This window comes from Diceros bicornis, chromosome 4 (assembly GCF_020826845.1).
Source record: "Diceros bicornis minor isolate mBicDic1 chromosome 4, mDicBic1.mat.cur, whole genome shotgun sequence".
Taxonomy (NCBI): Eukaryota; Metazoa; Chordata; class Mammalia; order Perissodactyla; family Rhinocerotidae; genus Diceros; species Diceros bicornis.
Genome location: NC_080743.1, coordinates 55,966,697 through 56,069,886, shown reverse-complemented (window position 1 = coordinate 56,069,886; position 103,190 = coordinate 55,966,697). Strand labels below are relative to the sequence as shown.

The following is a 103,190-nucleotide window of genomic DNA, read 5'->3' as shown; positions in this document are numbered from 1 at the left end:
CTAGAGATTAAACCACGGTATCATTTGTAACATAGGCTGTGCTGTTGTATCTTACCAACAGCATAGTTTATCATCACTGGAAGGAGCCTGTCTTAATCCTTTCAGGCTTCTATAACAAAATACCGCATCGTGGGGTAGATTATAAAGAATAGAAATTTATCGCTTACAGTTCTGGAGACTGGAAAGTCCAAGATCAAGGCGTCAGCATGGTCACCTTCTGGTGAGGTCTTGCTTAGTGGTTCATAGCTGACACCTTCTCACTGTGTCCTCACATGGTGGAAGGGGCTAGGAATCTCTCTGGATCCTCTTTTATAAGGGCACTAATCCCATTCAGGAGGGCTCCACCTCATTACTTAAGCACTTTCCAAAGGCCCCACCTACTAATACCATCACATTGAGCATTAGGATTTCAACATTTGAATTTGGGGGGGACACAAACATTCAGACCATAGCATTAGGGCTACTACAACAAAGTACCACACGCTAGGTGGTGTAAAACAACAGAAACTCATTGTCTCACAGTTCTGGAGACCAGAAGTCCAAAATCAAGGTATCAGCAAGGCCATGCTCCCACTGGAGGCGTTATGGAAGCAACTGTTCCGTGCCTCTCTCCTAGCTTCTGGTAGCCTCAGGCATTCCTTGGCTTGTAGATGCATCACTCCAATCCTCCATCTTCATATGGCATTCTCTTGTGTGTCTTCACATCATCTTCCCTCTGTGCATATCTGTCTCTGTGTCCAAATTTCCCCTCTTTATAAGGACACCAGTCATATTGATAGAGCCCACCCTAATGACCTCATTTTAACTTGATTACCTCTATAAAGACCCTATTTCCAAATAAGGTCACGTTATGAGGTATCGGAGGTTAGGACTTCAACATACCTTTTTGGTGAGACACAATTTAACCCATAACAGAACCTTAGACAAGACGAAAAATGAATTGGGAGACTAATATTCTGGAAAACATATTTTGCTTCTAATAGATTGAATAGAATCTATTGCAGACTATGGATTCTTTGGACTTCAGTTTCTTGCCTTCCTTTCCCCTGAAAGTTTAGTCTGAATCATATGAAATCACCATTTTTGAAACCACCATTTTTGAGTGGTCAAATATTGACAATTTCCTATGGCTAAACCTAATAACCTAGGGACAGTCTTGTGTTACCCTACCCAGTCATCCTTCCACAGCCAAAAGATCAGCTGGACTCCACTGCCAGAGCCGACTGACTCTGGGATGGCCAAGACTGAGGAAGACTCATGTCCTAGAAGCTCTGTCTCTAGGGCCCACCCGCAGTTCCCAAGCTGTAAGAAAAGCCCCAGCAGATGGCTCACTGCAAAGGTGAGGCTGTCAGTTCCCTCTCCCTGGAAACCCTGATAGAGCTTGAAAAAGTGCCAGGGAGGTGCCTGCACTCACAGCTCTGCAATTTACACATTTGGCAACAGCCATCCTTTGTTCCTGGTCTTCCTTCCGTTTAATCCTGAAACTACAGAGACAGTGGGCTCTCATGACATCTGTATCTCACAGCTTGCTTTTCATGGACGCTAAGCCTGGTAAAAAGATGTGAAGCTGAAGGAATGAGTCAGCACTGCTGTCTAGCTTCACTTAACCAGTAGCAAGTTTCAACAGTGAAGGTACTTGAATCATTTGGTTTATCCAAACAGGCTTGCAAAACTGGAAGCACACCAGACCTTCATCTAAGGCAAAAGAACCTAAATGAAAGAATGCCAAATGACCAGTTTTTCTTCTTTCTATTAAGTATATTCATACCTCCCTTTCTGTCCATTGTTTCAGTTTTAGTTCTGACGCTGGTTTCATCATGTGCAGGGTACATTGCAGCGTGTGAGTGCGATTACACAAGATCAACCAAGAGAAAATCTCAATAGCTGTTAACACAGGGTTTCCCCATAGCCAGTGAGGGCAAAATAGTTTCTCTGCTTTGCAGCAGATTCTTTTCCTAGGCTTGACCAAGCCCTGGCATTCTTGCCTTCATCAGGTTGTATTTTAATAAATATGTAAGATTGGCAAAAGGTGGCTGAAGAGTCAGAAAGAAGGAAAGAGGTGTGATCAGAATTGTTGCCAGCTCCACTCCATCACTAGCTTGCTGCGTAGCCCAGTGGAACTATTCCTCATTGCCCATTTCCCCTCTTTACATTAGGTGGTAAATAACGTTTCGAATGAAGATTAGGAATTGATGCCAGTGTTAAAATATCTTTGAACTATCAGTGCAAACATAATTAGGCAGTGAGTTATTGCTCTTAACCCCGGGTTTCTAAATGTCTAAGAAGCACAATAGAAAGATAGTCACATACAGAAATACGTTGTTGGAGAAATAAAAAATAATGGAAAATAAGATTAACTTTTTTCTCTAATGGGAAGGCAGAATGAAACACAAAAGGAAGTCAAGAAAAACTTTTTTTCTGTATTAAGGAAGCTCATGTCCCCCATGTGTGTATGTTCCTCACCCCAATACTTTCTCAGGACCCTAACCTTCCCTCTATGCCAGGGAGTTGTGAGGTCACAGTATTGTTCTACCTAATAACCAGCCATCATGGAACCCTAGCCGAACATATATTTTCCCATGCTAAGTATACAACATTCTTTATGATAGAGACAACAAAGAAATCTCTTTCAAATTTAAATAACTGAAAATAAGTCATGGATTTTATGTCTGAGGAAGGTTTAAATTTTTTTTTGATAGTATTCTTGGTCTGGCACTACTATAACCAGTTCAAAATTACAGAATTGGCTTATTCCTCATCTTAATTATGGATTTAAAATTAAGTGGGATGCAGACAAAGATACCACAAGAAAGAAAAAAGACAAACTACAGACCAATATCCTTTATGAATATAGATGCCAAAATCCTCAACAAGATACTAGCAAAGTGAATCTAACAGCACATTTTAAAGATTACACACCATGACCAAGGGAGGTTTATCCCAGAAATACAAAAAAAAGTAGTTCAACATAAGAAAAGCAATCAATGTAATACACCACATTAATAGAAAAAAGGAATGATCATCTCGATGCAGAAAAGGTATTTGACAAAATCCAATGCCCTTTCATGACAAACACTCAGAAAACTAGGAATAGAAAACTTCCTTGACATAAAGGGCATCTATGAAAGCCCACAGCTAGTATCATACTTGATGATGAAAAACTGAAAATTTTTCCCATAAACTCAGGAACAAAATAAGGATTCACACTTTCACTACTGCTGTTCAACATAGTACTGGACATCCTAGACAGAGCAATTGAGCAAGAAAAAGATATAAAAGGCATCCAAATTGGAAAGGAAGAAGTAAAACTATTTGCAGATGACATTCTGTGTATAGATAATCCCAAAGAATCCACCAAAAAACTACTAGAGCCAATAAATGAATTCAGCAAAGTTGCAGAGTATAAGACTTCATAATAATTAAAAACGTTTATAGATCAAAGGACATTATCAAGAAAGAGAAAAGATAACCTATGGAATGGGAGAAAATATTTGTAAATCATTTATCTGATAAGGATTTAGTACGCAGAATATATAAAGAATTCTTAAAACTTAACAAAAGGAGAACTCAATTTAAAAATGAGCAAAGGAGTTGAATAGACATTCTCCAAAGAAGATACAAATTGCCAACAAGTACATGAAAAGACGTTCAATATCATTTGTCATTAAGGAAATACATATAAAAAACACAATGAAATCCACTTCACTAAGATGACTATAATTTTTTTTTTTTTTTTGCTAAGGAAGATTAGCCCTGAGCTAACATCTGTTGCCAATCCTCCTCTTTTTGCTGAGGAAGATTGGCCCTGGGCTAACATCCATGCCTCTCTTCCTCTACTTTATATGTGGGATGCCTGCCACAGCATGGCTTGATAAGCGGTGAGCAGGTCCCCACCCAGGATCTGAACCCGTGAACCCTGGGCTGCTGAAGTGGAGTGCCGAACCTAACCACTATATCACCGGGCCAGCCCTTATAATTTTTTGTAATGGAAAATAAGTGTCAGTGAGAATGTAGAGAAATAGGAACCCCCATACATTGCTGGTCAGAATATAAAATGGTGCAGCTGCTATGGAAAACAGTTTGATGGTTCCTCAAAAGTTTAAATGTAGAATTATTATATGACCCAGCAATTCTACTCCTAGGTATATGTCCAAGAGAAATGAAAACATATACTCACACAGAAACTTGTACATAAATAGCAGCATTATTTATAATAGCCAAAAGGTGGGAACAACCCAAATGGAAAATAACAAGTGTTGCAAGGATGGGAGAAATTGTAACCCTCATATAGTGCTGGTGGGAGCGTAAAATGGCGTGACTGCTATGGAAAACAGTTTGACAGTTCCTCAAAAAGCTAACATAAAATTACCAGTTGATCCAGCAATTCCACCCATAGGTATATACCCAAAGGAATTGAAAGGAGGGACTCAAACATGTACTTGTATGCCAATGTTCATTGCAACATTATTCACAATAGCCAAAAGGTAGAAACAACCCAAGTGTCCGTCAACAGATGAATGGGTAAACAAAATGTGGTATACGCATACAATAGAATATTATTCAGCCGTAAAAAGGAAGGAAATTCTGACACATGCTACAATATGGATGAACCTTGAAAACATGCTACGTAAAATAAGCCAGACACAAAAGGACAAATATTATGATTCCACTTGTATGAAATATTTAGAATAGGAAAATTCATAAGGACAGAAAGTAGATTAGAAGTTACCAGGGGCTGAGGAGAGGGAGGAATGGGGAGTTATTGTTTAATAGGTAGAGAATTTATTTGGGATGATGAAAAAGTTTTGGAAATAGTGGTGATGGTTACACAATATTGCGAATGTATTAATGCCACTAAATTGTACACTTGAAAGTGGTTAAAATGGCTAGTTTTATGTTATATATATTCTTACCACAACTTTTAAAATTTAGCGTAATATACAAAAAATCATTGCATTGAATACTTTAAATGTGTGAATTGTATGTTACATAAATTTTATCTCAATTAAGCTGTTTGTAAAAACACAGATAATACTAAAAATGCAAACACAAGAAAATGGCAGAACTGGCACTTGTATGACCAGAAGTCCTTTGTCAGTCCTGTTACAAAGATAAAACAACGACTGATGTATTCCATTTCATCGATCTCACTTAAAATACTATTATAATAATGTTTTTCTAGTGAAAGCCAAAATATGATTTGCATTGATACTAAATAAAATAAGAATTATTTTAATTGTTAAAAAAAATTAAGTAGGCTGGAAAATCTATCAATCTTGTGTTTGTGATGTGTTTACTTTGTAGATCTTACTTATTTTATTGCTTAGAAATTAAAACTACCCAAGCAAGAGACTGAAAAGTTTCCATTTTCTTCCATTCCTTCTCAGCCAGTTTCTTCCTACGCTATGTCCATTCCGACTAACAGAACTTTTTCAAACTCATTCCACTTATCTTGAACTCTCAAAAATCTTTCAGAACTATGACCTGATTCTTACCTAATTGCCTAATCATCTAACAAATAAGAAACCAGAAAGTTTCCTCATTAATGTCTTAACCTCAAATTCTTAAAACTACCTAAACTCTTTCCCTGAAAGACAGGAAATTCGGAATAGGAACAAACTGGTCTTTTGTTTGTTTGTTTAACATCTTTACAAATTCTATCTAGTCAATTCTGTTATTTAAACAGGGCAGAGGTCAGCGAACTTTATCTTAAAGAGCCAGCTGATAAAGATTTTAGGCTTGCAGGTCATACAGTCTCTGTCACAATATTCTGCTGTGACATTGTAGCACAGAAGCAGCCACAGATAATACATAAAAGAAGAGGCATGGCTGTGTTCCAATAAAACTTTATATAAACAGCTGGTTGGCCCACAGGCTGTAGTTTACCCATCCATGAGTTAGGGCATGGAAAGGTTTTTAAGTTCACAAATTCTTTGATGCTCCTCCCCTCAAGAGGTGGAGCTTAATTCCCCCACCCTTTGAGTGTGGGCTGGACTTAATGACTCACTTCAAACAAATAGAAGTCTTCCATCTTGGGTTCTCTTTCTCTCTCTCTCTCTCTCTCTCTCTCCCTCTCTCTCTCCCTCTCTGATCATTCACTTTGAGGGAAGCCATGTCAAGAGCAGCCCTATGGAGAGGCCCACATGGTGAAGAACTGAAGTTTCCAGCCCCAGTCAAGTCTTCAGAGAATGCAGCCCCAGCCACCATTTGACTGCAACCTCATGAAAGACGCTGGGCCAGACACACCCAGCTAACACACTCCCAGATTCTTGACCCTCAGAAATAGTGTGAAATAATAAATGTTATTTTAAGTTGCTAAAATTTGAGGTAATTTTGTAATGTAGCAATAGATAACTGATAAAGAAGCTTAAGGGAATTTAAATGTTAGTGGCATAGGTGATCCCAAATCAGATAATCCTACAGTGGTTGAGGGAGTGGTACTTGAAGATTTTAACCTAGCAGGTTTGCAAGTCTAATTATTAGACTGATATTAGGAATGGTTTGTAATTCCTGAGCGTACACTGCATTTATTTGTGATAAAAGCCTGAAAGTGCTATTGAAAACCATCAGGGGTTAAAACTTGGCAGCAAATAAATCACAGAGTGGAAGACCAAGAGTTCTTGATATTTTAAAAAATAAAACCAGTGGGCCGTCCCAGTGGCATAGTGGTTGGGTTAGTGCACTCTGCTTCAGCAGCCCAGGGTTCACAGGTTCAAATCCCGGGCATGGACTGACACATCACTCATCAGGCCATGCTGTGGCAGCATCCCACATGCAAAATGGAGGAAGATGGGTACAGATGTTGGCTCAGGGCCAATCTTCCTCAGCAAATAAATTAATTAATTTAATTAAATAAATAAAACCAGGATTGAAATGTTTATGCAAGTAATCAGTACTCAATCTATAGATAAGAAAGATATTTAATGTGAGGACTGGCCCAGAAGTGCTCTCTTCCCCAGGGAATAAAGCACTCTGACAAAGCATGGTTTACAGCATGATCATATACCATTTCAGAACAAAGAACATACATCAAGCACGACAGGAATACAATTTTCTTCCCCAAAGTCACAAGGAGATGTTTTGCCGAAGTTTAGCACATGCAGAGCAGGTCGAGCTGACAATAGTTCTCTGGGAAGAAAAGCTTATCTTCAAAGAAGTACTGGTATTGGTGTCAGAGGGAGACATTACATCCTCATCTTTAAAGAGTGCATTCTTTGCTTTGTAAAAATGTTTGAAGCAGGTGTACAATGCATGTTCGGTGGGCCATAAGTTAGACTGCTCTGGGAAAAACCAGTTTTAGGCTGAATCAAATTTAAACCAGAATGGCTTCCCCATTTACCTCAATATGTGAAACTTATTATTATTATTATCATCATCAGAGGCTCCCAATGCCAGGATTGAGTTTTTTTATTTTGTTTCCTAAGAGACAACTTAACGTAATAGAAATCTCAAACATTTAATCACTGAATATACAAGTTCTTATAAAGCTCTGAGTAAAAATATAGCATATATATTTTGAAGTTTCATACGTTCTAATTCAAAATAAAATACGGAAATGTTAGTAAGGGAAATGAAACCAGAGTACTTTGTCAAGTATAAACCTAACACTGAAAAATCGAAAAGCACTTTAAGCAAGTTTAAAAAAACAAAAAAAACAGCTATAATAGTTAAAAGTGACTGATTCTGTGGAAGTGGGAACTGGAGCAAGGTGGAGGGAATACACTGCTTTTTAATATTTGTTTATTGATTGATTGATTGATTGATTGATTTAGTGTGTGTGAGGAAAATCAGCCCTGAGTTAACATCCATGCCAATCCTCCTCCTTTTTGCTGAGGAAGACTGGCCCTAGGCTAACATCCGTGCCCATCCTCCTCCACTTTTTATGGGACGCCGCCACAGCATGGCTTGACAAGCGGTGCGTTGGTGCACACCCTGGATGTGTGTACATACCTCCAGGTAGAGAGAGAAGTGGCTTGACTAGGACACCCTTGTCCTTACAGGGAAGACAAAACTTGGTGAAACTTGGCTTTTGTTGGCCAGGGTTGGGCTCTGTATTCATGTAAGGAGATGCTTAAGCTGTGATTTACAGCCTCTGCCTGGTGGAAGAGGCTGGTAATGTTGGGGCAGGGGGAAAATCCCCTTTCTTCTCTTCTTGTGTTCTTATGGCTGGACTAATCGTAAAATTGACGCAAGATCAGATTAACGGGAAAACCCCAGTTTAATATGTACGTATTGGAGACCATAAAGAAATGATGCTCGGAGAGTGAACAAAGCAGACAGTATATATATCTTTTACACAAAGAAACAGCAGATTTGTGAAGAATTGACAGGACAAAGAAACCTAGGTTTGGGGTACATAAATAGTGAAGAATTTAAGCAGAGTTTAGGCTTGAGGTAGTAAATTAGCAAGGTTTGTTTATGGTGTCTCCTCGGCCCTGACTTCCCTAGCTCCAGTGATAAGGCTGCAAGGAGAGCACCTCTCACAGGGGAGATTTACCTCCTGCTTTCAGGGGAACAGAGACAGGAGGGTCAGAATGCCCTTTTTGCTTCTCAAGTAACTTTAATTCAAAATAATCAGTATGCTATCCTGGGATTTTGGGGTGGCCTGCCCTGGGCCCCAACAGTAGTTATAGGTCCTTTCTCTGGTAGCTCCTCATCTGCCCAGGCTGCCTCAGAAGGGAAGTCTTCTGGCAGCACACGATCTGACAAGGTTTGTCACAGTGAAAGTCAGAGCCTGGGCTTCGGAGCTCGACGGCCTGGGTTCAAGTCCTGACTGTGTGCCTTTGGGCAAGTTAGGTAGTCTCTGAGCACCCCCATTTCCTCATCTGTAAACTGAAGGTAATATTAGTCCCTATTTCCTAGGATTGTCAAGAGGATTAAGTGAGTAAATGAATATAAAATGCATATTTTCTGTAATTGTCGCTCTTATCTTCACCCACATTGATTGGGAGCCATGTCAACACACTCTTGAGCCCACAAGACACAGCAATGTGTTAGGTGTTTGGAGCTTAAATATTAAATAAGCATAGCTATAGTCAAGGAACTTATAAGCCAACAGGAGATAAGCTCAACATGTAATCAACAGAGAAGTACATGGGGAGTTAATATAGCAAAACATTTTTCCAAGAAAATTAGCCATTTCTGGTTGATGTATCACCCTCTTTCTTTCTCCAATAGCAGAATCTTGTCAGGCAGCCAGAGGGACAGGTGGCACCAAATCACCGTTCTTGTCACCCCTTCCACCCACATACCCACCTCCTTTAACTACTGATATGTAGAGCCTAGTGAGTCAGTGCAGAGGTGGGGAGGGGGTAATTTGCATAAGGATCCTGGGGGCTTTCTAAGATTCAAAGTTTTTTAATCATGTCTGGAAGTACCCAGGTGGCATGAGTGGAGGTACAATGGGAGGGAGGAGGGCAGAAAGAGGCAGGAGCAGTGAGCAAGAGTTGGAAGGGGAAGGAGTTTGTGAAGTCAGGGCCATAAAGTGGCCGGACTCCAAAAGTGGCCCCTTTCAGCCCTTTGGGTGACAGATCTGCATGCCCAGAAGTGGCCATGTGTGTGACCACAGCTGAAGATCTGCGTCTGTCCGTAGGGCACCGTAGCAGTGGGGACCCAGGTCTGCCTGGTGAGAGTACCCAGATGTGAGCCTTACTTTTGGAAGAACTTCCTCTTCTCACCCACTCCTGAGAAAGTATTGGCAGCTCTCATCATGGAACCAAGGGTGTGCCTGGGCGGCCATAGCAACTGCGGAAGAAAGACAAGATCAGTGGGGGACATATCTCAGTCACCATAGTGAACTAAGGGTCCACTGGAGACATAGCAGAGCACCAGTCACAGAGATTGTGTCCCTCAGCACCCCTCCCCCACTGTTTTCCATGTTAGGAACTAGAGCTGCCCCGTTGGTCCTCAGTGGCTCCTGGCTTCTTGGACTTCCTACAGGAGGACAGGAGGAGCAACCCTGGGGTGAGGTAAGCTATGACTCACCTGCCTGCACAGACTGGGGGTAACTTTTGCAGCTCACGTGTTCAACTTGAGGCACAGTCTGTTAGACCAGTATTCACGTTCTGAATGGCATGTGCACAATTACGAATGACATTAATGACAATGAGGGCCTAGCTGGCTCCCCCTAGCAACATGTGGCCAGCCTTGAGCTGTGGCAGTTCACTCACCTCCTGTAAGCCCTTTCATGCCCTAAACCTTGCACTTCCAGAACATGGCAATCTAGCCAGATGCAGAAGGGTGGGGGAAGGAAGAGGGCCAAAAGCTGAGGGCTGTCAACTTCCAGGTGGCAGTGATTTACATTGACCTTAAAGAATCTTCTTTATGAGCACGTGTGCAATAGATTTTAATGCAAAACTTTTGCCCTCCTCAGCTGATGGTGTCTTGACTTATCACAGAGGAGAAGCAGTGTCAAAGATGACGTGCAGAGGCTGTTTATGAAGAGTCTGTACCCATTCGCGAGTGAAACAAAGATGAATTGGCCCATAGGGCTTCTCCAGAGTGATTCAAGCCTACCGCCGTACAAGTATTGTGAAAAAGGCGATGGCTATTACTTAAAATTACAATTTTCCAAGCATTGTGTAAACATATTATTTGCCTCACCTCCTTTACTTCTTAGATGCTATTGATGGTCTTACATTACAGGTGAGTAAACTGTGAGGTTAAGTAAATTTCCCAAAGTCACAGAGCCACCCTATGAAGTAGGGACTCTGATTATTCCCATTTTACAGATGAGGAAACTGAGGCAAACCTGGGGTTTGCTTCTGGGTCCTCCTGACTCCAGATCCCAAGCTTCCAACACTGGGATTTACTGTCCGCATGTGATTACAAACTCGGGCACAGAAGTGCATAAAAGTGTGATGGAGTAAGTACCAGGCCATGGAGAGATACCCCAGAGAAGGCAGAGGTGGAATGGACATTTCCTTTATTACTGACTTAAGGCGTGAGTTTTCAAACTTGAATTTTGAAACTTTATATTTTATGTAGAATGATACCCTGATCAAGAAATTGATAAAGTTTGAATAATAAGGCAAAATTTGATAGTGGTGTATTATTAGTGTCCATTTTAGGATCAGAAAAGAAAAAAAACAACTACCTCTTAAATAATAACAATAATAAGTAAGTAAAAGTATAAAAGACTGGGTATGGATGTTACCGAGTTGTAGCCGATTGTCTCTAATTGTACATTAGCTGAGTCAGGAATACAAATAAGCTTTCTAAGTAAGGAGATAACACTCCAGCCAATGATTCCCTCTGAAGTACCTTATTGTTTTCAGGAAAAGATAAATCCACCACCGCAGGTAAGGATAGGTGTGACAAAAGGTAATGTCTTGGACACAGAATTCACAAATGATATCCACTTCACCCAAATCTAAAATATGATAAAAAATACTTTCATAAAGTCACCCAGGTCCTCACTCCATTTGTGTCGTGCCCCACAAACTTTCCCAAGTTTCTGAAGAACTCTCGAGTTAAAAAAACTCTGAACTGGAGCACTTCTAAAGGAGCCTCAGCAGAAGGGCCACTTTTACTCCTCTTTTGTCTTGCTTTGTCTCCATTTCATCCCTTCTGTCCCCAAACACAGTCTTCACACTGGGGACATACCTTGGATTCAATCATTTGCTAGAACAGCTCACAGAACTGAGGGAAACACTTACTTATAGTTATCGGTTTATTATATTTTGAAGGATATGATAAAGGATACAGATGAACAGCCAGATGAAGCGATACATAGGGCGACTCTGGGAGTGTCCTGATACATGGGCTACTGTCTCCATGGAGTTGGGGTATGCCAACCTGGAAGCTCTCCAAACTCGTATTTTTGGGATTTTTATGGAGACTTCATCACGTAGGCATGATGGATCATTAGCTCAATCTCCATGCCTCTCCTCTTCCTGAATGATGGGTGGTGGGGCTGAAAACTCCAAACTTTTAATCATGGCTTGATCTTTCTGGTGACCAGCCCCCATCCAGGAGCCATCCAGGAGCCACCCAGAGTCACCTCATTAGAACAAAGACACTCCTATCACCCAGGAAATTCCAAGGGATTTAGGAGCTCTGTGTCAGGAACCAGGGACAGAAACCAATATATATATCTTTTCTATTATTTCATAGAGGGTGTCACTCCTCTAGTCAGGCAAAAAGAGATGCAGATTGCACTGGGATGTGCAATCCATGAGGAAAGTCTGGCCACGCAAGACTCCCACATGGCTCTTGGACAACGAAACAAGGATTGCCTTTCCCACGTTCAGCTACTGACTCTTCTGGGAGGAGAGCCCCTGCCTCCTCCTGGGGCAACCTTCCTGGGATCAGCTCCCAGGCTTCAGGGGCCCTTGGGGGAGCCCCTCCTCTCCCCACTCCCTTTTTCTCCAACTCCTCTTCAGTCCATCTACCATTTTCAAGATTCCTCTTTTCTCCCTTGTCTCCTCAAGTCTCATCTTCCAAATCAAATATCACACAGAGGCTGGCAAAGGGAGTGAAGGAGAGCCCTGCACCAGGAGAAGCCTGTGGCACAGGAATGAAGATGCACAGTTGCCAGATCTTTCCACTTATCTAGAGATCCTTGATCTTCCACTTTGTATGAAACTCCCTGTTTTTAAAAGTTGGCAACTAATTCAAATATTTTTGGTTATACCTAGAGACTAAATCAATCAAAAAACCGGTTCCCCAGTCCTTGAGGAAGTTTCATTCAAAACTTCATAAGAGGTGAGGAAAATGTTTATGTTCTAGTCTTGTAGGGCAGCCAAATACAGAAGGTGGGGCAAAACTTTTAAATTTCCATATTAAATCAGTTTGATCTTTCAGAACCTGCCAAAATATCATCATCATTATAATTCCACCTTTGCATGGTTCTGACCTTTAGAACATACTTTATTCTAGTGAAGTAAAAAGTAGGACTTTTAGTTGAAAACTAGCAGTTTTAATTCAATAGAAGAAATACCAACACCAAAAAAGTCCACAACCTTGCAGACACTGGCTGAGCACTCCTCCCCTCCTCACTCAAAGCTGTCTCTTTTCCACGCTCGCCAGTGACACAGCCTCCGCTGCCTTATTCCCCATCTCACTCCCAAGACCATCTGCTGCTATCATCCTCTCCCTAGGGTTCCCAAAGCACAAGAGTGCCCTTGCTAAGCTGCTTCCTCCTAAATGATTTTCTATCCTCCCCTCTAAGACCTTACCCTCCTTATCCCTATTCCCACCGCCAGGGATCAGCAAGTAGAGGCTTCCCACCCCTTGCCTGGGATATAAGAAGAGGGTGGCTGAGGGCTGTGCGTTGGTTTTCTAAGTCCCAGAATTATACCAGAGCTTTCAGAGTCTTGCTGCAGGGCACATGCCACAAACGCTCCGCCAACACACACAGATACTCCACCAACGCCCTCCGATCAAGAGACAGACCTCCCTTATCTTTCTGGGTTATTTTCTCAAGTTCTCCCCCAAAAACTCCAGGGCAGCTCTCCAAGGCCCCATGTACCCTATACTATTTCTTTATGCACCCTTTTGCTCCTTTAACAAATATTTCTTTCTGAACCAGGCCAGTCCTGCTCTGCACTCCTGTCCAAGCAGCATCTGCCCCTCCCCAAGCACGGGATAGGGCTCTGAACTAAAGGCTAGAGGCCCCAAGCATCTATGGGTGTTGTGTCAAACCAGCCCAGTCTTGTCTAATCATCTGCAGTGGAAACTTGCTGCTGAAAGTCTTGTGACAGTCAGGAGAGAGGCTTGTCTGAGGGTGGCTGCACCTACAGCCACAAAGTGCAGTTGAAAAGGCCTCACTCACTCTGCTATTCCTCAGGAGTCAGCCAGCAGCCCCTGCCAACCCAATCCCAGCACTCAGCCATGATAAGGAAAGGCTTTCAGGTAGCAGCAAGACTCGGCTACCACAGAGTCCTTCCTGGTACCCCCCGCATCCTGCCCAGACTCAACACTGCTGCAGCATTTGGATCCTCCACGGAGTCCCTGGTGAGTGAGTCTCCAGCTCAGCTAGATGGGCAGCCCTTCTTTTGCGGGCCTAAGGCATAAGGAGCACCCCAAATCTCCTCTTCCCAGATCATGGCTGGGGCAGGTGGGCAGTGTGTTGGGGAGCTATTAGATTTGGCAAAAGGAAGGTGCTCTTGGGATACCAAGTAGCCCAGATCCAAAACTAAGACCACCAGGACAGTCTCACCATGGTCTGAATCTTGTGTGGCCACCAATCAATCATTTTCCTCCCATGGGACTCAGATTATTGCAACTGAGTCAGGGTGTCCCTCAACGGTGGACCCTGTGTGTGGTCTTAGCAAGCAGTTGGATTACTGCCCACAGTTGTTATTGGTGAGTGAGCACTTGATGCCATAGAGGACTCTTCCTCCTCCCACAGATGGCACCACACCTCTATGGGTGCCCAAAACATGTTTCAAAGGAGCCACCCTGCCCAGGCAGGCCTACAGCTGTGGGCAGAGCTAGAGAAGCCCCTGAGGTGACGGGGTGGTAGCAATGGTCCATACCAACTGTGGTCGTACTCCCTAGGGAAGATAGTGTCTCAGAATGGGCTCTAGTCTGACCATCAGCTCTCACACTCACAAGCTTGGCAATCTTAACCACATTTCCTCAGTTTCCCCATCTGTACAGTGGGGCTAATACTAGCAGTTCTCAGCCTCAAAGAACAGCTCACAGGTCTTAGAGCAATTGTAACGCAGCACCACAGAGGGGCATGCCTCTACTTGTCATCCCCATTCCTTTCCTTCCCTTTCTTTGCACTTGAGCCTCTCCTTGCCTAGTCACCCACAGGGGTCCCCAAACCCTCTGAAAGATGGGCTGTTTCCCTCAAGTCAACACTGGCAGAAGGGATTGAGGCACCCAAGACCCAAGAGCACACTCCCTAAAAGTCCTGTGGCCTAAGCAGCAGCCCCCACACCCCAGGAAGCTGTCTAGTCTCCCTGATTTTCCCTGCCCAGGTCTCAAGATTCTGTCAAGAGAAGACAAATTTGAAGGATTATGCCCTTCCCAATGCCAGCTGGTGTCCAGACATGCTGAGCCTGTACCAGGAATTTGTGGAGAAGACCAAGGCTGATGGCTGGATCAAACTGCCCTCCTTCAAGTCCAACAGAGACCACATCCAGGGGCTCAAGCTGCCATCTGGGTTAGCAGTTTCCTCAGGTAAGGCCTGGCCTGAGAGTACCCATTGGGATACACACACCCCAGCCCACGATGGTCAGTTCACCCAGTCCTCGTGTTCAAGACCCTTGGGAAGGAAATTCACAATCTATCTTCCAGTTCTCAGCCAGAGTTCTTTCTGCTGTCTGACTCCAGCCCTCATGCTGCAGCCCCAGGCAGGTAGATGAGAAGAGATTTTTCTCAGGTCTCTGGCTCCCCTCCACCTATCTGAGGAGAGCACATCCTAGCAGCCCGCCTTTACTCCCAGCTAAGAGTGTTCCCACCAGAGGGGCCGGCCCAGTGGCATAGTGGTTAAGTTTGCCTGCTCCACTTTGGCAGCTCAGGGTTCACAGGTTCAAATCCCAGGTGCAGACCTACACGCTGCTCATCAAGCCACAGCAGCATCCCATATACAAAAAATAGACGAAGATGGGCATGGATGTTAGCTCAGGGCTAATCTTCCTTTGCAAAAAGAGGTAGATTGGCAAAAGATGTTAGCTCAGGGCCAATATTCCTCACCAAAAAAGAATAAAAAACGAGTGTTTCCACCAGAGAACTGTCAGCTCAGCTCCCTGCTCTTTTGCCTACTCATGGAGTGTTCTTTCCTTGTTGTCAAGCTGTAACCCATGTCCTCCTCCCCCACCCAATAATGGCCTTGGGGTGGGGTGGGGCCCCTCCCTGAGCACACCATCCCCACTCTGCTAGGCCCAGAGTGGCTCTCTCAAAACACCTGCTGATCAGATTGATAGAGCTTTCCACCTTCAGCTTTCTTTGTGTGTGTGTGTGTGTGTGTGTGTGTGTGTGTCCGTGTTTTCTCGTCTCTCTCATTCATGTATGTGGTCTTCTTGCCCAGTGATGACTGGCGGGTACAGTAGGCACACTACCCTTGGGATTATTGCACAAAGCAAGAGAACCAAAATCATTTTTTTTTCTTTCTGAGGAAGGTTCACCCTGAGCCAACATTTGTTGCCAATCTTCCTCTTTTTGCTTGAGGAAGATTTGCCCTGAGCTAACGTCTGTGACAATCTTCCTCTATTTTGTAGGTGGGTCGCCACCACAGCATGGCTACTGCCGAGTGGTGTAGGTCTGCACCTGGGAACCAACCCCGGGCCGCCAAAGCAGAGCACGACAAACTTAGCCACTAGGCCACAGGACTGGCCCCCAAAATAATTTTTTAAAAGAATTTGGTATCCATCCAAAAAGAATGTAGTTGTTTTAAGAAAAAATCAAAACTTTGGTGGACTTTTCTGCACTTATTTTATTGTTTAGTATTATTGTTGTTTTGAATTATATGTGAATTATGTGAGTTACATATTTAATTCTCAGTGTTTAAGCTCTGTTAAAGTCTTGAACTGGCCTTGATCCCATCTCCACCCTCAGCCAGGGAACTTCCTGAGTGTTTTTCCCTCCAGATCAAGGACTCCCTGAGGACAGGGATGTGCCCCCCTCAGACCCAGGGCTCCCTGAGGACAGGGCTCTGCCTCTGCTCTCTGATTGACAGCTCTCTGAGGACAGAGCCTGGGTGTCCTCTGGTTCTCTCCTCAACCTTGTGTCTGAGGCAGGGCTCAACCCACGGTGCTAAATGACTGACCCTGCATCCTGACCAGACCCCACACCCTCCACACTCCCTTCTCCAGCTGCAACACTGTCCATCTCTCCCCAGACAAAAGTGACTGGCGCATCTTCACCAGATGCATCCAAGTGGAAGGACAAGGCTACGAATATGTCATCTTTTTCCACCCATCCAAGAAGAACTCTGTCTGTCTTTTCCAACCAGGCCCCTACCTGGAAGGGCCACCAGGGTAAGGCCACAGGCAGGGCCACGGTGAACATCCTTGGCTACTTCCTGGGATTGGCTCAGCAGGTCGATCAGGCACAACCAGGCCCCAGGGCCTCTCTCTAAGGAGCTGGGTGGGGGGTGAGGGGGACTGGGCTTCAGTCCCACAAAATCAGGCCTGGAAGGACATCCTGGGTCATCTGGTCCAGTCCCCATTGTACAGACAAGGGAGAGCCTTCTATTCAAGGTCTAGGGGTTTTCCAGTAAGAAGGGGGTCTTAGAGGCCACTTGGAGAAGAATGTGGTGAACTTGGAAGAGGATAAGATCTGGAATTAGGAGCCAGGCTTCCAGTCCTGCTCTGCTGCTGCTGGCCTTGGGATCCCAAGAAAGCAATTTAACCTCTGTCTTTCAGTCTCCTTACCTGAAACCTGGGGCAATCATATCTACCTGCCAGAGCGGCTGAGAGAGATAATACTATGGGCTTACGTGTATGTGCTCATGAGCCATAAAGCACAAGATAGCTATCAGACACCATCTATCCAAACTTCATCTTTTACTCATAGACAAACTGAGGCACACAGAAGTAAGGTAACTTACCCAAGATAGCACAGGCAATCAAGGTCAGATCCAGGACTCTAACCCAAGAGTTGAGACTCTAAGTCCATTGCTCTCTCCACTGTGCTCTGCTGCCTCCAAACTTGGAATAGACCCAGGAAGGAGCTTACACTGGACATAAATACATCCACAAGGGAAATTAGGCTGGCTCTGAACCTCTTGCTTAGGGCTACTGGGCCACCAAGTCCATGGTTGTCTGCTCTCTCCTCCATCCCTGTTCCTGCTTTAGACAGTCACTGAAGGCTATTGGTGGTGCCTGAGTTCCTGCAAGGGAGAGAGAGAAAGGAGGAGGCAGGAGCAGCTTTAGGGCATCAAGGCCTGAGAGGGACTCAATTGTGGTTAAACAGAATTCAGAAAGCTTAATAGATGTCAGCACCTCCACTCTCCACAGATTCAGACTGCAGCCCTTGGTCACCCTGGCCATCCCAAAGGCATCTTCCATGGGGACACTGATTTCCACACTAGTGCATGCAGACACCGAGGGACTAGGTCAGAGCCATACGTAGGCCAGGGATCCCCTCCCTCATGAAGAGGAAAGCGCCAAGAAGGCAGGGATGGGTGTGAAGTGTGGCTGACTTTTATTTAGGAGCTCATGGAGGTAGAGCAGGAGAGGCAGAGGAGGACCATCTACACTGAGGCCAGTGGATTGAGGGGGTCCCAAGAAGAGATTAGTACTGAATTAGAAAAACCCAGTTCAGTCTATCTCCTGTGTAGGGAAAAACCCAGCTCTTCTCTACTTTGTGTTTCTTCCCTGTGAGTCTGCTTCGTACTTATACAAGAATACTTCACTTCTGACACTTCTGATCACCAAATGTGTGGAGCTTTTTCCCCACACCAAGCAATTCTGTGACACCAGCTGGGTGTCCTACAATTTAACTCAATTCTGACACCATCTGCCTGGAGATAAAGTTAAGGGTTCAGTCCCACTGCACCCCCCCACCCCCAACTTCAGATGCCAACTGCAAGTAGTAGGTCCCCAAGTTACCCACAACTTCTGTCCTACTTGGCTACAAATCGGAGGTTCCGATGACACCCTCATCAGTTTCGATTACTTTGCTAGAGAGGCTCACAGAATTCAGGGAAACACTTACATTTACCAGTTTATTAAAGGATGTGATTAAAGGCTACAGATGAACAGACAGATGAAGAGATACATAGGACGAGGTCTGGGAGGGTCCTGAGTGCAGGAGCTTCTGTCCCCTTGGAGGTGGAGTGTGTCATCCTCCCGATGTGGATGTGTTCACCACCTGGAAGCTCTCCAAACTCCATACTGCCGGGATTTTTATGGAGGCTTCATCATGTAGGCATGATGGATCACTAACTCAATCTCCAGCCCCTCTCCTCTTCCTAAAGGGTGGGAGGTGAAAATTTCAAGTTTCTAATCGTGTCTTGGTCTTTCTGGTGACCTAATCCAGGAGCCACCCAGCAGCCCACCCAGAGTCACCTCATTAGAACAAAAGACACTCCTACGATCCAGGAAGTTACAAGGGTTTCAGGAGCCCTGTGTCAGGAATCGGGGCAGTGACCAATATACACATTTTCTATTATCTCGCAAGTACCCCCCAGCCCCTAGGCAGAGAGGAAGGTTAGTTATTGGCTGGCCAAGAGCTACCCTGCAGATTCTATGCACTTGCCAACAGGTCGCCAGCCTGGCCAGTGAGGACAATGAAGGAAGAGCAGTTTTAGGGTTCTTTGGCACCGACTCCTTTTTTCCCTCTTTCAAGCAATGTGGGGAGGGAAGTGACTAGAAGTATACCTGAGGTTTTGTAAACATTACCTTATTTAATCTGATGAGATAGTAGTTATTTTTTTCACAATTCATAGTGGAAAAACTAGGGCTGTGAAAGGTTTAGCAATGTGTTCAAGAGTGAGTGGCAGAGCAAGGAGTCAAACCAGGTAGGTGTGGTTCCATGGTCCCCAGCTCTTTCCACCAAAGGGAGGGGGAAGCAAGGGTCTGGGAAGCCTGTTGGTGGCAGAAGCAGGAGGGTAACCCATGGTAGTGCAGCAAGGACAGCTGACCCAGTCCATGAAGACTCAGGACCATGCTTTTGAAAACCAGAAACTCAAATCTGTTTTGTGTTATCTGCATTCTAACGTTGGGTGCCTTTCTACTTTCCCCAACTCAACCAACAATGCAGTAGCTTTGGCATGAAGGTCAGCTTACACACGTGAGGATGAGAATCTTACTTTAAACAAAGCAAATGTTTGCAGCACCCTGCTGAGGTGGGCTCTCAGCTTCCCCAAGCAGTGCTGCTCAGGAGCCCATCTTGTCAGCACTTTATGGGTCATAAGTGACGGCTCACATTTACCCGTCTTGAAAAGATGGGCTCAGCACTGGCCGTAGTGACTGGAAGGTGAGAGCTGGACCAAGCTCATGCCTCAGAGAAAAAGCCAAAAAGTTCAGGGGCTTTTCCATCCCCTGTATGTAGGCACCTTTCCAAATTATGGCAATTGCTGCCAGCAATTAGGCGATGAATCAGAAAAATGTTTTTTCATTAACTCCATCAGAAAAAAATTTTTTTCCTAGTGAAATAAAATAATTGTATCAATGGTAGCTAACGCATGCTGAAGCAACATGGAAGAAAATCTCAGTTGATTTTGACCTGTTTGATCAGACGGGACCCAGCTCTGTTTCTTTCCTTTCCTGGGGAAATGTAGAGGTGGAGGTGGTTCCACCTTAGGGTCAAGGAAGGCCCAGAGGGACAGTCTGCCCAGCAGCTACAGCCCTGGCCTTGCTGTCTGCCCCCACCCCCAGGTTTGCCCATGGAGGGTCCCTGGCAGCCATGATGGACGAGACCTTTTCTAAAACTGCCTACCTGGCTGGAGAGGGGCTATTGACATTAAGCCTCAACATCAGGTTCAAAAAGTAAGTACAGGTCCTCGGGGCACTGGCCAAAGTCGTGGCCCTGTTCATCCACGAGGATGGGTAGCCATCCTCGGCAATTGGGGTGCAGGAGCCCTGTCTGTCACTCTCCCTCCCCAGCCTGCTGCCAGCAGTTCCTCCAGTCCCTGGCCAGAGCACAACTTCTGCTGTCCAACTCTGGGGGCTGGCAGACGGACCCCGAGCCCAGAGCCATCTAAGTCCTGAGGCAGGGTGGGATGAAGAGAAGGATGGGGGGCCGGGAGGGTGAAGGGATGGGCTAAGCTGCCTCCTCTCCCAGCTTGATCCCTGTGGGCTCTCTGGCTGTGCTGAACGTTGACGTGGAAAAGATTGAGGACCAGAAGCTTTACATGTCCTGCATCACCCTGAGCAGGGACCAGCAGACAGTCTATGCCAAGTCCTCAGGTAAAGAGGTCCTCAGCTCAGCCCCAGGCCCTGTCCTGCCACCACCACCCCCAGAGCAAACAGAAGGGAGAACACTAAGGATCCAGTCCCAAGCTGGGATCCAGCTTTTTAGAGTGGGATTGGGCACCTGCTGTAGACACAGATGAAGTGAGTGAGAACCCCCTAGGATTTTTTTTGTCTGTGTATGAGTTGCCCAACCTGTACCATCAGGACAGGATCCAGGCACTAGGTAACTGGATGCAGATGCTCAGAGCGCCCCATCAAGCTCCTGCCACTCGGCTCGCCCTTCTCTTGCAGGTGTTTTCCTGCAGCTGCAGCTGGAAGAGGAGTCGTCACAGTAACAGTCACTATGCCTTCAGGAGGGCCTACTGCTGCCTGCCTGCCTGCCTGGGACCCACCACAGAGCAGGGAGGGGTCCCCATGGAAGTGACTGGTGAAGTGAGGGAGAGGGCAATTTCCTCTGAGTAAATAAAGTCTCACAGCTGCATTCTCAGCCCAAGACCCTTCTGTAACTGGAAATCAAAATCCTTCCAGGGCCTCCCAAACACCCACCTTCCCATTAAGCACCAAAGGAAGAGATTTACTGAGCATCTGCCAGGTACCAGGTGCTGGGGGAGGCTCCAAGCACACCATGATGAAAGGCAGGGCCCTTGGCCTCAAGATGCACAATCGCAGACCAGGAGCAGAGTGCACAGGGTGCCCCTCAGCTCCCCTACCCCACCCTGGCTCCTATTGTGGGTGCAGTGCAGACACAAAGGGAGGAGGGGTCAATTTTACTCTACGAAAGCAATCAGAAAAGGCTTTCTAGAAGAAGCTGTGCTTGAACTGAGTCTCAAAAGTTAAGTGGTGTTCACCAGGCAGGCAGGGGAGAAGAGGATACTCTAGCCAGAGGGAGCAGTAGGAGCAAAGGCACAGAGGGGTGAAAGAGCACAGCGACCTTGGAGAACAGCACGTGTTGAGTGGGGCAGGTGTTCAGGGAAAGAGAAGGTGGGCTGGTGCAGGAGCAGGCCATGGAAGGCTTCATAAACCCTGCTGGGGAGCTTGGATTCTGTCTTGTAGGGAAGAGAAAGCCTTGAGTAACCTAAAGTTTTATTTTTTAGAAAGATGACTCTGGTGGCAGCAAGTGGTCAGCAAGATCGAAGGAGGGAGTACTGGTGAGGAGACCCCTGCAGGGCTCCAAACTAGAGATAGTAAGGGCCTGACATGAGTCAGAGCCATGAAGACAAGAGCTATGGGAAATGTACAAACAAAAGAGTGCCGGACGTTGCCACTAACTGTATAAAGTGGATCTGTGAAGGGAACCTTCGAGGATGATGCCAAGTTTCTGGCTTGGGGATTCCAGGTGGCACCACTGGGAATGCAGAGGAGCAGGTTTGAGCTGGGGGGTAGATAAGAAGCTCGTTTCACACATATTGAGCTTCAAGTGCCCATGATACTTCTACCATATGACGAGCACCAGCAGGAACCTGGATATTGTGATTTGGAGCTCAAGATTGATGAGCCACTGACTCAATTTGTAAGTCATCAATATAAAAACTGACATGGAACCCTCGGGAGTGGATTATGCAGTGCAAGTGAGGAGGAGGCAAGGGGAGTGAGAGTGAGGGGAGGGGAGAGAAAGGAGATCAGGGAAAGGGGTCAAAGAGAGAACCTTTGGTCACACTAAGGCTTAAAATTGGAGCAGAGGACCAAAGACCACAAAGGAGGCAGAGAACAAGACAGGAGAGACCATCCTTAAGAGGCCGAGGTCAATATCAAATGCTAAAGAGAAGGCAAAGCAGATGAGAACTAAAAAGAGGCCTTTGGATTTGACAGTGAGGAAGGTGATAGTCTTCTTTGCCGGGAGGTGGGAGCAAAATCCAGATTATGGTGAATGAAAAAATGAATGAATTTTTTCATTCATCGAAAAAATTGAATCTAGATAATTCTTTCTACGAATTTTGTTGTTGTTATTGTTATTTAAAGAAAGAGGTTTGAGTATATTTATAAATTTATTTGGAAGGAGCCAGTGTAGAGAGGCTGAAACTCTAGGAGAGAGAGAGATGTCATCCAATTGAACAGCTCTCTGGTCTTAGAGATGGATCAAGAGCACCAGTGGAGACAGGAGTCATGGGAGAGCATCAACGTGACTCTGAGGCCAAAAGGAAGGAGGTGGAGGGTGCAGGACGGGAAGTTGAGGGGATTCACACCAGAGTGCCTAGAATTCCTCAGTGAAATAGGAGGCAAGGCCATCAGTGGGAAAGAGGTCTGGAGGAAGGGCAATGATTTGGATAAGCCACTTGGGTATCAGGAAAACAAATTGATCAAGTACATGTGGGCCAAGGCATGCTGAAGGCCCAGCCACTGGTAGAAAACAGCTATCTGGAGTGGCACCAACCTGGGGTAAGAGGAAGGTGTGAGCTAGCTGGCAAGAGCCAGGGGCGATGGCAGATAAGTCAGGTGAGAACAATGGTAAAGGAGGAAAGATAACGTCATGGCTGGTACACATTTCTAAGGAGGAAAGGTTTGACGTGAGGGAGAAGAACACAGACAGAAGGAGGAAATGGCCATCCAGGAGAAGTCTGTACCTCCTCTGAGCCTGCGGAGGAGAGGCGTGGGAAATTGAGCAGCTTGCACCTAAACAGGCAGGATTCCATCAAGGCCAGTAGGTGGAGGGGATGTTCAGGAAGAGGTCAAGGATTAGAGAAGTTTGCCAAAAAATGAGAGCTCCAAGGGACATATCATAAAGGATTTTATTATTAGGTATGGTATGGTCAAATGCTGAAACAGAAACCTTTACATCTCCATAACTTAACTCATATCTTAAATAGAATATACTTCTCATTCACATAAAGTCCAGTTGCTGGTGTCTAGGTGTCATTCAGGAATCTGGCTGACAAAAGCTCTGCCATATTCAACACATGACTTCCTAAGTCATCTTGGGTAATGACATCCAGTTGCCAGATGAGAGAAGATAGAATCACAAGGGAGGTGTTTTCACGCCAAGCCTTAAAGTGTTGCCATTGGCCAGAACTCAGTTACAAGGCCCCACCAAACTGCAAGGAAGTTGGTTGGAAAATATGGTCTAACTATATGCTGTAGAAGAAAGGGAAATGGGTTTGGTGAGTAGCTAGCAGCTACTTCCTCAGTTTGAGAGGAGGACTGGCCCAAGAAAGAAGTGTCTAAGTGCAAACCTGTATCCCAGCAAGTGAAGAATTTGAGTTCAGGCCTAAGCTGAGGTTCCAGGATCTGGGGCTGGGGCTGGGGATTGAGGGGATCAGAGAGTATGAAACTCTTTGTGGCACGGAACAGGGTCACAGAGTGGTGCACAAGTTCAGCAGTGGTAGGGAGGGAGGTAGATATTCTCTTTCCAATAACTAGACCACACACTTCCTAATCCATCAATCTTGAATAACGGGCAAAGGATTGATGGACATGGATTTGAAGGTCCTTGACCCAGTGCCCTTCAAAATCTAGAGACATACTGGAGGCCATCCCCAGAAATCTTGTGGCAACCAACTATCCCCTCCCCAATATACTCAGAAAAATACTATCTCCTTTTGTGCTTTCACAATTGTCATTGATAATCGATTAAACCCAGAGTCTTAATCATTGTATACCAAAAACCTATTCTCCTTTACTTATGGTCAAGCGGAGCCTAATTTTCATTTAAACACTCCCAAGAGAAGAAGGGAAATATATTCCACCCTTCTTATGCAGTCAAGAAAAGGAAGAAAAACAAAACAGTTGTACTTGAGTTTCCATATTAAAATAGTGCATCCTGGCACTTCTCTGCTGGAGCTAGTTTCCAACAGAAACAGGCACAAGCTGCAACTCTAACAGACATGGAAAGCTCTCAGGCAAGGCCCCACAGCCAGGTTGGGAGTGTCAGCCTTGAGTGGATAAGGCCCAGATGGCAGGCAGGGATCTTGGTAAGGGAAATGTCATCAGCTGCTAGAAGGCTTCTCTAGTGTCTAGGGCTTTGATAGATGCCTCCCCTCTCCCAGAAGGCCAAGTATTGCAGCTTTCTAGGCAGAAACAAGGAGTTGCTCCCTCTACATTTTAAAAACCCATTCCCATGTGTAGTGCATTCATTTGAAATGCAACTACTGCCGAGGTAGTTGGGGTGGAATCCTAGGCCATCCAGGCAGATGTGGCAGCTTATTCTGCTTGAAGCAGAGGATATATGTTCTACAGATGCATAAGTCAAGTGACAAGAGAAACCAAAGAGTGAATAAGGCAATTGTAAGAACAACCAGTTCAAGAAGGCCAAGGACAACAGTAGCTCATACCAGCTCTTAAAGAAGGGGCCCCTAAGGCCTTCCTGGAACTGCGACTGCAGAGCTAGGTCATTCATCGCAGGTCCTGGGTGAGGAGCCAGAGCTGCAAGACACAGTGTATCACCAACCCCATTGCTTGCCAGAACCCACAGTGAGCATTGGTGGCCAAGTCATGCAGCCTGAGGCTACCACTCAAGGCCACGGGACAGATGGCTAAGTGAGAACTAAAAGTCCAGGGAGTCTTGTAGCAGTTGCCTAAGGAAAGGCTTGTTCCCTCTCTGCCTCTTCATCTGGCTTAAGCCCAGGAAAGCACTCTGTACTCCCAGTCCTCCAAGTGTCCTTCTACAATGGCATCAGCAAAGAAAGGAGGTCAGGGCCCTGTGTCACCTGTGAAGTTCTCAAGGAGTGACAGCAATGGTGCTGGAAGAGGTGAAGAGGCAGCACCCCCGGCCCTCATTCAAGGGAGCAGCTCTGCTCACATCTGAAGAGCCCTAGGGTACAAGAAGAAACAATGCTCTTTGAGATAGTTCTGGGTTTTGGTTTCAACTCTGCTACTTTTTGGCACATCATTTCTTTCTAGGTCTCTTTCTTGCTTTATAAAAATGAGAAGGTAGACAAGGTGACCTCCAAGTTCCTTCCAGGTCTGATATCTTATTGTGCTAATTAAGTTAACTTTTGGCCACCAGGTGTGCCAGTCATTTGCTTGATTGCTCTCAGATCCCCACCCTTCCTCCACTCTACCTTAGATTGCAGAGGGCTAGCGCCTACAAACTACATTTCCCAGTCTCCTTTGACATCCAGCTTTGAAAGGCTCTGGTGGCAGATTGGAAGGTGGGAAGTAGGGAGAAGTAAGGGTATTTCTCTCCTTCTCTTTGCTTTGGCAGGCAACTCAAGTAGTGGCTGTGGCTCCATGGTTGTAGATCCTGCTACACAGCCCTCACCATCCTATTTGCCTTTTTAACAAGTTCCCTGTGTTTAACTCCCTCTGGTGAACCACCTAGCAGGCACTGTTTTCCTCACCAGACCCTGACTAATACAGCCAGGCTGGAGATTATCCACAGTCAGTTTTCAGTCCCACCACTATAAGGCCCAGGTGGTGTGCACTCTTGTATGCCCCCTTAATTTCATCCACCAAGAGAAGGAAGTGGAAGGAGACAGGGAGCAGGAAAGTGAACTGTCAAAGATTGAGCACAATCCTGGACAAATCCAAATCTTTGCCTATTTTTCCCTGCATGCTGCACAACTGAACACAGCTGGAGAAAAAACCACACCACCATGCTGTCCGGTCTCGCTGTAATGTCATGATTGCTATCCTAAAGTGGGCCCGCAACGCGGCCCAGCAGTCATCCTGCAGTTCCCTAGACCACTCACTGTCCTGCTCTCCCAGGTGACTGTTTCATTCCCGGTCATCTCTGCTCAAACCCCAGGACCACCTCCTCCCCCATCATCACTCTCAGCTGATGACCTTGCTTCCTATTTCACTGAGAAATTAGAAGCATTCAGAGAGAACCAGCTCCCACCACCTCCTCTGTCCACCTACTACCTCTACCCAGTTAGTCTCCCTTCTCTCCAGTAACTGTGAGTTAACTGTCCACACAGCAGGCAAAGGACAACCCTAGATCTGTTCTTATGCACGACACCTATTTCTTCTTGTCTACTTGAGAATATTGCTCCCACAATTCTCCTTTCTCTCTTCTGCATTATCAATTTTCCCCTTTCTATTTGATCTTTTCCATCAGCATGCAAACATATCATTATTCTGTCATTTGAAAAATTCTCTTGATTCCATGCCCGCCTCTGGCCACTGCCCCACTTCCCCCCACTCTTTCAGCAAACTCTTCAACAGAGTTGTCTTTGCTCTCTCTCTCCTATTCTTTCTCAAGCCCATTCCAGTCAGGCTTTTGCTCCACCACTCCACCGAAGCTGCTCTTGTCAAAGTCACCAATGACTTTTTTTTTTTTTTTTTTTGGTAAGGAAGATCAGCACTGAGCTAACATCTGATGCCAATCCTCCTCTTTTTGCTGAGGAAGATTGGCCCTGAGCTAACATCCATGCCCATCTTCCTCTACTTTACATGGGACGCCGCCACAGCACAGCTCTACAAGCAGTGCGTTGGTGCGCGCCCGGGATCTGAACCGGCGAACCCCGGGCCGCTGCAGCGGAGCGCGCACACTTAACCGCTTGCGCTACCGGGCCGGCCCCAAGTCACCAATGACTTTGCTGCTAAATCCAATGATCGGTTCTCAGTCCTTGTCTTGCCGGACCTTGCCACAATATCTGGCACAGCTGGTTCCTCCTCCTCTCCCCCTCTAAATGTTGGAGCACCCAGGACTCAGTCTTTGGATCCTTTCTCTTTTCTACTTACATTTCATCAAGTCTCGTGACTTTAAATTCCATGTACATATCTCTTGGTGCCCACATTTATACTTCCAATCTGGACCTCTCCTCCGAGCTCCAGATTCGTATATCCAGCTGCTTTCTCAACATCTCCAATTCAATGTCTAATCGGCATCTCAAATTCAACAAATCCAAAACTGAGGTCCTGATATGTCCCCCTCTCAGTAAATGGCAACTCCATTTTTCCAGTTGCTCAGGCGGAAAACCTTGAATCATTCTCTCTCGTTAGGTAAGGATGGATCCATCAGGAAATCCTATTGACTCTATCTTCAGAATATACCCAGAAATTGACTACTGCCACCCTGATCCATGCCCCCATCATCTTGTGCAAAGATTATTTCAATACTGCTTATGCCCTTGTCCCCTTCTTTCTATTCTCAACACAGCCACCAGAGTGACCCTTTTAGTGCATAAGTCATATCTCTCCTCAGGTCATCACAAGTAAAAGCTGAAATTGTCACCGTGACTACAAGCCTCAACAGAGTCCGGCCCTGTTATGTCTCTGACCTCATCTCCCCCTCACTCACTCTGTTCCAGCTACAGTGGACTCTTTGCCTCCTTGAACACTCCAGGCACGCTTCTGCCTCAGGGCCTTTGCATTTGCAATTCCTTCTGCCTAGACTGCTTTTCCCTCAGACATCCTCCCTCCCTCCTTCATATCATTACTGAAATGTTACATTCTCAGGGCCAGCCTGGTGGCGTAGTGGTTAAGGTCACGCCTTCCTCTTCAGCTGCCCCTGGTTCAGCGGCTCAGATCCCCGGAGCGGACCTACTCATAGCTCATCAGGCCATGCTGAGGTGACGTCGCACGTAGAAGGGCTACAACTCTACAACTATGACACACAGCTATGTACTAGGGCTTTGGGGAGAAAGAAAAGAAAAAGAGGAAGATTAGCAACAGATGTTAGCCCAGGGCCAATCTTCCTCAAAAAAGAAAAAAAAAAAATATATATATATATGTATATACATATACATTTGTAACCTTTGGACACTTTAAAAAGAAAACATGTTACATTCTCAAGGTGGCCATCCCTGACCACTATTTAAAATTGTATGCTCTCCTGACACCCTCTGTGATCCTTCCCTACTTTAATTTTTTCCCCAACACTGATTTCCATCTAATAAGCTGCATTTTTTACTAATTTATTTTTTCTATTGTCTTTCTTCCCCTACTAAAGTATAATCTCCATCTGGCCAGGAAATTTATCTGTTTTCTCCCTGCTCTATCCCTAGAGGCCAGCACAGTGCCCAGCACATAGCAGGTAGTTAATAACTATGGATGAATAAATGAATGAGTGAATGAATGAAACCACAGAATCAAACTTCTTTGAATCCTACCCTACCTCTGAATTTCTTATTATAGAAGCCAAAAATGTCCTTATTGTCAAGTCAGATTGAGCTTGGGTTTCTGTTTTCTTGTACTTTTGGCAGAAGTCAGGCTAACTGATGCCCACGTGTTATCTCATTTAATCCTCACGCCAACTCTGAGAGTTAGGTTTATTTTTCTCCATTTTCCAGATGGGAATAGTGAACCCCAGAGAGATTAAGTTACATGCTAGATGTCACCCAGCTAGTAAATTGCGGAGCCCAAATCCCCAACCCATCTGACTGATGTCAAAGCTGTGAGTTCTTGGCTGCAGCACTCCACGCAGACTACCCTTCCAGAAACCACACCGGGGCTGAGCTGAGTCAGGAGCCACAGGAATGGAGGGTCTAAGGGTCGCCAAGGATCTCCACAAAAGAAACACTTGCTGCCTCAAAACACTCAAGTATCAGATGTCAACATAATCATCTTGTGTGTTTCCTGCATTTCACAATTTTTCTTTTTGTTGCTGTTGTTTGCATGTTTATTGTCTGTCTGTCCCCTTAGACTGCTCCCCATTGTATGTATCCCCGGCACCCAGCACAGTGAATGGATGAACGAACTGATTTGTTCGTACATTCACTGTACAATTCTTCTTAATATCGTTAATTCATTCAATAAATCCTGCTTGAGCACGTGCCTTGTGGTAAGCGGTGTCCTTGTGATGCTTACAGTCTAGTAAAACATTAAATACATAATAACAGAAATAAATTACAGAAAAAATAGTGACCAACGCCATAAAGGAAACGTGTGGCGTGCTGTGAAAGTATACAGCAGGAGCCCCTGATTTAGACAGGAGGGTGTCGGTGAGGGCCTCCAGATCTGAAAGATGAAGGGGGAGTGGTCCTAGGAGAGGAAATAGCCTGTGCAAAGGTCCTAAGGAGGGAATGAGCTTGATGCCTTTGAGGGACTGAGGGATGGTGAGTGTGCCTGGAGTGCAGTTGATGGTCTCATCTTGTGAGTGGTGGCCTGTGCTGCCTAGGATCTGCCTGCCAAGGATGGAAAGGAAGGGGGAGACATCCTCCATGTTTACAGTTTAACAGGCTTCTGCCAAGGATGGTGGGCACCGGCCAGCCTGACCTTGACCCACTGATGGAACCAGCTCTGTCCCTAGCATCTCTGTGTCCAGAAATCTTGAGCCTGGTCACTTTTCCTTGGGCCAGTGAAATTCAGAGAACTAGTCACTGCAAGTCAGTCTGTCTGGGAGCTATTGGGATGGCTCCAGAACAGGACAGTGGGGGCCAAGGCAGGACTCCAGCAAGGAGGGCTTCGCACAAGATGTGGTTTGTGTGGCCATGGCTATGGGCTTGCCCTAGGAGGGGGTCAGTGCAGCACAGAGGGATGCAGGCCACTGCCCACTGATAGCAGTCTCTCTCTTGGCTACAGCCCTCCCCAACTCCCAAGCAGCCCGGGCTCAGAAGAAGAAGCCACGGCACAGGGCTGGCTTGCTGCTAGAAACCTGGAGGAAGGAGTTAAGAAGGCCGGGCTGATGGCCGCGGAGACAGAGCTGTGTTTATCCAGGAAAAGAGGTTGTACGTAGGCAACGGAGGCCCTGGCCAGCTCCTCCCAGAAGGACTGGGCTGGGGGAGAAACCTGGAGAGGAAGCTGCTTCCCTCTGGGCTCTGAACGGCTCCCGGCCAGAGGTCAGGACCCAGCGGCGGCCCCCAGGTGAGGCCTGCACTCTGGGCGCCCGACCGAGCTCGCCGTGGGTTCGGACTCCCAGGCAGACGGTCTGAACATCGCGCTCGGGAGGTGCGGCGCGGGGTGCGGTGAGCGTGCGGCGGTGGATCCTCCCGGAGGCAGCTCTCGGGGTGGCGGAGAATCAAAGCTGCCTTTGTGCTCAAACGTTTCCTAAGGAGAAAAAGGAGTGGAGAAGGGGAGGGACGCCCCAACGGCCGGGCCCCGCCCTGCAGACTCGGGATGCGGTAGGGCTGGGAGCGGGACAAGCAGGGCTTACGGAGGGCCGTGAGAGGTGGCCCTGAGAGGTGCGCCCGAGAGGTGCGTCTCCTTGGACCGGCCCTGGGTGCTCGAAGGGCAGCAGCCAGGTTTGCAGTGAGTCTGCTTCTGGCCTGGAGCGACTCGGGAATGCGAGGGAGGAGCAAGAGGAGGCAGGTGGGGCCAGAGCCCCAGTCTGGAGAAGCCTGGCCCGGGGCGCGGGGGGCGGGGCGGGAGGCAGCCGGAGGGCTGCCTGACCTGACCTTGGAGGAGAGCCCGAGTCTTCGGAATGGGCGGAGGAGAAGGCGACAAGCCTGCCTAGGGCCGCGGTGTCTCTTCAGGGGGAGCGGGGCATATGAGCGGGGCTCGGGGTCAGGGTCCGTGTTTGTGACTACAGACCTTTAGAGAATGCGAGTGTTGCTCTATTCTCCTAATAGTAGTCTAGGTTTCTAGTGGATGTATCGAGCTTTCTATCTCCTCTAACTAAAGATGGACTAATCTTTAGGACTAATGGGAGAGGCAGTCTGTGCACTCGGATGTCCGAGGCCTGCATCTGAAAATGTGACTGTCTGGTCCTGGGCTCCCTCCATTTCTCCCTGGGCCCTTTGTTTTTCCTACTCAAATAAGGGCCCGTGCGCCCCGAGGGCCCGGGGAGAAGGGCGCGGCGGCGGATCATCCGCTGTACTTTCGCAGCATCAACTCATCTCTGGCTCCTCTTCTCTCCTCGCCCAGCCCAGCTCCGCCCAGGCCTCCACCTGAGAAGCTGGATTTGGACCTTCTCGGCCTCGCGGAATTCGGACTTTCATCACCTCCACCCACCGCATGTGGCTCTTGGAGAAAGCTGGCTACAGGGTGGGGACCAAGGAGCCCGGGGCCCGGTGGGCGCCCTCTGGCCTGTTCCCTAAGCGCCGCGCCTCGTCCCCGCCGGTGCGCGCCTGCCCCAATGTCCTCACCCCGGATCGCATCCCGCAGTTCTTCATCCCGCCTCGGCTCCCGGACCCGGGCGGCGCCGAGACCCCGGGTGGGCGCGACTCGGGCAGGCGCGGCCTCCCCGCGGCCTGCTCGCTGCCGCACCTGGCGGGCCGCGAAGGCTGGGCCTTCCTGCCCGAGAGCCCGCACACGCGCCGGCGCGAGTCCCTGTTCCACTCGCCCCCGCCCGCGCCCGCTGGGGGGCTTCCCCCGGTGCAGTCCCGGCTGCACGTCTCCACCCCGGATCTGCGCCTCTGCCGGGCCCCTGACAGCGACACGGCCTCGTCGCCCGATTCGTCGCCCTTCGGCTCGCCACGGCCAGGCTCCGGCCGGCCCCGACCGCCCAGGCCGCACTCGCCGTCGCCGGAGGAGGCGAGCTCGGCGGACACCAGCCCGTACGCGTCGCGCCGCGCGGGCCCCCCCACGCTGCCGCTCTTCCACCTCGACGTCTTGTGCTGCCAGCTGCGGCCGACCAAGGAGAGCGTGCTTCGTCTCGGGCCCCGTGGCGGGCAGCTGCGGCTCTCCGCCGAGTACCAGGCCGGACCCCGGCGTCTGCGGCTGCGCCTGGTCAGTGCCGAGGGCCTGCCCCTGTCGCAGGCTGGCCCCGGGAGCGGCGGTGGCGGCTGCTGCGTGGTGCTGAGGCTGCGGCCGCGCGTCCGGCCGCGGGGCCAGCGGAGCCGCGTGGTCAAATGCAGCGCCAACCCCATCTTCAACGAGGACTTCTTCTTCGACGGGCTCGGCCCGCCAGACCTGGCCGCCCGCACTCTGAGGGCCAAGGTGCTGGAGAGGGGCGCAGGGTTCCGCAGGGACGTGCTGCTGGGGGAGTGTGAGACGCCGCTTATTGCCCTGCTGCCCACCTTGGGTGGGGGACTAGGTTCAGGGGCCTCCCTGGCGCCTGCCCATCTCAGCCTGTAGACTGAGAGACTGTCTCTTCCTCAGGAGGTCTCCACGGGGTCTGCAGTCATTCTTTCCCTCTACCAGACATCTATTTATTTTTGCAAATAAAATGTCTGTTTGTCTCTAGTGGGATCTCGCCCCTTGTTGGCACTCTACACTCTCAGATCTGCAGCCTACCCTCTTCCCTCTGCCCTGCCCATAGGAGGGATGGAAGAAGCTCATTCAGATCCTCTGCCCTGGAGCAGACTTTAAGCAGCAGTTCTAAAACTTGAATGAGCATGAGAACAACCAGACAGAAATCCTGGATGAGCTTGTTAAACACTCAGAATCCTGGGCTGCATCGCCAAGAGACGCTGATGCTAGCTAATTCAGTAGGTCTGAGCTGGGTAGGTCCTAGGGTCCCCGTGCAACAAGGCCCCCACCCCTTCAGGGGGTCCTCCAATCACTGAGTCACTTAACTGAAACCAACATAAGCCATCTTCCCTTGGGGGTTCCTTGGGGCTGCAAAAGGAAATCAGCACTTCCCCACCCATCTACCTCCCCACTCGCACCTACACCTGTCCTGAAGAGAGATGAAATTTCTATGTCTTGGGAGCGAGTCAGGGGATGTCAGACTGGCACACAGTGCCTGTAGGTGTCTTCTCTCTTGCCTGTCCCATCCGCACTTGTGCCACCCTGGGGGCCAAAGGTGGTGCCAAGAGCCAGAGCAGCACTTGGGTACTGAAGGACGGAGATATAATGTCCCAGGGATTGAGATCTTGGGGGAGGAGGGGGTCCTACCAGAGTGTGAGAGCTGTTCTCAGGGATGCCCAGAAAAGGCCACACCAGTGCGTAGGGGGAGGTGTGGAAGATGGATAAAAGTAGGTCAGAATGTGTTTACCTCCTACCTGAATGTCCCTGACGTCAGCAGTGACCTTCTTCTCGCTCTCTTCACCTTTCCTGAAGCTGGTTCCTCTTGGCTTAGGCCAGGCTTGGAGAAGGGAAGAGGGGAGGGAGGAAAGGAGGGCGTCACTGGGCTAACTCAGCTTCTTTCCCCCTTCTCCTTGGGCCCTTTCTCATTTATCACGGTGCCCTGAACGAGGGCTGAGCCTGCTAGATCCTGATATCCTCAGTGTGTGTAATAACACACACACACACACACACACACACACACATACACACCTCCGTTCAGATTTCTCCCCAGTTCCTTCTCCCTCCCCTGATTAGGCTCCCCCACCCCAGCCCCAAGCCAGGGAAATCTTGCTCCAGATGTCCACCAGGTGGTAGCATTGACCAAATGATAATAAATTCTAACAGCTGCACAATGATTATCACCACGCAGGGAACTGTTCCAACAATTTGTCAAGTGATTTATTCTTCCCAGCAACTCCCGTGAGGGCTAACTACTATTGTTATCCAATGTGACCTTGGGCTTTACTCAACTGGTGAGGAGTAGAACTAGGATTCGAACCCAGAGAGTCTGGCTCCAGAGTTTGGGCTCTTAATCACCTCACTATAATATCCCTTGGATAATATCTCTAGGCAGCCGGCTGCTGCCTCCCCACTAGGTCTCTCTGAAAGGATTCACAAATCCTCCCATAACAACATTTGGTGAGCAGCTGGAGTTGATGCCCATTGGAAAGTAGCTGGAAAGAAAGGTAGAGGTCATTAACCTTCATTCACGCTTTCCTTCAACAAATACTTCGGGAGGGCCTACGAGGTGCCAGGCATTGGACGCAGCAGTGATCTAAACAGACGAGGGGATCAGACAAGTTACAAAATGAATAAGTAAAATATAAAAAAATGTTACTCGGTAATATAGAGAAAAATAAAGCAGGAAAGGAGCATAAGAAAGGGGTCAGATAAAGAGAAGGAAGGCTATAAGATGGAAAGAGGGAGGGAGGGACGGAGACATCTTTTTCTGTCCACAGTACTTTGCACCAGGTCCTGTGCTTTACCTGTGTTATCCCAGTAAAGTAGGTATTGTTATTCTTATTTTACTGAGAGGTTAAGTAGACTTGCCTGGGGATCAGCGCTGGTGGCAGGGAAGGTTTAGGACTGTGGCTCCACCCAGACACACACCTCCCCCACCCCCCACCGCTCAGAGGAGGCTGTGAGCTGGGAATTGAAGTACACTCCACTCAGGAGCAGTTCACTCAAGGTTCACAACTGTGAACTGTCCCGTGATGGGGGCCACAATGTCCCTGAAGGAACTTCCTTGCTAAAGCCTCAGAAAGATGCCCTGGGGCAAATAAGGTCCTAAGAAGCCCTCCTGCATGCAGACTGCTCTGACCTCAAAGCATGCTCACAAACAGTCAGGACAGTTATTATTGTCCCCTTTTTACTGATGTGGTAATTGAGGACTAAGAAATGGCAGGCCACATTCTCATCCAAGTCTTTTGGCTCCAAAAATCAGAGCTCCTGATTTTCAACGCTCTTTGCTTCTTCCAAGCCAAAGTGACCACAAATGTTACTTGACAGGGGAGTGGTACAGGCAGGGTCATCATGGAAAGTTCAGGGCCAGGAGCTGGGGTCAATCTCCTGCTGTTCCCTCCACCCACAGTGGCCTTTGTGACGGAAAAGGGGAGGGGTGGAGGCTGTGAGATCTACAGATATTCATAGAGCCTGGGTTGTCTGTTTTTTAATGGTTGAGGGAGGAGGGGGTACAGCCTCTCCCTGAGTCACTCCAGTGGGTTGAGGTCTCCCCAGGAATGGACCTCCTAAGGAGGACCCAAAGAAAGGTGGTCCCCGATCACTGTCTCAGGCTTCCAGAGGGGGTGGCCCTTGAAGGATGGGGCTGGGGTGGTGTGTGGCATGCAGGCTGCCCAGGCCTCACATACTTTCCACCTTCACACCCTCAGGACCTCCCTGGAAGGAGAGGCTTACACTGAGCTTTAAGTGGTTTCTGTGGTTTAGGGGGTGGGGAGGAAGGGAAAGAGAAGTTGGTGAGTGCTCCCCAGTTCCAAGCCACCACCACCACCCTCCCCCACCCCAGGCTGCTTGCCCCCTGCGTTGAGATGCCCCAGCCTGATAAGGGAACTTGGGCACGTGGGGGGTGACATGATTCTCCGATCCCTATCAGCCTCTTCCTTGCATAAGAATGTAAGAATGTATTTGAGGAGGAAATAACCACTGCCCTGCTTTGAAAGGAAAGATTCCTCCAGAAAAGGGGCTGTGATTGGAGCAGGAGGGAGGAAGGTTAGGCATGAGGGGGGACTTCCCAAAAGGATGACCAAGGTACTTTCTTGCCCTAGGGAGAAGGAACTCCAGCCACCATGCTTAGGACAGGGAAGGGGTAGAGACAGGAGATGTCTAGGAAGCATGTGACTCACTTAGGCCTAGAGGCCAGGACCCTTCCCCCAGTCACTTCCTCCCCATCCCACAGTGGCACAAAATGGCAAGGCTGGGAGAGGGAGCCATACCTGTGGTATGTGGGGCGGCAGAGCTATATGGCATGGTGCCAGGGCCACATGCCCATCGCCAGGCATTGTGCATAGCCTCCACTCTGTGCCCACTATTGGGAGGTCAGGAAGGTCCCTGGGAGACCCAGATTCACAGAGGAAGAAAGGCTTAGAGAGGAGAAGAGATAGAGAGGGAAAAGCTGGAAAGGCATAGAAAACAGAAGAGCCATAGGCAGGGAGAGGCTGGCAGGGAGAGGCACAGACGGAGGCTATGCCGTGAAAGCAAAGCCATTCACCTGTGGGTGTGTGGCGAAGGGGAGAGCAGAACAATCCTACCCCTGCGCTCTCCCACATCCCTGTCCCTCTGCCTCTCGCTGGCTCTACTTGTCTGCCAGAGGGTGCTGAGTGGGGTAGTGCTTCAGAGAACTTGGCTTCTTACTCCAAACCTGCCCAAGGGGCAGAGCTCCAAAACAGACCAACATCCTGTTCTGTGCAGAGAAGTGTACAGAGACGCGTGGGCCACGCATTTACCAAAAGGACATAGGATAATCAGAGGCTCAGAGGCACAGATACACACCCTCAGACTCTCGGTACAAGAAGGTCCCCAAAAGTTTCCACTCCACTGTTCCTCATACTCTATCCCCTCGTTAACCATCCTAGGAGTTGGAAAGTCCTTTTCTACTTCTAACTTTTGTCCCTCTGCAGCCACTGGAGACTCTGGGAGCTACCCAGGAATGGAGGTGCTGATGGTAGCAGAGTGTGAAGCTCCAGGGTCGGGCAGGAGTGGAGGACAGCGAGATGGGAGGGCAGGAGAGGAAAGGGACAGCTGCCTACCCCTGCCATCTCCATGCCAGGTGCCACGTGCAACAGGTGGGGCGAGTGGGCGAGTCACGAGGCTGTGGCGTGGCTGGCTCCTGCTCTGCTGTTTACCAGCTGGGAGCGAGAGCAGGAGGAGGTGCCAGGGAGCCTCCCCACTGCAGCCTGGCCCCTGTCCAGCCGGCCTGTTGGGTAACCAGGAGAGCCAGGCCCAGCTAATCAAACTCTGGGCCGAGGCTGTGGCAGGAGAGAAGTGGCATCCAGGACCTGCAGAAGCCTTATCCCACGGCTCTCCACAGAGCCCTTCCTCGGTGCAGGTTCCGGTGTGGGCCCGCTCAATCTGGGGACTCTCCTTCTCCCAACTAGTGCAGTGTAGCATCTCTTCCCAGCGCTCCCCTCCCATTGCTCCTCTGCCTCCACACGCTTCTCTGGGCCTGCCTGCAGCCCCCAAAAGACAAGCAGGATGCAGAGGCATCAGGGACCCAGGGAATTCTAGGGAAGGGCAGCGAGGGGCAGGAGCTAGGCAGGCAGAGGCCTCAAGGAACCGAGGAACCTCTGGGATGAGTCTGACCTCATCCTGGAGAAGAGGCATAATCCCCCGCAACTAAGTCATCCCTTCCCCATCTCTCCTTTCCCCGTCTCTCCTCTTGCTGTCACCTGTCTTGATCAGGTAAAAAGCACATGATTCTGAAGTCACAAAGACCTGGGTTCAAATCACAGCTCGACCACTTACTGTCCTTGGGCAAGTCATTAATATCTTTGAGCATCCCTTAGCTTTTGGATAAATCTGGAATAATTATGTTTGCCTCATGGTGGATGTTGTAAGGATGCAAGGAAAATCATGGATTTACATAAAGTGCCTGGCAAAGGGCCCAGCACACAGTAGGTGATGGATAAATGCTAGTCCCTTTCCCTCCACCTATCCTTTTTCTTCTCAAGCCCCCAAGCTCTGTTCCTCCAGTCTCTCCCCTTGTCCCCTCCTGGTGCCAGGACGCTCTGCCAGCCACTCCTTTCCCCTGCCTGCTGATGGGCCAGGTGCTCCCTCCTCCCCCACTCCCCCCACCCCCACCCCAGGCCCTGCTCCCTGCCCTCCTGGGCAGCCAGGGCAGCAAGGACGGCACCAAGGGAGCTGCCCCATGGACAGGGCCCCACAGAGACACCACCGAGCCCCGCAGGGTAAGAGGCCCCACGGCCCTGCAGGCAGGTGGAAGGGACTGACTGGCAGGAGGTTCAGAGGAGAGGGAGAGATGGGAAGAGACTGGTCAAGAAGTGAGGAGGGGAGGAGTGACAAGAGAAGAGAGAGAGAAGGATTGGCAGGGGAACACAGGCCGGTGAGACAGGTAGCAACTGAAGGAGAAAAGGGAGGAGGAGAACTAGGAAAGGGGGAGATCCAGGAAACACATGGAGGGGAAAGAAAGGGAGAAGTGAAGAGGAAGAGACAGACGGGGCGGGGGCGGAAAGCAGAGCAAAGTCAGGGAAGTGAGATCACTGAAGGGTCGAATGTGGGCCTGCCTCCCAGTTTGAGCGCCCCTGGGAGGAAGTGGGGACACTGCTTTACTGATGTCTCCTGAGAAGGCTCAGCTGGCTGGGCCCCTGGGCAGCAGTGGCTGGAAGGCTGGCCACTCGGCCTCCTGTTCATTCACCAGTGGAGGCACCTGTCCTGCCTTTGAGGATGACAGACAAAGGATGGGGGGAGGAAGCAACCACACGCTGTCAGCTGCTCATGCCCACCAGCCTGGCACTTTCCTCCCCACTAGCCCAGGGGCATGGGGTTTCATTTCTGCAGAGAATGTGAGGCACCTGACCAGGGGCAGCGGGGACAGAGGGTCAGGCAGTCCTTGGCCCCACTGATGGTCTAACTCAGAGACCCTCTGAGTAGGATCCCATGGCCACATGCTTGGTCAGCTGTGAGCACTGAGAGGAAAGGTGTGAGTTCCAGAGCTGCCAAGCTCCAGGGCCACCTGGTGGAGGAAGAACTCCACTGCCCAGGCAACCCCCACCCCGGGGACTGCTCCGAGGTGCAAGGCTGGAGGCCAGAGAGACGCTGCCACGTCAGGGAGGAAGCTGGGTGGGGCCAGGCAGGATCAGCGGGAGGCGGGAGGGGCCGGATGGAGCCACTCCTCTCTGCAGAGTCCACCCCCCACCCACCCCAGCAGATCTCAGGCCTTCAAGTCCACTCACCCCCACGCAGCCCAGTGGAGGAAGCCTGCCAGTGGGGAGCATCTCCTGGGCAGAGGCACAGCGTGTGGGGGGTGGGGAGGGTATCCAGGATTGGACAGCGGAAGCAAAAAAGTAACAAGAGAACAGATTCAGAAGTTAGGGAAACGATAGGGGGTGTAAGGCAGGGCTGCAGGATTTTCTAGATCAAAAGACTGGCCCTGTGCTCTATGAGGAGCTGCTGTGTGGATGTAGGAGATGGACCAAGGTCTGGCAGGGGAAGCCTCTTCCCCAGGGCTCCCTTGGTAGGAGTTTAATAAATACTAAACTTTTGAATGAACAACCCCCCCACAATGCTCTAGCTAAGGCCTTCCCCTCAGCAGCTGCCCCTCTGGAGGTCTGTGCATCTCTGTCTGCCCCACGTCAACCCGCTTTGCTCCCTACTGCCTGCTCTCCACCAGGACCAGCCACATAGCAGCAGCAGGAAGGGACTCCTTCCTCTGCAGGCTGGTGGGCCGGTAAAGTCAGGGCCCGCGGAAGGCAGAGGTGGTCTGTGCTCACAGCTCTCCCTCCTCTTCCTCCAAACATCCTCACCACCCTACTCTCAACCCCCTCACCTCTGGAATTGCCAGGTGCTTTCAGGCACAAATAAGCAACCGAGAGATTTAACTCCCACAGAGATTTCACTCTGGCTGCGGAATATTTACTGGGCACCTCTAATGGGCCAGGCACTATGGAAGGCTCTGGGAATAACAAGGTGAACAAGACAGAGCAGGCCCTGCCTCCATAGGGCTTACCATCGGGCAGGAAATCTCCCTTCACGGGTAATGGCACGATTACAGCAGTTGGGTGATGCGGTGAGTGCCAGAACACCAAATGCACAGTGCTGAGTGTGTGAGCAGGAGCGCTGGGGAGAAGGGCGTGTACAGCTTCTCCAAGGAAGAGACAGAACTGGAAACTTGAGGGATGAGGAGAAGTTTCCGAGACCGAGGTGGGTGCGAGGGAGGGGCATTCTGGACAGAAGGAATAGCTCAGGGAAGTCCCAGAGGCAGTGAGGAGCCTGGCACTTTTGAGGACCCAGGAAGAAGGCCAGCGTGACTGAAGGGCAGAGAATGGAAGAAAGGGGTGCTGTGGAGGGTGGTCCCCTGTGGTCTTCAACTTTTGGCCCTGACACACACTTTTCTCTTTACAGAGCTGCTGGCTGCAAAGAAGACCCACACCTGTGAGTAGAGGGTTGTGGCAAGAACTGGTGCCAGGGTGTGGAGAGACGGAGAGGAATTCAGCAAGGAGTCTGGGAGGTTCACTTAAAAGAAAGGCACAGGTTGGCCAGAGGTCGAGAAGCCAGGCAGAAATGGCCGGGTCTGAAGAGACGTGGAGCCTAGAAAAACAGAGGAGATGGGGAAATGCAGAAAGGAGGGGGAGGGGTGAAGAAACCTCAAGATCAGGGCAATGGAGGAGATAAGGAAGAAGGCTGAAGAGTAAGAGGAACATCGCAAAGAAACAAGGAGAAAACAATTAAAAGGGAGGGATGGGAAAAGCAGAGGAGGGATGCTGGAGAGAGGCACAGGAGCCTGGACGGGGTGGGGCAGATTGCTGGGCCAGGAAGGGAGGGAGATGGAGAGCTGGGGAGGCAGGGACGGCCTCAGGGACTCAGGGAGCCTGCAACAGGCTTTGTGGTGGCAGAGCCAGGTTCTGTGTTCATCTCTGTGGTTAACACATCCTGAGGTGTGAACAAGCCTGAGGCCAGGCTGTGCAGGGCTGGAGAGCAGGAAAGCCTTCATCTCTGTAGAAAACGCAAGGACGGACACTCTGGGTCGTGGGGCCCTGAAAGACTGAGCCTACAGCATGGGAGAAGGTGTTAGAGCTCAGGAAGGACTTCCCAATGGATACTAGCAAGAAAGCATCTTCTCTAGGGACCTCTCAGCACATCACATCTGCCCTCCTAGTTTGTGGGAGAGGCTACTCCCCCAGAAAATGCACCCACTCCACCTCAGTCTCAAAGCTTATATCCCATCAGGTCCATGCATGCCCTTACCAGCCTGAGGGTACCCTAGGGAAGGCCTCCATAAGCATCAGTCCCTGAACTGATGAGGACCACTCTGGGGCAGGAGAGGCAACCTGCATATCTCCATGGCCCTCCCTTGGATTGCCTACCAGGTCCTCCTGAGAGCTCGCTACTGACCCTCCTGCTGCCAAAATCGCTTAGAGCCTCCCTATTTCAAGCAGAGAAATCTCAGAGGGCAGCTGCATTGTCCTCCTCCCTGAGCTGGGCAGACAGGGTCTCGGGGGCTGTCCAGGATGCTACATCCTCCTGGGTGGGGGGTTGCTTTGCTCAGCACAATCCTAATGGGTGCCTCGCCTGCCCCTAGCCACAGGGCCCCACGGAAATGCTGAGCAGGGCCCTGGGAGGAAAGCGGGTCAAGGAGTGACGCGCGTGTGCTGGGGGAGGGGGAGCCACGGACCATATGTGGGTGGGGGGAGAAGGGGGACTTTTGGAGCAGCTGGAACTGGAAGAGGCTAAACTCCATTCCTACCTTTAACCCCTTACCACAGAAACCTCGGCCAGGACCACAGCCCTTATCCCCTTCCCAACCCACTGGCCCCGTGCAACCATACCCCCACCCCGTGAGTGTCCTCATGAGAACCCAGGCTGATGGCCCCTCCCCCAATCCACTACCCAGCTCCTGCAAGCCCCAGCAGGCCAGCAGGGAAATGCCTATTCCAGGCTGAGGAGCTACTAGCGTCCCAGCAACATCAGAGACCTCTTAGGAGGTTTGGCCCGGAGAATCCAGGAGAGATTAAGCCCTCTCCCAGGCTGAGAGGCTCTGAAAAACGGGCTCCGAATTGAGTAAACCCCATGAAGGGAGTCCAAGATGACCCCAAGAAGGGAGGAACCCCCAGACCAAGGGAGGGCTTGATTACTCAGGGGCCCTGAAAAGGGAACTCTCCCAGGCTGAGGTACCCCACAGAGCAGATATGAGGCTGAGAGGGCCTCTGAAATTGATTGCCCCCTCAGAAGGACCCCCAGGCCAAGAAACTCTATAGAGAGACTCATGCCAGGAGACCACCCAGACTGAGACACCCTCAAGAGCAGACTTGATCCAGAGAAACCCTCCCGTCCCTCAAGTGGGATCTGGGGCCAAACAGCCTGGGTTTGAATCCTGACTCTACCACTTACCAGCTGTGTGACCTTGGGCAAGCTACTTAACCTCTCTGTGTCTCACTTTCCTCATCTTTGAAATGGGGATAATGGTACCAATCTCATAAAGTATTTTTTGAGGATTAGATAATCCACATAAAACATTGAGAACCTTTCTCGCTCATAGTAAGCATCATAATCATCATCTTCATCATTATCTGCATTCCAATTTCAGCAGTTTTGTCCCTGAGGAAATTTCTGACGGACCAACCCCTCCTGCAGATAGTGGGCGGTTGTCTGATGATTATTACTGCTACTCTTCTCATTTATTCCCTAGCCCAGGGCATACACTGTGTCTGCAGGGAGGGCATGAGCATGGTGGGTCATGGGGCAGCCTCCCAGACTGCACCTCACTGGGCACAGCTGTTGGCAGTCTATAGGGTCTCAGGTGGTACAAGCCACCACCCCAGGCAGACATCCTGTGACTTACCTCTAGAAACATCCCTGTCCCTGGAGTCACCTGGCAAAGAGGGTCAGGTTCGGGGGTCCTCAGGGGGAGGGGGAGTAGGAAACGCCCCAGGTTCATGTGAGTTCCATTCCGGCTCCCCAGCCAGAACTACCCTGTCGGTGGAAACAGCTTTTACCGCGTGTGGCTGTCGCATGTGGTTTTGGAATTTTCCAACGCCCCCTGCAATTGGCTGCCCCGCCCCTCACACCCTGCCCCAGGCCCCAATTGGCCACGTGGGGCGCCTGTCATCCTACCGGCTGCACCCCAAGGGGGGTGGGGGGTGGCGGAGTGGGGGGTTGTCACTCGGCCACCTGTGTGGTGCGGAGCTTAAACCCCCCTGCCCAGAAGCATTGGGGGAGAGCTAGGTACAGAGCTGCAGCCTGAGGCTCTGCTGAGAGGGCCTCACCCCGACCCCACTGCCAGCTGCGCCCCATCCCTGGACCACCCCCCGCTGAGAAGGACAGGGAGCCCAGGCAGCAAAGCCCACAGCTCAGTCATGAGAAGTAAGTGAATGGGGCCACCTGGGAGCGGGGGAAGCCTGGATCCTGCCGTCATCCCGGGTCCTCCGGAAAGGAGGGGTGTCTCAGGAACAGTGTGAGCAAAGCTGAGTGCTCTTTCCTGGCAGGGTGGTCCTGGTCAAGGTCAAGTTCTACCGGGAGATGGGTGGAGCGGCTGGGGAGTCTCATTCCCCAGGCCATTCTCTTACAGCAGCGATAGTAAAGGGACTGTTGAGAAACTCGTCTGTCATGCGCTCTGGAAAGGATCTGAGGTACCCAGTCCCCTCGTTTTACAAAAAGAGACTGAGACCCAGAGAGGCCAAGCGCTTTACCCCAGATCACACAGCTGTAGTAGAAGGAAGTTGGTGATTAACAGGCCGCTTGAACTCACTCTCCCAGCTTTCATGCAGTGTTTCCCTCCATGCCTCCAACCTGCCTCAGAGTGGGGTGAACAAGGAGGCCAGAGTGGTTGCTGTGCCCTCAAGCAGCAGGACAGCAAGAGCAAAGCGAGGTCAGCAGGCAGAGGGGGTCAGAACCTCAGCATCCAGCCTCAGAACTACCAGGCTTTCTGCCCAATCCAGGGATGTGGGGACCAAGTAGAATCCAGCCAGAGTGCCGTGTGTGTGTGTGTGTGTGTGTGTGTGTGTGTGTGTGTGAGATCCCCCAGGTTCAGTCACCCATTTGATGAGGGGGATCAAGGCAATAGAGATGGGAGCACAAAGCCTTCAGCTTCACCCGCTTCCTGGCTTGGAGTCATGGGCCAACAGTTGGTGGGGAGACGTCTGGGGTCCCTATGCCTTCTAGCAGAGCAAAGGTGGGCAAATCAGACAGTCCTCATGTTCATGTAAGGGAAGCTAGAGAACCTCTCAGAGCAAGGGCTAAGGAGGAAAACGGAAGCCCCATGCCCCTGAGGCCTGAGACAGCCCCAGCCTCAACCTGGGGTCTTCCCACAAGCCACAGAAGGGAGGTCATTTTGGGTCCTGGAAAGACCCATGGGCTGAGATTCTAAAGATCAGGCTCTGGTGCCACCTCTGTCTCTGACTAGCCACGTAGCCTCAGCAAGTCATTGGGCCCTGATCTCCTCATCTGTAAAACAAGGGAGCTGAATTTAAAAGCAAAACTACGACAAAGCCAACTATGAAGAGGCTCCCAGTTCTGAGGGCCCAGGACCAAGAAGAGAGCCCTAGTCCCCAAGTTAGGCACCCCCAAGGGTAGCGAAGGAAGCTCAGCTCTCCCAAACGGTAGCCGGAGAGGAGGCCAAGGAAAGAGCTCCACTTCCACGGGTGGGATGGACTCTCAAGTGCAGGTGTCTGAGCTGGGGTGGCTCACGAGGGTGAGGAGAAGGGCCAAAACTTCCACAGGAAGAAGGGCCCACTGGGGCTTCGGTTTCCCTTCTAGCTTCTTCCCCTTAGCAGCAAAAGTTGGCAGACTAGTCTTCCCAGAAAAGGTCCCAAATCAGCAAATCCACCCGGAGAAGCAATGATTGGGTGTGCTTCAGAGCCTTGCAGAAGGGCAAGAGTCCCCAAAACTGGCCAAGGAAGACACTTGGGCAGCTCTACCTGATACCCCCTCACAGCTCCACCCAGGCTAGTAGGTAGGAGGGGGGTCTCCTCCAATCTGGGGGTCAGTGCCACTGGTCCTGCTCACTTGGACATCTCTAGGTATCTCATAGCCCCAGGTTATCTGACTCACCCTCCTCATGAGTATCAGCCACCACCACACCCTCTGACCACAGCTGGGGCAAGTCAGAGCACTGGGGGCTTGGGGCTGTGACACACCCAAAGACCAAGGGTCAGACACACAAGGAGCAGAAACAGACCAAGAAGTAGAGATGCAGAGGCCAAACTCAAAGGACAGAAGATTTACGTCCAGAGGGAGGTATAAACGGAGAAATACCAGGAGGGCCAAAACATTGCAGTGTGAAGCCTAAGACAGAACTGGAGTGCTGAAGATGAAAAGGCACATGGACACAGGGCAAAATGGAGAGGAAAGAAGGCCGACAGTCAAGGGGAGACACTGAGTATTGATCAGGTCCAGGAAGGCAGAAAGTGGGAGGCATGGGCTTTATGGAGGTTCTGAAAGGAGGTTCAGGCTCCCTGCCATGGCAACCTGCTGCAAAGTAGAGAGGAAATGTCCCTTAGCCGAAAAGACTCCCCAGCCAGCCAGAGGGAGGGAGGCCCAGTTCTCTCACCCTGAGGGCATGGCCAGTGTGGAGTCAATAGGCATAAGGCCTGGATAGGGAGGTGGGAGGACGAGGGGTCGAGGTGGCTTGGCTGTCTTTGCCGTGCCCTGATCTTTCTCAAGTCTTGTCGTGATAATGAGGAGCAGTGGTCCAGAAAGAAGCCCAAGGCCCTGGGTGTCAGAGATCTCACTCGGAGAGCCAGGGCCATCTGAGAACTTTACAAAGGGCCCCCTCCTTCCTTGCATCACTCCTGCACCTTTCTTTGCCTTTTCTTTCCTTTTCTTTTTTTTTTTTTTTTGTGAGGAAGATCAGCGCTGAGCTAACATCCATGCCAATCCTCCTCTTTTTGCTGAGGAAGACTGGCCCTGGGCTAACATCTGTACCCATCTTCCTCCACTTTATGTGGGATGCTGCCACAGCATGGCCTGACAAGCGGTGCGTCGGTGCGCGCCCAAGATCTGAACCCCGGCCGCCAGCAGCAGAGCACGGGCACTTAACCACTACGCCATGGGGCCGGCGCTGCCTTTTCTTTTCTTCACTTCCCATTCCTAACAGGAATCCCAAACACCCTCAGCCCAAGGCACTTGAAGTTGGAGCGTCCCAGCCGGCCCATTGCAGTGAAACATGGGTATTGGTGTTGCCGCCCCTTCCAGAGGCTCTCTCTCCTTCCCCTACCTCCGTGCCCCAACTCAACCAGGGAACAGGGACTTTCCCATGCTAAGAGCTCTCCAAGGAAGGCAGCCCTGGGGTCTCTTCCTGTCCTCCATGGTAGTCCTTTCTGAGATCTAATCTCCAATCCTCCTGCTGCTGCAACGCTGCCCCTTTCCTGGGACTCTGGGCTCAGAAAGGACGGAGATGTCTATTTCAGGAGAGGGATGGTAACAGGGCAGGGCATCAGGGCCAGAGCCGGAGTCTTTCTGGGTCGCTGGCCTCCTGGAGCAGCAGAGGCCTCTGGAAAGGAGACACAGCTCTGGAGGCAGGGAAGACTGCTGGTTGTGACATCAGGGCTCCCACTCCTCAGAGCTTCCTCCTGGTGATTCATCCCCTCCCCCATTCACTGGTTGTTTTCACTCGCTTCTTTTGTTTCCCCTCCTTTCTCCTGTCCCAGACTGCGGGGGTGGCGGGGGCACCAGGAGGGGGTTTCAGGTGGCTGGCTGTCTTTCGTGGCTTTTCAAAACCCCAGACTCTCCCTCGCCCACCTGAGTTTTAGCTTCACTACTTTCCCAGCCCTTGGATCTGGGTGTATCAGCAGAAAATTCTCGCCATGGGCTGGGAGGAATGTTCAGCAGGTAGAACAGCTTCTCTGCCGACCCCCACCTTTCCCTCCTGCTCCTGCTCCCCTGCGGCAGTGCCCACCACCGTGGTTTCCAGCTTTGCAGAAGCTGCGGGAACTGAGAGCTGAGAAAGGAGGGAGGCTGGTGACAGGCTGGGGAACACAGGGGACCCCTGGCTGGAGCTGTGGTCTCTGTGGGGAGAGGCACTGAGAGTTTTGGCTGTGGGGAGAGGGGAGGCCTATGCTAAGAAAAGAGATGCATTCCTCTTTCCCGTCACTCCATTTCTGCAGAAAGGCCTGCCAAGACATGTGAAAACCAGTCCACACCCTAAAGGAGCTGTGGTCTCCAGAGGAGCCCCAAGTCAGGAGCTCTGTTGGGATGAGTAAGCCGTTCCACTTTGGCCTTAGAAGCCTGCCCCTGAGAAATGGGTAAAGGCAGGAGGAGGCTGGCACCACAGAGGAAGAGTTAGAACAGAGGGAATAATGTGTCTCTGGATCTTTATATTAGACATGAGTCCTGGCTTTTTTTCCATGGGTGTCCTCCCTGAGGACATTCTGTTCCGAGCCCACCCTCCTCACTCTACACTTTTCCCTGCAGCCAGGAACATTGTCCCCTATCCCATCCTCCTCAGTGCATTTGGGCATCTTATCCTTACGTGGTATATAGCTTAAGGGTCAAAGACACTGGCTCTCAAGTTACAGAGAGCCAGGTTCAAATGCCGGATCTGCCATTTCTGGCTGTGTAACCTTAGTCAAGCCACTTACTCTCTCCTGGACTCAGTTTTCTCCTCTGTAAAATGGGGACAATACAAGTAGTACCTACTACTTGGGGTTGTTGTGATCATTTAATGAAAAATGTATGTAAAGCCTGGCACAGAGTAAGAATTCAGCCAACGCCTATGTCTACCATTATTATTCCCCCTTAACAATGTCCACTGGAGAAAAGGAGAAAGAGAAGAGAGCGAAGGAAAGAGAAGTCAGAAGGAAAGAGAAGAGCAGAGAAGTTAGCCAGCTCTGACTGACGGAGCACCAGGAGGAACAGGGACCCCAGGGTTCTTCTGTCTGCCTCCATTCTCCACCAGGGTGGGGAGTGGTTCTGGGGTTTGAGGGAAGAGAACCCCTTGGGCTGCAGCCCCTCCTTTGCTCCTACCACTTCCTCTCTGTGGTGTAGGGCACCTGGACAGGGCCCAGGGCTGGCTTCCTAAAGTGGCACAGGGCCAGGCTCTGGATGCATTCAAAAAGCATTATCAATGAATCTCGCAGCTGTGAGAAGGGTGAGATTAGAGGAGGCTGGAGGAGGGGAGGACAGACTACCTTGTCTCTACCGTATTTCCCCACATAGGAAAAGCTCATAGGAAGCTTCTGGGGATCCTTCAATCTCCAAAGCAATCCAGAAGAGATTCATTTTCTTTTCCTAGTACTGTATGAGAATGAGGTTTTAGAGGTCACACTGGATGGCGAGGAAGACACAAGAATGAGCTGCCACCCCACCCTCATCCCCGGGAGGAGCAGCGTGGCACAAAAGCAGGAAAAGGGACTAAATTCTTGCTACTCAGAAGTGTAGCCTGAGGACCAGCAAGCTTGACACCAACCAGGAGCTTGTTCAAACGCAGAATCTGGGCCCCCCTCAGACTCCCTGAGAAGGGACCTGCATTTTAACAAGATCCCTGAGTGATCTTGTTTGAGACGCAAAGGGCTGGAGTCATCTGGTCACTAGATGATTTCAGGGGATATTGTGCGCATGTGGGCTTTTCTTTCTCCCTGGAATTAGAGGGCTGCTTCTGATGGGCCTGGGGAGAGAGCTACAGGGAGCAAGCCAGCGGGTGAGGGAGCTGGCAGACTGTGGGGGCTGCGCTGCAGGGGCTGGCCTAGAGGTTCCTGACCTTTTCTTGGTTCTAGTTCCTGGCACCCGCAGGCCCTTAGGTGGTAAGTTCCTGGCAGACCAGGCTCCCGGGCAAAAGTTTGAGTAATCCTGTGATTACTCAGCTCCCCCTCCCCAATCTGGGTTCCCACCACCTGCTACTCCAGGGCGTGGCTCAGGGGGGAGGTTTTGAAGGTGAGGTATCGAGGTGTTTTTCAGCTCCTGCTCACCCCGCCACCGCCACCTCTGTCAGTCCCCTTCCCGTTCTCTCCCCTCCCTTCCTCCACAAGTCACACTCCTGCGCACCGGTACTTTCTCTTTGAGGTTTCGGGTAGATGGCATTGAAGGGGGTACAGGTGGCAGGGGAAGGAGGGAGGAGTAGGATAAGTGGGCCTGACGGTGCTAACAGGGCAAGGGGTTGGGCACGGGGCCAGGACATGAGTGTGGATTTTCCTGTTTCTGCAGTTGTCTCCCCATCTCTGGGTCTGAGTCTGTTGTCTCCTGGTCCCGAACCTCTTGGTCTCTCTAGCTCAGAGGCTAGAGGGCCTGACCCTCTAGCTCGGAAGCTCTGGCTCTGCATGCCTGCTCACTATATACCTCTGTCTTGGACCATGGTTGGGGAGCACGGGGGAGTGGCTGGCCTTGTGCCTGGGGTCCAAACTCCCCCTAAACACAGGTATTTGTAAAGGGGGTCCATGGCTGGCCACATGATCCTATGCGAAGGGCAAGGTCTTGGTGATACTGTTGTGAGGTTCATAGGGCCCGGGACCAGCTGTGGGTCAGGCATGGGGCAGGGAGATGTGTACAGGTCACCCGTGTGGTCGGCACACACACGCACACGGATGTGGTTCTTGGAGAAGGGAAGAGGCAGGGAGGCCTGTGGTCGACTGCTGGGCTGGACCCCAAGTTCCCACTGTGGCTTGGCCTAATCTCCCTCCCGCTTACTTTTTTGGGTGACCCGTGTTGGTTTCTCCCCTCTCTGGGCTTAGGGCCACCGAGGAGAGAGATACCACAATGTTGGAGGGGAGGGGGTAGAGTCAAGAACAGACTTCTATCATGCCTCAAATGCCCACTGGTTTTCTTTGCCCTCAGCTCTGCTCAATAGCTTCACCCAGCTTCTACATAGAATTCACCTCTTGTACAGTGCTTTCCACAGGGGATATCATTTAACTACTGTACTACCTACAATCATCCCATTGACAGGCAATGGTATTTTCACCCTGATTTTACTGATAGGGGAACTGAGGCCTAGAGAATCTAAGTGACTTGATGTGCAGGTGCCCCCACATTTAATTCTGCCCCTTTTCCAGGTACCCAATCCCCTCTTGTTCTCTCTTCCCCTCCATGCATTCTAATCTGCTCTTAATTGAATGGAAAGAATCTGAAAAGCTCACTTGCCCTCTGTCCTGCCTGGTCACAGCTTACTGTGCGGGTGTTGGGCAGGCAAGTGGGGCTGGAGGTGGCAAAGAGAATCGAGTTCTAATGGCGGGATTTCAGACACCCATGGGCCCTGTCCCGCATGAGGAGGCAGCTGCTTATTCTGACTCAGCTCAAGGCTGGCCTGAGAGGGTGATGATTTAAGGATGATGGAAACAATATTTTGGGGAGTGGTGGGCAAGCCGTGGTCACCCTCCCCACCTCATGTGCAGGCCCTCACGTGACCAGGGTCCAGGCCTGGGCCAGAAGCAAGCTCACAGGAATGTCGATTTGTCCTTCAGGCAGGCTGACCCTGGGGGCGGGAGATGGATAGGAGACATGTCAGAGATGAGAAGAGGCCGAGCTCCTGGACCACTTTTTTGGCCTGCTCCACCCCAGGCCTCCTCTCTCAGAGGGGAGGCAGCAGGTCAGCGATGGCAGAGAAGAGACTCGTATGCCCTTGGGAGTGACAAAAACACCTGAAGTAGCAGGGACCCCAACTGTGCCTTCAAAGATGGGCTGGGGGAAGGCCAACTGCTGCTCCCTGAACCTCAGTAGAGAGCTGTGGGCACTGACAGGCACAGGGCAAAGGAGAGGAGATGAACCTGAGGCCAGCAGCCAACCACCGTGAACAGAGGGGGCAGGCACAGGGTACAATGAGCTCAAGGGAGGGGGGCTTCCTAGTGCCCAGGGAACAAACACTAACATACAAATACGCATGTGTGCACACTGGCTCAAGCAGACATGCCCCTTGGCTCACAAATCACATGTGCCTTTCGTATGTACACACATAAGCACACCTTCAAACAGGCCGGCTGATGTGTGTACACCAAAAGTCATACATGTGGAACAGCATAATGGAAAGCTCAGAGGAACTGGGATGTAGACCCAGCTCTGGGGTAAACCAGTGTGTCAACCTAGGCCAACCACCTTACCTCATCTGGCCTCTTCCTTCATCTGTAAAGGAAGGGAAAGCAGTTGAACGAAACAGTCTGTAGTCCCAGCCAGCACTAACATTCACGATTGGTGCACATAGAGTTGGATGCAGCGGCCCTCATACATGCGTAAGCATACACACTCTTACGTGCTGATACACACGCACACAGCCACCCTCTCTCTGCTCTGGGTCCAGGGCCTAGGAGCCCTGTTTGACTCTCTCCCTGGCTCTCAGGCATCCAGCAGAGCCGCTTGTTGAGCCCCACTCTTGTGGGCTCCATCTCTGGCTTCCCCCTACCCTCTCTGGGCCCTGCTCTGGGGACCTTGACCCCTTGGCCCCCGGTTTCTGTTGCAGCCCCTGCTTCCCAGAGCCTTCACTGCCTGGCTGAGGATGGCTGGCGTCTCTACCTGGCCCCCAGGGGCCTCCTGCCTGGTGCACCACATCTTCCCACCATGCCCCACACTCTGCCATGAGAGCCAAGCCCCATGGGGGAGGGCAGCACAGAGGAAGCCCCCTGGGCGGGAAGCAGGTGTTGTGAAGCAGTGAGGACTCCTAGGTCCCCAGGCAGGAGGAAGGCAATTGGAGCTTTTCAACTTGAAGGGCTGAGCAGGTGGCCTCTGCAGCTGCTTTTCTGCCCGCATAGAGCTGACACAACTCCCGGCCGCACCGCGAAACAAAAAAACGGCCTCCACAGACCCTTTGCTGAGCAGCATTTGGCACATCGCTTCTTCTTCTGTTTTGCAAGAGGGAAATGGCAAGCTGGAGCAGGGTAGGGAAGCGGGGGAAGCACCGTGCCCCTGTGTCTGCCACCTAGGTACATGGGGTAGGATGCAGAAAAGGCTCCTAGCTCATCTCCTGCTCTTTCTCTCTTCCAGCACAAATCGAAGTGATCCCTTGCAAAATCTGTGGGGACAAGTCATCTGGGATCCACTACGGGGTTATCACCTGTGAGGGGTGCAAGGTGAGCACATGCACGTACAGTCCTTTCAGAGATGGGGAGAAGGGGCCCTGGCCTTGGTTCTGACCCCAGGGATGGTCTCCTGAGCCAGCTAGGGGGCTGCCAGGGGTACCTTACCTGGAGGGCCCAGCACACAGGAGGGCCTTGTCTTAAGCTAGGGAAGTGATTGCAGGACAAATTGCAATTATGCTAAGAAATGGAGGAGAGAAAACTGACAGGTGGTAGGAACTGGAAAAGCTGGAGCCAGAGCTTGAGGGCTGGAGGCACTCAGGACTAAGCCAGGATCAGCGGCCTTCACCTCCACCTGCTTTCCCCAGGGTTTCTTCCGCCGGAGCCAGCAGTGTAACGTGGCCTACTCCTGCACCCGCCAGCAGAACTGCCCCATCGACCGCACCAGCCGAAACCGATGCCAGCACTGCCGCCTGCAGAAGTGCCTGGCACTGGGCATGTCCCGAGATGGTGAGGCCAAGTGGGCAGCCCCCTGGAGTTTCCCTGGAGTCTCCAGAGGGGCAGCCTAGCAGCTGTGCTAGACCGGGATTAACCTGTAAAAACACCCTTCCAGGGGCCGGCCCGTTGGCACAAGCGGTTAAGTGCGCGTGCTCCGCTGTGGCAGCCCGGGGTTCATCGGTTTGGATCCCGGGCGCACCGACGCACCGCTTTGTCAAGCCATGCTGTGGCGGCGTCCCATATAAAGTGGAGGAAGATGGGCATGGATGTTAGCCCACGGCCAGTCTTCCTCAGCAAAAAGAGGAGGATTGGCACATGTTAGCTCAGGGCTGATCTTCCTCACACACACACACACAAAAAACACCCTTCCAGCGGTCTGCTCTCCATTCCTCCCTTGGACAGACCCTTGTCTCTTCTGCTGTCCTCTGTGGGGGTAGGCAGGCTGCCCTCACCAAAGGTCTTCACAGTCCCCAACTCTAGGCTTCGCTACCACAACCCGCCTTTTCCCAAGGTCCCAGACTCTTCATTTTCTTCTTCCTCGGAATGAATTGTCCTCACTCCACTCCCCTCTGGCCCAGGTTCCACGTATTTCCGTCCTGCCCCATCACTCTAATTCTAGCTCCATCTCCCTTCTGGGTCCTCCATTCCCATCCTTGGACACAGGACTGTGGCTGGGAATGGAACAGAGTTGGGCTGAGAACAACCCAGAAGGCATGAGGGGAGTGCTGCTGTGCCTGGTGCCTTTCTCCACCTTCCTCACCCACTGCCTCTCGCAGCCCCCCATCCTACCCCCCCCCAACAGAAGGAGCCCAGGGTGGGGCAGGGGAGGCATGAGGTGATGAGGTGCCAAAAGGAGCCTGTCAGCACTTTTCAGTGCCCAAAATAACAAAGTGAAAGGAAACATGCAGGGGTGCAAAGGGGCAGGCGGAGCGAGGGGCTGTGCCCCCACACCTGGGAGGGGTGGTGGGGGGAGTGAAAAGGCAGGAAAGAGAGAGCAGAAGAGGATGTTAGAAACAAGCCGCGGAGCCTGGGTTGGGCTGTGGTGAGTATCTAGGTCACCAGGGAGCCGGCAGGCCTGACCACAGGGAGACCTATGTTCTCAGCTCTCCTCTTCCTCCGACCCTCCTAGACAGGCGAGGTGACCCCAATACAGCGTGACACCCCCTGCTCGACCGCCCCCACCCTCAATATCAGGAGGCCAGAATCCTTAGTCCAGACTCATTGCTTTAATTTTGCCACGATTAGAAGCTGGTTTTGAGCTAGGAGAGTTTGCTCAGGAGACTGAAATGGCTGGGCTGGATAGAACCCTGAAGCCAATAAGAGTGAGAGGTGGGAGGGGTCTGAACAAAAGACTCCTGAAGGGAGGTTCTCAGGCAAGACTCGAGGGCTGTGCTTGGAGCCAGCTATGCGGGGAGCAGCAAGTTAATCCTGTAATGACCCAAATGCCTTTTGACCCTGCCCTGTACCTTGTCCTCCTGCCTCAAAAACTCCTGATCCCTGGACCATGTTCAGCTGTCAAGTTCGGCCGCATGTCCAAGAAGCAAAGGGACAGCCTGCATGCTGAGGTGCAGAAGCAACTGCAGCAGCAGCAGCAGCAGCAGCAACGGGAACAAGCGGCCAAGACCCCTCCTGCAGGGGGTCAAGGAGCAGACCCCCTGCCCTGCACCTTGGGGCTACCAGATGGGCAGTTGCCCCTGGGCTCCTCGCCTGACCTGCCTGAGGCCTCTGCTTGTCCCCCTGGCCTCCTGAGACCCCCAGGCTCTGGGCCTTCCTACTCCAACAGCTTGGCCAAGGCCGGGCTCAACGGGGCCTCATACCACCTCGAATATAGCCCTGAGCGGGGCAAGGCTGAGGGCAGAGAGAGCTTCTATAGCACGGGCAGCCAGCTGACCCCCAACAGATGTGGACTTCATTTTGAGGAACCCAGACATCCTGGGCTTGGGGAACCCGGACAGGGCCCGGACAGCTACTGCAGCCCCAGTTTCCGCAACACCCCAGAGGTGCCTTATGCCTCCCTGACGGAGATTGGTGAGCAGCTGGGGAGGCGGAGGGAGTGGGGAAGATGAGGGGCTTCCAAGAGATGGGCCCTAGTCAGCACCCCATGTTAACCAAATGAGCCCAAGGGAGTTGAGGGGTCCTGGACAAGGGGGAGGGGAGAGGCAGAGCAGGAGCAGGCCAGGCAGAGGAGTGCCCTTTGTATGGGTAGGTTAGGAGCTGGCTGAGATCGAGCCGGTGCCTTCCTCCTCTGGCCCCAGAGCACTTGGTGCAGAACGTGTGTAAGTCCTACCGAGAGACGTGTCAGCTGCGGCTGGAGGACCTGCTACGGCAGCGCTCCAACATCTTCTCACGAGAAGAGGTGGCCGGCTACCAGAGGAAGGTGAGGCCAGGAGACCACACGGGGAAGGGAGGACATCCCACCACCACTGGGAGAGTCCAGAGATGGCCACCTGCGCACGCAAGTGGGCTGGGTCGAGGCAGGATATCACAGATAGACACAAGTGTGTGAACCCGCTTTCAAGTATGGGGTGTGTGTGTCTACACCCTAGCAGATGGATGAGAGCTTTTCCTTAGCCCCCGTTAACATTTTACTTGGACCTCATCCTACCTCCTCCACCACCCAGGCCTTGGTGTACTCTGCTTCCTTCTCCTCTATTGACGATAACAACAGTCAGAATCCTGATTACCATTTGTTAAACACCCCTTCTCTGCCAGGCACTGTGCTAAATGCTTTACATAAATTTTCCTCGACCCTTACAACAACCAACCTGTGAGGCTGGCATTTATTTCTACTTTTAATGGACCTGGAAACTGAGCTCAGAGGATGAACAGACTTACTCCAGTCACAGAGCAGTGGAGCCAAAGGCAAACACAGATCCATCAGACTCCAAAGCTTCTCTTCTTTCACTCTGACAACACCACCTGCTGTAAAAACACTCATTTGGCACTGAACTTTTGCTTCTCTAGGTTATTCAGACCTTTGGGTATGTCCTTTTGGGAAGAGGGGGTCAGTATGTCCTTTTCACCTCAACAAGATGCAGAATTTTGAGGGCAAAGCTGTATCCCAGATGTTTTTCCTTCCCCCACAACACCTAATTCAGTGCCAGTGGTTGGTGGGTGCTCAGGAAGTGCAACCAAATGACAGGAATTGACCCCAAGTTTTGTGCTAAGAATAGGCAAAAAACACTAGGCTGAAAAAACAATAGGCTAAATAGTGTTGAGAACGTGGGCATTCAGAACCTACCCCCTGCAGTTTATCAGTCTGGGCTGCCAGGGACTTGGGCGGGTCACAGGTCATAAAGAGGGCTACAGTGGGACCCTCCTCCTTCCCTGCAGTCAACGTGGGAGATGTGGGAACGCTGCGCCCACCGCCTCACTGAGGCCATTCAGTACGTGGTGGAGTTCGCTAAGAGGCTCTCAGGCTTTATGGAGCTCTGCCAGAATGACCAGATCGTGCTACTCAAAGCAGGTGCCCAGGGAGGGTGGGCAGGCCTGGGGCGAGGGGGGACGGAGCATGGAATGGGGCAGGGCTGAGTTGAGGGAGGTGGCTTAAGGAAACTGAGGGGACAGAGGCGGATTTCTGGCTTTGCTTGACGCTGTGCCTGCGCATTTTCTCCCCAATCTCCAGGAGCAATGGAAGTGGTGCTGGTCAGGATGTGCCGGGCCTACAATGCTGACAACCACACAGTCTTTTTTGAAGGCAAATACGGTGGCATGGAGCTGTTCCGAGCCTTGGGTGAGGGGCAGGGGGAAATGAAAGACAGTTGGATGCCAACCCCATCTAACGCTTCGAGACCCAGGGCACCCGCTTTTCAAGGCAGATTGCCCCCTCTGCTCCAAACACCAAGAGGGTGGGTGTCCTTGGGCACCATGGCCTCACCCACCTTGCTCATTCTTCTATTTCCACTTCTTCAGGCTGCAGTGAGCTCATCAGCTCCATCTTTGATTTCTCCCGCTCCCTGAGTGCCTTACGCTTTTCCGAGGATGAGATTGCCCTCTACACAGCCCTTGTCCTCATCAATGCCAGTAAGTGTCGCTGGGCTTGGGTAGAGGACGTTCAGGTGGGGGCACGACAGATGTTGAAGAGTCTCGACCTCTGGATGTGGTTAAATCTTGGAAATTGTTATAAAGAGCAGAATGAACCTTGCCCAATATTGCTTAAAATAAAATGAGTGAAAATGAAGGTTCAGAGGAGCCTGAGAGAGGGAAAAGAGCAGCACAGATGGGGTTGAAGAAGTGGGGAGACGTGAGACTGAGAGGAAGTGAGTCACTTCCCCGGACAGAAATTAGTCTGCTGTGGGTCCAGGTCAGTGATTCCATTGTGGCTACACATCGGAATCACCTGGGGAGCTTTAGAAACGATCGCTGCCTGGGTCCCACTCCCAGAGACTCCGAGGTCACTGAGCAGCCAGAGCACCAGAATTTTTAACAGCCTCCTGCAGGTGATTGCAATGTGCCACAAAGCTTGAGAATCGCTGCTGTGTGTGCACTAATTTTAAGACTGTATGCCATCATGGCATGACTCTGGACGTCTACTCCACTAGAATGGAGTAGGCTGGGCTGAGCCAGCTGAATGCTAAGTATTTGGAGAACCCGGGGAAGTGGGTCGAGCTGCTGATCTGAGTTTGCAAGTCAAGATTATCAGTCTTCTGGCTCTGCCAATGAGTATAGAACTAAACATGCCCCTTGAACTGGAAATAAAGACTTAAAAGATGACTTCTCGCTGTTTTCTGGAGCCAGGGCAAAAGGTGGTTTGTCTGTTGAAGTTAGCTACAGACTACCACAGAGGCCTTGATGCTGGCCCTGGTGGCTTCTAGAAGGCCATCCCCTGGGGCCGGGCTGGTGGCGCAGAGGTTAAGTGAGCGCGCTCCGCTTTGGCAGCCTGGGGTTCGCAGGTTCAGATCCCGGGCGCATACTGAGGCACCGCTTGCCAAGCCATGCTGTGGCAGGCGTCTCATATAAAGTAAAGGAAAATGGGCACAAATGTTAGCCCAGGGCCAATCTTCCTCAGCAAAAAAGAGGAGGATTGGCATCGGATGTTAGCTCAGGGCTAGTCTTCCCCACAAAAAAAAAAAAAAAAAAAAGAAGGCCATCTCCTATCTGGGGCCATCTTTGGCCAGGGGGTGAGGGGCTCTTTTCCAATCTTTTCTTTTTTTGTGCGCCATGGCAGAATCCTAGCACCTAGCATTAAATGGGCTATGTGAAATATCAGGATACAAGGGAGAAGGCAGCTTGGAAGTTCTCATCTCCTTCATCCCTCCCTGGTTTTCCTTGTAGACAGCTAGCCAAGCCCAAAGCCCCAAAGCTTCCCATTATCAAACCAACACACACACACACACACACACACACACGCTCAGCTGAGAAGGCCTCTATCCAACACAGATGTCCCAAATGATACACCTTTTAGGTGGAAGTTAATGTTCATGTTCTTTCTTGTTCTCACTATGGTCCCATCCCCTCCTTCAGACCGGCCAGGGCTCCAAGAGAAAAGAAAGGTAGAACAGCTGCAGTACAATCTGGAGCTGGCCTTTCATCACCATCTCTGCAAGACTCATCGCCAAGGCATCCTGGCAAAGGTAGGAGCAGTCCCTGGGGTAGAAAAGGTCAGGCCCAGTTCCAGATCTGTGACATTAGGGCTCGTGAGGGCCAAGGTCTGAGGGTCCAGAGGAGGAAGAGCTTCAGGGCCCTGTTGTGTTCGAAAGCTTGCTAAAGCAGTGGGAACTAGAGGGATGAGCAGTCACTTCCATGTGCGTGAAGATGGAAAGTGAGAGAGCCCGGAATTGGGAGGAACCTCCAGGGAACAATTCAGTTTAATACAGCCAACACTTACCCAGCACCTGCTTGTACAATGCACCGTGGAATGGAAAGATACAGAGATGCGTCCTTGCCCTCACCAAGAGTTTGTAATCTGGTATGAAGAAGAGACTCGTGTACCAGTAACTCTAATGTACAGTAGAATGTGATATGTGATGTAACAATAATGCAATTAACAAAGTGCTGTCGCAGATAGGCTCTCTCATCCTCAGGGCAACTCAGTCAATAGGACGGGTATTAAAACCTCCCTGTAGCAATAAAGAGACTTCACTGACTTGTCCAAGTTTACACGATTGGTAAGTGATAAATGCAAGACTTAATCCCAGTGCTCTTTCCACTGTATCCCTGTGGCCCTGATAGATTACTTTAATAAGAGATATTGGGGAAATGTGATGAGAGCGTAGAACAGGGATTAAAAATAATTTGGGAGTGAAAGGACTGGATCATAAACGCTTCCTAGAGAAGTGGCATTTAAACTAGGCCATGAAATATGTAAGATTTTAACAGACATTCATGGTGGTGGGGCAGGCATTCCAGGTTTAGGGAACAATATGAGCAGAAATAAGGAGACAAAATACTACATATATGGAGAATAGCTCATGCTATGTTTTGACTAACACGTAAGATCAGGAGCTGGGATAGATTGATGGGAGCAGGGGAGTGGCAGAAGATAAGCTTGAAAATTAGGTCAGGTAGCAAATCAGAGAGGACTTTCAATGCCATGTTAAAGAGTTAAGGCTTTATTTTTAGGCAATGGAGAGCCCCAAAGGCCAGAGGAATGATATCATCAGAGCTCTTTTTTAGGCAATTTAATTTGGAACCAGTGTAAAGGACCCTTTATGTAATCATTCAAGCAACAGGCACAGTGCTAGGCACTGAGGATACAGAAATGTCTTAAGCAAGAGTCTCTGCCCTAAAGAACTTCAAGTCTGGTGGGATAGATTAAAAGGAGAGACTGGAACCTGGGAGAGCAGTTGGAAAGCAATCTGGTTGGATCCACCTTCAGAATACCTCACCTCCCCACTGTCACCCCCCTAGCTATCAGTTCTCACTTGGACTATTAGAGAGGCCTCCTAATTGGACCCCTGCTCCACCCTTGTCTGTCCTACAGCAGCCACACAGCGCTGTTCTCAGTCCTCCCATAGCTGCCCATCACGCTGAGAATCAAATCTAGAGTCTGTGTCCTGCCTGACTGGCCTTGTGATATGACCCTTGACTTCTTTTCTCACCTCATCTCCTTCTACATCTCCTTCCACTCCTCTCAATCACCCATTCCAACAACACTAGCCTCCTTGCTGTTCCTTGAACGCATCACACACAGTTGCATCTCAGGGCCTTTGTACCAGCTATTCCAGCTGCCTGGAAGGTTCTTCCTCTAGTTTTCCAAATGGCTCGCTCCATCCCTTCATTCTGGAGAGGTTTTCCCTGACCACTCCCTACAAAAACCCTCTACCCCTCACCCTGCTTTATTGTTTTTTAAAGAAATTCTCTGACATATTGTATATTTGTTTATTTTCTGGCTCCCTCACTAGAATATACATTCAATAAAGGTAGACACTTTATTTCATTTAATTCACTGATGTATCACCACAGCCCATCACAGTGCCTAGCTGAGTAGGTTCTCAACAAATATTTGTTGAATGAATGAATGAGTGAAGCTATTGCAATAGCCCAGACAAACCCCAAGTAAACCAGTAGAGGTGACAAGAGGATGACCTCAAGAGATATCAAGGGATCCCATGCCACCTGCTCTTCCCTGACTACCCCTTTCCTAGGAAACTAAGCTGGGGAGAAGGGGGGTGGTGGCTGGTGAGAGGTATTTTAAGCCTCGCTGGGTTATACAGGAAACTGCAGAATATAAATGGTTTTCTCAGCCTTTCTCCAGTGAGGTCTCCCTGCCTCTGTCTCCTCAGGGGTCTCTGGGCCTTTTTCATTTCCCCCCCGGCTGAGTGCTGGCAGTGCTGGGTACCTGCTTGGAAACTGTTCAGTTCAAACAGGCAGTTATTGAGCATTTGCCCTGTGCCAAGCACTATGATAGGTATAGAGGAGAGAGAGAGAGACCCTACTCAAGGAGCTTAAACCTAGGGTGGGAAGGCAGACAAATTGGATCATTTTCCTAAAATGGGGTTTGCTACCCAGAGGGAAGCCCAAAGGAAGGGGCGTTAATACAGGGAGGTAGTTAGGGAAATATTCCCAGAGGGAGTGATACCTGAAGGTGAGTAAGAATTAGCTAAGCAAAGAATTGGAGAGGCATTCCAGGTAAGGGAACAGCATCAACAAAGGCAAAGAGGCATGTGACAGTGTATAACACAGAGAGTCACAGAATTTCACTGTTAAAAGAGCATAAAGTGTGAGTTAGAGAGTCTTTAACAGGGTTCATTTTAGGAGTAGCAGGAACAGGATTTGGGAGTTTCACTTAGAAAACACGCATGTGTCTTGCATCAGCTCTCACTTGCCTCTAGTTTCCTGAACAAGTGTCCACCCCTGCCAATGGGGTCTGTCTGTCCCACAAGTGCCCACAATGCAAGGAGCATTACCTAGCCCAGGAAGGATGAGAGGACCTCTTTGCTCTGGGAAGAGAGGTGAAGCACTTACCTTCCTTCCCCATTAACCCATCTCCAGCTGCCACCCAAGGGGAAGCTTCGGAGTCTGTGCAGCCAGCATGTGGAAAAGCTGCAAACTTTCCAGCATCTCCACCCGATCGTGGTCCAAGCTGCTTTCCCCCCACTCTACAAGGAACTCTTCAGCACTGAAATGGAGTCACCTGAGGGGCTGTCCTAGTGACCTGGAGGAGGGACTCCTTTCCCTTCCCTGGAGCCTGCTGGCCTACCTCCCTGGACCCCTCCCACCCTCAGCCTTTTCCTTTCCTATGGCCTCTGGAGGGTGGTCCCTGCCTGTTCTTCAGGGATGAGCAAATGCTGAGACTGGTTGTCTGCCCACAGGCCTGCCTGGCAGTGGGCCAAGAGCCACAGGGTGGGGATGGAGGAACACCATCTCCAGCCTCAGCTGTGTTCTGTCTCCTTTCCCACGCCCTGTCACCTCCAGCTTCTGGGAGGCCTGGGGTGGGATATAAGGACCTCTTGGAGGACCAAGGTGTCCTCAGGACAGCAGGGGGATCCAGGACACCCTGGATGAACAGAACTCAACTCTGGGCTCAGAAGCTAAGAATAGGCCTTTGAAATACCTCATTGCGTTCCCCTGTGGGCGTCAGCAGGGGGAGATGCATCAAGCTCCAAGACTGGTGCTGAAGCCCAGGAGGACCTGTGTATGACATGAATCTGGATCTCTATTTTTTCTGCCTTCCCCCTTCCTCCTAGCTCAGCAAGGAAGTGGTTGGGCACCCCGTCCTTTTCACAAGGTCTAAAAAATACTGGATATGTGGAGGGTAGGGATGGGATGGGGGTAAAGGGCTGGGGATAATTTTTTATGGGATTTGGGGATAGGGATATGGTACAATGAAGGCCAAGAGCATCAAAGACAGATAGAGAGAACTCAAACCTCTTATGTGCACTTTAAAAATAGACTTTAGGGGTTAGCACAAATCTGATCAGAGACACATATCCATATACAGGTGAAACACAGACTCACAGACTCAACCTGTAGTTATGCAGGTCTACAGTCACATTTAATCTGACACGATCTCTGTCTTCCCTGAGGTCACAGCTCAGAGGAATTTAGTGGCCTCAGGGAAGAGTCCCAATCCTGAGGGCCCCAGGACGTTTCCATGGTGCCCCAGTCCACCAGTCTTAGGCCTGGGGTGGGCCAAACTCTCTCCCAGCCCCAGCTGTCTTCTATCACAAGAAACCCGGAGAGAAACAGGGGTGGCTGGATACTGGTCAATCAGAAGGCCAGGGACAGACCCTCGGAGAGTTGTCTTGGCCTTGCCCTCCAGCCCTGCTCTCATCATGGAAAAGGGAAGCAGCCGCAAAGCCACCACTCTGTAGCTGGGCACCACCAACTCCAGCAGGGAGACGGAGACCAGACAAGAGGGCAGAGACTTGTTTTTCAGCCGTGATCTTGCCGCAGAACTTCTCTTGGCTTTATAAATAGCTGTGAGCCCCCCTCTGCGGGATAAACAGCAGGTTGGGGGGGTGGGGTTCATCTCAGGGGAAGGGTTTAGTTGGGTAAACATAAACCCCAACTTTTGCCATTCTTTATAAAATGATTTTAAAGGCAAGAGGTGTGTGTGTCGGCATGGGGAGAGCCTTAAATACGGTTACCTCCAGTCGCATTCTTGTGTGGGAACCCAGGTTTCCAGCCCAGCAATCCATGGGCATTGTAAGGATTCTAGCCCCCTAAGCAGTCCACCAGGGAGGCTTGGGAGTGGCTCCTCAGGAACCCCCACTGGAAGAGTCTCAAACCGAGCTCCTCAGCAGATGTTCTGGACTGAGAACTCTCCCCACAAATGATACCCACAGGGGACATTTAGATTGAGAGGTTGCACAGATCTGCCCCACATCTAGGAGACTGAAAGACAGCCCTAAGTAAGGTGCTTGGCTCCAGAGCTCCCCAGAGAGAATCAAGATGTCCGAGAGACCCTTCTGAGCTGCCCAGCTGCTTCTACTGCCTGACCCCTCGGAGCTCCAGAGCCTCCCTCTGTGCTCCCTCCCCTTCACTCGCCCTCCTGTAGTGGTGCTTGCTGCAGCCCTCCTTGGTTGCTTTATTTATTTATTTTGCACCAACAGAGTTGCTGCAGACTCATTCTTGCCTGGTTTAAAAAGCGAGAGAGGAAAAAAAAAAAGAAGAAATGCTTTCTGGCTCTTTTCTCTACCTCCGTCTTGCCAGCAGCGGCTGCAGCAGCAACAGCAGCAGCGGCGGGCAGCTGGGCAGGCGGGCAGCCGGGCAATAGGGAGTGAGGCACACGGGGGAGGTGCGGGGGCTGAGGTGCAGCTCGAATGGGGCAGGCCCCCAGCCCTGGACAGATGCAGTGCCCAACTTGATGCCACCCTCCAGCTTCTCCGGTAAGTGCCCCCACCTCCTGTCCCGAAGCTGCAGCTGCGCTTCTCCATACCATTCTCAGAGACAAGGCCAGACCAGTGTTCCTGTCAAGGCTAGAGGGTTTGTGCCCACCCCTGCCCCCCAGCCAACCACTGATCCTGGCCCCACAGGACTTTGATGGGAAGACTAAGTTGCCCCAGGTGCTCCTGGGGGGAAGGACTCCAAGGAGACCTCCCTCCAGCTCCCCAGTGCTCCCTCTTCCTCTGGGAAGGGTTTTTCTGCAACCAGTGTGGCTATTCCAGAAATCTTTCCTCCACGAGCCCCCTCCCCACGCAGGTCCCCACGCCTCAATCAGGGTATTGCTTTAAAGAGGATCCCAGGTTCAAATGTGTTTCTGGACTGCCACAGAGAGACAAGAAGAAGAAAGCACCCTATTCCTTGCGGGGAGGATGCCCCAGACCCCAGCGCATTTAGGGACAGAAAGAATTGGTTCTGACACCTATCTTTTCTGGCAAAGTGGGTGTAAGCCAGTCTTGTAGCCATGGAGATTGGCAAGGGAAGTTTGTGATTAAATTAGCCACCTTATAAATAAAGAAAAAGGGTTGGCCCCAGATCCCCCAGCCCCTAGCCCAGCAGGCTTTAGGGACCAAGAGGAAACTCACAGGAGTGGGAAGGAGGGAAGCTGGGTTACATGCTTCGTTGCACTTTGCTGAATGCAGAGCAAGAAGAATGAGCAAGAACTGCAGCAGTAGTGATAAAGAGCTAGCTGTCAGGTGGACTTCCCAGAACAGGCACAGGGAGAATGAGGGAGGCTGGGACTTTTCTCTCCCTGGAGAAGTCAGCATGCTGTAGAGACCTGTTAGGCTGGGACAGGGACAAGAGGAGTCTGGCCAGCAGCCTTTGCCTGCCGCATGCCATTCTTTCTTGTGCCCAAGCCTCAGAACAGTGTCCTACATTCCTCTGCTCTTTGGCCTCTTTCTTCAGTTTCCCAACTACTACAGTCCTCTGAAGTAGCCATAGGATAGCTGCCAGAACGATCCTTCCAGAGGAGGGTGTAGAGTGGGAAGGGAAGGGGAAGAAATCACAACATCTCTTAACTGCCTCTCCTTAGTTCCATGTGGGAGAAAATGGGCCATGTAGTAGAAAGCTGACCCTGTAGGACTCAGAAAGCCTGGAACCTGAAAGCCCAAAGGTCATCAGGATCTGCAGCTAGAAAGAAACCCAGGCATCACGCCTCCCAGGGAGCATCAGTTGGCTCTTGTCCTATCTCTTTAGCCATCCCTTGCCAATTCCAATTCCCCTCCCTTGGGGTCTCTATTGGCATTGAACAGGGTGAGTCGAGGAGTCTCACCACCTATGGGACCCCTTCTCCCCTGTGACACCAGTCGGTCTCCAGTGGTCATCATAGTCACTATCTTCCTGATTTTGCCCAGGCCCCTGGCACCCAGAAACCCACTTTAAGTTGACAGGCTGTGCACACAGCCTGTGCCCAGAGATCTGCTGTGCCAGCCAAGGGCTCCCTTGCTCCCACCCACAGTGTCTGGTCAGGTGCTGTCTCTCCTCACTTGTCTGTGCCTCCCTGGCTCACAATCTGTGTCCTGTGTATTGTTCAGGCAGCTGAGGCCAAAGGGGAGAAGAGCTCTCCCTCAGACTCACACACTGGACTTGAATCAAGACACCATTAAGGAGGGATATAAGAGAAGCCTAAGTTTGAGGACCAAGCAACAAAACTCAAAACTGAGGCATCTCTTGTGTCCCTCACACACCCCAATGTCATCTGTAGGGGAGGAGGGGTTGCCCTTGGGGTTCTTGTGAGGGATTCAAGTGCCCCCTGCATCCTGTGCCATGGCTAATGTGCAGCTTGGCTGTCGTCCACACAGGCGCTCTGGGGAGATTGGATCTTGCTAGTCCAGGGCCTCAGGCCCTGGGCCAGGCTGGAGGAGGGCAGAGAGGCAGTAAGTGGAGTCTGAGGGGCAGAGCTGAGGCCGGCATGTTTCCCAGCCTTGGATGACTTAGTCAAGGTGAGGCCTCTCTCCAGTCAGGATCTAAGGATGTGATTCCCCTGAGCCTTAGACAAAGCTATGGGTAGATAATATGGGAGACGAAGGGTGGGCAGAGAGGGACAGAGCAGACCTTGGGGAGAGCAGATATGAGGGAGAAGGGACCTAAGGTATTCCTGGATCTCATAGATATAGGAAAAAAAAAGTTATTTCCCTGCTGCTTCCTGCCCCATTCCCATAAAACTTTCCTCACAAGAATCAGGCTTGACTAGGGTTCCATGAGCTCGTAAGCATTTGGCCTGTTACCCAGGGCTGGGAGGGGGAGGAAAGTAGAGATTCCCCAAAGAGGAGCCCTGGGGGGCTCCAGGAAGGTGTGCACCAGAATTCCTCCTGGTTCTGCACCCTACTTGCTGGCAACGCTGAGATGGATAGCTCGATCTCTCTCTCCTTAAGGAGGCCCAGGGAAGTCCAGGGTCACCACCATCTGAAGGCACTGTCCCGAAAGGGCCATGTCATCATCTATTCCAGGAATGAAGAGGGGATGGCTGCGGCCACAGCTCCAAAGCAAGCCTGGCCCCCGTGGCCCCCCCTCCTTTTCCTGCTCCTCCTGCCTGGAGGGAGCAGTGGTGGCTGCCCTGCTGTGTGCGACTGCACCTCTCAGCCCCGGGCAGTGCTCTGTGCACACCGGCGACTGGAGGCTGTACCTGGGGGACTCCCGCTAGATACTGAACTCCTGGACCTGAGTGGGAATCGCCTGTGGGGGCTTCAGCGGGGAATGCTCTCCCGCCTGGGCCTGCTCCAGGAACTGGATCTCAGCTACAACCAGCTGTCCATCCTTGAGCCTGGGGCCTTCCATGGCCTACGAAGCCTACTCACCCTGAGGCTGCAGGGCAATCGGCTGCGAATCATGGGGCCAGGGGTCTTCTCGGGCCTGTCTGCCCTGCTGCTGCTGGACCTCCGCCTCAACCAGATTGTCCTCTTCCTCGATGGAGCTTTTGGGGAGCTGGGCAGCCTGCAGCAGCTGGAAACTGGGGACAACCACCTGGTGTTTGTGGCTCCAGGAGCCTTTGCGGGGCTGGCCAAGCTGAGCACCCTCACTCTGGAGCGCTGCAACCTCAGCACGGTGCCTGGCCCGGCCCTGGCCCGTCTCCCAGCACTGGTCGCCCTAAGACTTCGAGAACTGGATATTGGGAGGCTCCCGGCAGGGGCGCTACGGGGGCTGGGGCAGCTAAAGGAGCTGGAGATCCACCACTGGCCGTCTCTGGAGTCCCTGGAGCCTGGGAGCCTGGTTGGGCTCAACCTCAGCAGCCTGGCCATCACCCGCTGCAATCTGAGCTCAGTGCCCTTTCAAGCACTGCACCACCTGAGCTTCCTCAGGGTCCTGGATCTATCTGAGAACCCCATTTCATCCATCCCAGCCCGAAGGCTCAGTCCCCTGGTGAGGCTCCAGGAGCTACGACTGTCGGGGGCGTGCCTCACCTCCATTGCTGCCCACGCCTTCCATGGCTTGACTGCCTTCCACCTCCTGGACGTGGCGGATAACGCCCTTCAGACACTAGAGGAAACAGCCTTCCCTTCTCCAGACAAACTGGTCACCCTGAGGCTGTCTGGCAACCCCCTGACCTGTGACTGCCGCCTCCTCTGGCTGCTCCGGCTCCGCCGCCGCCTAGACTTTGGCACGTCCCCCCCTGCCTGTGCTGGCCCGCAGCATGTCCAGGGGAAGAGCCTGAGGGACTTTGCAGACATCTTACCTCCAGGGCACTTCACTTGCCAACCAGCCCTGATCCGAAAGTCAGGGCCACGCTGGGTTGTTGCAGAGGAGGGGGGGCATGCTGTTTTCTCTTGCTCTGGAGATGGAGACCCAGCCCCCACTGTCTCCTGGAGGAGGCCTCAGGGGACTTGGTTGGGAAGGGCTGGGAGAGTAAGGGTCCTAGAGGATGGGACGCTGGAGATCCACGCGGTACAGCTACAGGATAGGGGGGCCTATGTCTGCATGGTCAGCAATGTGGCTGGGAATGACTCCCTGAGGACCTGGCTGGAAGTGATCCAAGTTGAACCACCAAATGGCACTCTCTCTGACCCCAACGGCACCATGCCAGGGGTCCCAGGGCCTTTCTTCCTGGATAGCAGAGGCATAGCTATGGTGCTAGCAGTCGGCTTCCTCCCTTTCCTCACCTCAGTGACACTCTGCTTTGGCCTCATTGCCCTCTGGAGTAAGGGCAAAGGCCGGGTCAAACATCACATGACCTTTGACTTTGTGGCACCTCGGCCCTCTGGGGATAAGAACTCTGGGAGTAACCGGGTCACTGCCAAACTCTTCTGACCTTTCCTTCCACACTGTGGACCCAACCAAGCGAGCTTCAGATACAAAAGGGGAGGAGAACCAAGACCACTTGGACCAGAACCTAGTCTCAAGTTGCACAGATCTCTCACACCTCCTGCCTGCATCGTGCCAGCAGCTAATGATGCCTCCTGAGAGAGTCTGCCTCCTCGTGCTTTTGCAGTTTGAGGATAAGCATTGTCATCTCTTCCCTGAGAGTCCAGGGAGCTGAAGACGTGGACCCTGTAGTCAACCCAGCCCTCCTCCCACCACACACAAACCAGGAAACGTAACCAAGGCTCTAGTCTGCCAGTCTAGCCACCAGGCTTTCTTCACACACACTTATACCCTCTAATAACCAATACCAGCTGCCAACCACAGCTATAAGATTATTTCAGAGGTGGGGCTGGGAAGTGCCACTTGCTTCTTGGAGTCTCTGCTCCTCAACTAGGTGGTCTCCCTCTCTTTTCTGCTCTATCCCCTCCCCAGGTGCAAGGAACTAGGGCCAAGGACCTCAGGCTAAGGAGAAAAGGATGTGAGTGTGGGATGGGGGATGACAGACTCCCATGTGTACACGGGCACTGTGTCTGCATGAGCTGCCAACCTGCCTCTGTCACATCATTAAACCTGCTGCCAAAAGGCCATGACAGTAGCAGTGAAAACTAAACATGATCTCTGGAGTTTTCTTTACTTCAGTCTTTTTCCACCCCCTATTTCTGTCAAATCTCCCTCTTCTCACCCCTTCTGCCTGCCCATTGAGCATGTATCCCAATGGCCCTGCCTGAATCTACCACAGCCTGACAAACAGGGGTTTATGCAAAAGGCAGCCCGTCAGGCCTGGAGAGATCAGCACTCCCAGCCCATTTCACTTTCAACCCTTTGCCCTGCACTCTCTCTCTCTGGAGTTGGAGGAGAGATCCTCTGCCTTCCAAGGGATCGCTATGCAGAAATTCCAGCCCAGGACACCCAGCTCCTTCCCTTCTGTCTCATTCTTGTTGGGATCTCCCTACCATTCCTGTGTCACAGATCCCTAGTGCCCTTGAGGGGAAGCAAGAAGGGAACTCCTAGAAAATGACTAACAAAAGCAAGAATCTGCAGTTGTCAAAGGAGAGAGACCCAGAACACAGCAGGACTAGGCTTGGAGGAACAAGGGAGGAGGGCACCGCACTCTGCAGTGAGAAGCAGAGGGAAGAAGGAGCAGCAGAAACTGCCTAGCTCATTAATTCCCACTACCCTTCCGCAGTTTCCCCCTGTTCCCTGTGTGGTGCAGCCCCAGGGGGAAGCTGTCTCTGGAGAGAGGTCACCTTCTTACGGAGACCCCAGATGCAGAGGCGGTGTGGGAGGAGGAGATGCTGACTGCCTCTGAGTGTGCTTCATATAGAGGTCAAAGCAGAGCCAATAAAAGTAGAGATGTTGAGAGCTCAAGGGACAGGGCAGCAGCCTCAGCCTCATTGGAAGGGGAGAAGAGAGGAGAAGGGACTGAGAAGTGAGAGTCACCCGGCCCTGGGGAGCCCTCTCTCCCTCTGCAACAGCATCTGCACAACATCTTTAATTCCCCTCCACCCTCAAGAGCCCCCACCCATTCCTCACTAAACAATACGCAAGCATCATGAGCTTCCTAACCAGTTCCTGCTGCTGTTGTCCTTGTTCTGAGGAGACTCCATTCATTAGAGGATTCCCAGCTCAAACTGTCCCTGACAGGTGGGAAGAGCCGGCACCATTGAGGAGGCAGCCAGACTTTAGGGCAGGCGAGCTCTTTAGTGGGGCAGAGGTGGGAATATGGCGGTGGGGCCGGAGGTGAATGTGAGAACCCTGCATTTTGGAGAGTGAGGCTAGACAATCTGACCATCTTGAGAGATGGATATCCCTGAGCCTCCAACCCTGGCCCCCACCACGCACACACAACTCTCTCAGCATCCTAGCAACCTCCCCCTGAAAGGTTTCCCGGGCGCAGCCCTTTCTCTCCTCTCCAAAATCTTCCACCAGCAGTTTATCAGGTTAGGACTTGGAGGTCAGGCGCTAGAGGATCTCACCCAGGTTACCCACTCTGCAATGCAGAAAAGGGCAGAAGTAGCATTGCCATGCAGAGAAATCTTCTCTGGAAGCCCCTTGAGGCAGTGGGGAACAGATGGCATGTGTCTGGAGCGGGAGATGCTGCTGCCTGAGAACCCAGGTCTCCAGAGCAGCGCCGCCCAATAGAAATAGAATGCGTGTCACATATGTAACTTCAAATTCTCTAGTATCACATTAAAAAAGCAAAAAGAAACAGATACGATTAATTTCAATACTATATTTTATTTAACCCAATGTACCCAAATTATTATCATTTCAACATGTTATCAATATAAAAATTAGTAGTAAAATATTTTACGTTATTTCCTCATAATAGGTCTTTGAAATCCAGCGTATATTTTACACTTACAGCACATTCCAATTCGATCACTAAATCTTCACCAGAAATATCTGATCTGTACTTGGGTTTCATAACATTCGCTGTTGAAAAAGCCAATCACACATCCAAGTTGTTCCAAACATATTAAAAGTTTTCCAATAACTAAATCAAGTATCGGTTTTAACATTTAATCAAAATTAAACAAATTTAAAATTCCATTCCTTAGTCATACTAGCTATCTTTCAAGTGCTCAATAGCCACATGTGGCCAGTGGCTACTGTATTGGACAGCACAGCTCCCTACACTACAACTTTGGGCATAGACTAGGGCTTCCTTGGCAGAGGTGGGCAAAGTGTCCCTCAAGAAGCACATTCAACTCAGGGGAAATGCCTGTAGAGTTAGCCCCCACTACCACGCCTTATTCTCCTTACACAGCTTTGCCAGAATATCTCCAAGGAGTGAAGCTCATTCATGTAACAAGGCTACTGGGATGAGCACTTCCACAGTTTGTCCAATCATCAGCAAGCTAGCCCCTTATCTCCCCTATCTGGGAAGGCTACCCTTAGCTCAGGTGCTATTGTACAAGCTGGTGCGTGTGCGTGTGTCGACGAGTGTGTGAATGCAACCAGGGACACATGTGGGTGGTGTGTGTGCATGTGCTGGGATGTTATGGTCCACATCATGGGGGCAATCCAATGGAGGCTCTCCCAGGGTGGAGTGTGTGAATGCAACCAGGGACACATGTGGGTGGTGTGTGTGCATGTGCTGGGATGTTATGGTCCACATCATGGGGGCAATCCAATGGAGGCTCTCCCAGGGTGGGGCAGTAGTAGAGAGACAAGAAAAATTTACTGAGGGCCTATTCTATGTCAGTGGCTATATATATGTTTTCTTATTTAATCCTCACACGAACCCCATAGATAGGGCATCTTAGCTGATGGAACTAAAGGTCAAACAGATTAAGTAACTTGCTGAAGTACACAGAGCTAGTTAGTAAGGAAGCTGCTTTTGAACTCAGGGCTGACCCAAACCGAAATGCTTTCTACCATACTGCCACACTGCTCCAGCCACTGTCTAGAGCACCTTATAACCTGCTCTCAGGGCCTCTTAGCTGCAGGACCTGACCTGTGAGAAGGGTAAAATCCAGGGTCGTCTTATACCCCACCCACTCTGAACAACTTTTTAGGGGGACTGGGGTCAGTTGTTAATGCTTACCTTCCTTCAGAAGCTCTAATGCACCTGATTCAGGATGCTGAGTGTTGGTTTTTACTCTTTCTCTCAGTTCCCTCTCCCAACATCCTTGCTGCCTCTGCCCCAGGGACCAGCAGAAATTCCAGGAATCAGATGGACTGAAACGAAATGCCTGGCTGCCAGCAACAAAGCCTCTAGTGATTAAAAATGGAGGCTTCAGATTTCCTAGGCCCTTGTCTGGGTTCTAACCTCAACAACCTCTTAGGGCAGAGAGAGGCTGCTCAGGAATTTCTAGTATGGTGGAACAATCTGAGCTGTTTCAGATTCAAGGAGAATTTGACTCTTCCTACCTTCTGCCTACCCTGCTTGACAGAACCTTCCTGAGGTCACTCCATCCCAGCCCCTCCTCCCTCCACCCCTCCTCTCTTCCATTTCAGACATGGTCTCACCTAAGCTGAGAGAAGTTTGGACCCAAAGATACTCTGGCAGCATTTCAGCACTCCCCATTTTGGTCCCTGATATATTCTAATTTCTCCATTTCCTTTGCTGTGCTGGATTCAATTCAAGGGATGAGAACCCTGCAAGGCAATGATCCTTAAGTTTTTGGGTCACAGACTCCTCTGAGAATACCTGGTGCAAGCTGTGAACAAAAATGTTTGTATTTTGTCATCCTGAGGCCATCACAGACTCCATGGAATGCAGGTAAAGAACCTCTGCTGTGAGAAGCCTCAGGTGGCAGGAAAAAAGGCTGTGGGCTTAGGCTGCCTGTGCTCCTCAGGGTACATCAGAGGCAAGGAGAAAAGGCTGCGAAGGACTGTGGTGCTAAGTAGATGTTAGCACAGGTAAGAGCAGGTGGTAGGATGGACCTGGTAAGAAAATACACTATTGCCTCCAGCTTCTCCCCTCTTCTGTCCCCCGTCTCCCACCAGTATCCATCTCTCAGAGACAGGCAGGAGACTCTGGATGCGACTTTTGCTCTAATAAGTGCGTGTGGTTGTCATTCAGGCTGGAGAGCATCTGAGAGCAGGGACTCCTGAGTCCTCTTCCTTCAAACTGCTTTGTAAAAAGAATTAAGTAGGAAGACTTAGAGCTGCATAGCAGCAGCAAGAGACGCTGAGGAGGCTGTCTCTCTCCTAGGACACCTGCTACAGTTCATCAATCTGATCTAAAGACTGAAGAGCAGCCCCAGCATAATTTCTGATACTAAGGCCCATGCTCCCAGTTGCTGGTTTCTGGTGAAGAGCCTTGAGTGATGGGAGAGGAAGGGGTGACTCCTACAACGGGCAAAGGGAGTGTGCTGTTTTCCAAAAACTCAAATAGCTGAATACCATTTGAATGGATCGTTTGCATGTTGTCCAGGAAAGCAACTCTGTGAGCAGCCAAGGCTCTGGAAGCAGGCCACTTACTGTGTTTGAGAACCCCTCAGTGCCCAGTCCTCAGCTAAAGTCTACTTTCCCGCTTTGGCTTTCTGAGTGCAAACACCTGCCAATTGAATGCACCTGCCATTGAACCCAAACCTTAACTAGTTTCACCTACTGCCTCCTGTACCCTGTTCAGAACACCCTTCAAGGAAAGAGCATGAACTCTTCACAACTGGAGATAAGAATAAAGAAACTACAATTCACCCAATCCTAGCCTCTCACAACTACTGGTTTCAATCCTGATTTGGGCTCTTAGAGGTGAAATGACAAATCCCAAATACACAGTGACTTGAGAGTGAGTTTGGAATCTTCTCACCTAAAGTTACCCCTTCCACTCCCCAACCTCCCTATCCAGCCAGTTAGAAGTCAATCCTCCTTTGAAAATTTTCTTTCAAAATTTTGAAAAGTAACTACACCTGGCATTTCACTGCTCTGATTAGGAAATTCCTCCTGTGGTTTAATTTTTAATTTTTAATTTTTAATCCCTCTTTTTGGACTTCTACTTCATTTCCTCTTTTTTGCCCACCCCCTCCCATTGGAGCTGGAGGATAATGGGCCCAAAAAGTAGGCCTGTGCTTTTTATAGCAACAATGGATTTTCTTCCTTGGGTCTGAGCTATTACCTTTTAAAAGTGAAAAGAGCTATATCAATCAAGGCACTCAAATACCTAGGAATAATATTAACAAGAAATATGTAAATTCCATATGATGAAAACTTTAAAATGCTACTGATGGTACATTAATGACAAACATGTATATAGGAAGATTCTATATCATAAATACAATTCTCCCTCAGATAATCTAAAAATATGTGATTCCAACCAAAATAACATTAACACTACAATCAAAAAGTAAATTGTGGTATATTCCCATAGTATACTGCCACACAGTAATGAGAATGAATGGACTAAAACTACACACAAGATGGCTGAATCTCACAAAAATAATGTTGAACAAAAGAAGCCAGACACAAAAGAATACAGACTGTGTGATTATCTTTATGTAAAAAGTAAAAACAGGCAAAACTAGTTTCTGCTATTAGGAGTCAGAAGAGTGGTTACCCTTGAGAGGAGTATTGACTGAGAAGGGACACGAGCAGTTCAGGCGCGCTGATAATGTTCTGTTTCTTGATCTGGGTGTTGGTTACACAAATGTGTTCCATTTTTGAAAATTCATCAAGATGTATACTTTTCATTTGTGCATTTTTCTAGATGTGGTACATCAATTTTTTAAATTGTGGTAAAAAACATAACGTACATCAATTTTTAAAAAACAATATAGTACTAGAACATGAATAGAAATTAGTGGAACATGAAAAATCCAGACATAGATGCAAACACATATGGCAATTTGGGTCTTATAAAGGTAGCACTCAAAAACAATGGAGAAAATATGGATTATTCAATAAGTAGGGTTGGATAAAACAAACAAAATTAAGGTGGATCTCTAGCTCACACTTTTACACCAAAATAAATTCCAGGTGAATCAAATGTTTACATATACAAAAAGACACTATAAAAGCATTTAAAGAAAACATAGACGTTCTTAATAACCTTAGGTAGCGGGAGGCTTTTCCAAATATGACAGGAAACACAGAAGTTATCAAAGAAAATGTTGACAAATTCAACTACGTAAAAATAAAAAATACTTGCATAGAAAAAAAAAATCACCATAAACAAAGTAAAAAGACATAGGACAAACTGAGAAACAACTATTTTTAACTTGTATACGAACAAAGAGTAAATATTAAGAAAAGATCTAATAACCAATAAAAATATGAACGAAGCATTGAACAATTTACAGAAAAATAAAATACAATTGCCACTTGAACACTTAAAAAGATGTTCAATCTTACAATAAAAAATTAAAATTACAATGAGATACCATCTATCCTATCAGATTGTCAAGAATCAAAAAGTTTGATAACTTTTCACACGTTGCTGATGGGAGAGAAAATTGGTAAAACTTCCAAGGAAGGCAATTTCGCAATACTAACCAAAATTCTTTTCAAGCATTGCTGGTGGAATGAAAATGAGAAAAATCTTTGGAAGGGAATTTGCAAAATTGTATCCGAAAAAACAATGTACACACTTCTTTGACCTAGTATTTTCAGTTCTAGGTATCTATTATACAGATACACAAGAGCCAAATGCAATATACTTGGATATCAATATAATGTTAAAGGACTGGTTGAATATATCCCTCAGGCTTACTATGAATCTCACTATTAGGCAGATACATATGTGCTGCTATGGTAAGATATCTAGACTATATAAAAGGAAATTGCAAAGTAGTATGTATAATAAGTTACTAACTGGATAAATATATATATATATAATACGTGCATGTTAACTATAGAATATCTTGTGAAAAATTCACAAGAATCTGGTAAAACTGGTTGCCTCTCAGGGAGACTTAATAACCTTTTATTCCTTTCGAATTTTGTAGAATGTGCATGTATTACTTATTCAAAACAAACATATATTTTAAAAATTAATACAAAACGAAAAACTGACGTCCAAAGGCATCTCCCTAGATGACCAAAGATACAACCTCGCGTTCATTCAACAAACATTCACCGAGTGCTTATCATGCGCCAGGCACTGCGATAGAAGTGAGTGCCAAAGATCTCCCCATTACAAGGAGCGCCCAAGGCCGGGTCTCCAGAGTGAGCCCCCACTGAAGGGCTGGGGGTGGGGGCGGGGCGCAGGCCCAGACAGTGAGGCTCCCGGGGGCGCAGACATTGTAGACGGCCCAACCGTCCCGAGCCTGGAATGCACTCTTCCAAAGCAAACCGCCGCCCGCAGAAACCCGCCGCCTGCAGAAACCCACCCCCCTTCTCGTCCCCACAGAAGGCACCCCCAGCCGGTGCCTTCGCGCCCGCCGTCCGACCCGTTTCCCTCAGTCCCTAGTGGAGAGCCGGCCCCTGACGCCCGCGCTACCGCAGCGCCCTTACCACGGGGCGCTCGCAATTCGGGTCCCTCTCCATCTCTCCTGCTGCCGTGTCGGTCCTCATCGTCTGTTTATTCCTCGGCAGAGGAAGGGCGCGGGCCCTCGCTCTCTGCCGCGCAGCTTCTTCCCCTCGACCTTCTCTCCATCTCCACGAAGCCTATTTTGTTTTCCCCAAAAATGTTTTCCCTGTCTCCTGTGTCCCTGTCACGGTATGAGGACCAATCGAGGCCAAAAGTCGCAGAGGAAACAAGCGGCAGAGCATCGCTCATCATGAGGCTGCTTTCCAATGGTCACTTGGTTGTGGGGTGGCTTTGCACAAAAGCACTAATTTTGTGCAAACGGTGACACGCATGAGTGACTCAACCCCCTCGCGCCTCAGGCCCTGCCTAGAAAGCACTGCTTTTCGCATAAGGCTTAGGAGGTGGAAGCCTCCCCAGTAATTGGCCTTGCGGTGGGCCGGATGGACTGCGTGAAACCTCTAATTGGCTGTTTAATTCTCAGCAGGTGCAATCTCAATTGACAACGTTTGCTTTGCCTGGATTCTATTGGCTGACATGGTGATCCGGTTTTGAATTCCATCCGGGTAATTGGGTATCCGACCGCAGCAGCGCCGTCGCTCAGGGACCGCTCGCGGAAGGATTGGTTGTGTTGGGGGAGGCGATTGGTCAGACTGCGAGCGGGGCGTTGATTGGTGCGGGCGGGCTTCGGGGGCGGGGAAGTGGCTGCTGAAGCGAGGCCGGCGGGGCTCCGCGTCGAGGTGCGAGTGGGAGGAGGTGACGGCTGCTGGCGTGAGGTGCGAGGCGGCGAGCGCGACGACCGCTGGCGTGCGGTGTGAGGCGGAGCGGGCGGCGGCAGGCTTGAGCGGTAAAGGCGGGGAGCGCGAGCGGATTGGGGAGTGGGAGAGGCTGGGCCGGGGGCGGCTCTGGCAACAAGGAGGCGGAAATGTGGGGCTGAGGGAAGGGAGGCGTCCCCGAGGGCGTGGGGCCCGGGGCGGGCGTCAGAGCCCGGGTGGTGAGGGCGGTGTTGGGACAGCTTTCCCCCCGGGGCTGGTAACCGTATCCAGAGAACATGCCGTGGTCTGGGGTTAAGGCGCAACGGACCCGGTGCGAGAGGTTTGCCCCAGCCAGTTTGGACTCTTCGACTGGTCCTTTTTGAGACGGAGAACCGCCATCAGTTTGCCTTTTATTTTCCTCAGCTTTTTCTTAATTATCTCTAATAGGATGACTATTTGCAGTCGTCAGAATAATAAATTGGGGTTTTTGTTTGTTTTTCCAATTTCCCTCCTTACCCCTTAATGCAGAGACATCATCGTGGGTTTTGGTGAAGACTCCCGTGTCAAAGCTACATTTTTAGACTCTTTGAGAGAAATGGGTTTTTTCACTCACTGGTTTAAAAATAAATGTAGCAAAGGTGAGAAAATTGGATGAGCTGCTTCAATTCCACAAGCCTGTCACCGTGTTGTAGGGACTTGGTAGGTTCTGCTTATTAGGAGATACTGGAATGAGATCCTTGTCCCATGGAGCTCACGATGTGATTTGACTCCTATGTTTTTGAAATGATAATATAAAGAAGCCTTAGTTATGCATATCATATAGTTGTTAGCAACTGTTGACTACAAATGTCAGGAGATTTCAAAGTTAGCTTTTGCTGAAAAACCATTATCTAGCTACATCTCTCACCTGGAAATGATCCACGTCTCCTCTTTATCTAGGTTCCCCTACGAACTGTGGTCTTACGTTTTAGTTTCCTCCTCTTTGCATTCAATTTGAAATAATAAAATCAAACACAAGCTAGCATTCAGTACTGTACAGTTATCCCTGTTTCCATCATATTATTTCCCACTTTCTTTTTTTTTTTTTTTTTAAAGAGAAACAACAGTTTGGCTGCAGAGCCAGAGGAATATCAGATAACCTTTTGCCTTGATCCTGATAATTTCTGAACTGGATAAAAAAAAATGTAAAAGGATATGTAAATTGTAAATAAAAATATAGTTGATTAATCAAGTAGATATTCATTCTCTGAGACATCAACTGATAACTCAATTAGCACAAACTTCATTTGTAATATCTGAAGAGGAGTTAGTGAAATTTAGCTTTTGCTTCAAATAGAAGTCACCCAGTAAATTTATCCTTGTCATGGGCATTCATTTTCCTACCACACACACCCTCTCCAGCACCAGATCATCAATATTCCCTATTTCAAATGCCACCATCTACCAGGTGCTCACATGAGAAACTTAAGAGCCAGCTCCTTGGCTCACCCTCTAACCTTTCCATAAGTCAATTGCTAGGTCTTATGTGTTCTACCTATTAAAACCCACTCTAATGCATCTACTTCTGTCCATCTCCATCACTGACACCTGGACTAGCCTCTGAATTGGTCTCCCTACATCCACTGTTGCTGCATTCAATTCATTCTTACTACAGACAGAATGGTTAATCAAGATTATTACAAGCAATGCGTGTGCTAGGGATGTTGGGAGTGTTGTGGAAACCCATAACGATGAAACCCAAACTAATGTAGAGGGTCAGGATTAAGGGAGTGGAGAGCCAAAGGAATATCAGATATCCTTTCGCTTTGATCCTGGTAGTTTCTGAACTGGAAAAAGAAATGGTATTAGTCCTTTGAGTCTCCTTAAAGAGGTACCATCATGACTGTTCTTCAGACCACATTGCTCACCACATTGTGTGGAAATGATTAAAAGCTGTGTAACCTTAGGGAAATCCCTTTATCTCCCTGGCCCTCAGTTTCCCCAGTTGCAACATTATTAGTGGAGTCAGATCATCTCTGTGGTTCCTTCTAGTTCTAAAATTTTATAGATTTCTATGCCCTGTAAGCGTGAATTATGTCCAGACAGGTGGTGGTATAGGCAGACAGCATTAGAGTGTGGATCAAGTTATTGCTCTTGTTTATGAGACTAGATTTGTTTCAGTTTCCCAAAACCTTTAACACCTCTCGATTCTTGCTTGTCAAGATAAGACCTTCCCTGTCTGACAGGAATCTCCGTGAAGGCAACTACTAAGTCTGTTTGGACTGTTGTATTCCCAGGGCCAAACACACATTGGGTACTCGTTTATTGGTTTGAATGCAGAAGATAAATGATTTGTATTTTAATGAGGTGGTTTTCAACTATGCACCATCTAAAAAATAAACCTTTTAAGTTGTAGCTCCTCCCAGCTGTTGCATTAACTAAGAATTTATACTGTCTTTGCATTGCCATGTAATTAGTTGTTTTGGTGTTTATCTTTCCTACTAGACTGAGTATTGCAAGGCCAGTTCTTGTTCCTCCTTGTGTCCCCAGCATACTCAGGCCATAACAAAGAGCTAGCACTCTTTAACTGAGGCCCATTAATAGGAAAGAAAGCTTTGCATTTTAGAGACCATATGATAAAATATATGCAGTAACCAGTAGATAAAGAAGTGAAATCTTTTCTAGACACCCGGAATAAACCATCTCTTAATGTAAGAAAGTAGCAGTTTGGGTTTCATATATTCAAGAATTACTTAAGCAAAATATCTCTTTTGTGAAACCGAGCCTGTTTCCTTTCCTTAGGTATATACAAAGATGTTTACATGATACTACCCAGACTTGCACAGAGAGTTGTGAAAGGTTTTATTTGCAACCTGGAGAAAGAAGAAAGAAGGTGATTTTTATCCAGTTAGGGAAGGAACCTCATAACTCAAACAAATAAACCCACATTAAACTCAATGCTTTCCTACCCACTAAAAAGGTGGGGGGGGGGGCAGCCACATTCCCTCAGGTTGAAACTCAGTCTCTCAAAATGATGTATACTGGATCTACTTACTGAGCAACTAATTGCCTGGAATAATGATAAATTTGAAAAGAGTCCCTCACCAAGGTCATAAAAGGAGGTTTTGTTTTTCTCTTTAGGCCATGAGTCTGGGCAAGAGAGTGGATTGAATTTGTTTAAAACTATTGGCTAGAAAAAATAGAGTTGGCAAACTTCTGGTAATCTGAAGAATTTTATTCGTTTCTAGTAGTCATTAAAGCTCTCTGAGGCCAGATGCAAAATTCGATCCTCTGACGGTGGTAAGAAATCTACCTGCAGTCTCCTTAAGGTGACTTTTCTCTCTCTTCAGAATGAGATTTCTGTAATAGGTCTTCTCCTTGCCCTCATCACTCTTCCTGAAAGGCTTTCAGGAAAAGCACATTTAGAACCAAAGTTTTATTCGTGAGTAGGTCCTTTATTAATGAGTATATTTTTAGCCTTACTAGGATACAACCAGGTTTTTTTTAAGGTGAAAAACATTTTTTCTTTTTTTTTTTAAATACTTTTTTTTTTATGTGAGGAAGACCAGCCCTCAGCTAACATGTGATGCCAATCCTCCTCCTTTTTTGCTGAGGAAGACTGGCCCTGGGCTAACATCCGTGCCCATCGTCCTCTACTTTATACGGGACATCGCCACAGCAGTGCGTTACTGCGCGCCTGGGATCCGAGCCTGTGAACCCCGGGCTGCCAAAGCAGAGCGTGAGCACTTAACCGCTGCGCCACCGGGCTGGCCCCGGAAAACATTTTTTTCTTGTATAGCATAATCATTTGGGTTGAGTTTTTGTACATGGAGGCAAATTATAGCATAAATTACATTCCCTCATTTTAAAGCAAATCTTGTTAAAAGCCACGTTATGTTTTGTTCTACTACGACATTGTAATATCTGGAATAGACACAGTCTTTAGTTTTTTACCACCTACAGTGCTTTCCACCAGTATTTATTAATTTTGAATTGAATGTGTTGATCAGAATAAAGAATAAAGATACTAGGTACTGTTCTGCTGAGAGTTTAGGTACAAGGAGGGGGAGGTGGCTTCTAAAATCACTTTAAAAGGTTTTTAATATGCAAATAATAAACCAGACTCTGGGTAAGAGGTTAGGTAACCTCTTTAAGTATGTGTACTCCTCTGTAAAACTGGGGTTACTATTTCCCACCTTACAGGATTGTATGAAGGTTGAATAAAATAATGTGTGTCAGGTACCTAGCGGCGTAGTAGCTTCTCACGACATTTATCTTTTCATCTTTGTGTCCTTAATGCTACAGTAGCATCTAGCACATAGAAGTGCTTAATAAATGTGATTGAACTGCACTGGTGAAGCCATTAGTCTCGAGGACACAGGCATAACAGATAAACAGTTGTATACAGTGTGAACAAGTGCTGTCACAGAAGTATCTTTCACAGGGCAGTGTGAGCTAAGGGAAAACTCACCCTAAGTCAGCTAGCGCAAATCCCGGAGGCCTCAGAAGAAGAGATGGTAGTAGAGCTGAGACTTGAAGAGTACTAGTATTGTGCCAGGGATATCAGATGGGCCTAAGGAGTAAGACTAGGAAGACAGAAGTGACACATTTGTTAGAGCAAGGATACATAAGAGAGGACATCCTGTTCCCCTAGTAGAGGTGGGGTTAGACTAAAAGGCTGTGAAGATGGTAGGCAGAGATCAGATTATAATGAACATGCCATTAATGAGTTTACGTGTAGGCAACAGAGAGTTGCTGGAGAAGAGGAAGTTTATTCATTCAACAAATGATTGTTGACTGGCTATTGTGTGCTAAGTACTGAGGAACAAAACAAAAAAACATCCTGTCCTTGTGGAGTTTACAGTCTAATGAGACAACCAAAATGAAGACCGTACAGGTCATTATAATGACTTTGGCTTTTAATCAGAGTGAGATGGGAAGCCACTGGAAGGTTTTGAGTTGATGAATAACATTTGACTTATTCCAGCTGTTGTGTTGAGCATAAACAATGGACAATGGCAAATGCAAGGACATAATTAAGAAGCAATTGCTGGGCCGGCCCCATGGGTTAGCCGTTAAGTGCGCACGCTCTGCTACTGGTGGCCCAGGTTCGGATCCCGGGCGCGCACTGACACACTGCTTCTCTGGCCATGCTGAGGCTGCGTCCCACATACAGCAACTAGAAGGGTGTGCAACTATGACATACAACTATCTACTGGGGCTTTGGGGGGGAAAAAAAAGGATTGGCAATAGATGTTAGCTCAGAGCTGGTCTTCCTCAGCAAAAAGGAGGAGGATTAGCACGATGTTAGCTCAGGGCTGATCTTCCTCACAAAAAAAAAAAAAAAAAGCAATTGCAGTAACCTAGGCAAGAGGTAATAATGGTTTAGAGTAGGTGGTGGTCATAGCAGCTGCAGAGGTAAAAAGTGGTCAGATTCTGGACCATTTGGAGGTAGAACAAATAGGATTTGCTGACAGGCTGGATGTGCTGTTTGAGGGAGAGGATGAGTAAGATTTTCAGCCTGAGGAACTAAAAGAATGGAGTTGCCATTTACTGACATGGCAAAGACTACAGGAAGCAGGTGAGATCAGGAGCTCAGTGTTGTACCTGTTAAGTTTGAGATGCCTATTAGATATCAAATGGCAATGTGTCTCATTAAGGTATTTGGATAAACAAACCTGGAGATAAGGAGAATGGTCCTAACTGGAACTGTGAATTTGGGAGTTATCAGCATATAGATGGAATTTAAAGCCAAGCCATGAATGAGACTTGATGAGATCACCAGGCAGGTGAGAGAACAGAAGAGGGCTAAGCACAGAACCCTGGGGCACTCCAGTGTTCAGAGGTTAGAAAAAGGAGACTGATGGAGAAGCCGGAAAGGGAGAAGGAAAACCAGGAAAGTGCTGTCGTGGAAGCCAAGTGAAGAAAGTGTTTCAGAGAAGGAGTCACCAGCTGTGCTAGATACTGGGGTGAGGTCGGGTAAAGTAAAGACTGAGAATTAATCATTGGATTTAGCAATGTGAAGTCACTGGTGACCTTGACAAGAGCAGTGAGAATGGATTCAAGAAGAGAAATTGAGGGGCCGTCCCAGTGGCATAACGGTTAAGTTCATGCAGTCCTCTTCGGCAGCCCAGGATTCTCAGGTTCAGATCCCAGACATGGACCTATGCGCTGCTCATCAAGCCATGCTGTGGCAGCGTCCCATATACAAAAATAGAGGAAGACAGGCATGGACGTTAGCTCAGAGCTAATCTTCCTCACAAAAAGAGGAAGATTGGCGACAGATGTTAGCCCAGGACCAATCTTCCTCACCAAAAAACAAAAAGAGAAATTAAACACAGAGGTATTGGCACTCATGAGTTTTCCTGTAAAAGGAAGGAAAGAAATGAGAAATATTTGGAGGAATAAGTGGAATCGAGAAGGTTTTCTTTGAGAAAGAAATAATAGCATGCCTGTCTGCTGATGGAAAGATCCAGTAGAGCGGAAAACATTAACAATGCAGGAGAAGGAAGAACGATGCTGGTGGAGTAACACTTTTATGGGATACTTTAGTGCTAGCAGAGACAGTTCATCCATGGCCATGGGAGAGAAGATAGAATATTTGGGCACAGATAGAGATAGGTGGGTAAATGTGGAAGTTTATTAATATTTTCTCTGAATGCTCTTTCTCAGTGAAATAGGAAAGCAGTTGAGAGTGAGGATGGAGAATGAGGCACTAGAGGTTTGAGAAGAAATGGTGTGAAATAATTGTCTGGGAGGATGAGAAAATATATGGAATAAGGAAACATAGTGAGGGACATGTTAAGATTTGCTTGCCATCAAAATGAAGATACAGTGTCAGAGACTAATAGCAAGAAGGCCACTGCAATGGTCTGAATGAGATTTGATGAGCTTCTGAATCAGTCCAGGTGCAGTGCTGTTGGAGTCATTAGCATATAGTAGTTGAAGCTGCAGGTGTGGATGAAATTACCCAAAGAGAGCAGAGTGACAATAGCAGTGGATAGAGACCACAGGAAGACAATTCTAAAACTCTGAAGGCCCCGTCAGGGGAATAGGAGGAGAAACCAAGAGAAAAAGGGCACAGAGGTAAGATTAGATAAGGCTTATACATGCCATCTAGGTTGATTATCTGGGAAGTTGTAGTTTTGGTGAAGGAGAAGGGCAGACCTAGTTGAGGAGTAAATAGAAATCAGGAGTACAGACAGTACATAAAGGCAGTACTTCCAAGAAAGAAGTGGAAGTAGCAAAGCCTAAAACTAGGCCTGGAAAGCCATTCCTTGCAGAGACAACAGCTTCTGGAAAGGCGCTGGAGGCATAGAAGGGCACAGATAAAGAATTTTAAATAGTTTGATATGAAATCTAAATATATATATTTTTTAAATATATGATTCACTGAATTTTTGTTCCTTTGTCTTTTAAAACTGTGGTCAATATATAGTTCTCGCTGGAGGGGTGGGGGCAGGGAATGAAGTATGCCTCAATTTAGTTGTATGTGTCCCTTAGCTAACTTAAAAGTTACGTGAAATAGACTTTTTACATGAAATAGATTCTGAGACTGCTCAAGCTCTTGAAATGGGAAAGTAGGCGGTAGTATTCTTTTTAATAATATTATAATGTGTTCCCATGCCTCTCCGCCAAGTCTTAAAGGTGTTGGATGAAAGCTCCTTCTCTTCCCTCATTTGCTTATTTCAGGATGTAAGTCAGAGTACAGCAGAAAATGTCCACTGAACGCACTTCTTGGACAAGTTTGTCCACTATTCAGAAAATAGCACTGGGCCTCGGGATCCCAGCCAGTGCAACGATTGCCTATATCCTATACCGCAGATATAGGGAAAGCAGAGGTATGTGAACCCCACGGCTCTCCGTATGGAAATGTTCAGACTATGTTCCAGCCTTGTTAAATTGAAATGAAACCTTTCCTTGTCAGACCGGGTATGTTTGTTGGGATGTAATTGGCTTTCTGTTAGGGATCTTTGACTGGAACTATTTGGTTTCTTCTTTTCTATGTTCTTAATGTGAAGCTAGTCTGTGAAATTAAGAACTCATTTTATAATTCCGTTGATCTATTCCCTTCAGCAACATCAATGCTGCAATGGGTTCTTTTTCTTTTCCTTTCTTTTTTTTTTTTTTTAATATCTATATTCTTCTTATCTTTTTCATATGCTCCTTCTATTTAGTTAGGAGAAGGCCAGCTATGGGGTCCAGTTTCCCCAGAGGCTGAACCTAGAGAATAGGACCTAGAGAAATGATTTATGTACAAACAGGAGAAGTTCTGAGCCTAATGGACTCCTCGGGCGACTTCTAGCCTTCATTCTTTTCCAGGAGTCATGTCTTGGTAGAAATAGTTTGCCCAAAATCTAGCACCCCTTCCTTGCAGAGCGAAATGTTTTTCCCCTTTTAGCATCTGAAACAGTATTCCAGAAAGAATGCCTATCTTCTGGTCTTTTGGGACCTTCTAATTCCCACTCAGATGCTACTTCTCCTTGTCATTATGGCTGAGATCCTCAGTTTATCTCTTGGATCAGTGTCTCTTTGACAGCTAGATTCAGAGGAGGGCTGGTAGTAGCTTTGGGTGTTATCAGAGTCTGATCTGATGAGCCATGATCTGTGCAGAAGAACGGCTGACGTTTGTTGGGGAGGACGACATCGAGATAGAGATGCGAGTTCCCCAGGAGGCTGTGAAGCTCATCATTGGCCGGCAAGGAGCCAATATTAAACAAGTAAGTGTGCCAGCAGGCAATTGGCTTTCTCACGGATTGATTCCATTTATTGACTTCTTGTCAATAAGTGACAATAAGACACAATAAATATATATATTTATATATATATATAAAGAAGACACAATAAGTGACTCCTCTGCCCCATCTTACAAAAGCCACCCACACTATGTATATTTTTAAAACAAAAAATATAGGAACTTTTCAGCTAACTATGCTGTTTTCCTTCTAGAGATGAGTACTTCTACTCCCTAGAGAACAGATGACTTAGCTTGAAATGAGGATTTTTGATTGGATGATTCTTAGCTTGGTATAGCTTGAACCATTCTTTTCTACTATGAAATTAATGAACTCTCATTAATTGACAGTAAATATTGAATTGCTGCCTGATTCTTCCTACTGTCTTCCATTGTTCAGTTGGAATGTCAAGAAAACAAAATATTTGATTCTCTAAACCAAGTAAAATTAGGGGGAAAGAGGGTTCTAACACAAAGAGAAACTGTTTTGAATTAACTGGTATTTGAGGTTACCTGTCTCACTAATCTCCTTCCAAAAGTACAAGTAATTGAGGACTGCTTATCACATCCTAATTTAGCTGATATTGTGTCCAATTCTATCGACCTCCAGGGTGAGGTTTAGAGTGCCCTTAGCGGACCCAAATGGGAGCTCTCACAAAGCATACTGCTGTGTATCCTTTTCTCTGCAGCTGCGGAAACAGACAGGTGCTCGGATTGATGTGGACACAGAGGATGTAGGCGAGGAGCGGGTGCTGCTTATCAGTGGCTTTCCTGTTCAGGTGTGCAAGGCCAAAGCAGCAATCCATCAGATCCTGACAGAGAATACCCCCATGTCTGAGCAGCTCTCAGTTCCCCAGAGATCTGTGGGCAGAATCATAGGTACCACTGGACAGCTTCCTCTGCTGTTTCCTTGTTTCGCTACCTTCACCTTTCTTTGGTTTTTTTGTTTGTTTGTTTATTGTGGTAACATTGATTTATAACACTGTATAAATTTCCGGTGTTCGTCTACCTTCACCTTTCTTTTTACACCTTCCCAAGGGTTTTTCCTGGCCTACTTCCTCTTCACCTTGCTGATGATAAAAAAAAAAAAAAAAAAAAAAAAAGGGACATTGAGACGAGAGCTTTATTACTTTACAGAACCAGTGGTAAAGCAAAACCCATTACCTAAATAAGTTATATGATCTGAACCTTACAAATAGGTTCATAGAAGGGTTCAGGTAAATGTATTTACCTCATAAAAGATTTTTAAAGGGAAGCAAAGCCTGCTTACGTTATCTCAGATCTTTCAAGACAGTGCTCTAGAGAGCACCAATTATGCTTTCCTCTAGAGCATTCCTTATGCTGCTGTTAGAGGCAGAGAAAAGTCCTGTCCTTGGTGTGATTTTTCACACATCGTGTTGGACATCTTCTAATGAAGCGGGGATGTAAAGTATGCTGAGTGGTTAAAAAAAAAAAAAAAACGGAAATGACATGAAGTTAATCTGGCCAGTGTGTGGAGTTTAAACAAAATGGAAAGAGCAAATAATCCAGTATTCCCCTTCTTACAGTAAGGATTTCAGTAGCCCCTGCTTTCCATTCAATATACTACATTCTTTTCACTTTGGAAATAAAAACTGACTCTCCTCTCACAGTATATACACAAGAGTGATTTCTCTGGTAGTTAAGATTGGCCAGGAGAGAAGGACAGGTTTTTATGTATTGTTCAATGCAGGGAGAGGCGGTGAGACGATTCGTTCTATCTGTAAGGCCTCTGGAGCCAAAATTACCTGTGACAAAGAATCAGAGGGAACATTACTACTATCAAGGCTTATAAAAATCTCAGGAACACAGAAGGAAGTGGCAACAGCCAAGGCAAGTAGCTGTTAGACTTGAATCGTATTTAAGAATGAGAAGAACCCTCTATTCCATCCTAGGTCAGAATATCTGGCCACACAGATATCATCCCTTCTCTTATTTTCCACAGCATTTGATACTGGAGAAAGTTTCGGAAGATGAAGAACTTCGGAAGAGAATTGCTCATTCTGCAGAAACCAGAGTCCCACGCAAGCAGCCAATCAGTGTAAGAAGAGAGGAAATGACAGAGCCTGGTGGAGCCGGAGAGCCTGCTTTATGGAAAAACGCTGGTACTAGCATGCCTGCCGCACCGCTGGCAGTTCCTCCTCGCAAAGGAGGTGGTGACATGGCTGTTTTAGGGCCAGAAGAAGGTTCCTGGGAGAAACCTAATGATGACAGCTATCATAAGTCTGGAGCCCAGACCAGTCCAGAGACATCCATCTTTGAAAGTACGTAACAAAGAAGGAACCCATTAGCCATATGGGAGATAGAAATACTGGCTTAGATAACCCAAAATAGGAAGCAATAGAAAATAATTTCTGTTTTCTTGACTACACTTACAAGTCTGTCATCACATAATGCCTTTCTGGTAATATTTTACTTGGATTAGTACTAATCAAATAATATTTTTCTGAATACAAACCAGCTAATGATGGAGAATGATACAGAAATATGCTAGTTCACAGAAAACTAGTCTGTAATACATCAAATAATTGAATTTACATGGTATTCTTTCCCAGACATACCTATTAAACAAGTAAAATACTCAGCTTGATTTATTTATTTTTTTTTGCCTGTCTCATTACTGTTTTTAAAAATCACCACCATTCAAGAAGAATGAAAAGGCTGTGAGTTTTCTCTTCTATGCATAGGGACTGGGAGGGCAGAGAAGACCAGGGCCCCTAAGAGGTTCACAGACTTGTCCAAGGTCACATAATGAGTCAGTGGTAGAATGTTATCTGGAACAGGCCCACATCTGTCCATGTACCTTTTCACTGGTCCATGCTGCAGCTAGCATATGGAGGATTTACCTTCATTATAATTGGTGACTGATTTGAATACATGGCAGATGACTAAGAATGTAAACTCTTATTACTCACTTACATAGACAGGTACAGAACATAGTTTAGTCCCTTTCTTCAGGATATTCTTGTATAATTCATCCAGTTGTCCCTCCAGCTATTTTTTAAATGGTAATAGCCACTTGGTATTTGTACCTCTCACCCCCCTGGTGCAATCTCCCCATTTCAACCAGAGATGATTCTGATATGGTCACCATATTAGATGCTGATGAGTCTGCAGCTTAACTTGCTTATCCCTGTGTTTAGTCCCCAGTCCTGACTTCAGTTTCCATGCTGATGAGTTCCTAGAAGTCTACGTCTCTGCCTCTGAACATCCTAACCATTTCTGGATCCAAATCATTGGCTCCCGGAGCCTGCAATTGGATAAACTTGTCAGTGAGATGACTCAGCACTATGAGAATAGTCTGGTAAGTTACCATAGGGACAAGGCTGTAGTTTGCCAAAAAGGGGGCATATCTTTTTCATTGTGATATTTTCTCCTTTTCCTGTGGAGCAACTACTCATTCTTTCTTCCTTCTGGTATTCCCTATTTATCTTTTTTTAGCCTACCCCTTCCTAACTCTCTCCTCTCCTGATCCTTATCCCATGTGTAGCCTGAAGACTTGACTGTGCATGTAGGAGACATTGTAGCAGCACCTTTACCTACAAATGGTTCCTGGTATCGAGCCCGGGTCCTTGGCACCTTGGAGAATGGGAACCTGGACCTCTACTTTGTTGACTTTGGAGATAATGGAGATTGCCCGCTGAGGGACCTCAGGGCACTCAGGTCAGTGCAGAAGCCAGAGTGGAGTCAGGCTGGAGTCTCAACTACTGACTCAGCCCGGGCCATAAGATGGTGAGCTGTTGGCACTTATCACCAGGGAGATTTGGAAGAGAAACTATTTACAGAGAGCAGATGATTATCTTTTCCTGCTGGGTTGATTGATGCTGTCTAGAAGCAAGGAATATGAGAAGGCCCTTTCAGCACTGGGATTCTAATTTCAATTTCTTTCACTTTAGGAGTGACTTCCTAAGCCTTCCATTTCAAGCAATAGAGTGTAGTCTGGCACGGATTGCCCCCTCAGGTAAATTGGTCACATCGCCTATTGATCTTGCTTCCAAATAGAGTGACTCATATGGCACGAGGGAGGAATTCTCATTTTCCCAGGCTTTTTGAGTTCTGGGGGCTCAGATCTCTTTTCCTTACCAGCACTAGAAAGCAACAGCTGGAAACTTGCCTGGCAGTCAGACATAGGTACCTTCTGGAGTAGAAGGAGGTAGTTCTACTTTCCCTCCAGGGTATAATACCACCCTTGTCAGCACTGACCCCTTCTTAGGCTCTCTCTACAATCTTTTGCCAGGTGAACAATGGGAAGAGGAAGCTTTGGATGAGTTTGACAGACTCACTCACTGTGCTGACTGGAAACCCCTGGTGGCCAAGATCTCTAGTTATGTCCAGGCTGGAATTGCAACTTGGCCCAAGATCTACTTATATGATACTAGCAATGGGAAGGTAAGATTGGGGTTCACTCATTGCTCACTATCTCTTCAGGATATTTATATCCTCATTTACTTTTTCTTTCCCAGAAACTCTTATTTGATATAAGAGTTTCCCAGGCTGCCAGGGGTGAACCTGTGTGACCTCAATCCTGTTCACTGTGCCCCAGGACCGCCCCTGGAGCTGGCAGGGAGGAGCTGCAGGATAATAAAGTCAAGAAACTGCAAAAAAAAAAAAAAAAAAAGGATCCTGCTTACCATCCTACCAAAGGAATATCTTGAAAGTATAAGTCCTAGCTCTTCTGCCCTGTTCCCTCACATTTGCCTTTGTTACAGAGAGAACATCATTCCCTTTTCATTTTTCTCCTCAGAAACTTGATATTGGGTTAGAATTAGTTCGTAAAGGATATGCAGTTGAGCTTCCTGAAGACAAGGAAGAAAACAGAGCTGTCCCAAACACATTGCAAGATGTGGTGAGTGAGCCATTGTAGTCATTTAGGGTGCTTCTTTGGGGCAAATCTGGTGCCTCGAGAGACATGAGGGCTTCTAGTCATGCATGACATTTCATAGAGAGCTTTCCTAAGTTGCTCCACTAGTTGATCAAAGGAGGCACTGTGTCCCTCTCAGCAGCCAAATTCAACTGCGTTAACCAGATCCTGTGAGCAGAATGATAGGGTGGCCTCTTCTTTCCCACCAGCCAACGCGTTCTTCTTTTTCTCGTGTTTTTTATCCCCTCAGGCCACAGAAATAGATGTTTCTCTCAGCAGCATGCTCACTGAGACCAAGAAGAGCCCTGGAGAGATAGCAAATACCGTGTCCTGCCTCAGCTTATCAGGTACAAACAGCATTTCCTCCCTAGAGCGTCTTTGGAAGTTACCATTTCTCAATCAGTCTCTCCAAACTAGGGAGATTTTTAAGGCTTGGCTCTTAACCAAGATGGTCGTTGAGTACCAAGAAGCCCATTTTCCCCCCGAGTTTCAGTGGCAGTGCCTGCTAGATTAGGGCAGTATCTAACTTTCTTCTCTTCATTTCTGCTAAGTAGAAGCTGCGTCTATATCTGGTGATGATAACCTTGAAGATGACTACTTACTCTGAAGTTGGCTTCAGCTGCCTCAGCCATCTGCTTTACTGTGTGAGTGGAGCTATCATCTATCCGTAGCAACAGTAAAGTAATGAGGGTGACAACAGGGGCCTTGCTTTGTTCTTTTCCCCATGGGCTATCTTAATACTGCTTCTCTGCAGCTGCTTTCCTGCAGCTTAACTTGCTCTCAGATTGAGCCCTTTTCAAGCTTTATGTGTTTTTTGTGTCTTTGGCAGGGTTTGGTGCCTGGAGAGAGAAGCCTGTGATAAAGAGATCTATGCAGTCCTTCCTTTATTACACACACGATCTATCTTACTGTGAACCAAGTGCATTTTCTCCTTCCACTGGACTACCAGAAAGAATGTGAGGTAGAGGGAGACAAATACATGCCCCTACCCCGCCCCCTCATCTCCCTTCCAGTGTTTGAATACTGCTGCGTTACTTCCAGGCCGTTCACCCATCTGGCTCGTTCCCCTGTGCTGGTCATAATGCACATTACTGCTAGACTGTGTACTTTTTGAGGCTGGGAAACAGCCAGGGTTTGGTCATTGGAAGTGATGATTCTGCAGACTTCTGACTCACCTCATCAGGTGACTCTGGTTAAGGGAAGTTTTTGAGTGGTGAACTCAAAGACTATAGTTGTCAGGAGGCAAAGGCAAAAATCAGCTTACTTATATTAAATAAAGCCTCAGGAAGTGGGAAGAGAATACTGCCTCCCAGCCTCAACTGTTGATATGTTATTGGAGACAGGTTTTTTTGAAACAGTACTCCAGCTGTTTCCCTGTAAACTTTGATTAAAATACTGTAGACAAGGAGAGAGCAGCTCAGGAAATATTCTAAATTGCTAGTATAATATCATAATATATATGTATACACACACATCCATAAAGAGAGAGCAAGAAAACATATATAGCTGTTTAAATCATTTGGGGGATTCTTTGCTGAATAAAGTTCTCAAGAAAATTATCTAAAACTAAATGTTGGTTGAATCACAAGGTGGAAGCTGGCCTCTCGATATCTTCTGAACCTAAATCTGGTGAAAATTGCCAAACACCTCATGTAGAGGGGCCCATCTATGAAAAGAGGCGTCCCTCCTATGCACGGATCATATTCTTTCCCTAAAATTACTTCACTAAGAACCAGAACCAATTTAGGTTTAGGCTGTGTGAATAAGACTCCATCTAAGCTATTTGGAAGAAAAGGCCTGGATTAGGATTCCAGAAACCAGAGTTCTAGGACTAGATCTCCACTGTAAACTTATTGTAAGACTTGAGGGAGCCTGCTTTCTTACAGTGTCTCTCCATTTCTAACAGTATTGTGAGAATCCATTGAGAACTGTGAAGGTACTTGAAAGTAAATATTATAAATGTAGGTGGTGGAATAATGACAAATTAACTTTTTTTTTTTTTTAAGGATTGGCAAGGTAAACTGGAAAACTTAAAACTAGCACATAGAATGCCTTATGCAGGATTTTTTAAATCTAGAAATTAGTGGAGTCTACCCATATATACATGGCAACTATATTTTCCCATAGCCACAATTTTCAAAATTTATTTTCTCAGAAAAATTGCAGTACCAATTAGCAGAAAGGCTCCAGTGTAATCAGTGAAGGGCTGCCATTGATTTGACATTTCAGACCTTGGCGGCAGTGAACTTGCTCACTGAAGCAGGCTTGGCCCTGGAATTGGAGCTACTCTACAACAGAGTCCTGAGGCCAGTTAGTCCCCCATTTCTTTGGCTCCTCAGCCTTTAATCTTAAGAGGTCCCCTGATATGAATCATTCATAGGACTTACTGCTCTGGAAAATGAGTAGTGTTTCATTCCTGGTTGTAGTTTGTTATTGTGTATAAAAGTCTGTTCCTTTAATACAGTCTTTAAGTCTTCTCAATTTACATCCCATTCTGATGGATTCCTTATTCCTCCAGTACAACCCTGTGCTTTTCCCGCTGCCTGGAATGCCCTCTTCTATAGAAGCTTCCTATTTCTTATTTTGTCTGTTGAAATCCTCCCCTTGAGCCAAAGCTCCACATACCTTCTCTGATTTCCTCCACATCCAAAGAGAAGGAATTAGCATTTGTCTCCAATTTAAACTGAAATATATGGATGAAAATCTCCCAACAAGGCTCAAGTCTTTGTGAATTCCCTAGTACTTGGTTCTGGCTCCTGGCAGGTGCTCAGTAAATGGTTAGAATAAATGAGTAAATTGGCTTTGGGGTGTGGGGAGAGGCAAAAGGAGCCTAAAATCCTTGGATCCCTTCCTTCTCTGGTTCAGGTCCCTCTGATTTTTTCAGTCATTAAATGTTTGTCCTACAGTGAGTTCAGCTCTGTAAGACATGTTCCACTCCCAACCAACCCCACCTTCCCCCCAAGAAACTGAACACTTGAGGATTGCACTACCCTTTATTCCTAGGATGGAAGAAGTTGTCCTGAATCACATCCTGAGTGCCTGGGTCCCATTTATCAAGGCTCCCAGTCCCTCACAGAGTAGGAATAAGCATGTTTAGGGATGTTCACTGGGAAGGTGACCAAGGTCCCTTTCAAGGGGATACACCATAAAGATGACATTGTCCCAGGGAGGGAGGGCAGGGTGATCTGGTCTGACCACCTCAAAGCCCATGTAGCTGAAGACCCGTAGCAGGGCACCTGTGAAAGGAGAGAACAAATTAGAACACTCTTTGAAGCTCAGTACAACTATTCCCCCAGATTTGGCTTCTTCCGCTAGGGAATGGCTGTGGGGGAAGCAGTGTAGTGCAGGTATTAGGATGATGGGTTTTGGAGTCAAACAGATATAGCCTCTAGCCCTGGCTTTAACATTTACTTAGCTTTGTGACATTTTACAAGTTAACCCTTCTGAATGTCAGTTTTCTCATTTGTAAAGTGGGGATCGTAGAACCTTCCTCACAGAATTTAAGATTAAATGAGATGATCTTTATGAAGTGCCTAACATGATGATAGTGTAGTAAACAACCGTCTGCTGTCTTATATCCAACAAAGTATAAACTCCTCGAGGGAAGAGGTGGTAGTTTGTGTAACATATGCTCCAAGCATCTGGTTAAATACATTGCTGTCCTCCTGGCATTATGCCCGACACTTTCACCCTCTAGGTGCTTAATACACTTGAGGTCTGTCTGTTCTACCAGCCATGTCCCTTGAATGAATTCCGTGTAATTTCACCAGTGCTGCTTCAGTCTGGCTTCTGAAATCTACCCACAGGGCCTTCTTGACAGTTCAGTCGCAAATTGAATGAACAGGATGCTAGGTGCCTGAATTTCCTTGGGGGAGGAAATGTTGAATCCCTGAAATTCCTGAGCATGCCTTTTTTTAAAGAGAGGGGGAAGAAGATCTCCTACAAAGGAAAAGTTGCTGTCAGCTGCCTCAGCACCAAGAGCTAGGAAAGACAGAGCGGATCCCTACCTCTGTCATTCCGGTTGTTTTGGAAGTTCACAAACACGGAGTCCACATTGGTCTTCTCCTCCACATACTCCAGTGTTGCGGTCAAACTAGGGGCCATAGAGAAAAATCACCATTAATGAAATGTTTAGCGAACTCAGAATCCAAAAAGATGCTTACTTGGAGAAGAAATCTTATTGCTCAGTTTTTCCTCACCCAAGCCAGGAAACGAAAGCTGTTAAACTAGTTTTGGTAGGTTTTTCTCTGAAGCCAAGGGATTGCACGCTACTGGACTAACATCCATGCCATGGGAAGGACCTGGGGAGGAGGGACTACTCTGTAAAGACAAACTGCTGGAAAGCACTTCCTATTATTTAATTATGGGTCCTCACTTCTGTGTTTCTGAATCTGAGTCCAGCAACCTCCCATGGGCTGGTATCCCTTGAACCCCAGATCCTGACTCAGCTCACAGGCTTGTATGCATGCCAGTTCAGTGGTTTGAATGTATCCAGCACCTCAGTCGGCCCTCACTGGTTAACATACCCACTACCTGATTATGACATGATAAAAGTGAAATCCCCTACCTCTTCCCTCCCCGCTCTCCCATCAGGCTCAGTCACCTTTCCCGGTTCCCTTGATCCAAGGCCCGATATGGGATATCCAGGAAGAGTCGATGGTCACAGAGAAGGCCGTGCCAATGGGCAGAGGTCTGGGAGGTGAGGCGGAAGTGGAAGTCTAACTGCACCGGGGCCTGGTGGAGCAGGGGGGCGGTAGCCAGCACCATCAGGTTCCCAGCCTGGAAAAGGAGTAAAATTGAGAGTAATAGTCTCCTGCTTCTGTGCTCATCTAGTCCTCAAATCTGATCTCAGGCCAATTTGAGTGTGTCTGTGGAAGCAAGGAGGGGGCTGATGGGGAGCCTAGGAGAACTGCAGCCAAAGTCTTACTCAACAGTATCCCTCAGTTCTAGGAACTAACTCCATCCCTAACATGGAGTTCTCCTTGATATCACACAATCTGGAATGTGGAGTCAGTGCAGTATTACTGCTGGCTAACCTCATCTCAGGGATGCACTAACCTTTCAGAAACTTAGATCAGAGAGCTTATTTTTTAAACGAAGCTGTGCCATCTGTTTACTGTCTCGCTGATAATACTCTTCCACTTTTTTCTATCCTATGGGTTTTCTCTGAATTCTCCCATTTAAAATGTGGAGGTCACACACAGGAACGTTATTGCAATATGATACCAGGGCAAGTGTGGAAGTTCTGGATTCTAGTCCCAGCTTAGCATGTAAACAACTTTATGTCCCAGAAGTCGTAATATAGTCTGCTCTATCTTTATTCCTACTTCCTCCCTGCTTTTTACCATTAGTTCTATGACCTTGACTTAGATCTCTGGACCAGAATCCTTGTCTATAAAGCAAGTAGCTTTTACATGAGCTCCGAGGTCTCAGCTAGCTCGAACTTTGTATGATTTCTTTTCCAACTAGCTAACATCCCTTCTCCGCAAGGTGTCATTACAGCAAGCAAGGGGCTGTCCTGTTACAGCACCAGCTCACAGTCCACTTACCGAATACAATTCTTTAAGCTGGTCGTGATCACCCTGCTCGGTGCTTCTGCCCACCGGGAGGCCTGCAAAGGACTCAGGAGCACTGAAGGCAGGAACGGGGCCGGAGTGTCAAGTCCTCCCGTTCCTTATAAGTGATGCTGGTTGGGAAAAAGAGGCCCAAATTAGTTTCTCGCTGAGTCTTAGATGGGGGAGAGGTTCATAACTTCCAGGTACACAGGACAGGGCTGTGGTACTATCTTCTGTATCTTCCGTGGACCAGCCCGTTTCCATTTTCCCAGGCTAGCCAGATGGGAAAATTCTCAAGTGCCATGCCAGCCTTCCCCCCTATTTTGCTATTATCATCTCTTGTCACCTGGAAAGTTCTTTCAAATTCTTTATTTTTCCTTACAGTTTACATAAACAACTCACTACAGGTAGAGATGAAAACAAGTACCTTTTATAACAAGGCAGCATCCTCTCCCGGAGGGTGATCCGGTATTTGTAACAGTAAAGGTAATAGGCGTATGGTGACCAGATCGGGTAGTGGTGGTTCCGTGTTTTTCCCCTCTTGATGTAAGAAAGGGAGTAGACAGAGGGGCGCCACCTGTTACAAGGCAGTTTCTCAGTTCAGTGCCTCCCTGCGGCAAAGTGAGGTTCAGAGATGGGTGGCAGAGGTTCAGGCAACCTGGTGCCATTGTGACCCGTTGGGTACTATGACATGGACAAGGGGTCAGCCCTTATGTCACTTCAGGATTCTACTGCTCCCCTACCCCACCCTACCACCCTTAACCAAGGGTCCTCTTTAACTAGTATGCACTTCATGGTTGTACCAGTGGTTAAAATACTTTAGCTTCTGTACTGGTTGATAAACAGCCCTGCCTGAGCACTTCTTGTGCCCACCCAACCTGGCCCCCACTTCTGGCATGCACACACGCGCACACGTCCACACACACCCCACTTCAGTAACGAGAGGTTTGGTGTCTGATACTGCAGGAGGCTCCCAAGGTCCTGATCCAGTGTCTGACCTGATGGGTTGGTTCCTGGTTCCTATCAGTTCAATATTTTTATCATCATCCCTACCTTTAATAACCCAGGGGTACTACATATGGTTGAACTTTCTCACTACCTTATAGGGTAAGAATTGCAAACTAAATGCCTCCGGGGGCCCAGAGAACTAATGGAAATTAGTGGAGCTGCTGGGTAGGGCTGTAGCAAGTAGAAAGCTCACACCCTGTCTAAAAGAAACGGACACAACTCAGCTCCATCCAGTTGCAAGAATGCAGATTCACTGGTACCAGATCGTACGATTTTTCAACAGAAACTGGAAAGAGATTTTTGCAGTAAATTTCTCCAATTTTTAAAAAATATTGGCTACTAAAAACTTGATTTAAAAAATTAACATTATGAGTAAAATTTGATTCTGGGGCCACCAGTTTGAGACCTCTGCATATTCATTCATTCATCCATTCAACAAATATTTATTGAGGGCCTACTATGAGCCAGGCACTATTCTAGGTGCTTGAGATACACCCGTAAACAAAGCAAAGATCCCTGCCCAATGGAACTTATCTTGTAACAGTGAGAACAAATCTAAACAATAAACATAATAAAATTATTTAGTATGTTAGAAGATGAGAACTGCTATGGAGAAAAATAAAGTAGAAATAAAGAAGGATCAGGAGTGTGAAGGGGGTGAGACAGCTTGCAGAAATAAATAGGGTGATCCAAGTAGGCCTCATTGAAAAGGTGACATTTAATCAAAGACTTGAAGGAGGTGAGGTAGTTAGCCAAGCCAACATCTGAGGGTAAGCATTCCATGCCTAAGCAACTGCCAGTTCAAAAGCCCTAAGGAGAAGGTGCCTGGTGTTTTCAAGAAACAGCAAGGAGGCCACTGTGGGTGGAGCAGTGTAAGCTATAGGGAGAGCAGAAGGAGATGAGGTCAGAGAGCTAATGGGCCAGATCGTATATGGCCTTGCAGACCATTGTACAGCCTTGTTCTTTGAGTAAAGAAGGAAGTCGTTGCAAAGTTTCGGGTGAAAGAGGGACATGATCTGACTTATGTTTTTAAAAAGATTCTGACTGTTGTATTGTAAATAAACTGTGTAGAGTATTAGGGAGACTTGCAGTAATCCAGAGGAAAGATGGTGTCTTATTTCAGGGTGAAGCATTGGAGGTGGTGGGAATTGGTTGGATTCTGGAAATAGTTTAAGGGTGGAACCTACAGGATTTCCTAGAGTATGAAAGAAAGAAGGTGAGCCAAGAACTGAAGGAACAGAGTTTCCATCAACTGTGATGGGGAAGGCTGTAGGTGAGGCAGGGGGATAGAGATCAGTTTAGTTTGGAGCATGTTCACTTTGATTTGCTCATTAGACAAATAAGGGGAAGATGATGAATAAGCAGTTGGATATTCAAGTCTGGAGTTTAGAAGAAGTTTAGAATGGAGACAGAATTTTGGAAGTCATTGGCATATAAATAGTACTTTAAGCCAGGAGACTGAAGGAGATCATCAAGACTGAGTGTGTGTATACCGAGAAGAGTTAAGATCCAAAGACTGAGTCCTGGGGGCACTCAAAGAAGTGAGGAGAAAAGAAGAAATCAGCAAAGAAGAGTGTGAAGAAAACTGGTGAAGTAGGTAAGAAAACAAAAATAAAACTGGTGTCCTGGAAGCTAAATAGACAAAGTGTAATTAGGAGGAGGGACAACTGATCAAAGGCTGTTTATGGGTCAAATAACAAGATGAATAGTGCATCTTTACATAATCTCTGCCAAACAGACCCTATTCATTCTATTTATATGGTCTTCTCTCCAGTACTGAGAACCTCCACAGAGGGAATGGTCTGGTCCCTACCACAGTTTCCTTTTTCTATGGCTTATCTCCTTTGTGATTTAGAATTCTTTAAATGTCAGCTTAAATACTGCAGCTGTAAAGATTAAGTGTTAGACTCCTCCTGGGGTTGGCATAGTTTTCCAGAGGATCCCATCGTTCCACCACTTTTAGGTAGACTTGAAGTAAGGAAAAATGAGAGCAGCATCCCTCTTCCCTCAGTATGCAATTACAGACCATCAGAATTGGAAGTGACCTCAGAGAGCCACTAGAGCTAAACCAAAGCTATTTTTTTTTTTTAAAGGAAGATTAGCCCTGAGCTAACATCTTTTGCCAATCCTCCTCCTTTTTGCTGAGGAAGATCAGCCCTGGGCTAACATCCGTGCCCATCTTCCTCTACTTTATATGGGACAATGCCACAGCATGGCTTTAATAAGCGGAGCATAGGTCTGCACCCAGGATCTGGGCCTGGGAACCCCGGGCCTCTGAAGTAGAGCGCCAGAATTTAACCACCACGCCAGCGGCCGGCCCTTAAAGCCCCTATTTTAAAGATAAAGTAAGCCAAGAGGGAGATAGTGTCTTTTCTGTGTCAGTCCATCTAACATTCATTCCGCCGTCAATAAGTATGGGCGTACCTCCCCAGAAAAAAAAAAATAGGGAGAAAGGAGAGAGGCAAAAGCTTAATCACGGAGCATTAACTCAGATCTTTCGTCTCCCGCGGGCCCGACATGATTCGGCGGGGCCTCCTTGGCTCAGCCCGGACAAAACCCCGCCGGCTCAGGCGCGCCGCGGACACCCGGTAGGGGCCTTTCCTGCCGCCTGGCGCCGAAGGCCTGCGCCAAGTCTCCCTCTGCGCCCGGGAATATGGCGGCGGCCATGGGGGCCCCGGGCAGAGCTCTGCTGCGGGCGGGCGCTGAGCGGCTGTTGCGAGGTGGAGTCCGGGACCTACTCCGGCCGTCACTTGAAGGGGGCACCCTCGGCCCGCAGCGCGATTTCAGCTTCTCTTCCATTCGGGTGAGAGCTGGCTCTGAGTTATGGGGGTCTTTGAACTCTGGTGGGGCTGTTTAAGCCCGAGTATAGTTTCCGGGGGCCCGTTGAGACCTGGTGGGGCCCTGGCCTGTGAGTAGCAGGCTCTCCTTGAGGTGCTGGCGGCTGGGGGAGGGGGAGTTCTCCATGGAGACTCGCTCATCCTCGCCCCCCGGCCGCCAGGGCACGGTCATTGTGGAGCGCTGGTGGAAGGTGCCTCTGGCCGGAGAGGGCCGGAAGCCGCGCCTGCACCGGCGGCACCGCGTGTACAAGCTGGTGGAGGACACGAAACACCGGCCCAAAGACAACCTGGAGCTCATCCTCACACAGTCAGTGGAAGGTAAGGTCCGGCAAAGACACTTCGCATTTCAGGCTGGCCCTGTTTGGCATCAGCTTTTTCCTGCGCTTCCGCTTAGCTGTTTGCCGTCCTTGCTCTACTTTGTGGAAATAATCAGCTGTATATTTGAGAAGAGGATGCCATAAAAAGTACTGTGATTGTGGCATTGGGTTCCTACATGGAAAATTAGAACGTGAATGCAGTAATATCATTAATAGGGTGTGGGGAGAGAGGCCTGACAGTGTGTGCTACAGATACTGAAATCCTGTAATGGGTCAACACCTCATTTTGTACAGGGAATATTAAGTTTCTAAATCAGGCCCTAAAGAAACTAATTAGAAGTCACTTTAAGTGTTGTTTTTAGTGAATATTAATTACCATTTTTGGGGGGGGAGAAAAAGCACTGTGGGAATAAGAGGTGCTTCTTTCTTTGATCATCTCCTCCTATTTAGGGACTCCTACATAGTTCTGACCCAGTGTCTCTCTTCTCCTTGGCAGAACTTGGAGTTCGGGGTGACCTGGTCTCAGTGAAGAAATCTGTGGGCCGTAATCGACTACTTCCTCAAGGGCTGGCTGTATACGCATCCCCTGAAAACAAGAAGCTATTTGAAGAGGAGAAATCGGTGAGCTCAGAGGAAGGCAGAGGGACTTGGAGAAATAAAACCTTAAGATTTCCTCCAGCAACTTCCTTCCCTTTGATATGTAATTTAAAAATAAAATAGGGGGCCAGCCCGTGGCTTAGTGGTTAAGTGCGCGTGCTCCGCTACTGGCGGCCCGGGTTCGGATCCCGGCCCGCACCGACGCACCGCTTCTCTGTCCACGCTGAGGCCGCATCCCACATACAGCAACCAGAAGGATGTGCAACTACGACATACAACTATCTACTGGGGTTTTTGGGGGACAAAAAGGAGGAGGATTGGCAATAGATGTTAGCTCAGAGCCGGTCTTCCTCAGCAAAAAGAGGAGGTTTGGCACGGATGTTAGCTCAGGGCTGATCTTCCTCAAAAAAAAAAAAAAATGAAATAGGGACTAGAAGGACAGGAATAGTAAGAGCATAGTAAGAGTTTGATATTTATCATGGACTCATTTTTCTTTTATTTTTTTTCATCTTTCTTTTATAGCTGAGACACGAAGGAAAATTAGAGAAGATCCAGACCAAGGCAGGTGAGGCGGTGAGTAGAAACATAGAAAGTCTTGATTTATTGGTCACCTACAGGAGTCACCTGTCTCTTCCTGAGAGGCTTCTTGATTTCCTTGAATTCTCCTGATTGCAGACACAACAGTAGAGGAAAAAGGAAGCACTGTGGCTGCCAGAACTGGTATTGAGACCTCCTCGGAGATCCTGACCTGTTGAGTGAAGTGCCCTAGCTTATTGAGAAGCCCCAACCTGGGCACCAGGGGACCCATGGAAAGGTGTGAGATGAGGGCTCTGCCTCCAGGGATATTTACAGACAAGTTGGAGAGAACATAGACACATGAGAAAGTGATCCATGAATTTAAGGCAATAGGTTATAAGAATGACATGGATCAAAATTGATTAGGGTGATTGGGGAGAGTTTTTTTTCAGATGGGATTGAATTAGGCCTTGTGGGATTAGGAGGCTTTGGATAGGCCAGGAGGATGGGAAAGGTATTCTTAAGGGAGAAAAAGTATAAGTATTTAGTTAAGTATGTTTTTAAAGCAGACAACTTATATAGTGTAATATTAGGAGACGTATGATTGGAAAGAGAGTTGGGGTAAGATTTACAAAACATCTTGAATTCTCAGCTAATGAATTTATACTTCATTCTTTAAGCAGAGGGGAATCATTAACAGGGTAGAGGTGGGATTGAAGGGAAGTATCTGGTTAAAACAGTCTATGAAAGTTATTTTATTCTGAGGTATACCAGTGGCCCCCATTGATAAGCCTGACTTTGACATGGCCTGTTTCTCCTTGATTAGGAACAGCCAGGTACAGGTGACATTCTCCTCCAAAGTATCACTAAAACATCTTTCCACGATATCAGCCTTGAGACAATAAGAATGTTCTGTCTTTCTCATTCATCTTCTCACCTGTCTTGATTGTGAGGCAGAAATTGTGCCCTTTTCTTGAACTCTCAGACCTTGTGCCTCTTGCTAACATGTTTCCTCTCCTTCAATTCCAACTCTAACCTATCCCTTGTTTATAATTGCTCTCAGACAGTGAAATTTTTGAGAAGCTGTCACCTGGAGGTGGGGATGAAGAACAACGTCAAATGGGAGCTAAACCCTGAAATAGTTGCCCGCCACTTCTTCAAAAATGTGAGTGTTCCCTAATACCACTATACGCCTGAGAGTAGAAGCTGCCCATGGGAAGGAGGCCCAGGATTGATCCCGATGTTAGGAAAGGGTGCATTGTCCAGCTAGACTTAGGGAAAGTGTTCTTAGTTGATTTGCAGGGGTATGGGAGGGAAATGGCTAAGGACTAAGGATGGTCACATTAGAATTTGAAGACTGATAGGAAAAGACGGTGGTATTATTTATTTCTTCTCTACCTAGGGAAAACCTGGGGAAATGTGAGTCATTGGAGAATTTTTGCTTTTGTGGATTTTGGTCTCAAGCCCTATTCTCTTTGTGAATTGACCTCCATTTCTGAAAAATTAGGACTGAGTTTCTCTGCCACTATCTATGGAGATCTGTGCCCTCTCATGGGATCAGCCAGCATAAACTCCCCAATTTTATTCATCCCTGTACAGGAAATTCTAGAACCCTCTTTATGAGGTTGCCTGGAGTGGCAGCCATGTAAACAGCTCCTTTTGACTGTGATTCTTTCCAGCTCGGTGTTGTGGTCGCCCCACACGCATTAAAGTTACCAGAAGAGCCCATCACCCGGTGGGGCGAGTACTGGTGTGAAGTGACAGTGAGTGTTTCATATACTGTCTCCTTTTTCTGACTGGGTGAAAACCTGGGATTGTGTGGTGTTAGCTCTTATCTGCCCAACTGATCTCTGAGGATTCCTATTGTTTTGTGTACAGGTAAATGGGCTTGATACTGTGAGGGTACCTATGTCTGTGGTGAACTTTGAGAGGCCCAAAACCAAAAGATATAAGTACTGGCTCGCCCAGCAAGCTGCCAAGGGAATGGCCCCCAGCAGCTCCCAGACAGTATGAACCTACTCTCCCTCAGAAGCCACACCGCAGAATCAGAGGAGCAGTGAAGCAAAGATGGGCCAGCATCCTGATATCACTCCCAGCACTGACCACATATGGATTTTCAGAGAGCATATGGGGACATCGGACTAAACTGTGCGTACAGTTGAATTCTCCATATTTGCCATCTCCATCTTCAACTGTTATCACATGTGGCCTTATTGGGGGAAGTCCTGCGCTCAATAAGTACCAGGCTGTAGATTTGATAAGCTGAATATTAATAGACCAAAACAGTCTAGATCCTATTTAGCCTCTCCCTGCATTGGAATTCACTGGAACAAATGGAAGAGCTAGCCATTGTCTCCAGTACTTGGCTCATTCTCATCATCCAAACTGAACGTTTGTATCTGAAAAGAAATAAAGAGGTTGTACTTTTTTTTTTTTTTTAAAGAGTGTGAATTAATTAATTTATTTTTTTTCTCCCAAAGCCCCAGTAGACAGTATGTCATAGCTGCACATCCTTCTAGTTGCCGTATGTGGGACGCGGCCTCAGCATGGCCGGAGAAGTGGTGCGTCAGTGCGCACCCGGGATCCGAACCCAGGCCGCCAGCAGCGGAGCTCGCGCACTTAACCACTAAGCCACGGGGCTGGCCCAAGGTTGTGCTCTTTTTTAGGTGTTGTTCACTGAGCTTGAGTAGACTGGGGACAGGACCTCCAAGTGGATGTCCTCTTGAACCACTGGGGTTTGGGGCTAAAAAGGAAGGAAGAAGAGAGTACATTTG

General features: G+C 48.6%; 7 protein-coding genes across 9 annotated transcripts; 6 read left to right on the top strand and 1 right to left on the bottom strand.

The window, feature by feature from the left end:
• The first annotated feature begins 13,833 nt into the window (after nt 1–13,833).
• THEM5 (thioesterase superfamily member 5) lies at nt 13,834–21,253 on the top strand. Its single transcript, XM_058539181.1, has 6 exons — nt 13,834–13,956; nt 14,931–15,132; nt 16,793–16,931; nt 20,277–20,387; nt 20,683–20,807; nt 21,105–21,253. Exons 1-6 carry the CDS (start codon nt 13,834–13,836, stop codon nt 21,146–21,148), a joined length of 744 nt encoding a protein of 247 aa, XP_058395164.1. The 3' UTR covers nt 21,149–21,253.
• Nucleotides 21,254–30,285: 9,032 nt separating this feature from the next.
• Nucleotides 30,286–32,753, top strand: C2CD4D (C2 calcium dependent domain containing 4D). 2 transcript variants are annotated; one of them, XM_058539175.1, is made up of 2 exons: nt 30,286–30,494; nt 31,494–32,753. In XM_058539175.1, exon 2 carries the CDS (start codon nt 31,584–31,586, stop codon nt 32,643–32,645), a length of 1,062 nt encoding a protein of 353 aa, XP_058395158.1. In that variant the 5' UTR covers nt 30,286–30,494; nt 31,494–31,583; the 3' UTR covers nt 32,646–32,753. The 2 variants fall into 2 exon arrangements, with proteins under 2 accessions (XP_058395158.1, XP_058395159.1); XM_058539176.1 differs by lacking the exon at nt 30,286–30,494 and adding an exon at nt 30,791–30,938.
• A 10,202-nt stretch (nt 32,754–42,955) lies between these two features.
• On the top strand, nt 42,956–60,850 carry RORC (RAR related orphan receptor C). Its single transcript, XM_058539174.1, has 10 exons — nt 42,956–43,130; nt 51,669–51,754; nt 52,069–52,210; nt 53,711–54,226; nt 54,454–54,575; nt 55,532–55,664; nt 55,824–55,931; nt 56,111–56,221; nt 57,662–57,771; nt 60,632–60,850. The coding sequence occupies exons 1-10, from the start codon at nt 43,124–43,126 to the stop codon at nt 60,788–60,790; spliced, it is 1,494 nt and encodes a 497-aa protein (XP_058395157.1). The 5' UTR covers nt 42,956–43,123; the 3' UTR covers nt 60,791–60,850.
• Nucleotides 60,851–65,475: 4,625 nt separating this feature from the next.
• LINGO4 (leucine rich repeat and Ig domain containing 4) lies at nt 65,476–67,657 on the top strand. The gene has a single exon (XM_058539172.1). The coding sequence runs from the start codon at nt 65,489–65,491 to the stop codon at nt 67,268–67,270; it is 1,782 nt and encodes a 593-aa protein (XP_058395155.1). The 5' UTR covers nt 65,476–65,488; the 3' UTR covers nt 67,271–67,657.
• Nucleotides 67,658–75,987: 8,330 nt separating this feature from the next.
• On the top strand, nt 75,988–92,774 carry TDRKH (tudor and KH domain containing). Its single transcript, XM_058539173.1, has 14 exons — nt 75,988–76,086; nt 83,666–83,814; nt 84,587–84,693; nt 85,397–85,586; nt 86,419–86,558; nt 86,671–86,989; nt 87,869–88,029; nt 88,216–88,388; nt 88,622–88,686; nt 88,963–89,114; nt 89,470–89,571; nt 89,837–89,933; nt 90,141–90,230; nt 90,416–92,774. The coding sequence occupies exons 2-13, from the start codon at nt 83,691–83,693 to the stop codon at nt 90,191–90,193; spliced, it is 1,683 nt and encodes a 560-aa protein (XP_058395156.1). The 5' UTR covers nt 75,988–76,086; nt 83,666–83,690; the 3' UTR covers nt 90,194–90,230; nt 90,416–92,774.
• Nucleotides 92,537–95,936, bottom strand: OAZ3 (ornithine decarboxylase antizyme 3). The gene is given in 7 exon segments (XM_058536296.1): nt 92,537–92,822; nt 93,594–93,679; nt 94,190–94,365; nt 95,136–95,210; nt 95,212–95,272; nt 95,569–95,735; nt 95,895–95,936. Coding segments are annotated over 7 exon segments (750 nt in total). The 3' UTR covers nt 92,537–92,679.
• Nucleotides 95,937–98,777: 2,841 nt separating this feature from the next.
• Nucleotides 98,778–102,844, top strand: MRPL9 (mitochondrial ribosomal protein L9). 2 transcript variants are annotated; one of them, XM_058539177.1, is made up of 7 exons: nt 98,782–98,952; nt 99,148–99,304; nt 99,800–99,924; nt 100,423–100,473; nt 101,480–101,581; nt 102,096–102,179; nt 102,295–102,844. In XM_058539177.1, the coding sequence occupies exons 1-7, from the start codon at nt 98,803–98,805 to the stop codon at nt 102,427–102,429; spliced, it is 804 nt and encodes a 267-aa protein (XP_058395160.1). In that variant the 5' UTR covers nt 98,782–98,802; the 3' UTR covers nt 102,430–102,844. The 2 variants fall into 2 exon arrangements, with proteins under 2 accessions (XP_058395161.1, XP_058395160.1); XM_058539178.1 differs by lacking the exon at nt 102,096–102,179 and having other exon boundaries at nt 98,778–98,952.
• Nucleotides 102,845–103,190: the final 346 nt, after the last annotated feature.

What these genes read in the sequence shown, in the direction of transcription:
- MRPL9 (XM_058539177.1), top strand. Translation starts at nt 98,803, where the DNA reads ATGGCGGCGGCCATGGGGGCCCCGGGCAGAGCTCTGCTGCGGGCGGGC. An exon ending in TCAGCTTCTCTTCCATTCGG is followed by an intron (nt 98,953 to 99,147) that starts GTGAGAGCTGGC and finishes CCCGGCCGCCAG; the next exon opens with GGCACGGTCATTGTGGAGCG. An exon ending in TATTTGAAGAGGAGAAATCG is followed by an intron (nt 99,925 to 100,422) that starts GTGAGCTCAGAG and finishes TTTCTTTTATAG; the next exon opens with CTGAGACACGAAGGAAAATT.
- THEM5 (XM_058539181.1), top strand. Translation starts at nt 13,834, where the DNA reads ATGATAAGGAAAGGCTTTCAGGTAGCAGCAAGACTCGGCTACCACAGA. An exon ending in TACCTGGAAGGGCCACCAGG is followed by an intron (nt 16,932 to 20,276) that starts GTAAGGCCACAG and finishes CCCCACCCCCAG; the next exon opens with GTTTGCCCATGGAGGGTCCC. An exon ending in CTCAACATCAGGTTCAAAAA is followed by an intron (nt 20,388 to 20,682) that starts GTAAGTACAGGT and finishes CTCCTCTCCCAG; the next exon opens with CTTGATCCCTGTGGGCTCTC.
- TDRKH (XM_058539173.1), top strand. Translation starts at nt 83,691, where the DNA reads ATGTCCACTGAACGCACTTCTTGGACAAGTTTGTCCACTATTCAGAAA. An exon ending in CAGATATAGGGAAAGCAGAG is followed by an intron (nt 83,815 to 84,586) that starts GTATGTGAACCC and finishes TGATCTGTGCAG; the next exon opens with AAGAACGGCTGACGTTTGTT. An exon ending in ATCTGTGGGCAGAATCATAG is followed by an intron (nt 85,587 to 86,418) that starts GTACCACTGGAC and finishes TGTTCAATGCAG; the next exon opens with GGAGAGGCGGTGAGACGATT.
- RORC (XM_058539174.1), top strand. An exon ending in GGAGCTGTTCCGAGCCTTGG is followed by an intron (nt 55,932 to 56,110) that starts GTGAGGGGCAGG and finishes CCACTTCTTCAG; the next exon opens with GCTGCAGTGAGCTCATCAGC. An exon ending in GCCAAGGCATCCTGGCAAAG is followed by an intron (nt 57,772 to 60,631) that starts GTAGGAGCAGTC and finishes ACCCATCTCCAG; the next exon opens with CTGCCACCCAAGGGGAAGCT.
- LINGO4 (XM_058539172.1), top strand. Translation starts at nt 65,489, where the DNA reads ATGGCTGCGGCCACAGCTCCAAAGCAAGCCTGGCCCCCGTGGCCCCCC.
- C2CD4D (XM_058539175.1), top strand. Translation starts at nt 31,584, where the DNA reads ATGTGGCTCTTGGAGAAAGCTGGCTACAGGGTGGGGACCAAGGAGCCC.